At 43.2% G+C, this 144,179-nt stretch overlaps 1 protein-coding gene, 2 long non-coding RNA genes and 1 other non-coding gene across 8 annotated transcripts; 1 reads left to right on the forward strand and 3 right to left on the reverse strand.

The window, feature by feature from the left end:
* Positions 1 to 20,821: 20,821 nt before the first annotated feature.
* LOC108585319 lies at positions 20,822 to 23,291 on the reverse strand. The gene is made up of 3 exons (XR_001901462.3): positions 23,140 to 23,291; positions 22,188 to 22,279; positions 20,822 to 21,249 (listed from the first exon to the last, which is right to left on the reverse strand). It is a non-coding gene; the product is annotated as an uncharacterized LOC108585319 (long non-coding RNA).
* Positions 23,292 to 35,839: 12,548 nt separating this feature from the next.
* Positions 35,840 to 70,824, reverse strand: IYD (iodotyrosine deiodinase). Of its 4 annotated transcripts, XM_009205888.4 has the most exons (6): positions 70,471 to 70,824; positions 52,057 to 52,248; positions 49,083 to 49,242; positions 47,318 to 47,474; positions 45,968 to 46,079; positions 43,569 to 43,758 (listed from the first exon to the last, which is right to left on the reverse strand). In XM_009205888.4, exons 1-6 carry the CDS (start codon positions 70,646 to 70,648, stop codon positions 43,676 to 43,678), a joined length of 882 nt encoding a protein of 293 aa, XP_009204152.1. In that variant the 5' UTR covers positions 70,649 to 70,824; the 3' UTR covers positions 43,569 to 43,675. The 4 variants fall into 4 exon arrangements, with proteins under 4 accessions (XP_003898088.2, XP_009204150.2, XP_017813713.2 ...); XM_003898039.5 differs by lacking the exon at positions 45,968 to 46,079 and having other exon boundaries at positions 35,840 to 43,758; positions 70,471 to 70,817; XM_009205886.4 differs by lacking the exons at positions 45,968 to 46,079; positions 70,471 to 70,824 and adding an exon at positions 69,026 to 69,270 and having other exon boundaries at positions 43,301 to 43,758.
* Positions 70,825 to 71,608: 784 nt separating this feature from the next.
* On the reverse strand, positions 71,609 to 98,037 carry LOC103883944. Of its 2 annotated transcripts, XR_004184391.1 has the most exons (4): positions 97,949 to 98,016; positions 81,988 to 82,047; positions 74,127 to 74,257; positions 71,609 to 72,422 (listed from the first exon to the last, which is right to left on the reverse strand). It is a non-coding gene; the product is annotated as an uncharacterized LOC103883944 (long non-coding RNA). The 2 variants fall into 2 exon arrangements; XR_001901463.3 differs by lacking the exon at positions 81,988 to 82,047 and having other exon boundaries at positions 97,949 to 98,037.
* Positions 98,038 to 115,552: 17,515 nt separating this feature from the next.
* Positions 115,553 to 115,693, forward strand: LOC116275644. The gene has a single exon (XR_004184735.1). It is a non-coding gene; the product is annotated as a U4 spliceosomal RNA (small nuclear RNA).
* Positions 115,694 to 144,179: the final 28,486 nt, after the last annotated feature.

Raw genomic sequence — 144,179 nt, forward strand, 5'->3', positions numbered from 1 at the left:
CTCTGTAAAGACCCTATTTTTAATTAGGTCACATCCTAAGCTACTAGGGGTTAGGATTCCAACATATATTTTTTTTGAGGCTAGATGGGGGACACCATTCAACCCATAACACATGGCCACCCCAAACCAATCACTAGCATAGGGAATTACTATGATTGGCTCAGATCAATCAGATTCATCCCCCGAGGCTGAAAGTGGGGGGCAACTTTCCTGAGCAGTGACCGCCTGAACAAAACTGGTTTTCCATAGATGAAGGGGAAGGAGTATGGTTAGTGGGTGCCAGTTCAATCTAAATGGAGGCCCAGAGAGATGAAGTGACACATTTAAAGTCACATAACCAGCCCACGCTCCCTCTTGGACACCATGCTGAGATACATTGTGTCAGCATAGCAATTACCAGTGCTTGCTTTTCCTGGAAAATAAAATCTATCTTCCTTTACCTTTTCTCCTGACTTCTGTACCCAGGGAGTGGGGGAGAAAAAGATCCCAATTACATCTTAACCAATTTTTCTCTTTACTCCTGGCCCAAAGGTTTTTTGCTTCACTTTATCCAGTTACCCCTGAGATGCGACTTCCCTAAAATCCTAAGTTTTGAGCAAGGAAAACCAATATAACCTTAGAGTTTCTACCTGAAACATAAAGCTTGAAATGGTCATGTCCTTGATGTCTCATAACTGAGATGAGGTAATACACAAGAGATTCACAAGGACAAGTATTGACCAGACTGTAGTATCCTGTGGCTGGAATATCTTGTGGTGAGAATCACTAAAATAAGATTATGCAATAGAGTTTTGCAAGGTGTTCTCAAAAACAAAATCTCATCATGGTGCTGGACACATGAACCAAAAAAAAAAAAAGAAAAGAAAAGAAAAAAAAGAGTTTAAGCCTGAGAAAAACAAAAACCATTTCTCCAGGAACCATATCTTGAAACCCAAATTCCAGATGAATTTGAAGATTTGAAGGTTGGTCCTTAATACACTTGCCAATACTGTCTACTAGTTTTCCTCCTCAATTTCCCCTCCTTCGAATGCTGCTTTTTCACTCAGTACAGGAAGCACATACATATACAGTTCCCCAGGCTCAAGATGGATTCTCAGGAAAACCAAACAAGATAGAATCAGAGGGCTGGCACAATGGCTTATCCCTGTAATCCCAGCACTTTGGGAGGCTGAGGCAGGCAGATCACTTGAGGTTGGGAGTTCGAGACTAGACTGGCCAACATGGTAAAACCCTGTCTCTACTAAAAGTACAAAAATTAGCTGGCTATGGTGGCACACACCTGTAATCCCAGATACTTGGGAGGCTAAGGCAGGAGAATCGCTTAAACTTGGGAGTCGGAGATTCCAGTGAGCCAAGATTGTGCCACTGCACTCCAGCCTGTGCAATAGAGTGAGACTGTGTCTCAAAGAAAAAGAAAGAAAGAAAGAAAAAAAAGAAATGAGCAGAGAAATCATACACAATGTATTTATCTTTACAAGTAAAGTATAAGTACTTCACTAATGCAAGGACTTAAGGGTTTATTGAATTACCTCCTGCATGTGTGCACCTCCTAAAATAAATGGCGTTTGGGTCCTAAACTATCCTTAAAAACCTTGTTTCATCTGTAAGATTTCTGAAGTATAAAACTACATGTTGTGTATATATACAGTTGACAGTTGAACAATGGAGGGTTAGGGGCATCAACACCCCGTGCAGGTCAGAAATTTGGGTCTAACTTTGACTCCCCCAAAACTTAACTACTGTTAATAGCCTATTGTTCACCAGGAGCCTTCCTGATAATACGGACAGTCCACTAACACATATTCTATATGTTATATGTATTATATATTGCATCCATACAATTAAATATACTAGAGAAAATAACATGTTTTGAGAAAGTCATAAGAAAGAGAAAATATATTTACTGCTTATTAAGTGGAAGTGGATTATCATAAAGGTCTTCACACTTGTTTTCATGTTGAGTAGGCTAAGGAGGAGAAGGATGAGGAGGGGCTGGTCTTGCTGTCTCAGGGAGGCAGAGGTGGAAGCAGGAAGGGCAGGAGAGGCAGGCACTCAGTGTAACTTTATAGAAATACATCATAATTTCTGTCTGACTTTATTGCTTTTTTGTTTCCCTAAAAGTGTTTCTATGCTACAGTGCCAATTCTTCAACCGTTTGCTTCAGTTTCAGTGCCAGTATCATGGAAGAGTCCATGTCATAAAAGAAGTCAAAGCAGTCTTGAATAATCAGAAGACGCCTCCCAGATTGTCTAATGTTTTCTGGCACTACTTCATCTGTCTTTCTCCTCATAGTCTGGCACTGGTTTGGAAGCACTCTTCTCCATCAAGTCATCTTCTGTTAATTCCTCTGGTGTGGTGTCTTTTAGTTTTTTAATTTCTCCAGGAACCATATCTTGAAACCCTTCACCCCCATCTTGTTTTCCATAATCTCTTTCATTATTTCCTTGATTGGCTTTGTTGTAAATCCTGCAAGGTTATGTACAATGTGTGGACACAGTTTTCTCCAACAGTAATTTCTTGTTTTGGGCTTGATGGCTTTCATGTTTTTTTGTTTGTTTGTTTGTTTGTTTTTTTCTGTAACAATAATGGCATCTTCAATGGTGTAAACCTTTCAGACTTTCATAATGTTCTCTCTAATCAGGGATCTCTTCCATAGCGTTGACAACCCTTCCCATAGAGTACCATGTGTAATGAATTTTAAAGATCCTTATGACCACCTGATATTGAGGCTGAATGAGAGACTTTGTGCTTGGGGGAGGTAGACCACTTCAACGACTTCACCTTTAAATTTCTGGGGTTCTCGGTGGCCAGGGGCATGGTCTAATATCAAAAAAACTTTAAAAGAGTCCCTTACTGGCAAGGTACTTCCTGACTTCAAGGACAAACCATCAATGAAACCAATCCAGAAAAAAGGGTTCTTTTTGTCCAGGCCTTCTTGTTGTACAACCAAAAGACTAGCAGCTGGTGTTTATCCTTTCCCTTCAAGGCTCAGAGGTTAACAGCTTTACAGGTAAGGGCAGTCCTGTTCACGAACCCAACTAAATTTGCACAGAACAGTACAGTTAGCTACCCCTGCCTTAAATCCTGGTGCTTGCTTCTCTTTCTTACTAATAAATATCATTTGTGGCAATTTTCCCCCAGAATAGGCCACTTTCATCTGCATTGAAAAGTTATTCAGGCAAGTCCTTATTACTTCTTAATGGTGCCTGGGAACTCATCTGGTGCCTTTCATCATTAGAAGCTGCTTCTCATGTTATCTTGACATTTTAAAAAGTCAACCCTCTTTCTAAAATTATCAAACCATCCTTTGCTGGCATTAAATTCTCCAACTTTACATTCTTCACCTTCCTTTGCTTTAAGGTGTCATATAGTGACTTAGCTTTTTCTCTAATCATATTAGAGTCTGTAGGTATCATTTCTTATAGCAATCCTGCAACCACATACACACAAGTTGCATTTTCAATACAAGATTAAAAAAAAGTGTATTTCACAAAAAGTACAAGGTTTTTGTGCCTGCTGACAGCTGCAGGGATGGTTTCACAAATTTCCTTTTCTTTCTTTCTTTCTTTTTTTTTTTTTTTTTTTTTTTTTCCATGGTTTTTTTTCCCATTTTATTTTTTCTTGAAATGGCAGGGAATTGAGGGGGCGGAAACAAAACCTTTTGTTTACTTCAAAAAATTAAAGTTTTTTTTTTTTTTTTTTTTTTTGTAATGTCATGACTTTGCTTCTTGGGAGCACTTACAGCATCACTAGTGACACTTCCTACGAGTCCCATGATGTTATTCAAGGTTTATGGTATTGCATAAACACGATGAAAAATGCAAGAGAACTGTGAGAGATCACTTTTTACTGGTGTACACAACCTACTGGAGAGATGAACTGATCACACAGAGATAATTAGCATAATATGGTGTTTAAATGGATACTCACAACACTTGGGCTCACCTCAACAATAGGAAGTGGCTACACAATTATTACAGTAGTGCTGTATGTACTGTAGCTAATTGTATGCTCTACATTTTTTTTTTAATATAACTATTCTTTTCTTTAAAATGTTTATTTCAATAGTTTTGGGGGAACAGGTGGTTTCTGGTTACATGGAAAATTTCTTTAAAGGTGATTTCTGAGATTTTGGTGCACCCATTACCCCAGCAGTGTGCACTGAACCTAATGTATAGTACTTTATTTCTCACCCACCTCCCACCCTTCTCCCTGGCTCCCTAAAGTCCATTACATCATTCTTATGCTTTTGCATCCTTGTAGTTTAGCTCCCACTTATACATGAGAACATATGATACTTATTCTTTCATTCCTGAGTTACTTCATTTAGAATAGTGGTCTCCAGCTCCATCCAACTCTCTGCAATGCCATTATTTTGTTCCTTTTTATAGCTGAGCAGTATTCCATGGTGTATGCATTTTCTTTATCTAGTCATTGGTTGATGGGCATTTAGGTTGGTTTCATATTTTTGCAGTTGTAAATTGTGCTGCTATAAACATTCATGTGCAAGTGTCTTTTTTATGTAATGAGTTCTTTTCCTTTGGGTAGATATCCAGTAGTGGGATTGCTGGATCAAATGGTAGTTCTACTTTAGTTCTTTAAGAAATTTCTATACTGTTTTCCATAGTGGTTGTACTAGTTTACATTCCCACCAGCAGTGTAAAAGTGTTCTTTTCACCACATCTATGCCAACATCTGTTGTTTTTTGATTTTCAAATTATGGCCATTATTGCAGGAGTAAGGTGGTAGGTACCTCACTGGTTTTAATTTGTGCTTCTCTTACAGTGATGTTGGACGTTTTTTCATAGGTTTGTTGGCCATTTGTATATCTCATTTTGAGAATTCTCTATTCGTGTCCTTTGCCCACTTTTTGATGGAGATATTTGGTTTTTTTCTTGTTCTTTTGTTTGAGTTCCTTGTAGATTCTGGATGTTGGTTCTTTGTCTGATGCAGTTTGTGAATATTTTCTCCTGCTCTGTGGGTTGTCTGTTTACTCTGCTGCTGATTATTATTATTATTATTATTATTTGCTGTGCAGAAGCTTTTTAGTTTAATTAGGTCCCTTATTTATTTTTGGTTTTGTTCATTTGCTTTTGGTTTCTTGGTCATGGATTCTTTGCCTACGCCAATGTCTAGCAGGGTTTTTCTGACGTCTTCTAGAATTTTTATGGTTTCAGGTCTTAGATTTAAGTCTGATCCATCTTGAATTTATTTTCATATAAGGTGAGAGATGAAGATCCAGTTTTATTCTTCTACATGTGACTTGCCAATTGTCCCAGTACCATTTGTTGAATAGGGTGTCCTTTCCCCCACTTGATGTTTTTGTTTGCTTTGTCAAAGATCAGTTGACTGTAAGTATTTGGCTTTATTTCTGGGTTCTCTCCTCTGTTCCATTGGTCTACTTGCCTATTTTTATGCCAGTACCATGCTGTTTTGGTAACTATAGCCTTGTAGTATAGCTTGAAGTTGGGTAATGAGATACCTCCATTATTACAGTAGTGCTATATGTACTATAGTTAATTCTATGTTATATGTTTTTTTTTTACTATAATTATTATTTTCTTTAAAATATTTATTTCAATAGTTTTGGGGAAAACTATTGAAATACACATTTTAAAGAAATGTGGGGGCTTTTTGTTTGTTTTGTGTTTTTTGCTTAGTATTGCTTTGGCTATGTGGGCTGTTTTTTGGTTCCATATGAATTTTAGGATTGTTTTTTCTAGTTCTGTGAAGAATGATCATGGTATTTTGATGGGAATTGTGTTGAATCTGTAGATTGCTTTTGGCAGTATGGTCATCTTCATGATATTGATTCTACTCATTCATGAGCATGGGTTGTGTTTTCCTTTGTTTGTGTCATCTATGATTTCTTTTTTGCAGCTGTTGCAAAAGGGATTGGGGTCTTTTGATTCTCAGTTGGGTCGTATTGGTGTATAGCAGTGGTACTGATTTGTTTACATGGATTTTGTATCCTGAAACTTCACTGAATTCATTTATCAGATCTAGGAGTTTTTGGATGAGTCTTTAGGGTTTTCCAGGTATACAATCATATCATTGGCGATCAATGACAGTTTGACTTCCTCTTTTCCAATTTAGATGTCCTTTATTTCTTTCTTTTGTCTAATTGCTCTAGCTAGGACTATGCTATATGATTTAATACAGTATCTTTATGTTTGCTTACATTTTTTTGAATGTGAATGGTGCCATGTATGATCTGTGTGTGTGTACGTTCTGATAAATTTTAGCTTTCATAATAGATTTGTGTGTATTTTGCAGTAGTAAATAAAAAATTAGACTAGTATTTATATATGTTTTATACATTCGTGACATAACCTCACTTAACCTTTTTCTTGTTTTTTTTTGTTGTTTGTTTTTTTTTGTTTGTTTGTTTTTTATATTTCTAGGCTCTGGGGTTTGTCTTTGAGTTTTTTCAAATTGTTTCAAACCTCCAAAATTTTTTCCAATATATTTATTGAAAAAAAGTCTGTGTATAAGTGGACCCACACAGTTCAAACCCACTTGTTCAGGGGACAACTGTACATGTGTGTGCACAGATATATTCAGTACGTGAGTATAGAAATATGTAACAAGCAATGCACTATTTTCAATGACTTCTCTATGGAGAAATAAATATCAACCTAGACTGTCAGGAAGCTATGCTCCTTTCTTCCCTGCTCCCTTGCTTCACCCATCACATCCTCCCAACCACCAGCCTTGACAGTGACTCTACAGTTTGATTCTGTACTTCACCTCATCCTGTTAGGTGGTAGAAGGAGGGCTTCCTTCCCACCAAGCCCCTACTGTGGTCCCATGGAGAGCAGGTGCTCAGCAGCCCTGACAGAGTGAGTTGGGCCAGGCACCGGGTCCTGAGGAACTAGAGAGGGGCCAGGGAGAGGACAGATGGGTGCTGTTCCTGGTTCCCTTCCCACTGCCTGCCATACCAGCCGTGGTGTGTGGGCACCCAGACAAGTATCTCAGCAGCAGCAGCAAAAAAAACAGGGTTTCCACTCCCTCCCTGCCTCCTTCCTTCTCCTCCTCAGAGCAGAGACTTCCTGTGGTGCAGAAAGGGGGCCGTGGGGGAGGCCTCTCCTTCCTTTCTCCCTCTTCATGTGACCTCAAGAAGTAAGGATTGAGACTGCTGCTCCAAAAGAGGGAGGAGAGGAAGAATTTGGAGAGGGTAACAGAGAGGAATTATAGCCATAAAAAGGAAGAAAAAGAGGAAGGGAAGGAAAAGTCCCAGGGAAATGGAAGGCACCAAGGCCGGCTCCCATGGCCACAGCAGAGATAGCTGCCTGTGTGAGGCCCTGTCAGGGCCACCTCCTCTTGTTCTTTGTCCTTCATCACATCCGGTCCTGCCCTCACCTCAGTGAGTAACAGGTGAAGGGGCAGCTGACTTTCCTATCCATGTATTGTCACAGAGCCTGACTCACAAAACCTCAGAAGAAAGCCTGTAGCTCTCTTGGCCAGGGGCAGCGGCTCACGCCTGTAATTTCAGCACTTGGGAGGCCAAGGTGGATGGATCACTTGAGGTCTGGAGTTTGAGACCAGACTGGCTAACATGGTGAAACTTTGTCTCTACTAAAAATACAAAAATTAGCCAGGCGTGGTGGCAGGCGCCTGTAATCTCAGCTGTGCAACTCTAGCCTGGGCAACAGAGCGAGACTCCATCTCAAAAACTTAAAAAAAAAAAAAAAAAAAAAAGAAAGCCTGTAGGTGTCTAGCACGTGCTGAGAGTTTTTATTTAGATGCAGACAAATGATGTTACACCTAATGACATCACACTTCCCCTCCATTATTGGTTTCATTGCCCCATTTTTCATTCCATCATCACTGGTATTTTTAATATGAAGATCTGTTTGAAGTTGCTTAAAAGGAGGATTGTCCTCAAAAGGGAGATGATATCAAGAGTGCAAGTAACTGAAAATTTTTAAAGCAAAAAGAGAATATCTGTATTACATTGATATTGTCCACTTTCTTTTTTTTTCTTTTTCTTTTCTTTCTTTTTTTTTTTTTTTTGAAACAGGGTCTCACTCTGTCACCCAGGCTGGAATGCAATGGTGCGACTGTGGCTCACTGCAACCTCCGCCTCCCAGGTTCAAGCAATTCTCCTGCCTCAGCCTCCCAAGTAGTTGGGACTACAAGCACGCACCACCATGTTTGGCTAATTTTTATATTTTTACTAGAGATGGGGTTTCACCATATTGGCCAGGCTGGTCTCAAACTCCTGACCTTGTGATCTGCCCAACTCAGCCCCCCAAAGTGCTGGGATTACAGTTGTCCACTTTATTTCTTAAGCATATCTAGAGATGACATAAATTGATCTTTCAGCCTATGACCTCTCTTCTTTCATGCAATTTTATGAGGAAGGGAAAGCTAACAATCCTGCTCTTCTCTAAACATTTGGCAGAGGCAACATTTGCACCTTATTTTTGAACCACCTGAAAAGCCACAGAAACAAGTGGTCAATTTTAAGTGTTTTGAATTAGTGTAGAGTAGACCAGTGTATGCTGGGCCTAGTGTATTTTACCTAGAATTTTAAATTTAAGCTACTATTTCAATATCAGAGTTGTATAGCTTAATAGTTCATGCATGCTCAGGGCTAGAAGTTCGGGCAGAGAAGTGCCCACAGATAACAGATAAGAACTCTAGCCAGTCAGAGAGAGAGAGGTTCTTAAGTCTCTGAAACAGTGGTCCCCTAACCTTTTCAGCACCAGGGACTGGTTTCACGTAAGACAATATTTCCATGGATGAAGGCGGGGCGGGCAGGGGGATGGTTTGGGGATGAAACTGTTCCTCCTTACATCAATTCGATTCTCATCAGGAGCATGCAACCTAGATCCCTTGCATGTGCAGTTCACAATAGTATTCGTGCTCCTAGGAGAATCTAATGCTGCTGCCGATCTGACAGGAGGCGGAGCTCAGGTGGTAATGCTTGCCCCAGCCACTTACCTCCTGCTGTGCGGCCTGGTTCCTAACAGGCCATGGACTGGTACCAGTCTGCAGTGGGGTGTCAGGGATGCCTGCTCTAAAAAACTGACGTGTTGGTTAAATGAGGATAATGCCTTAGATAAATGAGGCCCTAAAGACCTAGGGTGGTTATTTAAGTTCCCATCTCCTCCGACTCATTCATTCATTCGTTCGTTCATTCCATACATACTACTGGAGTATCTATGTTTTAGGAGTTCTTAAAATTAGGCATGGGCTTTACCTGGGCCAGAACATATTTTGGTTCTTTTTTTTTTTTAGACGGAGTCTCGCACTGTTGCCCAGGCTGGAGTGCAGTGGCACCATCTCGGCTCACTGTAATCTCTGCCTCCCAGGTTCAAGCAATTCTCCTGCCTCAGGCTCCCGAGCAGCTGGGATTACAGGTTCCTGCCACAATGCCCAGCTAGTTTTTTGTATCTTTAGTAGCGACAGGGTTTCACCATGTTGGCCAGGCTGGTGTCGAACTCCTGACCTAGTGATCTGCCCACCTCGGCCTCCCAAAGTGCTGGGATTACAGGCGTGAGGCACCATGCCTGGCCCCCATATTTTGGTTCTTTTACTAGTAATAAGATGGAAATTTTAGGACAATGACACACAAAGATTGTTTTTTTTTTTTTTTTTGAGACGGAGTCTCACTCTGTCGCCCAGGCTGGAGTGCAGTGGCGCGATCCCGGCTCACTACAAGTTCCGCCTCCCGGGTTCATGCCATTCTGTCTCAGCCTCCCAAGTAGCTGAGACTACAAGTGCCCGCCACCACGCCTGGCTAATTTTTTTGTATTTTTAGGAGAGAAACACGGGGTTTCACCGTGTTAGCCAGGATGGTCGAGATCTCCTGACCTCACGATCTGCCCACCTCGGCCTCCCAAAGTGCTGGGATTACAGGCATAAGCCACCGCACCTGGCCGACACACAAAGATTGAAAAACGGTTTTCATATTCTTTTTAAATCCCTTTCAAGGGCAATTAATGCCTGTACGGCTTGGTGGTGTGGAGAAGACAGGGGTATGGTGAGGATGAGGGAGGGAATCAGGGGTTCTGGTTTTCCATATTCAATCTGAGATGCCTGTTAGACATCTGAGAGGTGATATCAAGCTGGCAGTTATCCAAGATCAAGGGAGAGGTCAGGACAGGAGTCGTAAGTGTGGAAACCATCAATGTACAAATAACATGGAACCCATGACAATGGCTGAAATTGCCTCGGGAAGGCTGAGGACTGAGTCCTGGAGCACAACAAAGAAGATTGCAAAGGAGAGCCCAGTGAGATCAAAGGAAATTAATGCAAGTGTGGGGACCTGGAAGTCAAGTGTTTTAAGGAGAAGTGATCAACTGGTTAAATGCTACTAAGAGGGCAAGTAAGATGTGACTGAGAATTGTCCATGGGATATGGATGAAAATGGTCCAGGACATTGTCAAGGGTTGCGTCTATGGAGAGGTGTGGGTACAAACCTGACTGGGACAGGTTGAGGAACAAATGAGAGCGGAAGAACTGGAAACATCAAGTATGAAAAGTAGGGTGGATGCTGCCTCCAGGAGATGCTTCTCTTATGGGGAATGATCCTTTAATTTTCTCGTCTAAGTCTGAGTGACTCTTTTCTCTGAAGAGCTTCCTCCTGTTCTGTCTGTACTGCAGCATAGATTAAGGCACTCTGAAATTCCTCTCTTTTTTGGTGGTTATCTTTGAGGTTGGATCCAAACCAAACAATAAATTCCTCCCTAGACAGAAATCTGGACACTGTGACACTCCCTGAACAAGGCTATTTGTTCATTCCCCTGCCTGGCTGCAGAGCTTGACGCTGGAGCCGTTTCATCCTTCCTGTCACAGGGCCTAAGGTAAAATGGGGCTGGATTTCACACATATATATGTAGTGTTATAAACTTCCAGATTGTATTTTATGTGAATTTAAATATTTTCCTAAATTCCATTGGAGGTAGACAGTTGAGTTAATTGCAATGCCTAAACAGAAAGTCAGTCTATAGATTTTATCTTCTAGAAATAGGGAACAAATCTGGTTGTGCATTCTACTTCAGAAGAGGACAATAGAGTCCTAAGGAGCCTGTGAATGCTGAGGGTGAGTTAGGGGATTTTGAAGTGCTGTCTCTCCTGTGGATAAGGCAACAATCCCAAGTGAGATCCTCAGGTTTTGAGTGACAAGTCTCCCGGCCTCTGGCAGGAACCCCTGCAGAAGACAGACCACCTGGAGCTATCTCTGCCCCACACCTTCCTTTTCTTCTCCTTTCTTAAAAGAGACAGGGTCTCACTCTGTCACTCAGGCTGGAGTGCAGTGGCAAAATCATAGCTCACTGTAGTCTTCACTCCTGGGCTCAAGCAATCCTCCTGCCTCAGCCTCCTGAGTAGCTAGAACTACAGGTGCACACCACCATGTCCAGCTAATTTTAAATTTTTGTTGTTGTTGTTAAGACAGGGGTATCCCTGTATTGCCTAGGCTGGTCTCAAGCTCCTGGCCTCAAGTAATCCTACCATCTTGGCCTCCCAAAGTGCTGGGATTACAGGTGTGAGCCACTGTGCCCAGATGGAGGCTTGTCCCCCACACTTTCTCTACAAACACAGTTATTAAAGATGCATAAATAAGACACTCTTCTGACTTTAGTGCTTTTGACCCTGTTAGTGTTACTGAGCAATGGGCTCACTGTCTAACACACACAGAAACCAATACCATGCAGCAGCTTATGAGAAAGAAAAAGCTTTATTGTGAATCAACTGGCAAGGACATAGGAGGCGATGCTCAAATCGTCTCCCCAGTGCAGGTGTGGGTCAAGCTTCTGTGCCCTTTCTAACTGGTCCCAGGTGATGTCAATGCAGCCCGTCTGCCAGGCTGGTGGTGGTAACAATAAGAAGGTTACCACTTTTCCCATTGCACATGCCAGGGCAATTTTGGCTCTGCATTACCTGTAACAACTTAAGCAATGGCTAATCAGTCTCAGCTGGTCCCACAGTTACACGAGTATAAACCCAAGTACTATTTAGGAGTAAAATGAAAACTCAGCCAAAAGTAAATAAAGGCGTAAATAAATAAATAGTGCCAAAAAGGAAGGTGAGAGTCTCAAATCATAGAAGACTAGTAGTTGGGGTTGGGGGGAATTGCCGTCAGAAATCATCCAGCCAAACCCCCTTATTCTGCAGGAGAGAAACCGAGGGCCAGGGCAGGAAGCCCTGAGCTCAGCCCTCCTTTGCCCCATGATCTGTCTTCCCCAGAAGGTAGCATCTAGCAGGGAAAAATGAGAAACCGGCCCAGAGAGATCTTGTGTAACCCCCTGACTGTCGTCTTTCCTTCTTTAATTTTTTTTTCAGTTGTGAAAGATATATTTTCTGAAGAACATATATAGCAGGTACGAGTAGTTTCCTCCTGCTTCTTGTTCTACATTTTTACTGTGAAAACAAAATCCTCAGCCTGGTGCAGCAGCTCACCCCTGTAAGTCCAGCACTTTGGAAGGCCAAGGCGGACGAATCACCTGAGGTCAGGAGTTCCAGACCAATCCGGCCAACATGGCGAAACCCCGTCACCAATAAAAGTACAAAAAATTAGCCGGGTGTAGTGGCACGTGCCTATAATCCCAGGCACTTGGGAGGCTGAGGCAGGAGAATCTCTTGAACCTGGGGGAGTAGAGGTTGCAGTGAGCTGAAATCACGCCACTTCACTCCAGCCTGGGAAAAACAGCAAGACATTGTGGGGGAAAAAAAGAAAAAATCCTCCAGGCTGCAAAGAATGAGGCTTTTGAATTTCTAGGCTACGAAGTGCGTGCTGGTAAAATGAGATGAAGCAGCATGACATCATGCAACTATTAATGCCGACCCACCCGGCTGGCCTGTGTAGAACCACCACCTCTCAGCTTGGGCTGGCTTCTGGCCGCTCACATCACTGCTGGCAGTTCCTGTGCAGGCAGGGATCAGGCCCAGGGCTAGCTTGGCCCACCCAAGCCGAATGCCCCCTTGCAGCCAGCTCAGCAGTGGAATAGGTCTTTTTGGCAAGCAGGGGTCTAACAACTAGAGGAACTGTGTCTGGGCATCAGAACCCACCAGAATCACACCCGCCAGCTCACTGCAGGCAACTTCTGCAGCTTCTATCACCCAGAGATGGGCACCACAGCCTGAGGCCTTCCTGTACATCCTCCCACTGGTGGGAGGCCTGACTTACAAGTCCTTGTGGGGATTAACTTGTCCTCTTGCACATTGTAGAGTCTGCTCTTTTCATCTTGAGCTAACTCTCTATTGCAACGGCCTGGCCTAGGAGTGGAGGTAGGTGTGGGAATGTTTGCCCACTTAGGGCCTCAGTTTATTTTCTAGTTGGCTGCCCCTGGACCCTCCCTCTCCAGTTTCTACCCCCTACAAGAGTAGAGCTCCTTGGAGTTGTTTCTCTTTGTGGAGCGACTCCTTTGTAGCTTCCTTCCCCATTTCCAGGGCTGCTGCTTCCTTTTTAGGTCTGATCCCACATCCATGTTGACTTTCAGAATCTGAAAGGTTTGCCTTATCTACTGAACTTTTGTCTTGTAGCTGAAATCACACTGTTTGTCCCTCCTACTACCCTGTCAAATAACTTCAATGAGACAGTTTTCCAAAGAAGCACCTAAGCAGACCAAACTTTTGAGGATAATAGCAGACAGTAGTGAATAGATTCCTACTAAGGGAGAAAGGGAAGTGAAATTTTAAGAAATGTATGTATTTTCAAAACTCCACATACCAGTTTTTCTATACAAAGGTAATATAATTCCAAAGAGTGTTAAATCCTTCCGACATCAGCACATTTGCAAACACATGTGTGGTACTCAGGCAGGCATTGACAACTCTTCCCCCAGCATCTCACTGACAAGAATTGGTTTGAACCAATTAGACGTGTGTATTCTAGGGAAACCCACTCCTTTGCAAGCTTAAAGAAAAATTATAGACAGTTTAGTCTTGTTCTACTTAGACAAGACAAATTCCTAGTAGGCGAATTAACTCTTTTAGTGTAAATTAGACACATTTTGAAAGTTGCTTTGGCTAGGCACAGTGGCTCACGCCTGTAATCCCAGCACTTTGGGAGACTGAGGTGGGTGGATCACCTAAGGTCAGGAGTTTGAGACCAGCCTGACCAATATGGTGAAACCCTGTCTCTACTAAAAATACAAAACTTCTTTGGGAGGCCAAGGCAGGTGGATCACAAGGTCAGGAGATCGAGACCATCCTGGCTAACACAGTGAAACCCTGTCTCTACTAAAAATACAAAAAATTAGCCGGGCGTGGTGGCGGGCGCCTGTAGTCCCAGCTACTCGGGAGGCTGAGGCAGGAGAATGGCGTGAACCCAGGAGGCGGAGCTTGCAGTGAGCCGAGATCGTGTCACTGTACTCCAGCTTGGGTGACAGAGCAAGACTCCATCTCAAAAAAAAAAAAAAAAAACTTAGCCAGGCATCATGGCATGTGCCTGTAGTCCCAGCTACTTTGGAGGCTGAGACAGGAGAATTGCTTGAACCTGGGAGGTGGAGGTTGCAGTGAGCCAAGATCACGCTACTGCACTCCAGCCTGGGTGACAGAGCAAGACTTCATCTCATTAAAAAAAAAAAAAAAAAAAAAAAAAAAAAGTGCCTTGAACTTCCATGGGCGTGTGATCTGTGTAGTTGTGCGGGGCTCCAAACTTAGAAGGGTTTAATGCTCTGCTCTCATGAGTATAGAATTCTTAAATTTTGAACCGGGGGACCTGCATTTTTGTTTTACACTCAGCCCCTCAAAGTAGGCAGCCGTTCCTGCTTTTAGGTGATGATTAAGAAAAGAAAGGTTCTAAGTGCACTCTCATAGCTTTTGCTCTCTGTCTAACCTCTTGTGAATTCACACGCGTGGCTAGAATCTACTTTGAGACTGGAACCCTCTTCCACAGTAAACTCAGCTTGTAAAACCTTGCCCCTTTTAATTGTGGTGGGAAGGGTCATGGGAGTTGCTCTGTCTTAGTGGTTTTTCACGGCCAGTGGAAATATAATATTCCCTCCCACCTCCCCTAGTCTATTCAGAGCAGCCCACAGCCATGGGTTTATGGTCACCACTCCAGGCCTGCTTTTCACCTCTGTCCTCCCAGAAATAAAACAAACGGTGAGATTGTGCTCTTTTAGGGGAAATGACAAGTTCAGCAAACTTAAGACTGCATTTGTGGCCGTGGTTTGAAAAGAAAGCCCCAAAAGTGAAGGAATATGAACATGGTGGGCAGTGGTCCAGCCCCGAGGACGGTTAATTTGAGACGTGGGGTGGCTGGGACCTGAGACGGCCACCAGCAAACTGACTCCAAGTAAGATGAATGTGCCTTCCCTGAATCACAGGAAGACATCCCACCTCCTCAAGGAAGGCTGCCTGTTAAGGATGTGGGATTGTGCTTATGAATATTTAATCAGTACTTTTTAATGGTTTGGTTTTTATCATCTCTCTTATTTAAAAATAATTCTGACTTCATTTCTCCCCCCAAATATAAATAAAAGCAAAATAGTGCTGAGAGAGCATTTGCTATGGCTTCTAATCATTTTTCTTGTTTTAATGCCCAAGACTCAGTGCTCCCTGGGTGTACTTAAGGTTAGAAAGATGCTCTAAAGTGCTCCATCCTTCCTCATTCTCTTCCCTCAGTTCCTGGCCTTTGCAGGGGTCGTGCCTCTTTTACTGGAAGATTGTCCGAGTGATTAATTACCAAATAAGAATAGAGTTAGCCATGGATCTTTAGTTCCCTCACCTCCTGCAAGACATTGAGTATAATTATCCAGAGACTTCATTAAATGCATGATAGTTATGCTAGTTCTCCCTGAACAGAGACAAATGGTGAGAAATGATTAAACTGCTTGCCTAACTAATAACTCATGGGGACAATTTTATACAGCAAGTCACATAAGGAGTGACACAGCATGAATCAAGAATAACCTCTGGAATAAACTGCAAATAGTGGTAAGTACTGAAGAAAAGACAACATTTAACCACCTAAACCGTCCTGCAGTGACCTAGCCCTAATTTTACCTCAGTCGATCAGTAACAGCTGACATTTATATGGCACTTCACTAGTTATAAGTATCTTGTAGGTACATAATCATATTTTTAGGTTCATGATCTGAGAAAATCCAAAAGGGTAACTTCCCACTGCAAATCCTCATTGTGGACTTGGACAATAAATAACGAAGATGAGACTTTATCACAGGAACTGAGTGACTGGAAGGGCCACAAGGACATGGCAGTAGCGCCTGGCATGGCAGCACCTACATATTCATCCTCTGCAAAACTGCCCAACACACAGAGCTCCCTCACCCTTCCTGGCTTTTCTCTCTTCTACCTCTGGGCCTCTCTCCCCTCAGCCTGTTAAATGGCCAACTTGCCATCCCTCCGCTCCTCAGTTTTAGCATTCAGTTCTTATTGTTGCATCTCCCTGCTTTCCAGAGCTCCTCATTACACAGGAGCAACATCTAAGCAAGGCCCATCACTCCCCAGACCACGTGGCCCCTTTGGTTGCCTCGGCTTCACTGTCTAGCGTCCTCTACCTCACCCTCCTTGCTCTGAGAACACTGCTTAAAGCAGGCAGCTCCACGCACAAACCACGGATGTGTTTTCTCACCTCGTACCTCTGCCCAGAGCACCTTCCTATCTGGAACAAAAGTCGGCACACTTTTGCTGTCAAGGGCCAGATACTAAGTATTTGAGGTTTTGCAGGCCACAGAGTCTCCGTTGCAACAACTCAACGCACAAAAGCAGCCACAAACAATTCAGAAACAAATGAGCGTGGCAGTATTCCAACACACCTCGATTTATAGAAACTGGAGTTGGAATTTCATATTGTTGTCATGTGGCGTAAAATATTCTTGATTTTTTTTTCAATTATTCAAAAATGTAAAAACTATTGTTAGCTTGTGGGCTGTATAAAAGCAGGTAGTGGGCTGGATGTGGCCCAGGGGATGTAGTTTGCCAGCCCCAGGCCTAGACTATTACTAGTCTTTTGCAGCCAGGTCACATGTCACTTTATTTGGTAAACTTCCCTGAGTGTTGAGCATTCTAAGCAAAAGGTCCCCTGTCTAGGCTCTGATGGTGTTACGGGATCTTTGGGGTGTTGCTTTTCTTGCTGGAAACCTGTGGCCGGTGGTGTCTTTGCCCGAGTTTTGCTTGGGGCCTGCTGGGCTTGTTCCGCCCACTTGGCCATGTAGGCTGTGCTCAGCTCATACTACTGGCCTGGATCCCACACCTCCCAGGGAGACTGTGAGTCAGGCATGGAGTGGCGAGGGCCGTGTGAGCAAGTGAGGGGTCCAGCCACTGTGCAGTCAGACACACTGGCTGCTGCCATGATGCGGGCAGCTCCAGGTGCCAGCATGGGTGCCAGCTCTCTGCAAGGCTGCAGCTGGACCAGGCACACCACAAGCAGCTTCCCCTTCTGGCACTGGGAATTGCAATGGTGCCCAGAAGCTTGGAGATACCAGGAACCAAAGAGAGAGTCACAGCCCTGGCTCGGGCAGCTCCCAGATCTGGGCCCCCTGAAGGGCTATGGCTCTTCTCCCCTTCTCTTCACTTGCAACGTGGTGAGCAAGGGGCATGTTTCAACTCTGTTTGTGTTACAGTTCTTTTAGCCCTGCCATTTGATGGGTCCTGAGTTCTTGTCCTGCAACAAGGAAGAATGAGTTACGCAGAAAAGTGGAGGGTAAGCAAAACAAAGAGGAGTTTTGTTGAGCAATACAACAGCTTAGAGGGGACCCGCAGGGGTTAGGTCCTTTCTAAGCCAGGGCATCCCGATGAGTGTTCAGATCCTAGCACAGAGGAGACCCTGGAGTGAGAAGCTCCGCTCTGCAGGCAGGTCATCCCATCATCTCTGCAGCTGTCAGCAGAGAGGTGGCACTGAACTGGGTCATTCCTCTCTACATGCAGGTCATCCCATCATCTTCCTAGCTCTCAGCATACAGGAGGTCCTGGGTGGGTAGCTCCTCTTTGCAGCTGGTCATCCCAATGTCTGCTCAGCTTTGGCAGAGCCTGGGGCTTTTATAAGCCACAGAGGGGAAGAAGTGAGTGCCAACTGGCCCATGGCCATGGGTGGGCCTGGAAAATGAACCACACGTTCCCACTCCAGTCGGGCACGACTGGCAGCCCACCCCGCAGCCTTCAGGCCCTCCCTGACGTGAAGGTAGGACCCCTTCTGCCCAGGAACCTGTCTGCCTCCTGCTGATGTTTATGGTGCCCAGGCTGTAGGTGCCAAGCGGCACCTGTAGGCCAGCACAGAGCTGTCCTCAGTGCCCCCTTGGCTTCACACCTATGCTCATTGGCACCCAAAGTCCAGAGAGGGCTAAGGTGGAAGGGGCCTGGTGTGTCAGCACTGCCCTAAGTGTGTGCACACCCAGCCAGGCTGTAACAGCACTGGACTCAGCCCTGACTTTGCTCCATGATCAGAGCAGTCGCTGACAACAGGGAGAAACTAGGCAGCAGGAGCAGCCACTTCTGAGCCTGTGAGGGCAGGGGTGGCCTTCCCAGGCCTCCAAGAGCACAGAAATGTCTAGGTCTGCAATTTGCTTTGGGTGGCTGCAGCTGTGCCTGGCAGTGTGGGGTTCCTGCCTGCTCCTGGCCCCTCCAAGAGCTCAGGGATGCCCGGACCCACAATCGTGGCTTGGGTGGCTGCAGCGGCACCCAGGGAGCTCCTGTCCCAACTTGGAAGGGGCGGGGCACCCGCTTGTCCCCAGTTCCCACGGGCTCCATGGAGTGTGCATACCTGGTTGCACCTCCCTGCTGCAACCAGCGTGATAGCAGTGGCTGCTCCAGAAGGCCGGCCCCTGCCATCAATGGCACCCAATTCATACTTGTCAGCTCTTTCCATTAGATACTGATAATCTGCTTACACTTCTGACTGTCTACCAGCAACTGAGGCCCTTATGAGCAGGGCTGGTGATGCAGGCCTGGCCTGCTTCTCCCAGCAGCCACTGAGTGGAATTGGGCACTCTGGGATGGTGTCTGAGCCATCTTCCCTGGTTCACCTGGGGACCTAGAGGACAACAGATCACTGAGCATGAAAAAGGAGTGTGTGGGCCACAGTGGGGGCCAGACCCAGTTACCTGGTCTGGAGAGAAGGAGGCAGTCATTATGGAAAACATGTACCATGGTCTGAATGAGTGTGTCTCCCCAAAATTCACGTTGAAATCTAATCCCCGAGGTGATGGCGTTAGGAGATGGGGCCTTTGGGAGGATTAGAGGCCCCAGAGAGCTACCCTGCCCCTTCTACCATGCCAGGAACAGTGAGAAGTCACCGTCCATGAATTAGAAAGTAGGCCCTCACCAGACACAGAAGTTTCCAGCACTTTGATCTTGGACTTCCCAGCTTCTGGAACTGTGAGAAATAAATTTCTGTTGTTTATAAGCCATCCAATCTATGGCATTACAGCATAAGAGCCTGAAGGCATTAAGATGGCATAAAATGATGCTTGAAACATGAAAACTCCCAGAAGGAGAGTAGGTCCTCCAAGGGGGGAAGGGCATGTGAAGAGGAGGGCATTTCCCTGCTGTAGGTGTCTTCTAAGGCTTGGAGGCGGTTTCCTGCCTCAGAATAACCACCACTACCCCAAACCCATAGGCTCAGAATTTCCCACAGTGCCTGGGGATCTGCATTTTAAGTAGGTACACAAGTTGATTCTTCCACAAATCACAGCTTGAGAATGACCCTGCCCTGCTTGAGCTCAGACTATTTGGCGGTCTCTGAAGATTGATTCAGGCTGCATCAAAGTTAGGGACATTGGGGTAATTGCCTGTCCAGCACCCATATAGCTCTAGCAGGAAGCACAGATATCCCAAGGACTCCCGGGGTCCAAGACAACACTGGCCACCATATGGGCATCCACAGAGCAGTAGAACACAGTGCATCCATGCAGGTGAGCTCAGCAACGGCGGGCAGGGCCGGAGCAGCAGCAAGACATTGGTGGAGAACAAGATATGAGGAATGTGAGGAGTAGGGATGGCAGTGGGGTAGACACTAAGCCAGCAGATATAGGACAGGCCTAGCTCATTCATCAAACCACCTGGAAAGGTCAGACACACAGACTGCAGTCAGCCTCTCTGGTTTGAGTCCTAGCTCCACTTCTTACTAGCTGGGTGGGTGACCTTGGACAGGTTATTTCATCTCTCTTTGCCTTAGTGCCTCATCAGTAAAATAGCAACAATAACAGTTCCTACCCATGGATTGTTGTAGGATAAAATGGGTTAACACATGTGAATATATCAGAACAGTATCTGAGATGCAGCTGGCATCATGCTGCCATTGTTGTCATTGTTATTACCATCAAGAATCCAGAGCCAGTAGGACCGAAAAAGCATTTATGCTACCAAATTAGTGTTTGGTAAACAGTTGTTCAACTGCACTGAACTATGCCAAGCTGCAACCTGGGTCTCTCCTTGCCTAGCGTGTACCAGGCTCCAAAACTAACTCTACCTTCCTCTTGGGGTCTCAACTCTTCACAGAGAAAAATGATTGACTTCAGGTAGGCTTAGGAACCAATATGGATGAAATGCAGCTTCTAGAATTGTACTACCCTGACTTTGCCATTTAGAGTATGGTCAAAGTGTTTAAACTCTATAAGACTTCCTTTTCTTATCTGTAAACATGGCAATAACCTCCAGCATACGGTTTTTGTGAAAATTTAAATAAATGATATCCTTTTTAAGTTAATGATCTTTTCTTCTCAAAAAGAAAAGCAATCTAGCTAGGGTTATTTATATGGTAATGAACTTAATCTGGTTGAAGTGCCAGTATTTTTATAACATTGAAAAAAGCAGAAAGCGAATCTATTTAAATCATATATATTACATTTCTAATTGGTGGGATAAGATCACGGAGTCCCCTCTTTTGCCTTTTGTCTACTGTTAACCCACCACTCCAAAACCCACAACAGGAGAACAGATTGTCTGGATATACTGTGTTTATTTTAGCTGTTCCTATGGAATAAATTCCTTCTGAATTTAGTGGCTTAAAACAACGATAAACATTTATTTTCTTACATCATTTCTATGGATCAGGAAATTGGGAGCAGCTTAACTGAGTGGTTCTGGTTCAGGATGTCTCAAGAAGCTGTAGTCAAAAGTCATCTAGGGCTGCAGCCATCTGAAGGCCTAATTAGAGGTGGAAGATTTGATTCCAAGATGGTGCACTCACGTGGCTGGCAAGTCAGTGCTGGCTGTTGGAAGAAGACCTCATTTCCTCATCATGTGGCCCTCTCTGCAGGGCTTCTTGAGTGTTCTCACAATATGGCAACTGGCTTTCCCAAGAGCAAGTAATCCAAAAGAAAGCAAGGGAAGCTGCAATGACTTTAGTGACCAGTCTCAAAAATCACACTCTCTCATTTCACAGTGTCCTATTGGCTGCACAAGTCAGCCTTATTCAAAGTGGGAGGAGATGACACAGGGTGGAATATCAGCAACAGAATCATTGGGGGCCATCTTGTAGGCTGGCCACCACATTTACAAAGGACTTAAAGCCTGTTTTCTCAAGAACTAGATTAAATCAACTTTTAAAATATGCTGTTTTACTTTAAAACTCCCTTGGTCAAGACTTCACCAAGATTCTTGAGTTTAAACAAATGCTGGAAATAGGAAGTTAATTCCCAAGGCCATATTTTGCTTATTCTTGACTGGGTATGGTATGAGTGGGTGGATTCTTCTGGGGGAGTACATCAAGCAGTAAGACATGGCATTTCTCACCCTGAAACAAATAGTGTAGTGTCTTCTCAAACTTTGTATTGCTGGCACATGTGTGCTAAAAGAAAAACCTTAGACAAATTAAATTTAACACGGTTTAGTTGAACAAAGAATGATTTGCAAATTGGGCAGCCTCCCAAGCCAGAGTAGGCTCAGAGACTCCAACGCAGCCACCTGGTGGAAAAGTTATGGTAAGAAAAAGAAAAGTGATACACAGAAAACAGAAGTGAGGTGTAGACACAGCTGGGTTGGTTATATCTTGGCATTTACCTTATTTGAACATGGTTTGAACAGTTGGCCCTCTTTGATTGGCCAAAACTCAATGATTGGCACAGACAAAGGTTACAGTGTGTTTATACCTCCATTTAATTTATAGTTCACCATATAGGGAGAAACCTTTAGGCTAAATTTAAAATATGTAAGGAGGCAGCTTTAGGCTAAACTTGATTTAACATGTGTGTATGGTAGATATCAGAGTATTTTGCAACAATATCCATGTTCTCTTCTTCCTGAGATAGGTCCTTGGGACTAATTCTTACCAGTGGGATGTAGGCAGAAATTATGTATGTCATCTTCAGACTGAGGCGGTTGAGTGGAATGCGATTTATCCATTCTCCCTCTCTTTTGTCACCTGTTGATAGGATGCAAAGCATTGGTAGAGGAAACCATGGCACTAGAAGATGATAGAGCAACCAGTTTGAAAGAGCCTGGATCCCTGAATTAATGTACGCAGCAGAGCTCTCTCTCTGCCTCCTGAGAGATCCATGTTGAATGATGATGAGAGTGAGAAATAAACCTTCATTGTACGAAGCCACTGAAATGGGTTTTTGTTACTGCAGCAAGTATTACTTGCTGTGACTAATGCCAAGTATAAATCATATTTAAATCTTTGCCATCCTGGGATTCAATTTAATTATTACAAAACTAAATTCATGTCTACTTTAATATTCATGTTTTCTCATAGAAGATACCATTTTTTAAATAATAAGAGTGCCAAGCCCCAGAACATAGCTGTAAGGTGAAAATGTATAATGTCATAACTTATTACATGACATCTGGGTCAAGAGAATAGAGGAGATGGTGGGGTTTAAAAATAAGAAGTAAATAAGGGTTATAAAAAATGCAATACTATATAAAAATTGATCCAATGTATTCAAAAATTAAGGACTCTCTATCTCTTAATAAATACCAAAGCACCACAAGATTCTTTATATACACCAAGGACTAGGCCAGTAGAAAAAACAAACAAACAACTTTAACCTTATAATTCTAGAATGAAGGATCATCTCTAGAGTCCTCAGTAGGGCACTTATAAACAGTTCCTAAAATCTTCTCGGCACAATCAAGGGCTGTTTCTCGATCTCTTTCTATAAAAAATTAGATGGCATTCTTTTTTTGTAATTTAGACTCTATTAGTCTGTTCTCAGGCTGCTAATAAAGACATACCCAAGACTGGGTAATTTATAAAGAAAAGAAGTTTAATTGACTCACAGTTCCACATGGCTGGGGAGGCCTCACAATCATGGCAGAGGAGGAATGGGAACCAAGCTACATCTTACATGAAGGCAGGCAAGAGAGCGTGTGGAGGGGAACTGCCCTTCATAAAACCATCAGATCTCGTGAGACTTACTCAGTATCACGAGAATAGCACGGAAAAGGCCCACCCTCCCAATTCAATTACCTCCTATGGGGTCCCTCCCACTACATGTGGGAATTATGGGAGCTACAGTACAAGACGAGATTTGGGTGGAGACACAGCCAAACCACATCAGACTTTATTCATTTTGGTTCTTCCCTTGAAGAAACTGAGTCCCATAAGGAAATGGAGGAAAAGAAAACATGGCCAGCAGTGCCGACTCTCACCCCATTCACTTCCCGCCCTCGAGGGTGTGCTGCCCTTTCCTTAGCACCACCCAATCCAGGGCCATCACCATCGCAGTGGGGGCTCTTCGTGTTCCCTGAGTTCTCAAACTCAAGCGTTTCTTGGGGCAGCAGCGGGGGGCCTGCACCATGGAACTCCCGGCTCCCATGAGGGCTTCAGAGCCTGCTGGCTCTTCCGGCTTTGAGCGTCCGCACGAGAAGCCCCCTGCTGGCCACATTCGTGGCGTGGGGACCCCGGGCTAAATAAATTTCATTTCTCTCTTCTCCCTCCTAAGTGTCTCCACTACTTTCCTTTGTTGGCTCTGGACTTGTTCCAAATGCAGCCCTACTAAACGTTCGGGGGGCCTGAGTGTTTCTGGCTTTAAGGGCTGCAGTGGGGCAGGGGGGTTAGAGGGGCCGGGGCTGTGCTGGAAGATGGCGTGTGTTAAGTGATCGTGGACACAGTGGTATTTACAGCCTCACTAACGTGCCTTGTCTTGCTTCCTTAGCCTCTGACTGTGAATAAAACAGTTCTATTTTTTTTTTTTCCCCCAGACAAATGAAAAAGCTGGGTAAAGAAAGTAATCATTTACTTTGTGTCTTGGAACATGACATTTCTTTTCTAACATCTTTCCGAAAGCTGGAGTTCCCTAATGTCCTGCTAAAGAAAATGAGTGACATCTTTCAGAGGGCGAGGAAATTTATGCGCTGTAAAACAATTTCCAGGACGTTGGAGATGAGTAATTTCTCGATCAGTATGTGTACAAAAGAAAAGGGAGCCAGAGCGCTGATGTAACTGTACGAAAAATAAAGAAATGTGTGGCAAAGGAATAGTAAAAATACTTGAACTGAAAACAAAGAGAAGTCATCATTCTTTATAGTTTGGCTCTAGTCACTGAACAGTTGATTTAGATGACTAAGTCTAACACATCTGTATTTACATGATCTGGAAGACATAAATTACTAACACGTAGAAAAATTTTGGAGAGGGGAAGTAAACTACAGCTTAAGTATCTGATGAAGTTATCCAGCAAGACTCATTTTTTCTTCTCTGCTGAAGTCTTGATTACATCTAGCATGACTCTGCCATCTAGTGGTTTCACAGTCACTGCCTCAAGTTGGAGGATACAGTTCGCAAAATTGCTTTGAATATCCCGTGAACTCTTGGGTTGGTGCAAAGTTAATTGCTGTTTTTCCCATTAAAACAGCAATTTATTTTGCACAAATTTGGCCCAATAAGAAAGAGATTGAAAGAGTATTTCCACGGCACCCACACGCAGCTAATTCTGAATTACTTAAGCCAATCATGGCATGAAAGGTCATGAACTTCACACAAATGCCTAAATTCAAACCACTGATTTTATCATCTAAAAGCATCTACTTGGTGTCAAAATGTGTATTGTAGCTGTATATCAAAGACACCATCAGAGTCTGTGAGCTTTGTCACTGTCCCCAGATGTTTATCTGCATCTGCAGATAGAGAGCTGCAGGCTTCTCTTTCCTTTGTTTATAAGGTGCTAAGACATAGCGAGAATATCTGTAGCAACTAATAAGGATAGAGAAGAACCTCCAAACTCAATAGTCATCCATCAAACAGCCAAAGGCTGATGTTCTTCACACAATAACGTTAACTTCCCCATATTTCTTGCTCTGAAACATTGGGGATGTTTGATCATTTTAGCTCCAAAGTTGGAGCCCAGCCACACCAGCTTGTGCTGTCTCTTCCTCTACCTGGAATTTCCTGCTCTCTCATCTGCATTCTGGAGGCCACCAGTGCCCACTTAAGGTTGTTCCCAGCTCGCAAATGTCCCCAGTTCTGTGCAATTCCCTGCTAAGCCACTCACGTTCTCAACTGTGGGTACCTCAATGCTAACCACAGTACAAGAGCCACAAGAAACTCGGGGAAGAAAAATAAGAAAACAACCTCCAGCTCTCCAGGGAATAAATAGTGATAGTTTACGTTACAAGTTGTTTTGAATAACTGTACACTTTATGTAGATCTATAAAAACGTGAATGTACAGAGTGGTAAAACAGCTAGGCTAAGAGGGGAGCAAGGTGGGGCCAGAACCCTCTATAACCTTTGGAAATGTTAGAAAAATGGATATGTGTCATAATTTTTTAAACATAACTCTACTTTTAAAACTAGAGTATTCCGAATCATTGACAGGATTTTAATTGAGATATAATTTACATAACATAAAATTCATCATTTAAAAGAGTACAGCTGAGTGGTTTTTAGTATATTCACAAAGTTGTGTAACCATCACCTCAAACTGAGTTTAGGACGTTTTCATTCCTCCTAAAATAAACCCGCATCCACAGCAATCACTCCCGATGCCCCCTTCCTGCTCCAGCCCTTGGAAATCACAAACGTACTCTCTATCTCTATGGATTTGCCTATTCTGGACATTTTACGCAAATGGAATCATACAATGTATGGCCTTGGGTGTCTGGCTTCTTTCACTCAGCATGTTTCCAAAGCTCATCCATCTTGTAGCATCACAGTACTTTCTTTCTTTTTATGGCTGAATGATATTCCGTTGTATGGGTATACCAAACTTTACACATTCATCAATTGATGGACATGTGTTTTTTCTACTTTTACTATTATGAATAATCCTGCTATGAACATTCTTACACAAGTTTTTGTACATGATTTTTTTCAGTTTTTGAACATGAATATTCTCAAAATACACTTGGGTATATATATCTAGGAGTGGAATTTCTGGTTTACATGGCAATTCCATGATAAGAATTCTATGTGACAATTCTTTAATTCTGAAAAACTGTCCAGTTGTTTTAGGCAGCATCTGCACCATTTTACATTCCCACCAGCAATGTGTGAGGGCTCTAATTTCTCTATATTCTTGCCAACACTTGTTATTTTCTGTACTTTAAAAATATATTACTATTATAGCCATCTTAGTAGATATAAAGTGGTCAATGGTTTTATTTTAAAGAGCAAATATTAATGCAAATACAGACTAGAAAACAAATCAATGCTCTTTGGAGATTGAAAAGATCTCATCATAATAAAGTCAATTACATACTTCTACCTCACTTAGCACAGAGGAGAATAATTACACAGCCTGTTCAGATACAGACTTTGCTACTAGGGCGTTTGTAGAATGAGAGAGTGAGTCAGAACTGTCTTCGTTCATCCCACTGATGCAAGAAGGTTCTCTACAATTTATCTGACAGTTAATCATTTCATTCATTTCATCCAGTGGCAGGAAATTCTTTTCTTACCATTTTATTTACAATGTCTAGAATGCCGTTCTTGACATTTTCAGTTTGTCATCTTATAACTTCCTGTAAATTTTTAAACCGAGTGACAAATTTTAAAGTATACCAAGCCACCTACCATGTCCTCGGCCTCAATACTTCTTTCCATGAAGCCACCTTCACATATTAACCTTTTCTATAAAGTCATAGTTTCCATTCCTATACCATCTCTGATACTTTCCTCTAGATATTACAGTGTGTCAATATCCTCCTAAGCAGCTATCCCTCAAATATGAACAAAATGTGCTCTGGCCAGTGGGGAATGCCATGAGACCTTTATTGGTTGTAGTACTATGTTTCTCTTAATAATACAGTGCAAGTCTGCAGGACTTTTTGCAACTATGTAAGATAGCTCAAATAGTGCTTCCACCAAATCTGCTAAAATCCTCAAGACTTTTTCAAATGACCTGCTGTTACCCTGCTGCTCTTGGGTAGTTGGTTTCTGAAGTGTATATTTCTCCATATTAAATCTCATTTTAAAAATTTTAGTCTATAATTCCAGCTTGTTATAATCTTTTGGATTCACCCCACCATGCCAGCTTTATGTCAGTTACAAATTAGAAAGATATTTTTATTGATGTTTGACCAATTCCTTATTATGAACCATGCAGAAAGCCTCCTCTCCGGATGAGCATCTATTCTCGGATGCAGCATCATCCAGCAACAATGACAGAATAGCTGTTCACTTGTCTGCCTCACTATTAGATTGAAATCTCACTGCCCGTGTTAAATACTAGTCACTTAATAAATATGTGTTTAATTGAATTGAATAATTTCCCTTTCAAATGTCAGCCTAGAGCTTTGTTGATGTCCCTTGATAAAAATCCCACTATTTAGCTATCTTAAGCCATGGAAACAAAACAATACAAAACAAAACAAAAAACACCATTCGATCACACTTTCTGTACAGCTAACAATTCACTTCCTAATATATCCTCCTTCATCTTTCAAGTTCTCAAAAAAAATCGCTTACATTTTTTCAGGCTTTTTTATGTGCCAGGATTTATGCTAAGCATTTTACGTAAATTAACTCATTTCATCCTTACATCAAACCTATAAGTTCCATTTTTATTTTCATTCTAGGTGTGAGAAAACTGAGGCACAGGGAATTTAAGTAAATCATCCAGGGTCACATGGTCAATTGCTTAGTAGAGTCAGAATCTGAACCCAAGTCATTTCCAAGCCAGAGTTAGAAAGCCTTTTATGAAGTTGTGACCATCCTTTTGAAAAGGAGAAAAACTCCTATTTGTGATATCCTACTGACAGCATCCATTTTCTTAGCTACATTCCGAAGATTTCTGCCAGTAACCGATGCCTTTCATTTAAAAGTGATCCACAGGGGAGTGGTTGCCTCGGGAAGAGGAGGGAGTGAATTGAAACTGAGGTAGGAGGTAAGACTTTACTCCAAACTGGATTGAAGACTGGCTGAAACAGGGAGGAGGTGAAAGCACCTCTCCATAAGACATGTATTACTCAGGGTTCTCTAGAGGGACAGAACTAATGGAATATATATATATATAGGAGTTTATTAAGTATTAACTCACATGATCTGTCTAGAGAGACAGAACTAATGGAATATATAGAGAGAGGGAGAGAGAGTGAGAGGAGTTTATTAAGTATTAACTCACAAGATCACAAGGTCCCACAATAGGCTGTCTGCAGGCTGAGGGGCAAGGAGAGCCAATCCAAGTTCCAAAACTGAAGAACTTGGAATCCAGTGTTTGAGGTGAGGAAGCATCCAGCATGGGAGAAAGATGTAGGCTGGGAGGCTAGGCCAGTCTCTCTTTTCACATGTTTCTGTCTGCTTATGTTCTAGCCATGCTAGCCACTGATTAGGCTGTGCCTACCCAGATTGAGGGTGGGTCTGCCTTTCCCAGCTCACTGACTCAAATGTTAATCTCCTTTGGGAACACCCTCACAGACACACACAGGATTGACACTTTGTATCCTTCAATCCAATCAAGTTGATGCTCAGTATTAACCATCACACATGTCCACCAGTGCCATGTCAATTTATCATTGCTATGGCAACACCTGGAAGTTACCACTCCTTTCCATGGCAATGACCAGAAATTTACCACCCTTTTTCTAGAAATGTCTGAATAACCTGCCCATTAATTTGTATGTAATGAAAAGTGGGTATAAATATGACTGCAGAACTGCCCCTGCTACTCTGGGCACCCTGCCAATGGGGTGACTCTGCTCTGCAAGGAGCAGTCCCTCTGCTGCTGCTGTGCACGGCCACTTCAATAGAAGTTGCTAATACCGCTGGCTCATCTTTGAAGTTTTTCCTGGGCAAAGCCAAGAACCCTCCCAGGCTAAGCCCCAATTTGGGGGCTCACTTGCCCTGCACCAAAACCAAGAAGAAACTAATGAGGTATTACCCATTCACATGTAATGCCTTGTCACTTTTATTTTTAAAAGAATGCAAAATTACAAAATGTAAATATACATTTGTTCCAAGTGCTGGATTCCTATGTGTTGTTATGTTCTAGATACTTGCCTTCATTTTTCCAGTTACCGAAATCATATTTTTAAAAGCAAATCTGCAGATGTGTGGACATTTTGATGCATGTGAAATTGCTGATGTGGCTGCCCTTTTGACATAGCTAGAGGAGGTAGGTCTACGGATTTTTACATTTTATCACAACAAATTTAACATATGTCATCAAAATGCAATTGAAATCCCTTTAGAATGGTTATAATCTTCATAGTTTCTTCTAGAAGATCACTTTACCTTACAACACGAGGGAGAAAACACCCAGAACACCTTCAGGTCCACTGATTCCCCTCAGTAGCTCCAACAATCAGTTTCTATTTAAGGAGCAAGGCCAGGGCATTAGGGAATGGCCTAATGATAAAATCTTAGTGTATGCAAATTTACTGCACGTGGTGGCAGCAGGAGGAAATTAAACAGTTGTTGACAGTGATTATTTCTAAGATACAAGATCATTATGGCTTTTTTTCATATACTTTTCAGACGTGATCCAAATTTTCCACAGGAAAAGAAATTATTTTAATATATCCTGCTTTATCTTTCAATGTTTTAATTCACTTTGAAGTTTATCACTGAACGCATTGACAGCCTTAAACACTATTCAATTGGCAAGTACCCTTGAAAGTTTACTGTCCCCTGATTGCAGTGAGTGCATCTTGGCTTCTGTTTTTCTGTCTGTTGCCTACCTAGTACACAGTCAGCTTTTACATCTTTCTTTACTTTATTTACTTTTTAGAAAGGAAGTCTTACTAATATTGCTGAGGCGGGCTTGAAATGGACTCAGGTGATCCTCCCATCTCAGTCTCAGGAGTAGCTGGGGCTACAGGTGTGAGCCATCATCCACTTGGGCTCACATCTTTCTTAATGTTGTTTCTTCCTGTTTTTTTCTTCTTCTCTTACCTTCTAAATTCCTGTTTCTATGTACTATATGCTGGGAAATTAAAATAAGTGTGCTTTTTAGAATTGATGGTAAAATAGAGTAAACTAACTCTGAGCAAATGTTTGAAGAATGTTTTGTTGTGGAGGATTGTTCTGCATCTTTAGGATGGGGATTGTGACAGTTATTTTAAGGATATTAGAGGGAAAAATTAGCTGGCAGTTTGGAGCATCTGAACCAGAGGGCTGAGGTTTCTACAGATCCAAATACCTGTCAAGTGAGTCATTCTGATATTGATCTAAACCCTGCACACTATTTGTTTTACCCTTGGAGAGCCTATGAACAAACTATGTCCTGCTGCTGAAACTAGTGCCTTGAAAATCAAAACTAAGACATGTGAGCCGTCGTGAAAAAAAAAAAAAAGATTTTTTTTCCATTTCTATACTTTATTACATGATGAAAATCAATCTTTGCATCTTTTCAGTCCAACAATATATTTTTAGAGCAAGTTCACAGAACAATTTGTGTCCCATGGTTAAGTCACTTGGATTCAACCTTACAGACTGATTTTTGAAGAGTGCTCTGTGTTACAAAGTACAACTAATATATTATAATTGTAGTTGTTGGGTTCTTAAGACACATGTTATATGATTGCTTATATTAATATTGTCTCCCAAGAAGCCAGTGATCAGATCTATTTTGTTTTGAGACTGAAGATCATTGGGAAAAGCTTTCTCTTTTTTTTTTTTTTTTTTTTTGTATTTTCAGAGATTATTGAATTGTTTCAATTCCATTTTTAGAGTGGCTATTTATTTCGCTTGCTGTCCATTGAATTAGAGAGAGTTGACACTGACTCCATTTTATAGAAACATACTTTGGGTTATTTTTTAAGAATAAGAATAGCTTGAATTGAATCTCCAGTATTTCTGTTCCCACTGTGACTATCACACCTAATACGTAAATGGTGCTTTATAGCTTCAAAATATACCGGATCTCATCTGGTTCTTAAATGAACAAAGCGGGCATGGCTGATGTTACCCAAAGAGGAGGAACATGAAGGTTTTCTTCTGACTCCTGTACAGGAGGCTTCCAACCACTCTGAGTGACTGACAGTATTAGTCTTTGAGATGTCTGGTTTTTCTCTCATGAAAGAATCTTGGCCAATATTGACCTAGCAGTTTTTATCTGTATTTGCTTCCTAATTTTTAAGTTTGATGAAGAAGTCTCACTTCAAGGGTACATTTTATGAATTAATGATTCCGAATGAGAAACAATGAGTAAGCGGGTATTACTCTAGAAATAGTGTTTACTATACTCTTCACTGTTCACTATATAAACACATAATTTACTATATAGAAGAAAGCCAGTGAGCTGTCAGAATCTCTCCTTTCTAAACTTGACTTTGAAAAAGATAGGTCTGAAAATTGGCTAAATATTCCAGATTTCTTTTTGTGATCAATCATTGAAATATGGTTTATAAAAGGAAAATGGCATTTTAAAATCATATCTACTTGTATGTAAGACTTGGAGAAGTTTTAATACCTCAACATAATTTATCATTTTGAAGTGAGTCATTTTTCTCCATGGCTATGATCTATGGCTTCTTCTATGTCTGGAATGCCACAAGTCATATTAAAATTAAGACTGCAGCTTTAAGTGATGAAGAACAAACACTGGAATATTCTTTAGAAAAGCCTTTCCACACTCAGGCTATTTTCAAGTGAGCCTATGTTTAGACAACTTAATGAAATGTGATCCTCTTAAATTAAGGTTTATATATTTACACACAAGAGTGCCGGAAAAAGGGAAACAGCTTGTTAGAACTTGCCGTCCTTATTGTCTTTAACTCTCCTGCTTTTTGTTTTTTAAACAAGTTTTAATAGGGCCACCTGCCTTAAGTCTTTGTTGAAAGTTGACATATTTTTAAAAACAAGAGAGATTCATGCAATTAACAAATACTCATAGTACATCAAGGATGGACTTGGCCACTGAAATGCATGTTTAGATATGAATGAAGTCTTAAAGAATTAAAGCTACCATCCATTAGCTTTGATTTTAATGTCCTGTATTAGTTTTAATTAGTGGACATCCTGTCTCTTTTAAGCTATATTTTCTCTCCAGCTCCTCCCCCACAATTTCCCACTTCTAAGGTCACTGCCAGAGTTCACGCTGGCTCTGGTTGAGTTTCTGCCTCTAAGCTAGGAAACTCTGAGTTTTGCTTTCAACAAGGAAAAAAAAATCATGCATGGATGAAAACTGGCATAAGTTAAATCACTTAATTCCCTTATTCCTTAATTAAGGGAATTGCAGAAGTGTTCATTTAATTACATTTAAACACCTAACTGAAAATCAGAAGTCCCTTAACTTCTAAGTTCACAAAGAGTCTGTGATAAAAGTTTCACAAAGCCCCATTTCAATTTTATGAACTGAATCCTTGCTTGATACTTTGGGGGTCTCGTATATTTCATAGAACCATTTTTTGTTTCGATGGTTAATATATGTTGTTATGGGATCCCTAGCCCAATTTTCATTCTTTCAGAAATTAATAGTATAACTTTGAAAGGTAAAGAAGAGACCACACAGGAACCAGGGAAAAAGCTACTTGAGAAACCGATTTGTAGTGTCATGGGCTTTGGAGGAGCTGGCCCAACCTGCCAACCAAATGATTGGGCCAATGCACTCAAACCCCATCAAGCTCCCCTGGCCTGGTGCTGGGTGGCCACGTCACAAGCTGGCAGTGGCAGGGCCCTGATTCTGCAGGTGCAGCACGTTAACCTTGATTCGTGCTGGGGCAGCAGCTGAGCCTGGCAGTCTTTGAAATGACATTTTGAGACAAAAGTGGGGGGCTTATTTTTTCTTTCCTACTTCCTGCTTCTAGTTTAATTGAGTCCTTGCCAGATGACACTTGGCAGGATGCCAAGCCAGCACCTGACTCTTACTGGTAGAAATAGTGTGTGTTTGATTAAAAGCTAAAAATTGATGATATTTGATGCCTAAGTCCAAATACTGCCCCATGGAGGCATGCCAAAACAGGTTTTCTATTCTGAGGAGCCTGGAAGACAGTGGAGTACACAGGACCATTTAGGAATCTTTTCAAAGTCACAGCCCTCATATGTTTGCCAGGTGCTGTTCTAAGATCCCCAAATGTATTAACTTCATAATCCTTACACTGACCCCATGAAGTAGGGACTACTGTGATCACTTCCCCCTTTCTACAAGTGAGACGTACATCTCACTTGTAGATGTAGATCTTCAACAGAGGTGTTGAAACACTTGCCCAAGATCGCCAGTCAGGAGTAGGGCCAAATTGTCTGGCTCCAGGGCCCATGCTCCTACTCACTAACCACTGTGTCCCAATGTCCCACCGCACCTCCAGTGAGATGGGTTCATTTGTCTGCAGTTCACATGGGTGCTTTGAAATCAGGGAAGAAAAGGCATCATTCCTCATTGCTGTCAGGGCTACAAGGGCGCAATCTTTTTTTACTTCTTTATTTTAAATGTGCTACTCTCTTTTCTAGAGATACTGGTGAGCTCTAGAAAAATGTTCCCTTCTCTTAAAAAAAAAAAGTTTTTCTTAAAACAAAAATAGAGAAAGAAAGAAGGAGGAAGGCAGAAAGAAGGGAAAGAAGGAAAGGAGGGAGTGGGGTTAATTCAGTCAATGGAAAGCATTGGTGGGAGGAAGAGAAAACTCAGAGTAGACCTCCTCCACCTCTCAGCCTCAGGTGGCGTCGTTGGCTGTGGCCGCATTGCCTACCTGGCAAGCTCTGTATGGTTCCAGCTTCCTCCAGGTGCTCCCATCCCTCTAGTGCTGGGCAGGAGGGGTCAGGGCTAATCACTCTTGCCTCGCTGTCCCCCCAGTGCAATCAAATCCTTGTTTTAAATTCCCCTTCTGGAAATAATTAGGATGGTATCTCTCTACCTGACTGGATCTTGTCTGAGTGGCCCTGTAGTCTCTTAGAGTACAGCAGCATGGGGTACATTTATTCCTTCCAAGAGCAGAAGATGGGCTTAGAAATAGCCTTTCAATTCCTTTTCCAGTCCAGAATTTCACAAAATGTTTAGTCAGCTCAGTGCTACCAGTCTGTGACCAAAACTATATTATGAACGCAGGGCGCCAAAGAGTAAAGAGGTCACACTAAGCGTAGCCCCTTCCTGCTGCCCCCGCTCCTCACACACCCCCCAACACTCCCCGTAATTACGTGGGTTGTGTTGCAACTGGTTCATCTAGCTACTAAATCAGAGAGACCCAGGCACTCTTTTTTCCCAAGAGTTCTCCAGCAAAAAATGCAGAAAAGCTTTTGGAGTCTTGCAACCATCCAGTGGTGTCATTCAAATTGCAAGGATTCTCTGCAATGACAACCTTACCAGCCGATACCTACCATGGCCCCCAGCAGCCCCAGGACACAGAGTTGAGGTAGACTGGTCTGTGCTCTCTGAGAGCTGAGAGTCTAGCAGAAGGCTTGGCCCCAGGAGGAGGGTGGCCAGCGTCCTAGGAAGGGAGCCCAGGATGCTCAGAGGAAAGAGATGAGCCCAGCCTTCCTCTTTCCCTACTGAAGTCTGATTGGAGAATCCTGCTTGGTCACTAAGAGAGTTTTGTGACCCTAGACAAGTCACAGCACCCCTCTCAGCCTGCATTTCTTCATCCATTCAACAAATATTCACATAGCAGCTACTGGCACCAGGAATAGAGAGGGGAGCATGATTGATAAGCTATCTTAGAATTTACGATTGCATTATGGAAGCTACTCAGTAAATGAGTTTTTAAAAATCACGGGGTGGGGGAAAACCTTTGAAGAACAATTTGACAAGCTCTAGAAAAGCTGAAATTTGATTGCTCTTTGACCCAGTAAGTCTACTCTTAGGTATATATCCTGGAGAAATTCTTAAACATTCCCACAGGACAAAGAATGAATGTAAAAGAATTTAAATGACAACTCATAAGAAAATGAAAAATGTGCGATATGTTCATTCAATGGTGTAGAGCAGTGAAAATGAATGACCTAGAGCTGCACGTATCACCATGGACTATCTCACAAGTATAACTTCAGAATGTTGCAGAAAAATATGTAAAGTATAATGCCATCTATGCAGAGTTAAAATTGACAAATATTAGATACTATTTAGTAGCAAGAGTATTTTTTATATGCATGGGCATTAATAAGACCAAATTAGATTAGCACTTTCTTCTGTGGAGGGAGGAAGGAGGATGGAATTGGGGAGTAATACATAGGGGATATCAACTGTATTGATAATATTTTGTATCTTAACCCAAGTTGTGGTTACAAAGTTTTTATTATGATATTCTTAGGATTTTGTGTATATATTTTAAATGTTGCCCTATAAAATTTTAAAATTTATTAAATAATGATAAGTGCTCTGAAGAAAATAAAAATCTGAAGTGATTGAGAGTGACTGGGATTTGGTTGGGGGTTCTGGAGATTGGGTGGTCAAGGAAAGCTTCTCAGCAGAGGTACTGGGATGAGCTGAATCATGACTGACATGAAGGGAGCAGCCATGACAGTATCTAGGGGAGGAGCATTGCAGGTGGAGAGAACATCTAATGCCAAGGGTCATGAATTGTAAAGGACCTAAGATTTTACCGTCCTTGCAAGATAGCAAGGTAGTCTGACTTAGTAGTGTGGATGCTGACAGAAGACACGAGACTACTGGGTCAGAGCAAGATATTTTATTATTCACAGCAGCAGGCAGCACGCTCTTCCTTTCACAGTGCTTCTCCTTGCTCCCCTCCCATGGTCAGTGTTCAGAGATAAAGTCAGTATAACTTGCTCATGGATTTGGATGTGCAGAATAAGAGAATCACAGAAATTTAAGATGATGATATAGTTTGGCTGTGTCCTCATGCAAATCTCATCTTGAATTGTAGTTCCCATAATCCCCACATGTCATGGAAGAGAACTGATGGGGGATAATTGAATCATGGGGGCAGTTTCCCCCATGTTATTCTCATGAGAGTGAGTTCTCATGTGATCTGATGGCTTTATAAGGGGTTTCCCCATTCACTCAGCTGTCATTCTTCTGCTTCGTGTTGCCATGTGAAGAAGGACATGTTTGCTTTTCTTTCTGCCATGATTGTAAGTTTTCTGAGGCCTCCCCAGCCATGCTGAACTGTGAATCAATTAAACCTCTTTCCTTTATAAATTACCCAGTCTCAGGTATTCTTTATTAGCAGTGTGAGAATGGACTAATACAGATGATTTCTAGATTTGAGGCTCTACCCCAAAAAGTATGAATTGAGGGGCCAAGTAAGGGGTGGAAAGGACTCAAAAGTAGTACTCTGAGTATGAAAAGGTTGTGCCTACTGACATCTAAGTGGAGGGACAGAGAAAGCAGCTGGGCCTAAGAGTTTGGAGCTTCAGGGCAAGGTCAAGGCTGGAGGTCTAGACCAGGGAGGCCCTGGCAGATGGAAGGTGCTAACAGCCCCGGGACTGATGAGCTCACTTGAGAACACTTGCCACGTTTATCATACTCGCCTGGTCAGCAGAATCACCTGGAACACACGTTAAAAACACAGGTTTCCATGTCCTTTTCAGATCTTGCATTCTAAAATTTTATGACTAGATAGAGATATATTTCTGCACACATTCAATATGTACTGAGTGTTTATTGAGCACCTATTATGTTTCAAGCACTGTGCTTGTTGTGATTGGTGAAGCTTTAACAGCATCCTGTGGTTATGAAGAAAGGCCAAGAGAACCACTTAGACTTTGGCACTGACTTCATTGAACCAACAGACCAGCATCTAATATCTACCTCCAGACTTCTCACTAGGAAGGAAAAATAATCCCTTATTTGTTTAGGTTATAGTGAGGTTTTTTTGCTTGTATTAGTTTCTGTCAAAAGCATTCTGACCTGATATACACATTTTATTATTCTACATATAAAACTAGTAAACAAATAAAATAAAACAAATCTCTTTGGGGAAGGGAGCCTTTAATTCATGTTTGATTAACTCAAGCTGAATAAGCCAAACTCCCTTAAACCATCAGTCTCAGTTACAGGCTCTGTTTATTAAAATCTCTTAAACATTCTAAACTTCTTGTATAATTTATCATATTTGATTTTTTATTTTAGCACTTCAAATCATTGATATGACAAGATTATAGCCAATTAAGACAAAATATTCTCATATATTTAAGCATCTCTTGTAAATCTAATACATTACACCTATAAACATAGTAAATCTAGTCTAATACTGTAATGAGCTAAGTTAAATATTCTTATACCTTTCAACTTCAAATCACAAACTTAAAATCAATTTCATATTTCCAATTGGAATCATAAGCTTTTTAAATATTCAAATCACTTAAGGAGTATACACAAGATTGTTTCTAAACTTAACATGAAAGTATCAATATTATGGATTTGAATTATTGCATTATTTCCATAATGAGTTCCACACATTCTCAGACTTGGAAAATCATTTATCCAACAAGGGAACAGACGTACTATTTACTGTTGTCAAGGACTCATGCCCGCAATATGGTGGACATCTCAGATGAGCAGAGGTTGCTTAGGATCTCAGGTCAGAAGACAGTACTCCAGTGCTGGAAGACAGTGCCCTGAGTGCTATGGTTACTATGGCAAGAGGAGGCTCCCAGTTTTCACCCTTCAGAGGGGTTTGATTTTTGAATCTCTATTCAAATTACCTCCTAAGTATTATTTTTATTTTTAATTATTAGAGTAGAAGGAAGTTGGCGACTCCACCTAGGTTAGCTAACAACTTCCTTTATGATCTCATTGGCTTTTGCGTTTACTTGGCACTCTGCAGGCATTGCTAACATATTTCCATCTCACTCTAACGAAATTTAAATGCTGTTGAATTTAATCCTGAACATTTGGCTCTGAGCCATGACTCTCAGGTCATGATAATAACATAAACCATTCCCCTGCCTCATGACTTTTTAGGAATTTCCCAAATGGGATTATAGCCTCTCACATTTCATTAGAACTACTGTATTTAGCTTGGCAGGTTTTTGGCTTCAGGGACTGTTCTCCCTCAAGCCTGCCCCTGGATGTCCTGGACGTCATTTGCTGAGGCCACCCAGGTAGGGAGCGGACCTGGCATCCCCTTTAGATGCGTCAGCCCATTCCCTGCAATCTCCTGCTGGAAGTTCCTTATCATTCCCGCCTCCAGTTCTCTGCTATTCACCCTCTCTAAAAGGTAGATAAACGCAGCTTTTTTTGAGTGTCTAGCCTTTTTTGTGGGGTGAGTGGGGTAGGAGAAAGGAGGCACAGTGGCAGCAGAGCTGGAGCAACATTCCTTCTGGACCTCTCATTACTTGTATATATGTGTGAATTGAAAACATGATGTTACCGTTGTTTCCATTTCACACAAATTATAAGAGAGCACTCTGCTGATACCTAGCAAAACAACAATTATATTTCTCACGTCTCTCAGGCAAAATATCCACTGATAACTATGTGTTTTTCTTCCACTTACCGATATTCCTAAAAGATGCTTACAAAATGTCCTTTCAAATATCACATCAGTTTGAATACTCTTTGGGAACTCCAATATTTAGAAAAACTAGCCTGGGTGTGGTGGTGTGCACCTGTACTCCCAGCTACCTGGGAGGCTAAGGTGGGAGGATCACCTGAGTCCAGAAGTTGGAGGCTGCAGTGAGCTATAATCACATCACTGAATTCTAGCGTGGGTGACAGCAAGAATAAAGTAAATAGAAAAACCAATTGGTCGATCATCTTTGTAAGGTGAATCACCCCCAGTTTGTAAATTTGGCTTAAAACCCTACTTTGTTGGGGTTTGAACATGTGCAATAACTACCCCCAATTTCATGCATCAGAGAAGTCACTCTTCCTTTCATAGGGAGGAGAAAATAAAAAAGAAATACTGAAGTGTCCTCCAGTACTTCTTGATGGAAGTTTCCATTTTGTGGGCAGAGGCAGGGATGTCTAGGAAGAAGTCAATCTTAGTTCCACTTTATGTATGTTTGTATCGATTTTCTTTGGCCCAAAGTGATACTCTATTTAAAGCTGTATTAGACAAATATCAACCGATCTTAGTGTTTCAGAAGAAAATCTTTATGCTTTTCACTGTCCTATTCTGATTTCACCAATTTCTTCAACTTTCCTTCTCCCCTCCTTTTTTTGTTTGTTATATCCAGTTTTATTTTCTAAATTCAGAGTTAGGTGTTTTGGGGAAGAGACATCCAGCACCTACACACTTCTGGGCCCCCTTCCTTGCAGGTGCAGGGGGATAACATTGATGACATTGCTCCACCTCCTGTGAGGTCACGGTCACATGACTAATTCTAGCCAAAGGGCTATGAGAGTGAGGAGGTCACTCCTGGGCCAGCGTAGGAAGGAATTGTTGGGGTGAGCTCTTCCAGTGTTTCCTCCCCCTGCTGCCTCTAGGAAGGAGGCAGCCATGCCCTGGAAGGTGCATCCCACCGGATTATTGGGTTACGCCATGCAAGTAATTGTCTCGGAGGGTTTCCAGGCCCACAGGGGACTTTGCCTGCCCAACAAATGAATTTTTATCATGTCAAGTCACAAGCATTGCATTTGTTGATTGCCAATGCCCCATGGTTCTCAAAATGTGGTACCCAATCACCAGCATCAGCAACACCTGGGAATACATTAGAAACGGAGCATTTTGGCACCACCCAGCCCTGCTGAATCACACACGCTGAGGGTGCAGCCCAGCAATCTGTGCTTTAACAGACCCCTACATGAGTGATGCCAGCAAGTATGAGGACCATGGCTCTACCCTGTGCTGGCTAACACAGCTTACAGTTAAAAATTCCCTCTCGGCAAAGTGGAGTCTTCAGGTGAGTCCTATCAGTAAAACACAAACCATTTTCAAGTTTCTTAAGTAAATATACTTCCTCGCAGTGATGCAATCATTCCATTATTTTTTCTGTTTTAAGGCCTCAAAACAGGAAGAGGATCTATAAGCCTGCCAGACCACTGTTTCTAACTTTGAGCACAGTTGTCACATGACAACATTTATGAACACATAAAAGAAGGTTAGTAAGAGCTTGAGGCTGCAGAGAGAAGGAAGAAAATCATCTTTACTTTTCTAGACACCACTGATGGCTGGGGGGCTGTACTGATTTGCCCTGATGGTGATGCTGCAGCAGAAATTAGTGTGGGGTGTGCTTGGGGCAGAAGAAGTGTCTGGTGTTTCCGGTCCCTAGAAGACCCTCCATTCCAAGGGGCAGGCAGGCTGAAATGGATTTTACGTTCCTTCCCAGGGCTTCCTTCCTCTTCTTGATTACTCAGTTGGTTCCCTGCAAGCAATGTGAGCTTCTGGCCTTATTTCTCCTCTGATTCTCATTTTCATGCCTCAAACTATCCAACTAGGGGACATTCCAAAACAACCCAATGAAATAAGCATAATATCTGCACCTTCAGTAAATTGTTTAACCTAATGATGGACTTAGAGGGCGTTTTTAGGCAAATTATTTATATGACTGAAAGAAATGCTTATTTACATGTATTTCCATTCAGATTTGACTGTGTTCAAACATAAATTTAAAATAAGAGTATAATGAGAACGCTATCTGCTCCATCTAACATTTTACCATGTTAGTTCTCGCTCACACTCTCCGAACACACACATATACAGACACCTTCTTTTTTCCTGGAGTAAGTTGTCAATATTATGCTTCATCTCTCAGTACTTCAGCATGCATCACGCACATCACTAACAATATCACCTACCACTAGATCCACATTCAACATTCCCAGTTGTCTTTTATACCTATGAGATTTTTTCCTAAAACAAAATCCAATCAAGGCTTATGTTTTGCCTTTGGTTGTTGGGTCTCTGGTTATCTGAAACAGAGCTCAGACTTTAACAGACATGCAGATCACCTGGGGATCTTGTTAAAATGCAGATTCTGATTTTGGATGTCTAAGTGAGGCCTGAGAATCTTTGATTCTAACAAGCGCCCAGGTGGTCCCAATGATGCTATGGGCCCAGGCCCACCCTTTGAGTAGCAAGGACAGGACAGTCCCCCTCTTATTCTTCCCACAGTGACACTCACTCCTTAAAGAGTCCAGGCCTATTTCTTGTAAAATGACGCACATTTTGGTTATTCCACCATGCCATTAACTTCTTTATCCTCTGTATTTACTGTAAACTGAAAGTTAGGTGTAAGACTTGATTAGTTTCCATTGACATCTTTGGAAGGAATGCTTCATAATGCATCCCAACAGGAACACCTAATGTCAGTTATCCTACCATTAATGGTGTGCTAGGACCTTGTCACTTGGTTAAGGTGATAACCAGACGTTTCCATCGTAATTTTTAAAATAAAAATTTAAAGAGTTCCTGCAAAGAGTGAGAACCATGGGGCAGTGGCAATCAACAACTCCGATGCTTCAGAAGTAAGTAACCTGGCTGCATATCAGATTGATAACTACACAGAGGAAAACATCCTTCAAGTTGGTCTGTGATGGGGTAAGGCCGACTCCCTGCAGGCCAACTCCATCTGGCCTTGCAGCTGCCCCTGAGCCACAGGAGGGCTTCACTGAAGAGGAGGGAGTCCCTCACTCACCCATGTTACCTTTGCTCACCTGAACCCCAAGCAGGGCTGCCTTGCAATGACAATGGTGTCTACCACAGTAAGGGCACCCACCATTTACGAATGTTAAGCATGTACCAAGCAGCATGCCAAACCCTATAAAGTAGGTGCCATGGACGGAATGTTTGTGTCCCCGCAATTCATATGTTGAAACCCTAACCCCCAATGTGACGGTATTAGGAGGGGGGCCTTTGGGAGGTGATGAGGTCATGAGGGTGGGGCCTCGTGATGGGATTAGTGCCCTTATAAAAGGCATGCCAGAGGCTCCAACCCTCTTTCTACCACATGAGGACACAATGAGAAGTCAGCAGCCTACAACCCAGATCAGGGTCCTTACCAGCACCTGACCATGCAGGCACTCTGACCTTGGACTTCCAGCCTCCAGAACTGTGAGAAATGAATTTCTGTTGTTTATAATCCACATACTCTATGGAAATTTTTTATAGAGAGAGTTTTCTCAAGGAAAATGAGGACAACAAGAAGAAAAGCATAGTGGAAGGGGATGAAGAGGTGAGTAGAATTGCTTGATGAGAAATCATCCAAGCTGTAAGAGTTTGCCTCTGTATACGACAACCCTGGGAGGATGACAGAAGGTGATGAGTGAAGACTACATCTGGCATTCCCAACCTGGCACCTGTGACCCTATCAGGCCCAAACAGCTGTGCTATCGTCTGGAGAAAAGGGGTCAGTATGTTTCATGGGGTGGGGTAAAAGAGAAGGGAGACTGTGGGTGCTGTGTATGGTAAGCAGCTCTCTTGAAGTAAAAGAAAGCAAGCCCTGATTTGTAGTGGTTGTGATGTAAATTCTCCCACCATGGGCAATTTCAAGCTATGAATGTTTAATAACTATCTTGCAAGATTCTTGAGTAGTTAGCAGCTTCTATGAATGCTACAATCAGATCTACCACGCCACTAGGCAGTGCAACTGACCGTTTACATGCCAGCCAGGCCCGTGCGACCCAAGTGTACCCTGTCCTGTTCTGTGAAGGTGACATTTTAGTAACTTTGTTTTTGTTTTTTTTGAGACAGGGCCTCACTCTGTTGCCCAGGCTGGAGTGCAGTGATGGCATCTCAGCATCTTGGCTCACTGCAATCTCTGCCTCCCGGGTTCAAGCAATTCTCTTGCCTCAGCCTCCTGAGTAGCTGGGATTACAAGTGCATGCCCAGCTAATTTTTTTGTATTTTTGGTAGAGATGGAGATTCACCATGTTGGCCGGGCTGGTCTCGAACTCTTGAGCTCAGGCAATCTGCCCACCTCAGCCTCCCAAAGTGCTAAGATTACAGGCATGAGTCACTGCACCTGGCCATGTTTCAGTAACTTTGATGGTTACTTATTCAAAACTAGCAGCGTGTCCCTGAAGTTCAGTTTTGAAACTGAACTTTTGAAAAGGTAGTTCTCAAAAGCATACCCTTTGTCTAAAAGACACCAGAAGTCAGAGAGCAGGAGACCAGTTGATTAATCTAAATTTAAATTCGAGTCATCATGTAGCTAAATTATTTATGGTAAGTTTCTGATTGTCTCCTCTATGTGAGTTTTTTAAAAATACAAGAAAAAAGCCAACAGTAATTTTCTAGAGTAACTTTTAAAATGTAAAAACCAGGGCATGTTCTTTGTGAAGCGTTCATGCATTTCCAAAGTGGATAAGAAACGGGACTTATGGGACTGGAAGCCCACAGAGTGTGGAGAGGCTTCTTGACGCAGTGTGGCCACCCAAAAAGAGCAATGAGGGAACCTGACACCCGGAGAAAGAGCAGCCAAGAGACCTGAGAGGAGCAGGTGAGAGGCGCAGGGAGAAGCAGGGGCGCCGTCTCCCTGCCACTCCCTTGGGCGGCCCTGCCTACACCGTCACCATGATCTGGTCCAGAGGTTTGCGCTTGAGGTCAGGCACTGTGGCCTCCTTGCTGGGGTACCCCACGGGGAGCAGCATCAGCAGCTTTTCATGTGCGGGGCGGCCCAGGAGCACCCTCAGTCGAGGGCCGCAGTTGAGAGGAGTGGTAGTGACAGTCACCAGACCTGCATTCTAAAATAAGAGGACAAGAAAGCATTTTAAAGTCAGCAGGCAGAATGGCTGCTCTCCCTTCTAACCTGGGGACCTTCTTGTCCCGTTTATACCTGCTCTTCCTATCATTTCCCTGAAGTTGGGCAGCAAAGAGGCTGCCAGCTCAGGTAATGGTATCGTGAACCTCCCTGCCCCCATCAATCTCCCCATCCCCTCCCTTCTTTTAACCAAGCAGTGGGAAGCTTCTGGAAGAAGAAAAATACTATTATTTTTCATTGATGCTTAAGAAATAGGAATGGTTATCTTACAGAAAAATACTGTAGGAATACAACTATAGTAAAGGAAAGGCAAAAACCACAGGGAGTTCCTTTTAGCTAAGTGATTGGTCTGTGTTCTGGTACAAGAACCAAATGATAAGAGCAGTCCACCAAAGCAGTGTACTAGCCCAAATGCGACATAATTTTCCTACTAAATATTCTTTTTTTTTTTGAGACAAGGTGTGGCTCTATCGCTCAGGCTGGAGTGCAGTGGCATGATCTCAGCTCACTGTAACTTCTGCCTCCCAGGCTCAAGCTATCCTCCCACCTCAGCTTCCTAAGTAGGTGGGACTACAGGCATGCACCACCATGCCCGGCTATATTTTGTATTTATTTGTAGAGACGGGGTTTTGCCATATTGCCCAGGTTTGTCTGAAACACCTGAGTTTAAGTGATCTGCCTGTCTTGGCCTCCCAAAGTGCTGGGATTACAAGTGTGAACCACAATACCTGGCCAATTTTCCTGCTAAATATTCTTTCCTGAACTCCAGTGATCCGCCTGGAATCTATGATTTATTATCAATAACTCTAATATTGGCATTTGAACCATATATATATATGAATCCATATATACATGAACCCATGTGTGTGTGTGTATATATACATATATCTACACATGCACATATGCACATATATGAATCTAGAGTGACTTGATATAGTTTCTTGCTGAAGGTCTTTTATATAACATCATTATATACCTTGATTAACAAAGATTTCACAATACCTGAGAGACTGTTCTCAAGAATACATGCATCAGAAAACCTAACTGATTTCTTCTTTCTGTCATTAGCTTTATTAGCTTTCTGTCTTTATTAGATAAAGAAACACTTTATCATGGTGTTTCTTCTCCTTGATCATATCTTCACATAGTATTTGAACTTGGAATGGATAAATCTTAAACTTTTTTGAGAAAATAATTACACCTTAATTTGGTGTCATTTTATATTTTGGTCCTTTTCAAGACATAGCTTTTACTCCATACTTAATTTTGTATGTCTCTAGCAGTAGAAACCTGCAGATACACAGACCATATTAAACAATTCCTCTTACTAATATTATTAATGTTAAGTTGACTTCTATTATTATTTTATCTTTCACTCTCTCAATGTGAGTACTTTGGTCTTATTATAGGTCAGGATTTTTTAAACTGGAATCCTCAGACCCCCAAAGGGCCAAAGATTGAATCTGGCAGGTCCATGAACTTGAATTTGAAAAACAAAGTCTTTATATTCACTAACATCTAACTGAAATTTAGCAGTTTCTTCCTTTGTAAATGTAGGCAGCAAACCACAGTAGTGTTAGCAATATCTATGACTTTATCACCAATGAAATCCAGTTATTTTCATATCATTTTACAGTTGTTATAGATATTTTAAAATATCATTACATTCATCACTACTTTAAAATTATAGAGCTACTACTAGCTCTTGGTATTTAATATATTAATAAAGGCTTGTATATTTTATTCTAAACGACAACCACCACGGCAAGTTCCTATAACTACAGAGCCAACCATGGAAGCAGAGCTTCCCCACCCAGTGAAATGCTGATGCCTGTTGATGGGGGACTCAGTGGCCAAGGGGTACCCCATCGACCTCTTTCCAAGCCTCCAAATAACAAACATCTAAGTAAAAGCAATGAGGAGCTTCCAGACACTTCCCCCTCACTGCCCCTTTCCAGCTTTTCCAATCAGATCACCACCTCTAAACCTGACCAGGAAGTTCTGGAAGCTGCCTCTATAAGACGTGCATGGCGCGCTTATAGGACCCAGTCACCGTACTGGAGACAGGGGCTTCATGGAGACTTTTTTCCTCCATCACTAATCGTAACCTACTCTCGGGATTATGCCTTATGAAAGCTAGGGGGCAGCAAACTCAATGGCAAAGTGAAAAAGACTGCCCACTGCAGAGGCACCCGGGCAGCCTTGTGAGCTGAGCTTACTGCAGGCTTCGCTGCTTATTCCAGGACCCTTGATCAGGTAGCGGTGCCCTGCAGTCTGACGCCGCGTGGTGATTCCATTATTTACCTGCTTACAGATTCAGGAAGGAAATCAATGCCAGCTCCTTCAGGATAATTTTTCCAATAACCTAAAACACATTTCAATGACTTCACTATCTCAAAGAAAATACATACTTTTCTTTGAGATAGTGAAGAAGCTCTTTTTTTTTTTTTTTTTTGGAATCCATTGTCTCTTAAAAGTATGATTACTTGCTCTTGCTCTTATAATCTCGTTTTCTACGTTTATTTTATGGGTTTACCATCTCTCTCTATCCCCTACCCAGCCCCCAGTGTCTGCTAGAATATACAGTTCATCAGACAAACTATCCCCGGTGCCTCCCAGGAACTGCCACACAGAAGGAGCTCAGAGGCCGGCATGGTGGCTCATGCCTGTAATCCTAGTACTTCGGGAGCCTGAGAAGAGTGAATCACTGGAGCTCGAGAAGAGTGAATCACTGGAGCTCAGGAGTAGAGACTAGCCTAGGCAATATGGCAAAACCCCATCTATACAAAAAAATGTAAAAATCAGCCGGGCATGGTGCTGAATGCCTGTAGTCCCAACTATTCAGGAGACTGAGGTGGGAGGATCACTTGAGCCCAGGAGGTCAAGGCTGCAGTGAGCTGTGATGGCGCCACTGCACTCCAGCCTGAGTGACAGAATGAGACCCTGTCTCAGAACAAAACAAAAAGGAGCTCAGAAAATATTTGTGAGTGAATGCATTGTTGAGTGAGTGCATGAATAGTTTGAAAACTGTACAGCAATCCTGCTCCATTTCGTGTTAGCCACTGCTCTCGTTCCTATGCAGATGGAATTTTTGAAAAGCACGTGACCATCTTCCTAATGCCATGCAATGCAAACTTCTTAGAAAGGGGGCTCTATGAAGAGCCCTTCTCATGGCTTTTTAGTCATTCCATCTTCTCTAAGAGCAACAGTAAACGTATCCAGGGAGTTAGCCTCTGTGACTTTTAGGCTCCAAAGTTCTTCATGTGTGTCTGCCAAAACCCTTGAAACTTCATGTTGTTACAGATGACGGCAAACACACCACCAATTTTTCTAACCTTGAAATGATGTGATAAGTGAATTCCCAACTTGTTGAACCATCGTACTCACCAATCCAGGTTTCCAGAGTCAGTTTTCACATCAGAGTTACCTCACTTAGGAATTCTACTTTAGATTAAAAAACAATTTCCAAATGTCCCTGAATTGAAAACTCAGCTGAAATGTTCTAATAAGGCCACCCTTTAACCTTTGATGTCTCAACATACCTGCAAGGCAGCTAGCAGGATGCCACAAGCAATGGAAACGCTGATCTCATTGTAGTAGTGGACTTTTTTCTTGCCATTTGCAGCAAAACCATGTACTTGTTTGAAAATGAGAATCAAAATAGGGGCAGTATCCAAGTACTCTTTAATCCAGTTGGTTCTGTGAAGAGAAAAGAGATTCAGGAGAATATTTGCCCATATTTTTTGTTCTCTTTTACTACCTTAGCTTCTTTATGATAAAAATAAAAACCTATTTACTCATCTTTTATATTTAAATTGAACAGCTGCAGAATTTTTGTTTTTGTCTCATTCCTCTTTTTCTGACCAGGATCATTCAATTTCATAAACATGTCTTAGTAAGTGCCTAGTATGGCAAGACATATGAAATGCTGAAAGATACAAGGGCAGGTCCTATTACCCAGCATGCACTGGGTCAAAATTCAGCCAGGGAGAAGGCAAGGATGGCAGTGAGGTTTAGCCAAAATCACAAAATCACAGGTGGGCAGATGGCAATGCTGTTCACCCAGTTATAGAAAAAAGGAAGGGAACTTCTGCGGGAGAGGGAGATCATTCATGTGAGGTATAAATGCAGAGCTAAAGTTTTGTTTTCCAGCTCAGAATATCTCTTTCTTGATTTCATTACCCTGGCCCACACATTTTGGCAGAAGTTTTATTCTAGCACAGATAGTCAAAAAGGACAGAGAGTCATATAATCCCATATATTGGGATTTTACCTTAGGATATCTTGTGTCATTCATTAGTAAGAGACAATCACCATTCATTTCATTTCTAGCCTGGTTATGCCTCCTTGTTCCGAAGCACACTGAAACTCACTTGTGTATTTCTCCATGGTTCCTCTTATACTATGAACATCTGTATGTTACACTTGCAAAGCTACTTAACTGTACTTCAACCAGCTTAGTTACATTTGACTATTGCCATTTCTTTTCTCCCTACAAAGAGGGAAAATGGTAATGCTTTAGAAGATCTGCACTGGAGCTGGACTGTTTTGGCCACTGGGCAAGCTACTTGGCCTCCCATGGAACTGTTACCTCCTCTGTAATATGTACTCTTGTGTACCCAATCCATATGGTTATTGCAAGGGTGAAAATAGTTAAAATATATAAAGTGGTTTTTAATAAAGCCAAGCATCAGAATTTTAAATCATGGAAATATCAACACAGAGGAGCCACTTGTAATCCACTTTCCTGACTCACTCAATGAACCAACACTCTCCATTCCCTCCATAGAGCACGTGGACTGTGACTTCAATGCCCAGAGCAGACCCCGGGGGCTGCATTTGTTGAGGGACCACAGTGAAACTACTTACACTGAATTCCCCTCCACTTTTTTCCTGGAGTTGAGGAAGCCAAAAAGTTACTAAGGCCTCACAGATAACTACACTTGTGCTAAACTTGTCCTAAAACTAAAACCTGCTTAGTAAAATGATTGGGAAAACCTGATCACTTTAGCAAAATGTAATTTGCTTCATGCAAGATCTTGAGAAGAATTTCGCCATTTTGTGTTCCAGATGGGTGAAAAGTGAAGTAATTCCTCAATTATTTACTGAGCAAATAATTGAGTCAGAGCCTATTTACCAAACGCTCACATGGCGATACGGGAGTGAGCTCTCTCTTAAGTTCCATAATTCCTCCCAGAGGCAGAATCAAGCTTGTCCACACTTACAACAAAGCCAGGACATGGTGGTGGTGGTGATTTTATTTTAAGAAGCCAAGGCAAACATCCCCAATTCCACCACTGTTTGTACCTCAGTTTCTTGAGATCTGTGACCCAGCGATGTCCCATCCTTTTCATATAGTTGATCTCCTCTTCCTCCTCAATGATCTTTCGAATCTTGTGCTTCACATCTGGGTCCTTCACAACCACGAAGGTCCAGGGCTCTGTATGGGCCCCACTCGGGGCTGTTCCTGTCACCCATTCCATTAAAATCAGAAATTAAAACTGCAGGAAAGTGTGAGGCTGCTAATTAAGGAGAGGCTCATCCCTGTAGTCCAAGCACTTTGGGAGGCTGGAGCTGGAGAATTAAAACATTTTTGCAGTTTTTTTTTTGTTTGTTTTGTTTTTTTTTTAACTAGCAGGGTGTGCTGGTGTGTGCCTGTAGTCCCAACTACTTGGGAGGCAGAGGTGGGAGGATTGCTTGAGCTCAGGAGGCAGTTGAGTCATGATTGCACCACTGCACCCTAGCCTGGCAACAGAGTGACATCCTATCTCTTAAAAAATTTTTTTTCTAAGGATAAACATAATAATTCATACTTGGCCGGGCGCAGTGGCTCATGCCTGTAATCCCAGCACTTTGGGAGGCCGAGGTGGGTGGATCACCTGAGGTCAGGAGTTCAAAACCAGCCTGGCCAACATGGTGAAACCCCGTCTCTAGTAAAAATAGAAAAATTAGCCGGGTGTGGTGGTGGGCACCTGTAATCCCATCTACTTGGGAGGCTGAGACAGAATTGTTTGAACCTGGGAGGCAGAGGTTGCCGTAAGCTAAGATCATCCCATTGTACTCCAGCCTGGGCAACAAGAGTGAAACTCTGTCTCAAAAAAAATAAAAATAAAAATAATTCATATTTGCTCAAAATGAAGTTAGATAATCTGGAAAACAAATGCCTGGCAGGGAACCCTGTCATGCTGCTGCCAAGTTCGTTTTGTTCAGCATCAGGCCAGCTGATCAATGATCAAGCTCTGCAGTTCCAGGGTTGTGGGAACTCCACCTCTGCTTCTCTAATTATGTGGGAGAAAATGTCCCCAAGTAACTGCACCATGACCACTAAGGAAAGAAACTCAGAGGGGAAATTTTGACAGCCAGAGTTCTCCAGACTGTTGTTTCTTTTGGTATTCTTGAAAAAAATAAAAATAAAGTTGTGAAGGTTATTGAAGAAGGCAAAATGTATACGGTAAGATGGTTTTTAAAACACTCCTCAAAAGGCAACTTAGTTATACAGTGTTTGGTCCCTATATCAAAGCTATTAGTGTGGCACTGTGAGGTTTATCCTTGGGGACACACGACAGTTGGGGAAATTCTTTTTTTTTTTTTTTTTTTTTTTGATGGAGTCTCAGTCTATCACCAGGCTGGAGTGTAGTGTCACTTATCTCGGCTCAGTGCAGCTTCTGCCTCCCGGGTTCAAGCGATTCTCCTCCCTCAGCCTCCCAAGTAGCTGAGACTACAGGTGCCTGCCACCACATGCAGCTAATTTTTGTATTTTTAGTAGAGATGGGGTTTCACCATTTTGGCCAGGATGGTTTTGATCTCTTGACCTCGTGATCCGCCTGCTTCGGCCTCCCAAAGTGCTGGGAGTACAGGCGTGAGCCACCAGGCCCGGCCCAGTTGGAGAACTCTTAGACATGGGTACTCAATACGCACAGCCATGTGTCATTCTACTCCCAGGGAGACTTCAGGAACTCTCAGCCCACACCTTGATCAGTTCCAGTGTCCCAGGGCAAAGCTTCACAGTGCATCACCTTTGTCCAAGGAGCCTCAGTTCCCTGTGGGATTCCGGTGAGAGTACGGGCCAGCTTCTGATCTGGGTGTCGTCCCTCGGCCCTAGAGATGGCCCACTGTTCCCAGGGGGAGACCACAGTGACTCACAGGTGAGATATTTCAGAAGCAACTCTTCCTTCCTTCCCAATGGATAGTTTAATCCACCGATGAGGGAGGAAGGGCTGCAGGCTCTTGGTGGGGTTCTTGCTTGCCACACACGACTCCCAACACTAGAAGTCTCAACTGGCTTGGGAAATTCAAGTCAAAAGCTAAACATGAGGCCCCAATTTCTGCACAGAGTGATTCCAGTTAACTTTGTACCCATTTTATTTGTTTACTAAATATTTGTATCTCTAAACATAAGAAATAAAGTTTTCCCTAATGTTTTTAGTTGTGTCAAATTCACCTTCGCAGCATATGTGTACATACACATATACAAATACAGATACAGGTAAAGGTGAAATTTAGTAACTGCTGTTAGTCAGACTAAGGACTCAACAATCTAGTGTATTTGTATTCCTAACCGAAGTAAAGTATTTTATTCTTGCTTCCTTTCACGTTGGACAATAGATTAACAATGAGCATGTGAAAATTTTTGCAAATAAACTTAAATGTGGTTTATGTAAGAATAAGACTCCAATCACAGGAGATTCTCAAGTAGTGAGATTTCTCTTATTTCTCCTCCTCATTTTCTGTAGCTCTTATTTTTTTTTTCCTCAGTGGAAATATTAATTTACATTAAAATGGGTTTTTTCTTTCTTTGATTTACTTTGCAAATTTACATAAGTAAATTTTGCTAGTTAATGAGAATACTGGACTATAGCATCACGGTGTGTAATATAAGAAATTTGCTTCCAAAGAAAACAAATATAACTGAGTATGCGAGTGTGTGTGTGTCTGGTGTGTTTTAAGGGGAGGGAAAGAAAGAAGCTGTATCTCCTCCAATATATTAATCTAATGATGTGATCAGAAATCTTGGTTTTTAATTAAAAGATCATGAACTGAATAATAGCAGAAGTTTTGAATTATTGTCACATCTGCTTCCAAGAAGCTTGTAATAGTCAAAATGTGGCAAGTAGAAGTCATTGTGTTTCTGGCAGTCACTCAGCACTTGGGTAAGACTTTATAGATACACATATCACTCTAGGCTTTATTCACTATGTTTAAACTTTGACATTTTTCCATTGTTAGAGTTACACCAGTAAAGTGGCTAACATTTCCAAAGACCCCATCTGCAAGTACAGACCTGCCGTTCTGATGACATTATCAATGACTTCCATTGGAACTTGCTCATTACTTATGAACCTGACTGACCGTCTCTTGTTAAGAAGTTCATAAAATTCCTGAGATCTCTTAACCATTTCCTTCTCAGGATAGTGTGTATGAGAGAAGGGGATGTGTTCAACACTTTCTTCTGATTCTTGCCATTCATCAACATCTGCAAATAAGAACAAGAAAGGTAACAAATTAAATGATCTCTTGCTCATAAGGTGACCACTGGGGAGAAGAAGATAAAGTTCTCAAATGTGTAAGGTTATGAACTAAAAAAATACAATAAAATAAAAAGAATAGATTTACAGAATCCTTACCACTGATCTTGGCTATCCTTAAAACTCCAGCTGGGTGCAATGGCTCACACGTGTATTCCCAGCTGCTCTGGAGACTGAGATGAGAGGGTCGCTTGAGCCCAGGAGTTCAAGGCTGCAGTGAGCTATCATCACACCACTGCACTCTAACCTGGGCGATGGAAAGACACCCAGTCTCTTTAAAAAAAAAAAAAAAAGAAAGAAAGAAAAAGAAAAGTCCGGGCGTGGTGGCTTATGCCTGTAATCCCAGCATTTTGGGACGCCAAGGTGGGCGGATCACTTGAGGTTGGGCGTTCAAGGCCAACCTGGTCAACATGGTGAAACCCCGTCTCTACTAAAAATACAAAACTTAGCCAGGTGTTGTGGTGCACACCTGTAATCCCAGCTACTTGGGAGGCTGAGGCACGAGAATCGCTTGGACCCGGGAGGTGGAGGTTGCAGTGAGCCGAGATTGTGCCACTGCACTCCAGCCTGGGTGACAGAGTGAGACTCCATCTCAAAAAATAAATAAATAAATAAATAAATAAGAAAAAGAAAAAGAAAAAAAAAGAAAAAAGAAGCAAAAACTCCAGACTAATTATAAATCAAGAAAAGAAAAATTTTACCTACAAAAAGATGAGGAATTCAAATTTCTGTTAATGATGGACTAGATTATTTGAAACAATCTCCCATCAGCTGAAAACCACTCAGATCTCTAAATAAAGTATTTTTCTTTATTTAGAAAAATAAGTCTTTTTTGAAATCATTGAGCCTACAACATAGCAAGAAATTTGCAGGCCAAAGTGAAGAGAAAATTTGAACTCACACAGGTAAATAAGCACAGAAGGTACATTTTTTTTCCCCTACTGTATTTGCCAATCCCCACACATTTGAATTCCATTTTTATATCTGCAGGGATCAAGGGTGACAGATATCAAAGCCCAGGCCCACACAGAATGTGAAGTCTAATAAGCTAGGACCCCAAAACTACATCCATAGGGGAAGTATGAATCATAAATAAATTATTCCTCAAGGGTTTATATCAGTTTGATGAGTCTTGCTTCAAACTTGAACGTGGAATAAACTTGTCCTGTCTGAAAGTACCCTGGTTGTCTAGCAGAAGCAAATGCCAATATACAAATAATTTTAAGTATAATCATCAGCAACCCACCAAATGCAATCAGGCACATAAAGAAGAAAACATCTTGGACAAGAAACAGCAGAATCCATTTTTTTAAAAAATAAAGTCAGATGCCCAAAAACTCCAAATACTGGAATTATCAGACCCAGAAGATAAAACAACTATGATTACTATATTTAGAGAAAAAAGACAAACTTATATAAATCTGTATGTAGGGTACACGAAAGAATAAAAGAAAAAAATAAAAAGAAAAAACAAAAACAACAGCAAAAATAAAGAATAAAAGTTAATATAAACAATCTGAAATAATAGAGAACTTCTGGAATTGGAAAATAATAGAATTAAGAACTTAAATGGATGGTTAACTAGCAGGTTAGACTAACTACAGAAAAATTAATGAACTGAGAGATATGTCAGAAGAAAACACTTAGAATGGGGCAGGGAGAGGCAAAAAGATAGAAAATATAGAAGAAAGGGCAAGAAAAAATAGAGCAGAGTGAAGAGTGAGAATGTCTAATATATATATGATCATTTTATTCAAAGAGAATGTGGTGGAGGCAATATTTGAAAAGATAGCATCTGAGATTTTCACAGAACTCACGAAAAACACCAGATCTACAGATTCAAGAGGGCTGGGGCTGGCAAGTTTTTTTGTTTTGTTTTGTTTTTGTTTTTTTTTTTACAAGAACATTTTTCTTTCTCTTCTTTTAAAATTAGAAATGGGGTTTTGCTATGTTGCCAGGCTGGACTCAAACTCCTGGCCTCAAGGGATCCTCCAGCCTCAGCCTCCTGAGTAGCTGGGAGTACAGGTGTGCACTATTGCACCTGACTATTTTTAATGACATTAAACACAGCTGCTACAAGGGGGAAAATGTGATTAAAAAGAAGGCACCAAACTTCAGTTTCATAATTGATCCTGACAACAACGAAAGTAAATCGGGGGCTACATTAGATGCAAAACTACAAGTTATTTCAGGCTTCTCGCCTACAGGTAAGCTATGTAAATGGCATACTTTTACTCTGAGGCCTAGTAAATTCAAAGAGTTATTTTTAAAAAACTATACATTTTACAATAAAATATAAAGATATTGAAAGCAATCAGAGGAAAAAAAAGTTACCTCGGGAAGAACACAGAAATAACTGAATTTTTAACCAAGGCAAGAATAGCTACATTGAATAGAAATGAACTAAATGTTCCTGATAAAGGCCAATGATTATTTTAAGTCCAAGTATGTTGTTTATAAGTGACACACCTAAAACATAAGCATATAGAAAGGTTGAAAGTCGTACCATGCATCACATAACTATATTAGTTGAAAAAAATTAAGGCAAAAAGCATTGTTGATAATAAAAAGGGTCAGTTTATAATAACACAGTTTAATTTGCTGGGAAAACATAATTTTAAATATGTATGCAATTACATTACACGACCTCAAGACAGACTTTTAAGAAGAAATGTAAAAATCCACAACACAGTGAAAGATCTTAACACATCTCTCTCAGTAATGATAGAATAAGCAGAAGAAAAAATCAGTAAGGATACAGAAAATTTTAACAAGGTAATTGACAAAGATGACCAAATAGACTTATATAGGACACTGCACCAAACAACTACAGAACACACATTCTTTTTAAGCAGACTTATTGGACCAGAAAATAACTCTCAACATATTTTAATGGCCCAATAGATAATGATCTCTAACTGTAATGCAACTAAACTAGTAACAAAAAGATAAGTTAAAAAAACAAACAAAATACCTTAATGAAAATTAGAAAATATTTCAAAATTAAAATATGACATTATTACGTATTGAAAAATCTATGCAATAACATTAAAATATTATATTTAGAGGGAGATTCCAAGCCTCACATACATACATTAGCTAGGAACAAACCCTAAAAATTAATGAATTGAAGATCAATTTCAAGAAGTTAGAAAAAATATCCAAATAAAACCAACGATGTAGAAAGAAGCAAATATTAAATATGACATATTAAGGAAAACAACAGCAAACATCCAATAGGGAGAAACATCAAAACCAAAGCTGGTTCTCTGTAGAAACTGATTAAATTGGCAATCCTCTGGCAAGATTGATCAAGAAAAAGAGAAAGCATAAATAACAAATTTCAGGAATGAAAAAGGAGGCATGACCATAGATGTTACTGTCATTTAACAAACAGTATGAGAATATTTATTATACCAATATATTTTAGAAAATTTATATAAAATAGACCAATTTCTTCAAAATATAACCTGCCAAAACTAACTTCAAAATAGAAAAACTGAAAAGTCTGCTGACTATTAAATAAGCTGAATTAGTAAGCAAAGATTTCCCTAAAAGAGAAAGCAACTTTACGTTCAGATAGCTTCATGAAGGAGTTCTACCAAAGTTTCACAGAGATAATACTGCTAAATTCTCAAACTCTTCCCAACATTAGAAAAAGAGCAAACACCCTCCAACTCATTTTATGGAATGACCACAACCTTGATACCAAATGTAAGTAGGGCATTAAGAGAACAAAAAACTACAGGCTCAATTTCCTCACAAACACGGTACAAAAATCCTAAACAAAATATGAATAACAGAATTCAGCAATGTATTGAAAAAATACATCTTGAGCAAGTTGGAGTTATCCCAGGAATAAGAGGTTAATTTAACATTAGAAAAACAATCATTTTTTTTTTTTGGCCACATTAAAAAGCTGAAGAACATAAACCACAAAAATCATTACAATGCAGAAAAGATGTTTGATAAAACTTGACATTTATCTCTTAGTAAATTTGGAGAAAGGAACTTTCTTAATCTCATAGTCTAATTATGGGGGGGAAATCCCCACCACATCCAACTATGGTAATGATGAATCGCCTAACTATGAGGGGAAAATCCCCACCACATCCAGCTATGGTAATGATGAATCTTTGAAACCCCTCCATCAGAGATTGAGAACAATAGGATGTTGAATGTTCTCACCACAATTCTAAATATGAAAGATTAATTTTTAAAGCTTTTAGAAGCGAATATAAGAGAATGTCTTCACGACCTTGGAGTGGAGAAGGATTTCTTAAACAAGACACAGAAAGATTAAACATAAGAAAAGAACTGTTACATTTAACTACATAAAATTTCTCATTACATCTGCCTGCTTCTGCCACTTCTTCTGTTTTCCCCATTACCCTCCTGTTCAGAGAGTTCTGCAAGCTCATTATCAGTAGTTCAACATCTTAGAGAAGATAAAAGTGCAACAGAAGGGTCAATCACTGAAGCTAAAAATGATAAAACTTAGGAGAAACAAAATGAGCCCACAGAAGATAAGAAGGATGATGTGTCTAGTGCACTAAAAGCTTCACCAAGGGCAGACCCAGTTATCTTATTTTAGAAGAAGATTTTCCAATAAATAACATTGTGAAATTCAAGATAGTTTCTACAAACAAGGGTTCTGAAGACTGTATTGTCAAATTCCCAGATACTACATTTCAATATTCTCAAAATTGTTTGTTATATATCCAAAATTTCACAGCTCTTCTGAATATTGTTTCTTCATTTCACTTAAGCTCATGAAAAGACATACTTCTGAACTACAGAGATTTCAACAGAAAAAAAATTCTAAGATGCTGTCTTCAAACACTTAAAATTATTGAGGGGAAAATGTTTGGATGGCAAAAAAAAAAAAAAAATAGATATTCCTTGCTTATCTTAGGCTGGTCTTGGGCTTCCAGTTGTTGTTGAGTTTTATCAATTCCTAGAACCTAGGAGGCAAAATATACCAAAATGAGGCCAGTACAGAAAGTAAACCTCAGTATTTCACATCAGAATGAATTGCTGTGAGTTGGAATTTTTTCAGTGAAATTTGAATCACATAAAGAAAGCTTCACTGAGAAGGCTACCCACAGAGCAAACACTGAAATGTTGGGATCTAATGAGTAGATGGTTCTTTTACATAATAATTCAGTCTTTAATAAGCCTGCCCTAGTATTTTTCAGCCTGATGGGAATGGGTGCAGAGAAGCAATATCACCACAGAAAGCAACTCCTACTCAGATAAGAACAGACCATCAGTCTGCCATCATATTGCTGAAAATGATCAGCACTCACATTCCTAAAGTAACAAATTTAAGGGCTTTTAAACCATTAAAATGTATGTATGTGCATGTGTTTGTGTTCTACCTGAATCATTATTGTACTACCTAAACTGTGTTTTTAGGAAACTGAATATAATGTTGTTATACATCTTCCTCACTGACAACCTCCCCAAAACCCAATTATATGTGCTTGATATGATGTGTATCACATGCCTTGAGCTGTGTGATGGAAGACAATAACTTGTTACCTTTTCCTTTTAGTAGATACAAATACACTTTGAGGGTTTTTTTGGGGGGAGGGTTTTTAAAAATATTATTATTATTATTTTAGAGACATGGTCTCATTATGTTGTGCGGGCCTCAAACTGCTGGACTCAAGCAATCCTCGCACCTCAGCCTCCCAAAGTGCTGGGATTACAGGCATGAGCCACTGCACCCAACCATAAATCCATTTTGATCTCATTGATTAGCTGATGCAGCTGTGGTTATAGTTGTTGCAATTGTGGTTGTGGCATCTATTAAAGGATTTCCACTTTTAGTAGTGGTTAATTAGAGAATTTTGATGGATGCTGTAAGCTAGAAAAACAAAAACAAACTGAAATGCTTTGTAAAATATATTTTAAAACATTTTCTTATACGCATTGGAATGCTCATCTGTTACCGTAGGGAATGACAGTCAAAGTCTAGCTGAAGGTTAGTACCACAGAGGTAGACCCGTGTTCAAACGCCCAGAGTATTATATATTTTCTAGTTACCAAGAAATAGCTGTGAGGTTGATCTGAGATAAAGGATGATGACAAAAGTCAAAATCCCAGGTCCACCCATGGCTGGGAGTTTGACAGCCCCTACACTTTAAGCTGGGACCCTGAAGGTCTGCAGTCTCACAGTAAGGGGGAATTTAAAATAAACCAGCGCTGATATGTGCTTGCAGCCTAAGACAACATCATCTGAGTGATCGAGGGAACCACAGGCTTTCACCTTAGGTTAAAGTCATCCCAGAGTATTAGTGTCACACCATGTAAGCACAAAAGTGAATTTTCCCTGGAAATAAGTACCAATATCCTAGACCTCACAAAGTTTTTATAAGTAATTTTCCAAAAGAATGACTAGCAAACAATGAAAAATAACAATGTATTTAAGAAAACACAAAGTCATGAATAAGAACCATTAAAAAAATATGGGCATCAGAAACAGACCAACAATGACTTATGATACTGGAGTTATCAGCCACAGGTCATGAAACAACTACGCTCACTATGTCCAAAGAAGTACAAGACACATGACTTTGGTAGAAAAAAAGTGACAGCAAATTTGAAAAAAGAACTAAAAAGATCCTCTAGAAACAAAAATGAAAACAAACTAAATTAAACATTTAATTAATAGGTTTAACATCAAAGTAGGCATAGCTGAAGAGGAAATGAATCAATAGAAAGATAGTTTCTTCTTACCTATCCAAAATGTAACATGGAAAGAGAAAGATAGAAAATATAGGTGAGAATGTAAAAGACATCAGAGGATACAGTGAGAAGGTCTAACCATTTAACTGGAGTCCTGAAAGGAGAAGAGAGAGAGAGGGAACAGGCCAGAGGCAATATCTGAAAAGGCAATGGCTGAAATTTTTCCAAAATTGTTGAAAAATACAAATCCGAGATTTTAGAACTCAGTATTGTCTAGTAAAATTGGATAGAGGGATACCCTACATGTCTCTACTTAGGTTCTCCAAGAAGTTGACTCTGAGACTGAGTCTAGTGTGTGGAACGTTTATAGGAAGTATCTTTGGGATTAAAACCTATGGAAGGGAGAGGAAAGAAACAGATTGGGCAGAAGAAGCCAAGCTGCAATGCAAGTTGAGAGACGGCCTCAACCACAGCAAGGGCTATTTTGAAATTAGAAGTACCCATCAGAGTTGTCTCAGATTAGGCCATAATGGCTGGGTCTTTATACAACCACTGCAATCAGTCATCAGATGTGGGCCATCCTGGGAGAGATGGGATCTCAGGAGAGATAGCTGTCTACAGCAGAGGCCATCCCTGGAAGAGGCCAACAGTACCCCCAGCAGTAGAGGCAGCAAATCCTTCCCCAAGGGGCGTTCTGTGTGGTACATCATCAGGCCCTTCACACCATGACTGCAATTCCATGCATGCACCAGAAAAATCCATGCGCATATGTACAAAACTAGTATTAAAACGTTTACAGATATAGTTTATAATAGTCCTAAACTAGAAATAGACCAAATGTTCGTCAACAGTAGAATAAATTGTGATATAGTCATATAATAGAATACTATACAATAGTGAAAATGAATGAGCCTCAGTTACATGCCCAACCTGCTTAGCATTATATTTGACTCTTACAAATATAAAACAGCAAGTCAAAATAATATAAACAGTATAATTTTAATGTTTAGGAATGTTTAGTTGTGTAAGAGTGATGCAACTAAGAAGAAAAGCAAATAAATAATTTCCATAACATTCAAAATAGTAGTTACTTCTGCTGGGGAGAGAAAAGGTTGTGACTAGGGAATGACATATGGGTGTTTATGAAATGTTGGATGTGTATATTTCTTATCCTAAGTGATAATTGTGTAAGGTTTTGCTTAATAACTATTTGTTAAGCTGTTCATCTGTGTTTTATACACTTCTTCAGTAAGTACATTTCACAATTAAGAGTTTTTTCAATGAGAAGAAGGCCGTAGAGATTAATTACCAGAGGAATCAAGAATAGGTCAACTGTCCAGAACTTTTAAACAAACCTTCTATAAAAGTACAAAAGATGCTTACATTTTATCAATGCAGCAAAAGTTCAAGTTCAGCAAAAGTAGGTAAAGTCTAGATACAGTGGAAACTTAGATCCTTAGAGATGAATTTCTTGCCATGTTACCATTTTTCTAAGTACAATAGCAAAACCAATATTTTTAAATTCCTGTTTCATATTGAAAATGTCAATGCTTTCAAGAAAGATTTAGAGTTTAAAACAATGAGTAAGAACTTAAAAGTGTAAACAAAACTGGCCATAGGTACTTTTGCCTTCTGAGCAAAGTAGCATCATTTGTGGAAAATAAATTGCTCACTTCCCCTAGCCAAGCTGATGAGGAAAGAAGATAATGTAAAATTGTAAATCTCTGATGATTTTCCTGTACTGCCACATCCCTGGATTCCATCGACCATGCTTTTTCAGAGCACAGGCATGAGTCTTAGAGGGAGAGGAGCTGAGCATGATCAAGTGAGGGGAACAGAGTTCAGGGAGTGGAGCCCAAAGGGAGACCTACGACAGTGGTTCAAAAGACCTTTAGAAGAAAGAAGGGCTCCCTCACATGCTAACATGCCGTGTGAGAAGTTGGGAAGTGAGGGACCAAAGAAACAAAGAGAAACAAAGGTTGATTTCCACAGATAAATTGGTGTGAGATGGAAGAAGAAAACACATAGAGGAAATCAGGAGTCCATGGGGCAGGAACCTCAGAGCCAGAGGTGACTCCATGGACCCAGGTTCTGTGGGGACTCTCAAATCCTTGAGAGGGAATTGGCCTCCTCAAAGCATGTAGGATTGAGGATTCAGCCTTTTTTAAATCTTATTTTTAGTTTATTTATTTTTTCTAAATAGGATGAGCTCAGCTGACCCCTAGGTTATGTAAGTATTATACATTAGCTAAAAGAACAAAGCATGAAAAAGCAATGCAAGTCCTAAAGTTGATCTGTTTTAAATTAGTGGAACTAAACAACTTTCTTTTTTTAGACATCTGCTCAGGAAATGCCAATAGCAATGATTTTGCAATGGTTGTTGTTGTGGTAGTGGTAGTGGTAGTTGTGGTGTTTTAGGGAAAGAAGCGTGGTACAGTGGAATAAAAGTCTCTGGTGCATATGATTAGTTGGGAAAAACAAGTTTTCAGGTTATAATTATACATTTGCAAAACATACTATGTATAATGCAAATTACATTTAGTAAAGCTCTCAAAATCTTCCTGGAAGATGGAAATATACAATTCATTCAACAAGGTTTTTATTGAGCCTTTGATATCTATTAGTGAACAAGATAGATGTGACTTTTATACCATAGGGGTGAAGAGGGAAAGCTCCCCGCTTCACTCTCTGAAGGTTCACTGAAAATAAATTGACAAAAGACAGATCAATAGGAGAAAAAGCCAAACAAAATTATTCTAACATGCATAGCATGGGACAATAGCAAGAGAATGATCACTCAATAACCCAGTGGGGTCCAAATGCTTATACACCCTTCTTTATAGAGGAAGAGGAGATGGGAGGTGTAGGAGTAATGCATTTCAGGGGGAATGAATGGACCCGATGATCAGATGATGTATAGTCAATAATTCCCTTTGGGAATTGAATGGGACCTGAGAACAAACAATGGTTTATGACAAAGTTTGTCTGGAAAACTTAGTGAGGAAACTTCTTTTTATATTTCTCTAGCAGGGACAGTTTGGGCCTGTTCAGAAGAAAGTAGGTATGATGGGGGAGTGGTAATAAACATCTATCAGCTTTCTAACAATCAGTCCTAACGAAATGCCAATATCATCAATGTCACAGTGACAAGCCTGAACTTTATCAAGGTGTCAATAGAGACTTTCAACACCAGTGATACTTTCGACACCGTTTAAGATGAAGTCTGGCAGCCTCTGTAGTTAGTAAGTGGCATATAAGCAAATGCATGAAATGCTTCCTTAACTGTTTGAAAGGTAAGTTACTAACTCTTAAGACCCATTCAGCACTTGTAAAAACTAAAAGTGGTCTAAATGCATGACTTGGCAGTTTCTGCAGCTTCTAGAGTCCAAGACAGACTCTCTTAATTAGCAGAAGGAAGCAAACTGTTGCCTCATTATCAGTGCCAGCCATTTGATCAGGGAATGGTCAAACAAATGGTCCTTATCACCTCCTGATGGAATTGTCCTAAGTGCACTCCCGGAAAAGTGTACAGCCGGGCTGCCATTCCTGGAGCCTTTCACAGGGTGGAAGGTGTATACTACGGCTGGCGAATGAGACCAGCAGGGCCAGGCTAGGAGCTCAGTGAGCTTCCACTTCTCCCCTTCCCTTGAACTCCTGACTGCTCCTGAGGAATGTGGCCCTCACCCAGAGGCAAGAGAGCAGGCTGTGTAAACTCCTTTGTTTCCCTGCCTTCACTCTAGAGCAGTCAAGCCACCAGGGATTCAAGCTCTAAGGTCCACATAGTGCAAAGCAAATGTGTACTATTATGGCCTGCTTTTTGAATGTAAATCTTGTGCTGCCACACTTGGGGCTTGCTATTGATACCAACAGTAACTTGCCTTGTGTCATTGCACTGGGGGTCTGCAAACAATACCCTAAAATACTGATACTTGGCATTTGATCTGGTGAACTAAAGAAGCACCTCCAGGTCTCCCTCTGACCTGCCTGGTCTCTGGTCTCTCTGATCCTTTTTCCTGAAGCACTGAGAGAGACTCTTCCTGGAATTTCCCAATCTGACTAAGGGCATTTCTTTCCAAAAGAAATGTAATTGGGATGGGCCCAGTGGCTCATGCCTATAATCACAGCACTTTGGGAGGCTGAAGTAGGAGGATTACTTGAGCCCAGGAGTTCGAGACCAGCCTGGGCAACATAGACAGACCTCGTCTTTACAAAAAGTCTAAAAATTAGGCATGATGGTGTGTGCCCATAGTCCTAGCTACTCAAGAGGCTAAGGTGGGAGGATACCTTGAGACCAGGAGTTTGAGGCTTCAGTAAGCTATGATCATGCCACTACACTCCAGCCTGGGCAACAAAGCAATACCACACATATTAAGAAAAGGAACAAAGAAGATGAAGAAATGTAATTGTCTTAAGACCCCCTGCCTAGGAATCCAGGCAGACAGAGATAATCTGGGGGACTTTACCTGCATAATGAGAAGACTTTTGTTCACAGTGAAGTTCCACCCTCGCCTTCCCACTACTTCTCATAAGCTTGAGGAACTTCATCCCAAAGTATTGTTCTTTGGACCCATTCATTTCCCCTGAAAATCATTTACTCCTATGCACCCCCACCATCCCCTCATCCCCTATGGAGAAGGACCCCACTGGGTTATTGGGTAACCATTCTCCTGGGATTTCCCAGTGCTTATACATGTTAAACAAATTTGTATGTCTTTTCTTCTATTAATCTGTCTCTTGTCAGTTCATTTTCAGTGAACCTTCAGAGGGCAGAAGAGAAATTTCTTTTCACATTTCACTAGCAGGAACAGTTTTGGCCCAAACTGTATACTTTTAGTTAGAAGGAAGCAGATATGAAGAGGGAGTGCTAATACCCATGATCAGCTTTCTAGCAATCAACCCTTTGGTCCCTACAATCGCTTTAATGCCAAGGAATCCTTTAATTGTGCCATCATTAGGTTTAGCCAGCCAAGTAATTCTAGGTCACTTCTATCTTTTCACATTCAACATGGAGGTGTTTTTCTGGTTGTGTCTCCAAATGCATTGCTTTAGTGTTTTTACAGTTCTATTACACAGTCTTTGCAAATGGGCCACTATTTTCTAATTAAGAAACCAAGGACAATTTGTGTCACATCATCCTTGTTCCCTTCTTGCAATTTTGGGAGCCTTGAGGAGTAATGTTACTAAGGAAGAGGGTGATGTAGATTTTGAAGGTGAGGATGGGAGTCACTTCAGGGCTCAGCACCTGCCCCAACAATGCCTCTTTCCCAGCTGCTTCATCATTGCTCTGCTCTCTACCTGGGCCTCTCAGTCATCCCGCTTCCTGTGAGGCCATCCTCATAGGGCTAACAAGAATTGTAGACAGAAGTACAGTTATAATCAACATTCATCAGGCTGCTTTGACCCACTTCCTTGTTCTGAAAGTCTCATAGCACTAGAAGATACTGACCTTTTGCATCCCCACTGTTCCTATACATAGAATTTCTGACATTAGAATCACAAGGCTTTTGTTTGAGATAGATAAGATCTCTCTATCAGGATCATAAGGCTTTTGTTTTAAAATTACTTAAAATGTTTTTCAAATCATGAATTCCAGTAATAGCTGATGCCAACCAGTTTGAAGACTCCCATGATGAAGTGGAATCAGCATGAGAATACAGATTCTTCATCTCCCTGTCCCATGACTTCACCCTGCACTCTGACCAATCAATGACCACCACACTTTGACCCACTCCAAAACCCTAAAAAATCCTAGCTCCAAATTCCTCAGGGAAATGGATTTAAGGTTTCCTCCTGCCTCCTCATTCAGTAGCCTTATGATTAAACCTCTTTCTCTGTTGCAACCTGGTGTCTCAATGTATTGACTTGCTGTGTGCATCGAGCAACAGAACTATTAAGGTGACACCTGGCTGCTGTATAGATGGATTATTTCATTAGTAGCACTGACGTGGGTGGGAATTGAGAAAGCTGAAGGGTGCCCAGACAGAGAAACCTTGAATAGGGCAATGTTATCCTAAAGTCAATGGGGTTCAGAAAATATTACCCCAAAGCATGCCAACTTCAGAGCAAGAAGAGCTTTCTTTCCTGAAGTAGGTCATAAAACCTAGGAAGAATTTTCTGACCCTCCCCTGAGGCAGGTCATATGTTCCCCATGTAAGAGGTGCCCATCCAGAGGAAAGGAGCATCCTCATCTCTGAAGACGTTAGGGACACAGAGAAAAATCTGAACATATAGATACTGCAAAGTGATATGTTTTGGCTGTGTCCCCACCCAAATCTCATCTTGAATTGTAGCTCCCATAATTCCCATGTGTTGTGAGAGGGACCTAGTGGGAGAGAATTGAATCATGGGGGCAGTTTCCCCCATACTGTTCTTGTGGTAGTGAATAAGTCTCAGGAGATCTGATGGTTTTATAAAGGGAAGCCCCTTTTGCTTGATTCTTATTCCCTCTTTGCCTGCCACCATGTAAGCCAAGCTTTTCACCTTCTACCATGATTGTGAGGCATCTCTAGCCACATAGAACTGTGAGTCCATTAAATCTTTTTCTTTATAAATTACTGAGTCTCAGGTATGTCTTTATCAGCAGTCTGAAAACAGACTAATACACTAAGTTTCCCTAGTTTATTGCCATTAGATCACATTAGACCATAGCCCCTCTGTCCTCTTGTATATCTCCACGACTGTTCACTTTTCACCAAACCTAGCATGAAAACACACAGGTTTAACTGTTCCTTTGGGTCTTCATTTCCCTATGAAGCCTCCTGTATCACATGAAACTTATGCTAAATAAACATTTACACTTTCTGTTAATCTGTCTTTTGTTACAGGGGCCTCAGCCATGAACCTAGATTGGGTAGAGAAAAAGGTATTTTTATCCTTGTCTCCAAAGCAATGGAGTGAAGTTGACAGGATTTGTTCTTCTGAGTCCCTTTATCTCTTTTGGTACCCCAATGTCCTTTGCTGACCTTAACTTTCCCCTAGTAGGAACCCACCCAGACTTGATCTCAAGAACAATATCTTCATTCAAGTCCTTTTCCTTTCCTACTCTTCTCTCATCTAAACTTGCCTGTCTCTTGTTCTAAAAGCTTAAGGTCTTACAGGAGTCTATCAAACCAACCTCTTAAATTAGTCATGTCAAAGTATTAATGTCTGGGTGTGTCCAAGACAAAGCTGATTGTGTTGCTTCCCATAGTAAAAGACAACTATGCTGATCAAGCACAACTCTCTGAGCAGAGTAGAATGCTGACTTAGTATAGAATTTTTGGCAGTGGTGTGCTGGTAAGCCAACTTTTTGCAGGGTGGAAGAGAGAAAGCACTGATTTATAGCACTTGCCAGTATCCATGATGTAAATAATCACACCATGGCCTGACTTCAAGCCACTAATGATTTAACAAAAAAGCTCCTAAATATTTAACAATTGGTCCTTGCTAATCCCCAGAGACTAGCCCTAGTACGCTACTTGATTGGGAAGCATGAAGTTCAGGAACTGGTGGACTTTCAGGGGTGCGAGTGACACATCATTTGTAGGATCAGTGTCATTTGGTTGAGACTCTTGACACTCAGAGGAGCTGGCCCTGGGAATGAGTCCACTCCTGGTTGGCTGACTTTCAGAAGCATGAGGCTGACACTGATTGGTTAGCTTGCCAAGTTTATTCTGAAATGAGTTGTCATTGATTCACTGCTCAGGCTTGGAACCAGTTCTGAAAGCTACTTGTTATTATGGGCACATAACAATCTGTTTCTCAAGTTTGTAGGAACATTTTTGTTCTCAAGTGTTACCCACACGGGATAAAAAAATTAACTCAGGCCTTTCTTAGAAAAGACTGGACAAGATGGGTCACTTATTATTCAGTTAGTGACTTCAATTAGAATAATAGCTTTTGGATGGCCAATGAAGCTAAGTACAGAAGAATCCCCCACTAACGTTAAAACAGATTCATCTTAATGAGATGTATTTCTTTTTTCTTCTTTTCCCATTTCTATGAACTTCTATGATTCTGGGCCTAACTAGAGGATTTGCAGGTAGGATTTTCAATTCATTTTATTGGGACAATCTGAGATTTATTTCTTTGAGATAAACTTTAGCAACTCTTCTTTCTTGGACCCTAACTGTAGACAAACAAGGTATTAACAGGACACCAAGCTTGGCTCGTTTGCAGAGGAAGACTATACTTTACATCTAATAAGCATGGACACACAATGTTCTCTCACCACCCCCCAACCCACCCACCCACACACATGTCTAATAAGCATGGACATACAATGTTCCCTCACCACCCCCCAACCCACCCACACACAATGTCTGATAAGCATGGACACACAGTGTTCCCTCACCACTCCCCACCCCCCTACACACACATACACATGTCTAGTAAGCATGGACACACAATGTTCTATCTCCATCCCCCTACCCCACCCCTACATACAGATGCCAATTCCCTGACCTGTGAACATGGAGTAGGAATTATTTGTGAATCAGAGCTGCAGGAGGTTAGATTGGTACCCATATTTTCCTTAACTCATGCTAGAATGTCCTACAATACTTATTTTACCATTAAGTGTCTTGTTAATATTAAAAATGGCTTGAATCTAGTATCTATTTCCAGTCAACAACACCATCTCCATGTTTCTTAAGTAAAGGAGTCCGTTCTCTTCTCCAGTTAGCTCCTTCTCAATCCCTTCTGGACCTAGAGTAAGATCCCCACGTAGATCATGTCCACCACCCTGTGACTGAGAGCAGGGACTTGGGAGCTGAGAAGCCTAGGTTTAAGCATTGGTTCTCACCAGCCACCTGTGTGACCTTAGCATGCACCACTTATGTAAACAACATAAGAGATGAGAAGTAAATAATTTCATCTTCATGACAATACAATGAGGTAGGCACTATTAGAATCCCCATACAAGAGATCTGTGGACGCCACACTCAGGGCAGTCTTTGCCCCAGCTGCTAAGGAGGACACTAAGGCTGTCCCTTTCATTCCTCTGCATAAAGATAAGAGAAGGATGAGGATGGAAGGGAACAGAGAATGAAGAGACAAAGCACTTTGCAAAAGTAAGTGATCAGGCAGAGAGCCAGAGAATGGCCCTCCAGTTCTGCTCAATGTTCCCAGCCTCCAGGCCTAGCCCCAGGACCTGACCCTCAACAGCCTGCCCAAGCTCTCTTGTGTCCTCAGACCTCTTGGGTCTTCAAATCCAGTGGCCTTTCCTCAATGCACACTCTTTCTGGTCTCTCATTTAATGTTTGTCCCTGCTGGTTATCTCCTGCCTCCTCTATTCTAGGTCATTCTCCCAGGGGAGAGGCAGCCCATCAAACAGCTATATGTCTGGACCCTACAGCCAGACTGCTTGGATCCTGTCTCTGCAATCACCTTCCTGGGCTTACCCTATTGGAGCCTCAGTTTCCTTATCTATAATATTGGGATTCTAATAGTGCCTGCCTATTCGAATCATTGTACTGTCACGAAGATGAAACTATTTACTACACATAAAATGTGACTCTGATTGCATACAGTAAGTGCTATTAATATATAAGGGCTTGTTACTGTTATGATCCCAGAGCTCCCTTTCCCACAGCTTCTCCCTTTCTCTAGTACATTTCTCTTCCACAGTTCCTCTTAACTGCACGTGTCCCCCAGGTTCTATCCTCACCCTTCTCTCTAGCAATGCTCTCTTTGTGGATTCATTAGTTGTTCAGGTTCCAAGTATCTTCCCCATACTGGTGACTCTCCAGTCAGTATCTGTGGCCTGGGCCCCTAACCTAGACTGCTCTCTCCCTTTTCTGCTCACGTGTGTCACTGTCATCTGAAATAAAACATGTCCTTGATGGAACTCAACATATTCCCCTTTAAGCTGGATCCTTATTCCCTCACCCACTTATAATAGCTTCCAGCTTCCAACTCTCCCTCTCTCCTCCTTTTCCCAATATCCAATTTATTAGCAAACCCTGTTGCTCTTCCATTAACTTAACTCAGATCCACCCCGATCCACCCCTTCCACTGCATTCCCACTACCCCCACCATCCGGGCCATCCTTACCAGCACAAACCATTACCCAGCTTCACAGCAGATGTCCCCTGGATTAAACGTGCTTCTCTGCTGGGTAGAATTGGTGTTCTGAGTGGAAGAGCTTTCAATGTAGGAGAGCAAGAGGCAGCCCTGCTAAGAGGCTAGACTCCTGTGCGGTGCATTCAGCACTACAGGTTCCTGGCACTGAGGGCCAGCTGTACACCCTGTGCCCCGGAACTGAGATTAGGACACACACTCATGCACACATACTCTCACAAACACACGCATACACACACACACTCATGTATGCTCACACACATTCATGCACACACACACATACATGCACACTCACACGCACACTCACACACACTCGTGCACACTCTCATGTAGACACACTCACACATGCACATTAATGAACACTCACACACTCACACACAAACACACACACATACACTCTTATGGACACACACACCTGCACACACACACACATGCACATTCATGAACACATACACACTCACACACACTCACATGTCCAGATAGACTCTGTTTGGGGATAGGGGCATCATTAGCCCAGCTGAAGATCACAGAGCCTCTTCCAAATCAAACCCATCCCAGACAAAGCTTCTCAAACATTGGTGGCTCAAACCTCTTCCACAGTCTCTCCCTTCCTACCTGCCTCCTTCATCACGTCTTCTTCTCAAGGTGGCCATAACCCTCCCACCCTCAATTCTCTACTTCCATTCTTATCCCTTCCCTCCGCCCTCGATTCTCCACTTCCTTTCTTACCCCCACCCCAGGCCTCCCGGTGCTCCTGCTTCTTCTGCCCTTTGTTGCCTGACAGGCCTCCCAGCACTTGCTATTTGTACCCTATTCATCCTCCCAGCCCAGTTTGTCCTTTCCCTGACTGCACTGTCAAACTCCCAGGCCTGCTCTAAACACCTTAGAATCAGTTCCACCGGGTCTGTCTCTTTGTTACTCTCTCTGATTCTCGTGTATCATCTTGGCAGCTGAATTGGACATTCAGTGTGTTGAGGACAAAGGCCACCCCAGTCCTTCATTCCCAGGGCCTGGCACAGGGAAAGGTGGCAGCCTCCTAGGTGATGACACTTGGTAGATTTCAAAGTTCCTGATCAAAACCTGGCCACTTAGACCCTGCCCACTGCCAGCCTGGGATGAATCCCTGCAGAAAGATTTTAACAACCAGAACAGAATTGGAGCCAGGGAAAACTTCAGCCTCTCAACAGCGTTTTCACTGAGTATCCAAAATAAAAAAGGGTTGGTCCCAGCAGGTGACAAGCTCATCACTGGAGATAGATGATCTGTCTGTGCCAGGCACTGATTCATTAGCAGAATAGAGATTGATGCTGAAGCTGGCCTATGTGTGTTTATTCCTCTTCCATAAGCCCTGCCATTGACTCACACTCATCATCAACACATACGACAGCGAAGCTAAGCAGCATAGCTGGTATATTTACCTTCTTCTGCTTGATGCAGGTCACTGCTGTCTTTTAAGTCTTCATCCACCCAGGGGCGAGCCTCGGCTATGGCTCTAGGCTCCCCCTTCTTTTTCTCCATGTGTCTATCAGCATTTTTAAAGATCCACACAACCAAAATGCAGAGAATGGCTACCAAGATGGGAGTCACGAAAAACATGGCCCGGAGTCTGATGCCACAAGCATGCACACTTCCTACACCGGTTTTAAAACACAGAGACAGGAGTGGAGAATGTCAGGAGATGGAAGGAATGCAGAGAGAGGTGTGCCAGGGAAGGAACAAAGTGCAGAACTCTTCAACTCTATGAGGACTTTGCAAAGGAGCAAAGATCACAGTCACATGTGTGGGGTGTTGTGGCTTTGGTCATGCACCAGTGCATTCACTTTTTAAAAGTAGGTACTCTATCAATATATTCTTAGAAAACAATTGCCAGAATCTGAGTAAGAACTTCCATGTGCTAGATCTAGCTCGATCACCTGAAGAACTTTTTTTTTTTTTTAATAGATTTCTGCACACCAACTCAGATCTGCTGGAATAAAATATTCAGGAAAGAGGTTTGGCACCATGCATTTTAAATGGCATGTTTGTGAAAATAGCCCTACGGTTTTGATTTTTTTTTTTTAATGATACCTGAGTCAATATATGGAGTAAAGAGAATATCATGTTTTGTATCAGAGAAAGACTTTGATCCAGGAAAAGTGACACAAAAAATTAAAGTGACCACTTGATTATTTATGTAATAAATTCAGTAAGGCTTTTTATTTGTTTGTCTGTCTGTTTTAGCAAGTGCCTTAGTCAGTTATGGCTGAAATAACAAAAATACTATGGACCAGGTGGCTTAAACAATAGAAATTTATTTCTCCGCCAGGTGTGGTGGCTCATGCCTGTAATCCCAGCACTTTGGGAGACTGAGGGGGGTGGATCACTTCAGGTCAGGAGTTCGAGACCAGCCTGGCCAATATGATGAAACCCTATCTCTACTAAAAATATAAAAATTAGCTGGGCATGGTGGCACATGCCTGCAATCTCAGCTACTCAGGAGGCTGAGGCAGGAAAATAACTTGAATCCAGGAGGCGGAGGTTGCAGTGAGCCGAGATTGTGCCATTGCACTGTAGCCTGGGCCACAAGAGTGAAACTCCCTCACAAAAAAAAAGAAAGAAAGAAATTCATTTATCATAGTTCTGGAGGTTGAGAAGTCCAAAATTAAGGTGCTGGCAAATCAGCTCCTAGTGAGGGCTCCCCTCTTGATTTGCCAGCAGGTACCTTCTTGCTGTAACCTCACATGGTGGATGGTGGAAATAGACCATCTCTCTCATCTTTTTTCTTATAAGACTACTAATCTCATTAATGAGGGCTCCACTCTCATCACCTGTTCACCTCCCAAAGGCCCAATCTCCAAATACCATTGTATTGGGGGTTAAGGCTCCAACATATGAATTTTGCCAAGACATATTCAGTCTTTAGCATCAAGGTGCAAAAGTATGTATAACATGATGCCATTTGAATAAAACAGAGTGGAAAATATGATACATTTATACAAGCTTATATATGTATTTCCTGGAAGAGTATACTCTAAACTTTAAAGAGTGGTTATATCAGGAATTCTCCTTATTAATTTTGCAATTTCTTGGGAGTCTATATTATTTCAAAATAAGGAGTTAAAAAAAACAGTGGTTACTTGTTTTGGAGGGAGTGTGGAAACTGGATAGATGGGGGACAAGGGTGAGAGAATTTCTACTGAATACTATTCCATAATTTCAGAATTTTGAGCTGTTGTAAATATATTATCTATTTAAGAAATTGAATATGTGTTATTTATTTGAATAGTCATTTTGATGGTTTTATTGTATCATATATTGTAATACTCCTTTTTGTGATAGACAGCTGTTTTTTAAAATGTATGTCATCCTGGTTCTCCAACTCCAGAGAGCTCTGTAAAAGATAATAAGCAAAGTTTATTATGGAAGCACTGGCCTCCACAGACTACTGAATTTGGTGGTGCTGCCTGCCATGCCGACAGCTTCTGTACAGGAAAGTGCCCTCCCCTGTGCCTGCTGAAAGGGTGTCAGAGGGGACATGTCCAGTCCATGTGTTCCAACCCCACACAGGCAGCTGAAAATGGCAGAGCCTGTGTTGGGGCCCAGCTTCTCTTTACATCCCACTGAAAACACAGACTAAAGGAACCACTCCATAGCAAGAGAAGAGCAGAACAAATGTGCAGAGAGAAGCAAGGCCTGTGAGGCAGCAACACCTCACAGCCCAGGGGAAAGACAAGGTGAGGGGCCACGGGTGGCAACTGCCTCTGCTCCTAGGAGGTCCCAGGCCTGGCTCGGTTTCAACCCATGTGTCTCCTTACCGCTGAAGAATCAGAAAGATCCTCTATGCCTGTAACTACAAAAGCACAATTCATATCAGTGTCAGGAACGGGATTAAGCCCAGGAAAAATGGGGTGGTGGAAATTGGTTACAGCGCACTGGTGGGTGAAATCTGGGAGGCACCCCCATCTCAGAAGGGAATGCCAACAGCTATGGCATGCAGCAGCTGGCCGGCTAATTAGAGTATTGCCTGAGTCTCTTGGATTTCAGACCACGTGCCCAGCAGAATGAGTCTGCAGGGGATTCTGAAGCCATTGAGAGCCCCAGAGGAGCAGAAACGTAAGGACAACCATGCCCGAGGGTGGATTTCTATCATGTTTGGTGACTCGCAATGGGAAAGAAAAGATTCTTGCTCTCAATTGCTTGGTTCAAGTCAGAGAAGAAAAGCAAAGTGACCATGCATTCCTTCATTCATTCATTCACTCATTTATTCAACATATATTTTTGGGGGATCCATGCAAAAGGCATTGCATTTGGGGCCAGACATAGACCAGAGGGCAGTAGGGGCTGCACATGCCTCATGGAGCCCAGAGCCACAGAGAGACAAGCAGATCAAATCTCACATACTAAGGCCACATTCCAACTCCCCGATGAGCTGCTAGGGAGCTGACTGGAGCATGACTGGGCTGAGTTGGTGAAATCAGAGGCTTCCCAGAGGAAGGAATGGCTGAGTTGAGGTTGGAGTTGTGAGTGGGAATCAGTCATGGGGGAGGAGAGAGCCTTCCAGGCAGAGGTCACAGCAGGATAATTGAGGAATCAGAGAGACCGAGGGGTTGAGGAGGAATTACTTAATTACTTAGGTGCACCAAACCAGTCGGATTAACATCCAAAGGACTGAGCCCCGAACAAAGAGTCAAGCTACTTTTTAAGCATTTTGTGGGGTGGGGGAAGATTTGTGCAGGGGGAAGCATATTACAGAAGTGAGAAACAAAGAGAGTTATTCAATTAAGACATGCATTACATTATTTCTTACTTTTCAAGGAACAACACGTTTTATGACTTGAGTTTATCTGTCTAGTGACCTTGCAGCTGCACAGCTAGAGAAACAGGGTCTTCACAATGCCCAGGAGAGGGAGAGATAAGACTCACTAGCCTCAGAAAAACAGGCAGTCAATTTTTAAAGGACTTCAGCTCTTTCTCTTCCTCAGGGGGAATTGGTTTTTCTTACATACAACTGAGCTTTTGCTTACATATTTTAAAATTTCTTTTAATTCCTGTTCCAGGTGTGGGCAAAGACCTACGCCTTGGAAGGAACAGGTACCTGTAGAGAGGATTGACAGGAGCTGAGGATTTCAGGAGGGCATAAACAGGGGATGCAGGGAGCCAGAGAGGTAGGAAAGTGCCAGATGAGGTAGGTCTCTGTAGGTCATGCTGGTAAATGTTTTCTTCACCCTAAATGGAATGTGGGGAGGAAACAGTGACAGGTTGAGAACTGGGGACACATCAAGCACACACCACGTGGTACCAGGTTCCCTTCTTAGCACTTATGCATATTTACTCTTATGTACCTCACAACAACCCTGTGCAATAGATCCCATTAGTATCTTCATTTTTCAAATGAAGAAAATGAAGTACAAATAGGCCGAGGGTCAGTGTCAGATAAATGGGCAGAAATAGGCCCTGTGTGTATCCCCTTGGAATGGCTCCCCTGTTGTTCACTTCTTCATAGCAGGCCAGAGTCCTTGGCCAGAGCCCATTGGTGCCACACCGGCCTGGTTGGGGAATGGAAAGTGGGAGGTGCAGGTTTCTTGCACTGATGTAGGAGGTACAGGTACTTGGCATGTGTGGCTCCAGCTTAGCTTAGGAGAAATACAGAAAAGAGGTTTAAAAATGCATATAGCATAGAGGAAAAGAATTGGCAGCTGCTACCAGGGGGCAAAGGGTGGCAGGAACAGGTAGTGGAGAGGGGCAGGGCAGGTCATGGTGATGCCAGGAGGGGAGGCACACAGCCCTGCAGCTCTGGTGCCCACACTGCTTTATATTCCAAAGCACCTGCAGGGCCAGTGAAGTGCATCCTTCCCAGCACTGTCACTCTTGGATTTCCACGATACTATCCCTGCCTCCTTCTTGATGTGGATTCCCACAATGCTCACCTGAGCCAGACCCCCAGTTCTCCATATCCAATCCCATCTCCATGGCCAGACCTCTCTTTCATGGTCAAGTCAAGATAGCAAATGCCTTGTGTTCCCCACCAACCTTGATGGTAAAGGCCTCTGCTAATATCAAAGTTTCCATTTGGTTTCATTTTAGCAGCAGAGCTGTGGTTGGCGGCATAGTGTCATGCCACACTGCTGACTTGGGGAAGGCCCAACTATCTCTCTACTCTGAGTAGCTCTAAAGTACCCTGGTCAGCTTGTTTCTGCAACATGTTTCCTCATCAAATGAGGAAAAGGGAGGAGTGCTGAGGATGGATGCATTGGAAGATGGTATGAGATACTTTCACACCGGTTGTGTTTCATTACTCACTTCAGATTCGTTGTCTGGTTTAATCATTTCATTTCCACTGATGACAGAAAATTTAATTTTGCTATCAAGACAATTTTGGCTAGGCATGGGGGCTCATGCCTGTAATCGCAGTGATTTGGGAGGCCGAGGCAGGATGATCACTTGAGGCCAGGAGTTGGAGACCAGCCTGTCAACATAGCAAGACCTCATTGCTACCAAAAAATAAAAAATTAACAAATTAGCCATGCATGGTGGCCCATAGCTACTCGGGAGGCTAAGTGGGAGGATCACTTGAGCTCAAGTGTTTGAGGCTTCCGTGAGCTATGATGGCACCACTGCACTCCAGCCTGAGTGACAGAGCAAGATCCTGTCTGATATGTCTGATATGGTTTGGCTCTGTGCACTCACCCAAATCTTATCTCGAATTGTAATCCCCATGTGTCAGGGAGGGACCTGGGGGGAGGTGACTGGATCATGGGGGCAGTTTCCCCAGGCTGTTCTCATGACAGTGAGTGAGCTCTCCTGAGATCTGATGGTTTAAAAGTGTTGCACTTCCCCCCCATAAATTACCCAGTCTCAGGTAGTATCTTTGTAGCAGTGTGAGAACAAACCAAGACACTGCCTCAAATAAGTAATAAATAAATAAATAAATGACAATTTTACCCCTCTGTTTTGATACAGAGACAAATAGCATTTTCTCTCTCTTGCCCTTCCATTTCCCTGGGTGCCCACAGAGTGTCCTGGTACTGGGAGAGAGAGAGGCAGGTCTTGGTGTGGCCCCATCTTGGCAGGTCCCATGGAAGGGTCTAGTCCCGGTGGTCTTAGGCAACAGGCAGTGTGCAGGCTGCACCTACACCCAGGCATATTCTGCCTCCCACCACCTCTGCAACCTCCAAACCCAGATCACAGGGCCCTTCTGGCTGGTCCATCATCAACCAATCTCCATGCCCCTTGGGAGTAGTTTCCAAGTCTCTTGGGATATTTGTTCCCTTGCGTTTTTGGAGACTAGGGGAAGGGGAGGAGGGTTGTTGCCTATCTCAGGCCTCTCTCACTTATATAATTTGATTTTTTTCAACTAGCATGCATTTAAATTTTTAAAAATATATATTTTGAAAATTTTGGGGGGTAAATAGTAGATGCATATATCAACATGCACTTTCGTATTTTTTATTGTACTAAACTACATATAGCATAAAATTGACCCTCTTAACCACTTGTAAGGGTACAGTTGGTGGCATTACAGTTACATTCACAATGTTGTGCAACCATCACCAGTATTTCCAAACCTTCTTCACTATGCAATAGAAACTTGAGACCTATTAAATAAATAACCCCATTCACCCTCCACCAGCCCCAGGTAACCTCCAGACTGCTTTCTGTCTCTGTGAATTTGATGACTCTGGGCACTTCGTATCATGTGAAACTACACAGCATTGGTCCTTTTGTCACCAGCTTATTTCACTTAGCATAATGGCCTCGAGGTTCATCCATGTTGTAGCAGGCGTCAGAACTCTCCCAAAAGATCGCAAAAACCCTAACCTCACACAAAGGTCATCACAACCTAACACTTCTGGGAGGACATCTGCCCAGCAACTGCCTGTCCAATCATGAACTGGTGTCATTCTTATTATTGGTCCTTGTAGCCAAGGATAATTATCTCAAAATTTTGACATAGTTATTTTATTTCAAAATAAAATATGCATGCCATAATAAGCTATGTTCATATTCGGGGAGGTAAGGGAAAATAATAATAAATGAATAAAATTAAAAATTAAAAGATACTAATAATAAAAGAAAGAAATGATTTTCCCTTACCTCCCCGAATATGAACATAGCTTATTATGGCATGCGTATTACCTTACAGTTTCCTAATCCCTAAGTAAACTTTTTTTTTTAAGAGAGCCTCTTTTTGTTAAACTGTGGGCTGACGACAGAATCGCACACACACAGAGTCCCTGATTTAGGCTAAGAGGGGACAGGGCCCACAGAGGATTTGAAGCTTTTACGTAGTCTTGAACTCATTGTCTTCTGGCACAGTGCTGCTCAAGGTGCCAGTCCGGAAAGGAGCTTGTGCCGGGATGTAATCAATGCAGCTTCCTTCCTCAGGAAAGTCTTGTCCCCCAGTCTTGTCCCCCTCCCCCTTACGGGAGGGGGACAATACTTTCCTTTCATAAAGGCCAGTGGAACTAAACAGTGTGTACAGTGATGTGGTTGGTGTCCCTGAATTTACATTCTAGTACATGTTTCTTACCTCATTTGGGACTGGTAACCAAGAGTCATGTTCAGAAGCCCCATCTGCAGACCACATTTTGAATAGTACTATTCTAGAAGACACAACTCCCCAAGACACACAGGTTATTTTTAACTCTCAATGCTGATGTTAAATCTAATGATCCCTGTGTTCATTTTCCTTTTTGCTTTTCGAATATGTATTCACCAAAGAAGCCAAATGTGTTTGAAAAACTTTCCACAAAAGAGAATTCTTGGGGCATTGAGTGAGGTAACTGTTCTATCCACTCACACAAGCCAACTGGTGTCAAACATTTAAATCAACTGCTCATTTAGCAAGTTCAAGCTGGAAGACTTGAAATAGGATGTGTCTGTGTTGTACTCCATGATCTTATCTCTGTTCTAATGTGAAGCTGGAGAAACTTAACGAATTCACAAACGCTTTAAAACTTAATTGGCTTTATGCTCACTTATATCAACCCACCAAGAGTATTTATCATATAGCTAATTGCTCAGAGGGCTTATGATGCTGACATTTATCGTGTATTACCTACTGTGTGCCAGCACTGTATTAACCCTTTATCTACATTAGCCCAATGAATTCTCAGGATGAGGCATCTTGTAAGAAACTCCACTGCTCTGAAAAGAAAAGCAAATGAAGAACTACCTACCATGGCCCAGGCACAGTGAGTGAGTCAGAGCCGGAGTCCTCAGAGTGTGGTCCTGGACAGAGCATTGGCAGCACCTGGGAACTTGATAAAATGCAGGTTCCCAGGCCTCACTCCAGGCTTCCTGAATCAGAAACTGTAGGACCATGACCCTACAATCTGTATTTCAACCGCCCTAAAGTGACTCTGATGCTGGCTAAAGTTTGAGAGCCACTGAGCTACAGGAAAGGCTCTTTCTCACATGCCCTACTTTATTCCAAATTCAGATTCTCCAAACCCAATCCCCTACATCACCCAGAAAAGCAAATTATTCTAAAGATAAAACAATTATTGAAAATTGTTCTTACGTGGTGTCTTAATAAAGCACCATTTTGCTTTTCTGCAAATAAAAAAAATCGTCAGAGCTAGTAATTATTTATCACTCTTATTTTTCCTCTAAGAATAATTTATTGGGACATCATTTTTGGAAAACAAGATGGCTCTTGACAAAGGCATTGGCTGCTTAGCATTTAAGAAGATGCCTGATTGCATTAGTTCGCTGGAGCTGCTGGGACAGAGTATTGTAACCTCTATGGTTTAAAACAACAGAAATGTGTACAGTGTCTTGCACATAATAAACTCCCAGTAAATGGATATTCAAAGCTTCAATAAAGAATGGAAGTGATGTTTTTAAAACTGTTTTAAGGTAAAATAATCTGGTCACAAAATCAGGGGCCAATAAAAGCTGTGGCAGGAAGGTGAGTCAAAGAACCATTGCAGCAGTTCAAATGAAAGCTAACGGGGGTCTTATTTGGAAAGAAAACTGTGGGACTGGGAAGAGGAACTGTTTGCATAAAATTTGGCAGTGGTACCATGGAATACTATGTGGCCATAAAAAAGAATGAGTTCGTGTCTTTTGCAGGGACATGGATGAAGCTGAAAACCGTCATTCTCAGCAAACTAACACAGGAACAGAAAACCAAACACCACATGTTTCCACTATAAGTGGGAGGTGACCAGTGAGAACACATGGACACAGGGAGGAGAACATCACACCCTGGGGCTGGTCAGTGGGTGGGGGGCAAGGAGAGGGAGAGCATTAGGACAAATACCTAATGCATGCGGGGCTTAAAACCTAGATGATGGGTTGATGGGTGCCGCAAACCACCATGGCACATGTATACCTAAGTAACAAACCTGCACGTTCTGCATATGTGTCCCAGAACTTAAAGTAAAATTAAAAAAAAAAAAAATCAGTGGTGGTGGAAGTGACATGGTCCCAATATGGAGGACTAAGGAGTGGGAATTAAAGGTTATATCCCACCTTCTCCAAGCAAATCACGTATTCCCGTCCTTACTTTCCTTACTCCTTACTTTCCTTGTGGAAAGGGTTTTGGATTTCCCCAGCTGTATGTACTATTCAACATGATGAGCATTTAAGTGGAGCCGTGATGGGTTTGGGGAGAGGCTCTTCATAGAAGAGCTCTCAGGAAAAAACGCTCAAAAGAAAATATGGGTCTCAGAAAGTTGAAGTTGGTTCTGGAACGTAATTCAAGTGAGTCTATACCTCTGTTCCAATCAAAGCATTAATTTTGAGGTTGAGGGATTTTCTAAGTGTTTCTTTTCCTTACCCAAAAAATATCTGAACAGTGCTGCTTTGGTCTTGGGTAGGGGCCTAAAAAATAAAAATTATAGAAGTTCTCCAACCACCATATTATATGATCTTTTGAAATCAATGCCTTTATATGAAAAAGCTTAACCACAAACAACATGACACGCATTCAAGAAAAGAGGATAGAAACTCTGTAGTGGTATTAGTCACAAATGTTTTTGATAGGAAAATGTCATATTCCGGAGCAGTATTATGTAAGAGTTATTGATAGTATATTCGCTTCTTGTGGAGACTTAATTTTTACAAAACAAGACAGTTTTCTTTAAGAGAGAGATAGGGTCTCATTCTGTCACCCAGGCTGGAGTACAGTGGTGCAAGCATAGCTCACTGCAGCCACAAACTCTTGGGCTCAAGCAATCCTCCCACTTCAGCCTCCCAAGTATCTGAGACTACAAGGTGTCTCTCAATAAAGGCATTTGTTGCTTGGCATTTAAGGAGATGCCTGATTACGTTAGTTTCCCAGGGCTGCTGTAACATAGTATCAGAGTCTAGATAGTTTAAAACACAGAAATGTATTATTCTCTCACAGTTCTGGAGGCTGAAAGTCCAAAATCAAGGTGTCAACTAAGAGGCAGGGCTCTCTCCTGATTACACTGGGACCACCCAGATAATCTGGAATAATTTCCCTAAAACAAACAAAGTTCCAAAACTAACAAAAAATCAGTGACCGGCCAGGCGCAGTGGCTCACATTTGTAATCCCAGCACTTTGGGAGGCCGAGGCACGCGGATCACAAGGTCAGGAGATCAAGACCATCCTGGCTAACACAGTGAAACCCTGTCTCTACTAAAAATACAAAAACAACTAGCCAGGCATGGTGGTGGGCGCCTGTAGTCCCAGTTACTCGGGATGCTGAGGCAGGAGAATGACGTGAACCCGGGAGGCAGAGCTTGCAGTGAGCCGAGATCGTGCCACTGCACTCCAGCCTGGGCAACAGAGCGAGACTCCATCTCAAAAAAAAAAAAAAAAAAAAAAAAGAATCAGTGACTATGGTTAAAAAAATTACAAACATCAAATCATTTTATGTGAATAAAAGTATCCCAGCTCAGATGGTGAACTTTTCAAAGATTCAAAGAACAGGTATTACTCAGGCTAAATATAAAGTTTCAGAGTATATATAACCATGAAAAGCTTCCCAATTTATTGAGCAAAATAGTATAATCTTATTTTAAAATGTTAACAAAGATAGCAGACCAGAAAATAAAAATTAGTCTCATTTATGAATCCTACTCACAAATTTTACAAAAAGAATTGGCCATTTCATTTATTAGTGTGTTTAAAATGTATCTTCTATAGTCAAATAAGATTTACTCAAAGGATACAGGATAATTAAATAAGAAGAAACCTGTTACAGGTTGAGAATCCCTAATTTGAAAATCGAAAATTGAAAATACTCGAAAATCTGAAACTTTTTGAGAACCAACATGACACTCAAAGAGAATGCTCACTGGAGAATTTCAGAGTTTAGACTTTCAAATTAGGGTGCTCATCTATAACAAAAAACTTTCAAACCCCCCAAAAATAAAAATTCCAGAACATTTCTGGTAAGAGGCATTTCAGATAGAGATGTTCAACCTGTAATATATTACAACTGTTGGTCAAATTTTTAAATTATATAATAATGTCCAAAGATTTCCAGAAGTTATCTGATATTTAACACCCACTCTGATTTTTAGAAACTTCTTTAGCAGCCAGTAATTTTAAAAATCTATCTTAAACTCAATCAACATTGTTTCTGATAAAACACAATAAGCAATTTTATTAAAATCAGAAATCAACATACAAAAGAAAGAAAGAAGAAAGGAAAGAAAGAAGGGGGAAAAACTCACTCTTGTGTTCTTGTTCTTGAAATTCTGGTCAAAAATTAAGGATTAAGTATATAATAGACCCACTATTATAATGAAATGCACTATAAGAACTGAAAATTTTTAAAAATCAGATGGCCTGTATCTTAATTTTAAATCATTTTGGAGTGGATTAGAACAGAGATTTGCAAAGTCAACTGAGGGAGACACTGGCTGGCTTTGCTTAGCCTACTGTAATGATAATTATAAAATCATAACTCATGTTTTCATAAGCATTTCCTCTGTCAGGCACTGTGATACTCACTTGACACCATTTAATACTCACTTCAGATCTACAAGGTAGATGTCAAGAAGCATTTTCCTTCCTTACTCCTTACATTCCCACCTAGAAAGAAAGAGATGTCCACTGGCTCCCAGTCCTTTCTCTCAACCTCCCCTTGCTCACTGCTTCGCAGAAGACTCCGCAGGACTCTCGTCCCTCTGCAATCTCTATTTCCTCGAGGCCTGTCCAGATGCACGAATCATTTGTTCCTCCCAGGAGTAAGCCTACTGGAGCAGAATTGGTTGAGTTGGGGGATGAGAGAGATGGAATAAGACAGTGGTAGTTGTGAGGAGGAAGAAGTGGGAAGCCCGATTCTACCCCCAAATCCACCTGCATTCTTCAATTGACTTTTCCCAGTAATGAAACTAGTAATTTGGGTTGATCCATCTAACTTCTGGGTCTACATCTGAACTCTGAGGAGCAGAGGGAAAGGTGGTAACAATCCCACTCAAGCCCCACAGCGGGCACTCTTACTGTCCCTATTTTATTAAAGAAATTGAGGCCTGAAGAGTGTATTAGGCTGTTCTTGTGTTGCTATAAAGAAATATCTGAGACTAGGTAATTTATAAAAGAGGTTTAATTGTCTCACAGTTCTGCAGGCTGCATGAGAAGCATGGCACCAACACCTGCTTAGCTTCTGGTAAGGGCCTCAGGAAGCTTACAGTCATGGCAGAAGGCGATGGGGAGCCACTGTGTCATGTGGTGAGAGCAGGAGCAAGAGAAAGAAAGAGGAGGTCCCAGACTCATAAACGCCAGATCTCATGTGAAATAACTGAGCAAGAACTCACTCATCACCAATGCAATGGTGATAAGCCATTCATGAGGGATCCATCCCCATGATCCAATACCTCCCCCTAAGCCCCACCCGTAACACTAGGGATCGCATTTCAACATGAGATATGGAGGGGACAGACATCCAAACCATATCAGAGGGGTTAAGCAACATACATGGACAGTCTTGGTATGTCTCCAAGACAGGCCACTGAGAAAGACAGGAGGCAGCCAAATGCCTAGGCAGATGGGGGCGGGTCCCTGGTGAAACCCTGGCTCCAAACAAAGACAATCTAAAGCCTGAAAGCCAAACTACAAGTTAAATCCTCGGACAAGATTGAGAACTTGTCTTCCCGTTTGGCATGCTTTCCTCTGATTGATCCCCATGCTTCACCTATTTTGCATATACCTACCATTTCCTAATTGTTTCCTATGCTGTTGTGTGCACCTTTGAGTGGTGTCTTTGCTTTAACCTTTTTTGCATACTCACAAACCAATCAGCACACACTCCCCATCCTGTGGCTATAAAGACCCCAGACTCAGTCAGTAGAGGAGGAGACGACCTGACTTCAGGGAAGAGACAACCTGACTTTGGGGAAGATGATCTACCCTTCCTGTCCCCTCTCTAGTTCCCCTCTCCATTGAGAGCCATCTTCGTCGCTCAGTAAAATTCTCTGCCTTCACCATCCTTCAATTATCTGTGTGACCACATTCTTCTTGGATGCTGGACAAGAGCTCAGGATGCACCAAATGCAAGCACCCAGAAAGGCTGTCACACTGCCCTTTGCCCTCACTGGTGGAGGGCAGCTGCCCCACACAATGATACAAGGGGCCAATTGATCTACTAACATGCTGCTATCTGTGGATGGCATAATTAAAAGAGCACTGTAACGCCCCCTCTTGGGCCTCAGGGTTGCAGGCACCCTCACCTGGGCACTGCTGCATTCCCCTCAAGGCGACATAGCTGGTCTGGCCACAAGCCCTGCACAGAGTTTGCTCCTGTGTCAGTGCCCAGAGCCATGGGCTGGATCCTGCACTCACTAGCTCACATGCTCCCTCCCACAAGGGGCTGAGCACAGTGGGCTGAGTAGATGGGGCACCCCTTCTGTGAATCCAGCAAAGGGGTCAAGAAAAATCCTGCATCACCACCATGTTCATACCTGCCAGACATCTATGATGTAAAAGACACCAAATGCACAGTACACAACTTCTTGCCCCACACAGTGGTTGCAGTGGTCCTGGTACCCCTTGGGAAGAGTGTCCTAGGCAGGGAAGTGTGGTCATAGGGTAGGCAAATACTCATCTTTACAAAGTAATACCAAGCAGGCTTCCAAAGTGTTCATCAACCTGCAGTCCTCCTGCAGTGGTCTACAATGTTGCAGAAAAATTCATCCTGACATTTGTTGGATGGTAAGGAAGACTATTCGAGTGTCAACTAAACAAGCAAACAAAATCAACGTTTTAAAGAATTAAAATTAGTTTTATTCAGAAGTCTTGAGGACAGAGACTGAGGATGATAGCCCAGGAGCATTCCTGTTAGACTTCCCAGAACACTGTTTCAACCCACTGCTTATATAGAGGTGGCAGGATGTCAGAGTGTGCAAAAGCACATCAGACTTGCTCAGAAGTCACATTATCACAGAACTACATCAAAGTCTGGGTGTAAGAGCACATCTGGTTACAGATTACAGAGGCATAATCGCTAACGCTGTCAGATTTTATCTCCTATGTAGGAAGAGGCAAGGATTAGGGTTATTTATCTTTTAAGGAATACAGTGACTCAAGGAAGAGATGTGGGAGGCCGTATGCTCTATCTTGTTTTGTCTTCAAAGCTGCACATTATCGCAGAGGCAGGGGTTTTGTGAAATTATGTGGGCAAGCAAAGATGAGCAAACATGGTTTCTTATGTTTGCTACTTTGTCTCACACAAGGGACTATTGCAATGGGGGTTTTGCTGTAGGGGAGAGAGATTGGGCTCAACTCCAAATACAACAAGGACAAGTGGAGATTTATACTTGTCCTTGGAGTAAGGCGAAGTAGGGTGGAGGGTCAGTAGATGGAAGATTACTAAGAGGATACATCAAGGCTAGGGGCATTCTTGTGGAAAGCGGGCCAGGATGACAAGACATCAAGGGTGGGGAAGAGGAATTTGATCAGATATCAAAGATGGTCAGAAACCAAAAATGAAGTTTGAGGAATTTGGTCAGATATTGACAAAAATGGCTCTCAATGGAGAGGCGAATCTTAGATAAGCTGACCCAGCAGGATTCTTGCTAAAACTGGACTAAGCAGGCCAAGGGCAGAGTCCAAGATCAGGACTTAGTTGAAAAGGGGGTCCCGAGGAGCTGACTCGAGTGTGGTCAAAGAGAGAGTCTTTGTCAATAAGAATCTTTGTTAAAAGAGGTGTAGCTGTAGCACATCTCAGGTCTCAGAGAGGCTGAGGTAGGAGGATTGCTGGAGCCCAGGTGTTTGAGACCAGCCTGGGTAACACAGTGAGACCATGTCTCTACTATTCTTAAAAAACTTAAACAAAATTTTTTAATGAAAAAAAATGTTCAAACTCAACAGTATAGAAATGTAAATTAATAACAGAATACCATGTTGAATTACTCTAATCAGTACACCAACTCAGCCAGACTCATGGAATTATATTAAAACATAATAGTCAAGTTTGGCAAGAGTGAGATAAAGCAGTCTTTCTTGTTTCATACGCATCTGGAGTATGTAAATTGATACAGCTTTTGTGAAAAAAAAATTGCCAATATTCATTAAGTATCATTTGAAAGGTAATTAAAAAAAAATTTAGAAATAAACCTCAAAGAAAGAGTCTGAAATGAAAAGAAGCTTTTTGCATAAAAATGCTCATTTCAGCACCACTTATAATAGCACAACATTGAAAACAACAATAAAGAGCAATGCCAGAAAGATGATTAAATAAATTGTGATGGACTACTAAAAAGCAAAATTCTGTTTTCTGAAATATTCAATATATGAAGAAATAAATTGGAAATTATATAAGTAAATTGAAAATAACATTAGCTACAAAACTTTACATTCAAAATTTTATATAAAACCTATAACACAATATTAAATTTTAAAGGACTATATGAGTATTAGAAATGTGCATAAAACAACTTAGAGCATGTATCAAAATATTAATACTGGTGATCTCTGAGTCATACTTGATTTTCAATTTTCCTATTTATATTGTTCAACATTTTTCACATTTTCAACAATCAATATATAATATTTCTATAAATTTTAAAGGTTAAAGTATATATTATTTAATATATTAAAACTCCCTTACTGGTGTTCAAGGGTCTGGAATCATTAGTGAAGAAACACAATATCGTGTAATGTAGTGCATGCTCTGGGTCAAGCTGCTTGTGTTTCAGTCCTGAATTTGCCACTTGCCAGTGGTGTGAACTTAAGCAAATTACTTAACTCTTTTGTGCCTCAGTTTTCTCCTCTGTAAAATGGAACAATAACAGTACCCAGCCCATAAGGTTGTAGTGAGGAGTAACTGAGTTAATATATGTAAAGTGCATAGAACAAGTTTTATGAACGTAATGTTATTATTATATATAAAAAGAAAGAGTTCTCAACCAGATTGCACACTTCTTAAAAACAAGGCCCATTTCTCTTAGTTCTTTTATATCTTTACCACTACCTTCCCCCCAAAAAACCCAAAAATAGTGCTGAGCCAATAGTAACGTTCCTTGCCTATAAAACAAGATGTCAGCCCCTTCTTGCCCATTCCTGTTATTCATTTTGCTTAAGTATTACAAATGTCAGAAGGGACCTGCATGGATAGACTGTGAAAATATGGCTCTATCGTCAAATTCGTCATTGTCATATTACCAAAGCACAATATCATGATTGAACACATAGGCAATGAGATGTTAATGAAAGCAAATCTCAACTAGCCACTTGGATTTTTATCAAAATGCTCTGCACAACTTTTGCCCTTAGAGCAACAACAACACCTCTGGCAGCACAAGGAACTGGGTGATCGAGGGCCTCCTGTGGCTGCTGAGAATGAAGAGCTACTGGCTTTTGGGTAAGGGGCAAGGAATCCTAGAATGTGGCCCAAAGAAAGTCGTGGGAGAGTCTGATCTTGATTTTAGAAGTTGGCGAGCAGTAGGGGAGTGGGATCCCATTCAAGGGAAGATGTGGGCATCAGGAGAGATTGACTGATTATAAGAGCAGATTGACTTTGAGGTTGGTAATGGGAACTTAAGTAGGAAACTGAAGGGAGAGGGGAGGTCAGAGTGTAATTGCCCAACATGTTCTTCCTGCCCACTGCACCAAGAAAACCAATTCACTGAAATGGCAGTATTGCAGTAAAGAAAGAGTTAAATTAACATGAGGTTAGCCATGCGGCAGATAGAGTTTATTACCCACAACAGCCTTCCCAAGAACTCAGAAGTTAGGGTTTTTATGAATAATTTGGCATGCAGGCAGGGGACTAGGAAATGGGTGCTGCTGATTGGTTGGGGGTAAAATCATATGAGTGTGGGAAATGGTCCTCACATGCTGAGTCTGCCTCTTGATGGGGCCAAGGGACTGTCTGAGACATGAGTCAGGAGTCTGGATGGGGTTGGTGAGTTGCCAGAATGCAAACATTTTAAAAACATCTCAAAAGCTCAATCTTAGGTTCTACAATAGTGATATTATCTCTAAGATCAATTGAGGAAGTCACAAATTCTGTGACCTCTGGCCACATGACTCCTAAGCAGTAAGAGATTATAGAAACTATGCCTACATTTTAGTAGATTGCAGGCCCCTCTCATAATCCTACTCTTGTAGCCTTTCATTAATCAGGGTTTCAGCCCTGGAAGAAGGAAGGGGTCAGTTTTAGGGAGGGACTATTATCATCCTTGCTTCAAAGTTAAACTATAAACTAAATGCTTCCCAAGGTTAGCTTGGCCCACACCCAGGAATGAATGAGGACAGCCAGCCTGTGAGGCTAGAATTAAGGTGGACTCAGCCATGCTAGACTATCTCACTGTCATAATCTTTGCAAAGGTAGTTTCAGGAGAACAACAGCCACCAAAACAGAGGCAACTACTGAGCACTGGTACTGTCCACCATGCTGGAGTGATGGTTGTGAAAAGGCTGCTTTGGAACGCATGGCAAATGGTGTGATGGGGTCTCCATCTCCAGCCAGGGAATGCTGCCACCGCTCACTAATCCAGCTGTCATCCCCACTAGGTCTTACTTAGTTGAAGACACACTGGGTCTTGCTCAGCATCACTCCCTCTTTCTACATCCAATTATTGGTCACCAAGAGATCCAAAGGCTTGGCTCTCTAGCTAAATCTAGACAGTTCCGAAGGTTGATCCCATCTTCAGAACTCCCTGTAGGCTGAGCTGTGGCATCTGTGGTGATGATATCACAGCCCAATGTCTCCCTCTGCCCAGTCCTGCTTCTCCATCCCCCTCCTGCTGTGTTGACCCCAAGAATTCTCCCTGATAAAGTCCTGTGCAGTTGATAATCTTCCCCTCAGAATCTAGGACAGTCCCCTCCTGTGGCGCTTATATCCTAGTGGGACGGCTGGAAAGCAAACAAGCAAGCCAATCAATCAATACTTTCAGGAGCTAGTAAGTACTAAGAGGAACAGAAAAAGGGTAAATTGATAAACAGTGATATGACATGGCTAGGGTGATCAGAGAAGGCCTCTCTGAGGAGACAACTTTGGGACTGAGAACTGAATGGCAAAAAGCATCAGAGTCAATGGTCAGCAGAACGGAGAAGGCTGCTGAGGCTGGAGTGGGGTGGTTCAGGTTGAGTGCAGTAGAAACCAAAGTTGGAAAAGGGTCTCTCTAGATAGGAGCTTGTGTGCTATGATAAGGAGTTTGGGTTTTATGCCAAGTGAACGAAAGACTCTGGAGGGTTTAAGTACTGGAGAGACCTGATCTAATTTAGGTTTGCAAAAGATCGCTCTTGCTACCGGGACAAATAAATTAGAGAGAAGAGTAGAGGCAGGAAGATTATTCAAGAAAGTCTTGCCTATATCTAGGTCACTGTTTCTCAGAAGGCAAGTTGAAGCCCAGTCATGGGTAGTGAAATCAAATTCAATGGTTTATGACCTTAAACATTTATTAATGAACTAGCATAGGCTGGACTAGAATATAAAAGAAAATTGAGTGCATGGCATTCAGTAATGGTAAAAACTATTTCATGATGCTTAATGTAGTGAAAAATATTTTTGGGTATGTGCATTGGTTCAGGATTAAAAGCAAACTTCTTGGCCAGGCGCAGTGACTCACGCCTATAATCCCAGCACTTTGGGAGGCTGAGGCGGATGGATCACCTGAGGTCAGGAGTTTGAGAGCAGCCTGGCCAACATGGCGAAACCTCATCTCTACTAAAACTACAAAAATTAGCCAGGCTTGGTGGTGCGCCCATATTCCCAGCTACTCAGGAGGCTGAGGCAGAAGAATCCCTTGAACCTGGGAGATGGAGGTTGCAGTGAGCCAAGATCACACCACTGCACTCCAGCCTGGGCAACAGAGGGAGACTCCGTCTCAAAAAAATAATAATAAAATAAAAGCAAACTTCCTATGGTAGATCTTGGTAACAAAAGTTTGAAAGACACTGGTCTTGATTGGGAAGGAACACTGGCGTATACAGGTTGCATTATGTAACCAAGGCCAGGAAAAGATGACTTAAGAAGGAACTAAGAGTAGGCTGTGGCCGGATGCAGTGGCTCACACCTGTAATCCCAACACTTTGGGAGGCTGAGGCAGGCGGATCATGAGGTCAAGAGATCAAGACCATCTTGGCCAACATGGTGAAACCCCGTCTCTACTAAAAATACAAAAATTAGCTGGGCATAGTGGCATGTGCCTGTAGTCCTAGCTACTCGGGAGGCTGAGGAAGGGGAATTGCTTGAACCCAGGAGGCGGAGGTTGCAGTGAGCTGAGATCGCACCACTGCACTCCAGCCTGGAGACAGAGCGAGATTCCATCTCTACAACAACAACAAAACAGTAGGCTGCAAGGACAAAGGGAGTGTGATGTCCTAGAGTAGTCAACGGGGTCAAAGACACCTCAAGAAGTGTAGGGACAGAACAGGTGAAACAGCACATAGACCAGTTTCAGAAAGACCAGAGCATAACTAGGGAGGTCCAGGAGGGTGCAGAGCAGCTGCAGTGAGATGGTTTGCACTTTGAAGCAGTGTCAATCTTGGCAGAGGCAAAATACTCTCTCTTGTTTCAAAAAAACAGACCCCACCACAAGCTGGCAGGCACACACTCAGAGAAGTTCCCAGTTTCCATTTGAGAGAGCAAGTTCATGAACTTGGCAGGAATAGGCCAGTTGTGCAACCTCACCCAAAAGGCAGGAGTTCCTCTTGTGGGTGGCAAGCTCCATGGCCCTCTAGGAAATTGAAATGGAAGAATAATGGTATCACAGCCTGAAAGACAAGGCAGTGATGTTGACAGTAATATTTAAGGTGAGCTGGAGAAGTCTATGAGGAAGCATCTCAGAGAGCCAAGGGCATCCTTCTACCAATAGCTTCCACAGGTCCGTAGTTCCACAGCCTTCTCTTTGATCTCTTTGATCTTTGATCTCTGGGCCTGGTGCCGTGCTCATGCCTGTAATCCCAGTGCCTTAGGAGGCTGAAAAAGGAGGAGCCCAGGAGTTTGAGACTAGCCTGGACAACATAGCCAGACTCCGTTTCTCCAAAAAATAAAAAAATTTAAAAAAATTAGCCAGGCATGGTGGTGTGAGCCTGTAGTTGCAACTACTTGGGAGGCTGAGGTGGGAGGATTGCTTGAGCCCAGGAGGTTGACGCTGCAGTGAGCCATGATGGGACCACTGTACTCTAGCTGGGGCAACAGAGGGAGACCCCCAACTTAAAAAAAAAGTTCTCTGGACACATATGTCTAGGAAATCTTGGATTCTGTATTCTTTCTTGTTATGTGTTAAATTGTTCCCCTAAAAAATATGCTGAAGTCTTAATACCCAGTACCTCAGAATGTGAACTTATTTTGAAATAGTGTCATTACAGATGTAACTAGGTAAATTAGGCTGGGTGGGGTAGCTCACGCCTTTAAGCCTGGCACTTTGGGAGGCCAAGTTGGGTGGATCATTTGAGCCCAGGAGTTGGAGATCAGCTTGAGCAACATAGGGAGACCTCATCTCTACCAAAAAAATGTACTAAAATTAGCTGGGCATCATGGCATGCACCTGTAGTCTCAGCTACTTGGGAGGCTGAGTCAGGAGGATCACTTGAGCCTGTGAGGTTGAGGCTGCAGTGAGCCATGATCACGCCACTGTACTCCATCCTGGGCAACAGAGCAAGACCTTGTCTCAAAACAAACAAAACGAAACACAAACTAATTAGGTAAATTAGGATAAAGTCATACTGGAGTAGGCTGGGCCCCAAATCCAACAGGACTGGTATGTGTATAAGAGACCCAGGGAAATGGGTCTGGTGTTTGTATAAGACACAGGGAAACAGCTCTGTGATGGTGGAGGCAGAGATTGGAGTGACGTGTTTACAAGCCAAGAAACACCCAAGGATTGTCGGCTGACACCATCAGCTAAGAAGAGGCAAGAGAAGATTCTCTCCATGAGGTTCAGAGGGAGCATAGCTGATGTCAGGTTTCTGGCCTCTGGAGTTTGGAGAGGATACCTTTTCTTTAAGCCACCGGCTTTGCAGTGCTTCGTCGTGGCAGCCCCAGGAAACAAATACACTCTCAAGAGTCACAACTTACATATAGCGTCCGAAAGTCTAAGAAGCCCATTGTTTAAGACACAGTGACCTAAAATAGTGCTTAGGAAAGTGATTCTAAGGAAAATGTGTTTTCATCCCAATCTTGACACTTTGGTGTGCTACTTATATCATGCTATCGTCAAGGGTCCAACTAGAAAGGAAGAGGTTAAACTCTCAGACCAGATTTCAGGGAAACCCTGTAAAGCCAGAGGTTAGGATTCACAGTGCCAGGCCAGGCTTCTGTACCATTTTAAGGCCACTCGTCAGTAATGATGCTTTCACTTCCCCTTGTCACCTGCCTGCCAGGCTGTGCCCACCCCAGGTCTGTTGGCAGCAGAGAACTCACAAGAGAAGGTGCCTCAGCGGATGCCATTTGTGTCTTCATCTCACAGTCTTAATCTGGGTGGAAGAAGGGCAGGAGAGAGGTCTTATCTCTTTTCTAGGGAATATTCCCATGCACACGACAACAGGGTGAGAACCAGAGCCATCATCATTCCGGTGAATAAAAGTCAATCGGAGGAGTCCAGCCAGTGGTGAGGTGGCTCATGCCTGTAACCCCAGCACTTTGGGAGGCCGAGGTGGAAGGATTGCTTGAATCCAGGAGGTCGAGACCAGCCTGGGCAACATGGCGAAGCCCCAAGTCTATGAAAAATACAAAAAAAAATTAGTCAGGCATGGTGACACATGCCTGTGGTCCCAGCCACACGGGAGACTGAGGTGGGAGGATTGCTTGAGCCTGGAAGGTAGAGACTGCAGTGAGTGGAAATCACACCCCTGCACTCCAGCCTGAGTGATGGAGCTCAGATCCTGTCTCAAAAATAAATAAAATAAATAAAGATTTAAAAAGTATATCAGAATGCAAAGTATTTCAACAAGTTTGATAGAACTGAACTGTCTATTAACTCAGAGGCCTTTGGCTCACCCTTCTGTCTGTTTAATAGAACATTCACATCAATTACCACCACTCTCCTGTAAAACAAGGAAGAGCAGAGCGATGTGTAAAGCGAAGTGGTCCCAGGAGAGGACGAGGGCATTGCTGAGGAGAGGTGGATTTCCAGGGATGCCAGGAAGTTGATGATGGTGCTGGTCTTGCCCAAACCCACTTCCTCTCATGGATTTGACATGGAGCTTATGTGATATGATGTGAACCTATTTGTTTGATCTCCCTTCTGGGGTGTTACCACAGAAATCAAAGCAATATTCAGCATTCAGAAGACTGAAATGTCATTGCCAATGAAAAAAAGTCAGTTTGTAGAGTTAGGAACACTGGCGGAAGGCTATTGAAGGAAATGCAGAGGTGGCTTCAGTGGGAGATAACAAGTTCAAAGTAACCACAACAGGGCCGGGCATGGTAGCTTAAGCCTGTAATCCCAGCACTTTGGGAGGCCAAGGCAGGCGGATCACCTGAGGTCAGGAGTTCAAGACCAGCCTGACCAACATGGAGAAACCCCATCTCTACTAAAAATACAAAATGAGCCGGGCATGGTGGCACGTGCCTGTAATTCCAGCTACTCGCGAGGCTGAGGCAGGAGAATCACTTGAACCTGGGAGGCAGAGGTTGCAGTGAGCCAAGATCGCACCACTGAACTCCAGACTGGGTAACAAGAGTGAAACTCGGGGAAAAAAAAAAGTAACCACAACATCCCAAATTCAGACTCTGTAACAGCCTTCCTTGCTCACAGTCTAAAAGGACAGTTTTCATAAGTGAATTTCAGGTAAAGCACATTGTTGCTCTGTAAGCCATAACGGAGATTCCTGCCATGTTGTAATTAGACGGACAGCTTGCCAGCAGCTTAGGACAAACCCAGAGCTTAACTTCAGATTCAGGCAGCACAAGTTACTTAAGGACGTTTGGGGCTATCGAGGGATTTTGCTAATTCCCCAGTGATTTTTCACCATATCTGTACTTACAGGAAAGAAATAAATTCTCTCTGGAATGTATTAACCTCTATTTCTAATTTCCATAGCTTGAGTAATACTGGGGAGCATTGGGAGGGAAAAATGGATAGCCACACTTCCCATCAGCAGAGAGAATCAAAGAACCTAGAGATCCCCCAACTTCTTACTTTCCTGTTGACAAGTGGTTTCCATGGGTTGCAGGAGAGTTACCTGCAGATCTGAAACATTAACCAGATCCCCAGATTCCCAAGTCAGTGTTCTCCCCACTGAGCCCTGGAGTCAGACGACCCGGGATTAAATTTCTTCTCAACCACCTACAAGCTGTTTGACCTTGGGCAAGTCACTTAACCTCTCCAATCTTATTTTTCTTACTCATAAAGTGAAGATGACAAAACCTTTTCTTTCTTCCTGCCTCACAGATTGGTTACAAAGCTCAGGACAGATGAGTAAAGTCCTTAGAAACTGGCAGAAATGTTTACAAAGGGAAGATGTTACTAGGAATTCTCCTCTGAAGGGAAGTGTGGGACTGCCCTTCACTAATGATGAATGACAAGATGGCAGACCCCAAGGCTCCTGAGTGCCTGACAGGAAAATAACAAAAATACACAAACTTTGGGTCTGTTTTTAAAAAAATACCCTCATGTGCAGGGTTTGGCATGGGTTAGGAATGTCAGCCTGGGACAGTAGATGTGTCAGAATTGGTTCCATCAGGTTTGCAATCAAATCTCCGGAAAGGAAAAAGAAAAAGATGCCACTTCCCTTTCCCCACTTCTGGTCAGGTCTCACCTGTCACTAGTACCTGCCAAAGGGCAAAAGAGAAAGTGTAGGGGACATATAAGGACATCTCCTGTGCCATTGTTCCCACTGCTTATCCTTCTAGCCAATCTTGCATCTTAACCTAAAATGTAAGAGGAAGAACAGTTACTCTATGTGAAGGCTAAAGCAACCCCATCTTGAATGCTAAGCCACCATTTTCTGATTAACCCAAGTTCCGGGAATGCCTCTAAGATTTCTATTTCCATGTGATTACCGTAAATCCTGTCCTTAAGTCAAAACAATCTGGATGGTTACCAGAAACCCACATTTATCAGAAGTCCTTCCATTAGGCCAATTCCCTATGGTATATGAGCCCTGCGCCTGGAGGTTGATGGTCCAGGGACACCTCATCTTGTGGCTGCCTAAGACATGGCTTCTGATCATAAGTCCCTATTAAGTGTTTTTTTTTCTGTGAAACTGGATTTATCAGCCTCTTTCTTCAGTCTCTTGGATTCCTCAGATTTTTATTATTATTATTATTATTTGAGATGGAGTTTCACTCTTGTTGCCCAGGCTGGCGAGCAACGGCACAATCTCGGCTCACTGCCGCCTCCACTTCCCGGGTTCAAGTGATTCTCCCGCCTCAGCCTCTTGGGAGTACCTGAGACTACAGGCGTGCACCACCACGCCTGGCTCCTTTTTGTATTTTTAGCAGAGATGGGATTTCGCCATGTTGGCCAGGCTGGTCCTGAACTCCTGGCCTCAGCTGATCCGCCCGCCTTGGCCTCCCAAAGTGCTGGGATTACAGGTGTGAGCCACTGTGCTCGGCCTTCCTCAGTCTTAAGTGCTAGTTTTGCAGAGATCTGCCACTGTAGAATATTTGGTGAGTTAACCAGGAGCTGAGAGACCAAGAAATGAGTGAAGGGAATGAAGTATCCATGGGGGAAAATCCATGGGTGGCAGCCACTTCTATGTGGAGTGGTGTGGTTCCCCATGTAGATGCTTATGGACCACCACACGAGGACAGGGACACTCCAAAAAATGCTGGTAGGTTTCATGTGATAGTTAACTGAGAGCCATCTATCTCACTGGGGTAAGGAAAGGCAGCTAGCAGCTGCTGCAATAGAATGGAAAATATTCTTTTATAAGAAATCGATAGTCAATAGTTGGCTTTTTTCGGCACCAAGCGACCAGCACAGGTCTGCATGTCCTCCTTTGTGGTGGCTTTTACCTTGTTACAATTTTTTTTGAGATGGAGTCTCGCTCTGTCACCCAGACTGGAGTGCAAGTGGCGTGATCTCAGCTCACTGCAACCTCCACCTCCCAGGTTCAAGCCATTCTCCTGCCTCAGTCTCCCAAGTAGCTGGGACTACAAGTTCATGTCACCACCCCCGGCTAATTTTTTGTATTTTTAGTTGAGATAGGGTTTCACCGTGTTAGCAAGCATGGTCTCGATCTCCTGACCGCATGATCCGCCCGCCACAGCCTCCCAAAGTGCTGGGATTACAGGCCTTGTTATGACTTTTACTTCCTCTACAATCAAATTCCAGCGTCTTCTCAGTGCTCTACCAGGACTGTGGGCCAACCTGGGGCCCAGCCAAGGGCCTCACTAAACCATCCAATCAGTAGTAGCCATAGGCTATTTTATTTAGCCAAAGGCAAAAATGAGTCAACTGAATTCTGTTTTTCCATTTACTTCTGTCTATTTTTCCTCCCCCTTGCCACCCTCAATACCACAAGAGGGGACAAAAAGACAAAACAGAACAAAAAAGAGATTTTCTAACAGCCTGAGATCCCTTAAGGAAAACAGAAGAGATGCCGAAGTCTCCTCTTTTGGGGGGTGCGGGGGGACTTCTGTTTTTTCCTTTTTATTTTTTAATGAAACCTCAAGAGTTGTAAAGAGACAGATTCCTCTCAGATATAAAACTCTGCTCTCTTTTGTACTGCATAACCCAATCTCTTTGGCTTTTGGGGTCTGCCAGAGGTTACTTTGTACTGTTAGAGAACTCATATTAGCGTGTGATGGCCGGTGAGTCACAGGCAAGAGCTACAGTGTTAGAGATGGCTAACAGCAGTTGTTGACAGTAGATGGTTATTACTACCGAGGGATACCTGTTTCTTTGGGCATTTTGATATGAAAAGCACAATTTGGGCACCTAGAAGCTATGGAAACACCCCTCAGTGAGGGATGAGACTCCCATGGGGGATGGGATCAATCAGATCATGGAGTGAACTGATTGATGCTGAGTTGCCCACCAGCCTTGGGGGAACATCATCACAGTACGGTGACTATGGAAGCATTGCAGTGTCCAGCCCAGTGGCCCTTTCCTCTTTTAGGGACCCATAACTCAGTGTAAAAATGGGATCTCTGATTTTGGGAGATCTAAGTGTTCTACCTTCCAACTAGGCCTGATTTCCTTTGCCCTGTCATCAAAGAGCTTGACTTTCATGCCAGTAATCTAATCAAGAAGCAAACCAAGTTGAAAAGTCCACCTATCAAACTAAATCAGTCTACATTTAGCTGGCTATTTTGATAGTCTTTGTAAAAGAAATTTACATCTGTAAAGGAGATCACTATCTATAAAAGTGTCTCATTCTCTGTACCCAAACCACTAGAAACCTTTACGTTAAGAAGACAAAGTCTTAACGTTTACATTAAAAACTTTACCATGTTTAAGATACTTTTTCTGGCAATATTGTTTTAACTGGGCTTTTACCTGTGCCCTTTGTCTCAGCAAGTAATGGTATTTAGACATAAGTTCTGTGCCTTTGAGATGTAAATGTTCTACCTTATTTTACCTAAGAACTATGTCTTTGAAAATGATTGCTAATCTAAAGGAAAGAGAGAAGCTACTTGAAAACTGGCCAACAGTCTTCTAAATCTTTAAGACCTGCTTCTGCCTGTGTGTCTCTATGTCTCTATGTTGATATGTGTCATGCGGATGTCATATTTTACTACCAAAATATATCAAATAACTCCAGTAAACTGACTTAATGAGAAACTAAGCACTTAAATCATTTTTTTAAGGAAAAAGGAAACTAACTCCAATGCTTTTTAGCTCGCATGACTTTAGCAATCTTTGGTAAATAAAACTAGTTTTAAAATTGTTGGTAAAATAAATAGGAATGTCTTCAGAATTGTCAGAACTAAATATAACTTAGATATTTTTGCCTGGGTCTGCTGGCCAAACAGGTTTAAGCTAGCTCTCCTAGACATTTTACGATCATAAACTTGACTAGGCGATATTTTGGTAATTGTTCGACTTGTCCGTGAACTTATGTCTTAGAACCATTAGATTCCAGGCTCTAAACAAATGGCCATGGTAAGGCCTGGGAACATATGCAGAGTTCTCCCTGACCCAGCTGTGCCTCTTGGCTATGCTGGAAAAGGTCAGGCATTATCTCCACATCTCTGTTCACGGCCTCTATATCTGGTATACAATTATGATTGCTTACTTCCTAGGTTTTTCAATAAAAACAAGAGTTAATAAGAGTTAATATTGTAATTAATGTATGTAATTAAAACTACTAGGTACAAGAGAAACAGTTCTATATACAGAGTGTATAAAGAAAGATGTGTTTGGGTGAAGTTATAAAAAAAAATGAAGATGTGGTTTTTGCTAAAGGAGATGTAATTTTGTCTAGTTTAGAGGTCATTTAAAGATTTTTTTTTTTCCAAAATGAAGGTTAAAAAAAGATACAGATAAAGCTAAATGGATAAAAAGAGAAAGGATAAAAGGGAGCTCCCAGGGAGTTGGTTCACTGGATGCATGAGGAAATGCAAGCTAATAAGAAGTGCACTAAATACTGTTACCGGGGGTCCTTGCTCCTAGAGCTCCCAAGATGTCCGCGGGCTGCTTCCCAGATGGTGGCAAGCCTCGTGTTCTCTGACCTGGGGTTCTGGGCCTCACAGAATTCAAGGAATGGAATCTTGGGCCTTGTCGTGAGTGTTATAGCTCTATTAGAAGCCATGGGTCACAGAAGAGAACCATGGAACCCAGGGACTAGTGTTCAGCTCGATTAGGACGAATCTGGGCACTTAGCTATGCAGGAACAATGGTAAGCTTTTAGCCAGATTGGGAGCGGTAATGGGCAGCTCGCTGGATCAGGAGCACAGCAGACACCCTGCCGGATCCGGAGGGATGGAAGTCAGCAGCGGTTCTGTGACAGCGGCAAACAGCAGTGGTGGACGGAGAGCGAAAGCTCAGCTCAAGCCCTTACAAACACAGACCAAAAGAGAGTGCAGTTGCAAGATTTAACAGAGTGAAGTCAGAGCTCCCACACAAAGGGAGGGGACCCAAAGAAGGTAGCCATTGCCGCTCGAATGCCTGGGTTTATATCCCCCGATCACTGTCCCTCCTGCTGTGCTCTCAGGCAATAGATGATTGACTATTTCTTTACCTCCTCTTTTTGCCTAATTAGCATTTTAGTGAGCTCTCTTTACTATCTGTTTGGTCGGGTGTGAGCTAAGTTGCAAGCCCCGTGTTTTTTTTTTTTTTAATTTATTTATTATTATTATACTTTAAGTTGTAGGGTACATGTGCATAACATGCAGGTTTGTTACAAATGTATACTTGTGCCATGTTGGTCTGCTGCACCCATCAACTCGTCATTTACATCAGGTATAACTCCCAATGCAATCCCTCCCCCCTCCCCCCTCCCCATGATAGGCCCCGGTGTGTGATGTTCCCCTTCCTGAGTCCAAGTGATCTCATTGTTCAGTGTTTAAAGGTGGAAGCAGTCACTTTCCCAACTAGGCTTAGGGATTCTTAGCCTAGGAAATCCAGCTAGTCCTGTCTCTCAATACATGATCTTTCAGTTATTCCTAACTGTAATAGCTACTGTGAAAGCAAAAGAGGGTGCTGGGTCAGGCCTTAACCTCAAGGCTAGAGCAAGCTCAGATTTCAGTCTATCTGAGCTCAGGCCACTAGCCTCAAAGCCACCCATACACAAGGGTAAGATTATGCCAGGGCAACAGAAAGTACCTCAAAGCCATCCACAAATGGAAAAGTCATGCCAGGGTAATAGAAGGTACTTCTGAGACCCATAGTTACCAAGAAGGTGGTTAATGTGAAAGAAGGACAAAACCAAGTAACTATGAAAACCAGAGGGCATAATGTGAAGAAATTGTTCTACTTTGTAGATTAGTGTCATCAGCTTCCTGAGGAAACTTTAAAATGGATTATGAGAGTAACTAATTTAGGAGCAGTAACTCTGGTTTTAAGTGCTGCAGAGTGGAAGAACATATTTGGGTTCATGCAGAACCCACAGTTCGTTACTGAACAATCACAGACGGAGTTGGATGTGATCCAGACACACAGGTTATCACTGAGGTAACAACAAGTCTGGTGTACTGGATAAAAGTCACTGTAAGGCTTCTTTACACTGAGAGGGGAGATTGCTCAATTCCCCTTATAAGTACCAATTACAGCACTCCAGATAAGCAGCTGATATGCTTTGCTCTACGCAAGCCATATGGGACTGGCTTTACGACGACAGGAATATTAATCCAATGGCTATGCCCATTATCCAGGTCATGGTAAGCACTGTGGTTAAGAGGGCCCCTTCTACATGGTCACTCCATGTGACGTTCTGCAGGAATAATCCTGCAGAATTGAGCAATAGTTCAAGAAGCCTTATCAAATCAAAGAAAGACAAATGAAGAAAACATTAATGGGGTGAACCTAAGAGGAAAAAGAAAAGAGAGGCCATGGGAATCAGCAGGGTGGAAATCTTTGAATAGTTGAAAAATGGGCAGGGCATGGTGGCTCGTGCCTACAATGCCAGTGCTTTGGGAGCTGGGGTGGGAGGATCACTTGAGGCCAGGGAAATATAGCAAGATCCCATCTCTACAAAAAATTTAAAAACTTAGCATGGTGGCACTTACCTGTAGTCCTAGCTGCTTAGGAGTCTGAGGCAGGAAGACCACTGGAACCCAGGAGTTTGAGGCTGCAGTGAGCTATAATCATGCCACTGTACTCTAGCCTGGGTGACAGAGTGAGACCCTGCCTCTGAAAGAAAGAAAGGGAAGGGAAGGGAAGGGGAAGGGGAAGGGGAAAGGGAAAGGGAAAGGGAAAGGGAAAGGGAAAGGGAAACGGGAAAGAAAATATATTAAATGAATTAAGTTGAAATTGATGGGATTAAAAGCAAAGGCATGATCATAGCTCACTGCCACCTCAAATTCCTGGACCGAAGCAATCCTCCTACTTCAGTCTCCCAAGTAGCTGGGACTCCAGACACAAGCCACCATGCTGGGCTAATGTTTTTTATATTTTCTTAAAATTAAGGTCTCACTAACCTTAGTTAACCAACCAATGAGGTCTCACTAAGTTGTCCAGGCTAGTCTTGAATTCCTGATCTCTAGCAATCCTTCCTCCTTGGCCTCCCAAGTGCTGGAATTACAGGTGTGAGCCACCATGCCCAGCCCAAATACAGCTACATTTATTCAACATATGAATGGGGAGGCATTCAGAGATAAGTATACTTAATATATAAGAGAAAGGAACATAAGGTCCCCTCCTCTGTGTCTCATTCAAAGGCTTGCCAGTGGATCCTTGACCCTTTGAGGAATTCTAAATAGCAAGTACCACTTATAGAGTATGATTTTCTTCATAAAATATGGTAAGTCTAATGGAAAAAAGGCAAAGTGATCTCTTTGGACCATTATGGGTGATTATTGTAAATGAAGCAATAAATAGAGAACAGATCACTCCAGTAGCAATGGACACGTTAGCAGCCAGCTAGGCTCATTCACTAGCCACAAGATTGTTCCTGCACACCAACGTTAAAGCACACCCAATGCCTAGCCACAAGCCAGTCTATCTATGTTGCTACACACCTTGGACTTTTCAGATCACTTGCAAATAAATTTAAACTCTGGAGGATACATCTGAGATAAAGGTTCATTGTATTAAAAAAAGAAAAGAAAAGGAAAATCATCTGGGACCCCATTAATAAGAAATCAATTCAACTAATCTCTTCAGAAGATGCCACTGATCAGTCAGCAACTGTATGTTGAGTCACTGCAACATCGCTGTTGCTAACTGCAGAGCAAGAAATGTGTCCTTCCCAGATTATGGATGCACAGTTCTGACACCTTCCTTAAAGGCTGGCGTCACGGAATTCTACTCCTGATGCCACAGATGTTTGTCAGCATTTTCTATTCACGTCTGCTTTCTTGTACTCTATTTTAACTGAAAAATTTGAAAACTATAATTAAATAATTGTTGCAAATGAAACATACAATCTGTACCATTGATATAGAGGTGTCAACTTAGAAATGAGAAAGAATAAATATAAATGAGAATCCTCTACCTCTTTCTAAAAATTTAAAGCAGAGTTGGAAATAGAATGAGAAAATACCATCATAACTGGAGTAGGAGTAAAATGCAAGCCAATAAAATCTCCCAACATCCTTTGCTATTACTGGGAATATAACTGCATTTACTTATCTGGAATGACTCAGGAACTTTTTCTTATTAAACTTTTAAAAAATAAGTTTAAGTACTATTCTTTTATTTTATTTTATTTTTTTGAGACAGAGTCTCACTCTGTCACCTAGGCTTGAGTGCAGTGACACGATCTTGGCTCACCGCAACTTCCACCTCCCGGGTTCAAGCAATTCTCATGCCTCAGCCTCCCAAGGGGCTGAGATTACAGGCCTGTGCCACCAGGCTGAGCTAATTTTTTTGTATTTTTAGTAAAGATGGGGTTTCACTATGTTGGCCAGACTGGTCTCGAACTCTTGACCTCAAGTGATCTGCCCACCTCGGCCTCCCATGCTGAGATTACAGGCATGAGTCACCAAATGCGGCCTATTCTTATTTAAGTTTCATCCCACATGCTCTCCTGAAAGAATCGGAAATAGCTTACTGATCTACATAAGTACAAAGACACAATAATATATTACACAAGGCAGGTGGCACAAATTTTTCCTAAAGTCATATGTACTTGCAGTCCCCAGACTGAGGCAAGTTGGAGCCCCTTGGTAAAAGCACTAGATTTTAAGTTTTCTTGTCTGCTAAAGCAAATTGAAAACCCCGCGAAAAATATACAAATTCATCTCTATCTAGCGTTAGGGTTTTCCTTTTTTTTTTTTTTTTTTTGAGATGGAGTCTCGCTGTGTCGCCCGGGCTGGAGTGCAGTGGGGCCGGATTTCAGCTCACTGCAAGCTCCGCCTCCCGGGTTTACGCCATTCTCCTGCCTCAGCCTCCCGAGTAGCTGGGACTACAGGCGCCCGCCACCTCGCCCGGCTAGTTTTTTGTATTTTTAGTAGAGACGGGGTTTCACCGTGTTAGCCAGGATGGTCTCGATCTCCTGACCTCGTGATCCACCCATCTCGGCCTCCCAAAGTGCTGGGATTACAGGCTTGAGCCACCGCGCCCGGCCCTGGGTTTCCAACATTGATCACATTTTTGAAAATAGGTAAGTGGTACGTGTGTCACAAAACTCAAAAGGACAAAGAGCCAACGTTTATCTCCCTTGTCATGTATCCCCTCCCCAAAGACAACCACAGCCAATGATGTTTGCCTGTCTTTCCAGGGGTAGTCTATGCTTACAGAAGTGCATAAACAAAAGGTCCCTCTTCCCCCACCTCCTTTCCTCTCTATTATCTCGGTGTGGTTGCATTTGCAGGAACCACATCCCAGTTAATCTGCAAATTCCACACAGCCCATTCTGCCTTCCCTGGGACTGGATCTAGAGTCTAGGGGTCTCCCATGGTGTGTGTGGGAAGGGGTCAAGACAGAGGCCCAGATTGTCATGGGTCCTCCCGGGTCACTGCTGAAACGTCCCTCATCTTGCCCCAATGGGACCACATGGTCTGCCAGGCTCAATGGCTCTTTCTGCTGTCCCTTAGCCATGCTGTGAGGCTGCCCAAGGCCCCAGCTGCCTGACCTTCCCGTGGGCCTTCCTCACTCCCACCTCAGCCCCCTACTCACCCTGGGTTCTCTAGGAAGAGTGGAGAGCAGGAACCCTCTCGCTGGGATCCTCAGCGCCCACATCTGCCCCTTACTTCACCTTCCTCTTCCTTCCTCAGCCCCCAAGGAACTCTTTTGAGTTTGATGGAAGGAGACCTTCTAAACATTTTTCCCGAATTGGGAGTCCCTTGCATGCCCCTAACACTTGTTTTATTTTATTTTATTTTATTTTATTTTATTTTATTTTATTTTAGAGACAAGGTCTCACTCTGTCACCCAGGCTGGAGTGCAGTGGTATGATCTCGGCTCACTGCAACCTCCAGCTTCTGGGCTCATGTGATCCTCCCACCTGAGCCTATGGAGTAACTGGAACTACTGGCATGAGCCGCAATGCCTGGCCTTTTTTTTTTTTTTTTTTTTTTTTTTTTTGTATTTTTTGGGAGACAGGGTTTCACCATATTGGCCAGGCTGGTCCCAAACTCCTGGACTCAAGCGATATGCCCACCTCGGCCTCCCAAAGTGCTGGGATTACAGGCGTGAGCCACTACACTAGGCACCCCCTAACATTTTTTTTCTGAAAACCAAAGCCAGGGGAGCCTTGCAGTTCTTTTCTGCCTTATCACATTCCTCTAAGCAGATCTACTCCCTTTCTGAGAGGAGCAGGGGAACAGAGCATGTTACCCATTCACTCCCAACACGGCCCTCAGCGCCACAGCCACACTGCTCTTCCACAGGCCCTTATACTCACCAGGCTCCTCGTGTCACTTTGTCCTCATGAGCCTTTGCTCATGCTGTTCCCACCATCTGCAAGACTCTTCTCCTCTTGTCTAGGAATTAACCCCTTTCAACCCAAGTGTCACTTTCTCAGGAGCCTTTCTGGGCCTATTTGTTCCTTTTAAAAATATTATATGACCCAGCTACCCCTCCTAGTAGCCATGGTCCTAGCTGACACTATTCATGTGCTTGCCTCTCCATCTAGGTTGAAGCTTCATAAACACAGACTCTCTGACTTTGGTATCATTCTTGCCTAGTGGAGTACCTGCACTCAAATGAATGCTGAGCTGAATAAATGAATAGACTTAGGCACTCAATAAATAAATGCTGAATGAATGAGTGTGCTCCACTGCCTCCTTTCTCCTCAGCTCCCTGTTCTTCTCTCTGTGAACCCATCTGATTTATATTTTATATCTATCATCTATCAACGAGATATATGTTTTCTCCTGGGCATTAAAATAACCTTCCACGTTACATCTCATTAAACCTCCCATCTTAGCCACTCAGGGACAAAGCTACTCAGGGACTTTTTGCTAAAGTTTTGACTTACTATTTGGTTCATTTGTGGTTATTGTAATTAGTCCCTTTCAAATCATTTTCATCTTTTCTTTTTGCTAAACCTTTATTTTAAATATGAACCAGGTATTTCCACCAGATATTTTTAATACTTTTTGACCTCACGTTAGCCTGCGGTCTTGTGGTCATGAGAATGAGAGATCTGATTTGCATGGCAGGCTTGTGAGTCACACTAGAGTAATTAACTGGCTCACTCACCCAGTTGTGAGCACCTTGTCAACATGGTATCCACTTGCTAGAAATTTCTTCAGTCCTCCAACCAGGTGATCTATAAATGTCAACACTCTTCAGAAACCAAAATTACATCACTGAACTGGGATTGAGGAGACCTTTGGCTAACTTCTAGAAGTCCTGTTAGGCAGGATGTTTAGAGATGGTGGCTCCAAAATTTGTATAGGAAAGAGGAGCAGCAGTTGGCTGGAAGACAGGGCTTAAAGTTGCTTTGGAGTGGAAAATGTCAAAATGTAACCTTATATAATGAGAAAACCAACTGATGAAGATCATGGCTGAAAGCTGAAGGTTTCCATTCCTGACCTCTTGACACCCACTGGTATTTGAGTTCTTGTTGTCACTATTTACACCTGAGAACAAACTGCTAATTTTTCCTATTTTATTTTTCCTCCTGGAATAATAGTGACTTTTAATAATGGTGTTGCTACTTTAAGCCTTTGGAATTAAAACAATCTGCTTAACTCCCTTTGCACCATGCCTAGTACCAGGAAAAAAAGCTACTTAATAAATACATCTTGATCATGAGAATATACAGCGCTTAATAGATGGGATAGCCATATAGAATGCCTTCATACATTTGGAACAAAATATCTTACTTTTGTGCTATTTAAGATTTAGTGCTTTCAAAAATAGTTGGTTTTGTGTTTGTTGTTGTTGTTTTATTGTTTGTATTCTATTAATTTTTCTCTTTCTTGCCCACTCCTCTCCTCACCTTTCCTCTCTCTCTTCCTCTCTCTGTCTCTGTCTCTGTCTCTGTCTCTCTCTCTCTCTCTCTCTCTGGTTGGCTTAGTCTAACAAAACATGGCTGGAAAAAACATTTAAAAGATCCTTTCCTCTTTAGAAATCAACTCATGAAAACCACCTAAGCCAAAAGGTATTATTTTTCAGTTTCAAAAAACAGCCATACAGAAACGTACTGAGAAGTTTCCAGGGTTCCAAAGTACAAAAGATGTCCCATTCAACAGTGAGGCTGTCATTCTCTGAGACATTTAGTAACATTTCAAGATACATTTAGATTTGCAAATTCATTTTCCAAGAGGATTCACCCAAGAACTGACCTTGCAACTCAGATAAATGACCACAAGGTGGGGTGAGAGGTACAAACAGGACCAAATTGAAGCTGCTGCAGTTTCCATGAAATGTTGAAGTAATACATTTTTCCATGACACAATTCCCTATTAGACAATAGATCCTACATGGTCCTATTAGATTCTATCTAAACAACTACACTGTATTCTGAAGGTCTGCATAAAGGAAAATTAACATGAATCGTGGAAGTATGGCTATTTGTGCACCTACCTTCCCTGCCAGATAGGAAACCCCTGGGGCAGGACTATCTCTTCTCATCCTTGTATTCCTGATGGATTGATGGCACTGTAGGAATGGAACCTACCTGCCCTAAAAGGTGCTTGGCAAATGCTTATAGAATTGAGGTCTTGGTCACCAAGAGGAACCACAGTGTAGCCATCAAATCCTGACGTGATCACACCTTTCCCCTCTGATTTCTCTCCTAGGTTCTTCTCTTTGGGGCCATGTCTTCCCAGACTGACTAGTCAGGTGCTCCCCTAGGCCTTGGCTGTGGGATCCCTGGCCGCCAAGAAGAATGAAAACAATATGAACGTGGCAGTCAGTAGACCTGGAGTAGAGGCCTTCCTGGCGGGACTTTGGTTAAGTGGGTGCAGCTCTAGGACAGAGACTGTGCTGTGCCCCTTTGGCTTGCAATGTGAAAATCCCCTCACAACCAGACACACAGAAAAAAAATCAACTCGCGCATAGTATCAACTCATGCACACACTATCAACTCGTGCACACAATATCAACTCGTGCACACTATCAACTTGCACACTATCAACTCACACACTATCAACTGGTGCACACACAACGCACACACACTATCAACTCATACACACGATCAACTGACACACTATCAACTTGCACACTATCAACTCACGCACACTATCAACTCATGCACACTATCAACTCATGCACACTATCAACTTGCACACTATCAACTCACACAATCAACTCACGCACTAGCAACTCATGCACACACTGTCAACTTACTATCAACTGACACACTATCAACTCGCACACCGTCGACTCATGCAGACACTATCAATGCACACACTATCAACTAGTGCACACACTATCAACTCACACACTATCATCTCGTGCACACTATCAACTCATGCACACTATCAACTCACACACTATCAACTGGCACACACTATCAACTCACACACACTATCAACTCACACACTATCAACTTGCACACACTATCAACTCGCACCCTATCAATTTGCACCCTATCAACTTGCTCACACCATCAACTCGCACACACTATCAACTCACACACTATAAACTTGCGCACACTATCAACTCGCACACTATCAACTTGCACACACTATGAACTCACACACTATCAAGTCGCACACACTACCAACTCACACACAATCAACTCACACACTATAAACTTGTGCACACTATCAACTCGCACACACTATCAATGTGTACACTATCAACTCGTGCCCACTATCAACTCACACACACTATCAACTCATGCACACTATCAACTCATGCACACTATCGACTCACGCACACTATCGACTCATGCACACAGTTGACTCGTGCATTCTATCAACTGGCACACTATCGTATCGACTCACACACACTATCAACTGTTACACTATCAACTCATGCACACTATCGACTGATGCACACTATCAACTGGTGCACTATAAACTGGCACACACTATCAACTCACGCACACTATCTACTGGCACATGCTATCGACTCGTGCATGCTATCAACTGGCACACTATTGACTTGCACACACTATCGACTCGCACACACTATCGACTCACGCACGCTAGCACACTATTGGCACTGGCTAATTGTGGCACTCCTAGAATTAGATAGGATGCCTACTAAATTCTGACTCGATTTGTATAGGCAGAAAAGTTTCAGGTCAAGTGAACAAAAATCTAACTTGAATTATAAAAAGAATCATAGCCCCTAGGTCAATTCTCAGATTTCAGCCAGTTTACAGACACAGAACCTCTTGAATGAAAGGAAGGCAATGTCCCCTCAAGGAAGGACACTGGTATACACCCAAAATGTCACTGTGGTTTCTCCACTCAGAGTAGGGGCTTATGGAAGTCAGGGCATCAGTGGAATCTTAGCTTAGGTCCATCTCATAGTGGTGCCAGTGGTTCTCTGAACTTACCCTGTGTTTATTTCCCCACTTCCAGATACATCACTGGACCAGACAGCAGCTGGCATTGGTTCCCTGACCTGTGGAATGAGGGCTTTTTTCTTTTCTTTTCTTTTCTTTTTTTTTAGACGGAGTTTTGTTCTTGTTGCCCAGGCTGGAGTACAATAGCGTGATCTCGGCTCACTGCAACCTCCGCCTCCGGGGTTCACGCGATTCTCCTGCTTCAGCCTCCCAAGTAGCTGGGATTACAGGCACCCGCCACCACGTCCAGCTAAGTTTTGCATTTTTAGTAGAGATGGGGTTTCACCATGTTGGCCAGGCTGGTTTTGAACTCCTGACCTCAGGTGATCCGCCTGTCTCAGCCTCCCAAAATGTTGGAATTACAGGCATGAGCCACTGAGCATGGCCAGAATGAGGGCTTTTATGGTAATAACGGCAAATGGAAGCCTTTAGAACTGTCCCTACCTAGGAAAACGGTGAACCAAAAGCAATACTACAATCCTGGAGGAAAAGCAGAGATTACTGCCACCATCAATGCCTTGAAAGATGCCAAGGTAATGATTCCCACCATGTCCCCATTTAACTGCTCTAACTGGCCTGTGCAGAAGACAGATGGATCTTCTAGAATAACAGTAGGTTTTCATAAGAACAAATGGTGGCTCCAATTGCAGCTGCTGTACCAGAGGTGGTTTTATGACTTGAGCAAATTAACATATCCCTGGTACATGGTATGCAGCTACTGATTTGGCAAATGCCCTTTCTTCCATCCCTGTCCGTAAGGCCCACCAGTATCAGTTTGCTTTCAGCTGGCAAGGCCAGCAGTGCACCTTTACTCTCCTACTTCAGGGGCATATCGACTATCCAGCCCTATTTTATCATTTAGTTCACAGGAATCTTGATTACCTTTCCCTTCAACAAGATATCACACTGGTCCATTACATGATGACATTATGCTGATTGAATCTAGTGAGTGAGAAGTAGCAACTCTAGACTTACTGGTAAGACATTTGCATGTCAGAGGGTAGGAAATAAATCTGACTAAAATCTGGGGGCCTTCTTTCTCAATGAAATTGCTAGGGGTGCATTGATGTGGGACATATCCCCTCTAAGGTGAAGGATAAGTTGTTGTATCTGGCCCCTCCTACAACCAAGAAAAAGGCACAATGCCTGGTAGGCAAATTTGGATTTTAGAGCCAACATACTCCACATTTGGGTGTGTTACTCCAACCCATTAACAAGTGACCCTAAAAGCTGTTGGTTTTGAGTGGTGCCCAGAACAAGAGAAGGCCCTGCAACAGGTCCAGGCTGCTATGCAAGCTGCTCTGCCACTTGTGCCATATGATCCAGCAGATAAAACGATGCTTGAAGTGTCGATGGCACACAGGGATGCTGTTTGGAGTCTTTGGCAGGCCCCTATAAATGAATCATGTGGAAGCCTTTAGGATTTTGGAGCAAGGCCCTGCCATCCATGGATAACTAACATCCTTTTGAGAAACAGCTCTTGGCCTGCTACTGGGCCTTAATAAAAACTGAACACTTGACCATGAGCCACCAAGTTACCAGGCAATCTGGGCTCTCCATCATGAACTGAGTGATATTGGACCCAACAAGCCACAAAGTTAGGCATGCACAGCAGCACTCCATCATCAGATGGAAGGCATATATACATGCCAGGGCCTGAGCAGCCCCTACAGACACAAGTAAGTCTATCACAGGGAAGAGACTTGGACCTGGTTTACAGACGCTTTTGCACAATACGCAGGCAGCACCTGAAAGCGGGCAGTAATGGCAGCATGACAGCCCCTTTCTGGAACACTGCTGAAGGACAATAGTGAAGGAAAACTTCCCCATGGGCAGAACTCTGGGCAGCGCATATGGTTGTGCACTTTGGTTGGAAGGAGAAATAGCCAGACATGTGATTATGTACTGATTCATGGGCTGTAGCCCGTGGTTTGGCTGGATGGTCAGGGATTTGGAAGGTACATGACTAGAAGATTGGTAACCAAGACATCTGGAAGAGGTGTGTGGATCGACCTGTCTTAATGGGCAAAAAAATGTGAAGACATTTGTGTCTCATGTAGATGCTCACCAAAGCACCAAAGGGCGACCAAAGACTTTCAAAATCAGGTGGATAAGATACCCGTTCTATGAATACCAGTCAGCCTCATTCCCCAGCCACTCCATCATCACCCAGTGGGCTCGTGAACAAAGGGACCATGGTGGCAGGGATGGAGGTTATGTGTGGATTCAGCAACATGGACTTCCACTCACCAGGGCTAACCTGGCTATGGTTATCTCTGAGTGCCCAGTCTGCCAGCAGTAGAGATCAACATCAAGCTCCCAGTACAGCATCATTCCCTGGGGCTGATCACCCAGCTGCTTGGTGGCACGTTGGTTACATTGGACCATTTTCATCATGGAAGGGCAGCATTTTGTTCTTACTGAAATTGACAGTTACTCTAGATATGGATTTTCCTTCCCTGCGCATAATGCTTCTGCCACAATAACCATCCATGAACTTTCAGAATGCTTTATCCACTGTCATGGTATTCCACACAACATTTCTTCTCTTCAAGGGACTCACCACACATCGAAAGAGATAGAACAAAGGGCCATGGTCCAAGAATTCACTGTCTGACCATGTTTCCCATGATCCTGAAGCAGCTGGCTTAATAGAACACTGGAATGGCCTTTTATAGACTCAGTTACTGGTAGGTGTTTTGAACCTGTTCTGGTTCAGGGGTATGACTGGATAAGAAATAACAATAATTTTTTTTAAAAAAACTCAGTTACAGCACTAGGTAGGTGGTAATACCTTGCAGAGCCTGGGCAGTGTTCTCCAGATGGCTGTATATGCATGGCATCAGCATCTAACATATGGTTCTATTTCTCCCACAGCCAGGATTCACAGGTCCAGGAATGAAGGGGTGGAAATGGTAGTGGCACCACTGACCATTAACCCTAGCGACTCACTAGCAAAGATGTTTGCTTCTTGTTCCCAAAGCTTTATGCTCGCTGCTTGACTAGAGGTCTTAGTTCCAGAAGGAGAAATGCTTCCACCAGCAGACGCAAGTTCATTGAACTGGAAATTAAGACTGCCATTCGGCCACTTTGGACTCCTCATGTCTCTGGGTCAGCAGGCTAAGAGCGGAATAACGATGCTGACTGGGGTGATTGATCTGGACTGCCAAGAGGAAATTGGACTGCTACTTTAACATGGACATAAGAAACAGTATGTCTAGAATGCGAAAGGTCCTTTAGTGTGTCTCTTAGTATTACCATGACCTGTGATTAGGTCAATGGAAACTACAGCAACCCCATCCAGGCAGGGCTATAAATGGCCCAGATCCTTCATGAATGAATATTTGGGTCACTCTACCAGGTCTGAAGAATCATTACCGGTTGAAGTACTTGCTGAAGGCTTAGGGAACACAAAATGGGCAGTAAAAGAAAGTAGTTCTAAACACCAGCTATGACCATGTGACCAGTTACAGAAAGAAGGACTGTAATTTTTATGAGTATTCCTCCTTATTTTGTTTTCAATATGCTTGTGTGTGTATATATATATATACCTATATGAAGTAAATATCTTTATTTTCTTTCCTCTTATTCCCTTATCATGTAACATAAGATGTATTGACTTTGTATCAGTATTGAAGTATTATTAATTTTACATCATATAATTGAAGTTACAGGATATCCAAAGAGTAAAGTTTACACAAGAACTTTACCTCTTCTTCCAGGGAAGGGATTAGTGAGTTTCAGTTGTAGGAAGGATAGCTGTGTCATTGTGGGATAAATTATGACCTTGTTATTGGAGATTAATTATGTTTTAAGGAACATATGGGTGTCAGATTCCTGGTGACATTTGTGGAGGTGGATTTGTACTGGTTAATTTTGTCAACTTGATTGTGCTAAGGAATATCCAGAAAACTGGTAAAGCCTTATTTCTGGGTGTGTCTGTGAGGATATTTTCAAAGAAGATGAACATTTGAATCAGTGGACTGAGTGAAGAAGATCTGCCCTCACCAATGTCCAATCCATTGAGGACCTGAATAGAACAAGAAAGCCGGAGAAAGGCACATTTTCACTCTCTCCCCTTGAGCTGGGACGTCAGTGTTCTCCTGCCTTCTTCCTAACTGAAGCCTTTGGACTCAGTCTGAATTACTCCATTGACCTTCCTGGGTCTCCAATTTGCAGATCATATGTCACGGCAATTCTTAGCCTCCACAACTGCATGAGCCAATTGTCATAATAAGCCTCATCTTATTGTTTTTGTTTCTCTGGAAAACCCTGATAAATATATATATATATATATATATATTTCTGTTATGAGTCTATGACTCTCTTGTTCTCCCCCTGAGTCTCCACCACTACCTAATAGAAGAAATCGTTAACATTCCAGTCTAGTTCAAGGGTGATTTGATCCAATAACAAAGAATCTTGCTATTCAAAGTGTGGCCTGAGCCCAAAGGCACCAGCCTCAGCTAGGGGCTGGCCAGTCTCAGATCCCACTGCAGACTTACTGAATCCAAATCTGCATTTTGTAAGATCTCCGGGTGGCCTTCATGCACGTGGAACTTTGAGAGGCACTGAGGCAGGCCCTCCAGGACAGGGTTCAGTCTCTGATAAAAGTGCTGGGTCTCTCAAGCAGTGTCCTTCTCCCCTGCCTCTCCCTTTCACCCTGGGCCACTCTGGCCACTTGGGCTTCAGGGCTGAAGACTGTCACTTATTCAGTGTGGTAGACCCACCAGAAGCCTGGCAAAACTCCCACTTAGCCTAGCTTGTGGTCCCTTGGCACAGGCTTTATGCTGCCCAGAAATAGAACTCTCCTGTGGCAGGGCCCTCAGCCAGAGTCCCAGCTATTTTTGGGCCCTGCACAGGCCACATCAGGACCTCAGGCATCCTGGTAAAATGATTCCTGAGAGCCTGCATCTGACTACTGGGGTCCTGACTGACTCATCTGTGACATCCCTTAGCCTGGTGTGGCAGTGGCTTATATATCAGCCTCTCCAGGCCCCTAAATTAGTCAGAGGGCAAGATTTAAGTAGCCCTTAACTTATCCAAAATATCTTCTCCACGGCCAAAACCCAGAGAGGTAAAGTCAGGAGGCACACAGCAGAAAGCTTCCTCCTTGCTTTCCTGCTGTCCATTTCAAACCCTCTGTATTAGTCTACTCTTAAGCTGCTAATAAGGACACACATGAGACTGGGTAATTTACAAAGAAAAGAAGTTGAATGGACTCACAGTTCTACATGGCTGGGGAGCCCTCACAATCATGGCAGAAGGCGAATGAGGAGCAAAGTCACATCTTGCATGGCAGCAAGCAAGAGAGAGAGAGCTTGTGCAGGGAAACTCCTCTTTATAAAACCATCAGATCTCATGAGACTTATTCACTCTCATGAGAACAGCACAGGAAAGACCTGCCCCCATAATTCAATTACCTCCCACTGGGTCCCTCCCATGACATGTGGGAATTATGGGAGCTACAATTTGAGATTTGGGTGAGGACACAGCCAAACCATATCATCCTCCTGGCAGGTGGATCATCAGCCTGGCAGGTGGATATCCAAGAAGGTGAGAGCCAAGCTCAGGTGTTTAGGAAGCACAAGAGTCAAGCACATTCATTGTGGCATTCCTCATGGCATTGCATCCAGCACAGAGCCCCACAGAGAGTAGATGCACACCACCCACCATGGAAGGGTCCCTTCACTTCTCTTGGCTCCGATTTTCTGATATTTGAAATATTTAACGGCTATAACAACAAATCCTGTACCACAGGGGTGTGATGGAGATCAACTGAGATAATGAACGTCCAAATTTTTTTTTTTTTTTTTTGAGATGGAGTCTGGCTCTGTCACCCAGTCTGGAGTGCAGTAGTGCGATCTCGGCTCATTGCAAGCTCCGCCTCCCAGGTTCACACCATTCTCCTGCCTCAGCCTCCTGAGTAGCTGGGATTACAGCCACCTGCCATCAGGCCCAGCTAATTTTTTTCTATTTTTAGTAGAGATAGGGTTTCACCAAGTTAGCCAGGATGGTCTTGATCTCCTGACCTTGTGATCCACCCGCCTCGGCCTCGCAAAGTGCTGGGATTACAGGCGTGAGCCACCGCCCCCGGCCACATCCAAGTATTTTTGCTGTAAACGCCAGGCAAGTGTGGTTCCTCCCAGTTCTTCTGGTTTAAAAGGTAATTTTGCACTTCCTGCATCAACTGACCTTTACAACAATCTTTTGAGTTGGGTAGAATGAGTGCAGCTATTCTCATTATTCATGGTAGTCATGTCCTAGAAAGTCCCTGCAAACCCTGCATGAGCACACACCGAACCTTTGCTTCAAGGTTCATTCCTGGGAGCCTCTGGCCACAATATTTTTGTTAACTGATCAATATGTAACCTTGTTTCATGTGTGTTTCTGTTTAAACATACTTTATTTAATATACAATTTTGATTCATTAGCATTGAACTCACAGCCAGCAGCACTGTAAATCACACCTGGACAAAGCTTATCTAAGAAGTGTGTTTTCTCCATAAGGCACATCCTGGCCTTCCTGTGCCAAGGAACACCTGGTGTCTTAGTGCTATGCCTGGGGGCTGGTTTTTTTTTGTTTGTTTGTTTGTTTTTTTGTTTTTTGTTTTTTGTTTTTTTTTGGTGGGGCGGGTGGTTGTGTGTTTGTTTGAGACGGAGTCTCTTTGTTGCCCAGGCTGGAGTGCAGTGGCGCAATCTCAGCTCACTGCAACCTCCACCTCCCAGGTTCAAGTGATTCTCCTGCCTCAGCCTCCCAAGTAGCTGGGATTACAGGCACACACCACCACGCTCAGCTAATTTTCGTATTTTTAGTAGAGACAGGGTTTCACGATGTTGGCTCATCCCAAACTCCTGACCTCAGGTCATCTTCCCACCTTGGCTTCCCAAAGTGCTAGGATTACAGGTGTGAGCCACTGCTCCCAGCCAGGTGCTGTTTTAAACAGAAAAATCATCAAAAAAATAAAATAAAATAAAAATTTGTGGCACTAAGTGAATACCGTGAAAAATCCCTTTGTTTACACTATGAGAGCAGGAAGGAGGCAGAACATCGGCCCCAGGCCTCAGGGTGCTCTATGGTTTCACTGCTCTGCATGAGTCTGTGAATGATGGGAAAGCATCCTGAGTGCTGACCTGGGGGTCACAAATAAATGTTAGCAAGCAGATTAGTTCATAAATACGGAATCCATGAATAATGGGGACCTGTTACCCATATTTCACAGTCATTACAGCTAAGATATTGCATAAGCTGTCCAAGGTTATGTTACATGCAAGTGGCTAGACAAGGGCTTGAGCCACGCCTTTTGGTCCAGCTGCTGGTTTCTCCAGCAACAAGTTCCTCCTTTCAGCTGCCAGGGCCCACTCATGAGCCAGCTGCGTAATGCAGGAGTGTCCTGAGTAAAGAAACCCAAGCTCCTGATTCAAGAAAAGAACTTCTAGGTCATCTGAAACCAGCATGTGAGAGGTTCACATAAGCCTGAGGAAACCTCAATTTCTTATTTCCTCTGAGACTTCCACCAAAAAATCCCGGCTGAGTAGAATCTGTGCATAGAAACGCAGCAGGCAGCACCCACAATCATACTGGCTGATTGTCATTGAATCTTCTTCTCTCCAATTCCTAATGGAGCAAAAGAGACATTTCCAAAAAGCTATAGTGAGGAAAACAAGCATAGAAAAATGGGTAAGCTTTGCACAGTGTCAGTATCGGAGCCAATGAGGTTTATCTGAGGCACGATTATTGTTAATTGAAAACTTTTCCCAATACCCTGCCATGACAACTTGAAATACAGTCAGCATTGGCAATTTTTGACAGTCTCTATGGAGACTGAACTTTGTTGGAATAAAAAAGAAAAATGGATAACAGTTTTTTAAAACAGAATGGGGTTAAAAAAAAAAAAAAAAAGCCCTAAGAGAAGGCTCTCCCCCAGATCTCAGGTTCTGTGAATTTTTACTCCAGTATTTTCTTTCTGCCATTTTATTTTTTGTTTTTGCCCAGGCTGGAGTACAGTGGTGCGCTCATAGCTCACTGCAGCTTTGAACTCTTGAACTCAAGTGGTCCTCCTGCCTCAGCCTCCTGAATAGCTGGGACTACAGGCATGTGCCTCCACGCCTAATTTTTAATTTTTTTTTTTTTTTTTTTGTAGAACGTGGTCTCATTAAGTTGTCCAGTCTGATCTCAAACTCCTGGCCTCAAGTGATCCTCCCACTTCGGCTTCCCAAAGTGCTGGGATTACAGGCATGAGTCACCACACCAGGCCCCTAATCACATTTTAAATTGGGAGCAAGTAATTATATGGCCAATGGCTTTAACTGCCATTAAACAATGGCCATTCTTGGTTCCTGCCCCAAATTCCAGACTTATTTAGGCAGCATCTGCTCAACACTGAAGTCCTGTTGTTGTTTTTTTCCCCAAACCTGCTCTTTCTGTAGTTTTCACCATCCCAGAAAAATAGTTTCTCCCTCTCCCTTTCAGCTTTCTTAAAGTCACATCTGCTAACCCACTTTTCACTACCTCCCCTGCACCATCCTTGGTCCAAGCCAGCATCCTCAGGCACCAGCCTCCTAACTCTTGTCTGTTCTTTTGTTATTGCCCCTCCTGTTCTATTCTCAGGACACCAGCTAGTGTGATTCTTTTAAACATCATTTACATGACGACACTCAAAACAGTTGGCTGGCTTTCCATCTTACCCAGCATAAAAGCCAAAATCCTGCAAGTCCCTGCATTATTTCATCTCCAGTTCACCTTTGGAACCTCATCCTCTCCTCGTCTGTCCTCACTCCTTCTGCTCCAGCCACTTGGGCCTTCTTGGCTTTTTCCTGAAAAGGCTGGGCCCCCTCCTACCTCAGGCCCTTTGCACTTGCTGTCTCCTGTGACTGTAGGTTGACATCTCTCTGCCCTGATATCTGCAGGCTCACCCCCTTCCCTCCTTCAAGTCCCTGCCCAATGACACCTGTTCACTATTTAAAACTGCAACCTGAAACCATTCCAGACGTTTCACCTCTTTCCCAGCTTCCTTTTTGCTTGTAACACTCATCGCCATTTGACAGTGAGTATTTTTTGTCGGTCTCTCTCACCAGAATAGAAACTCTGAGAGCAGGAAATCCTTTTCCACTTTGTTGGCCATTTTTGTTCCCAGTACCTGGAAAGGTTCCAGGTCCCTTGGAACCTGAGGGAGCAAATGGGGAAAGGTAACTACATGTTTGAGATTGGAAGCAGTCACAGAACACCAGCACCCACATGGCTCTTTGCCCTGCCTTCCTGCTGAGCTGCCAGTGTGCCCTCCCACCCAGATGCCTCCAGCCTGCAGCAGGCAGCAGGTAGGAAAGAGAAATGGGGGCTGTGGCTTTGTGCTCCTCTGGACTCTTCAAATGTGCAAAGAAATAACTTAGCAACGAGGATGCCAGGGAACAGAGGCTGGGCAGGTCAGGATGTTTCCATTTTTGCAGCCTCAGAGAGAAGCTGATGAATGAAACAGAGTGAATTCTCCTGGGAACACCTGAGGTTGGCCATCACCAGTTGTCCTTCCAGCACAGGAAACAGGCCCTCAGCAGCTATGGGGCCCCAAGGGAAGCTGGGCCCACAGTGGGGGGTTGGAGGGTCTGACGGCTCTGGGGAGGCCTCCTGGCCTGCCCACACCTCTTTTTTCTCCCCAAGCTCCCTTCTCATTCTGCTGCACTCCCCTACCAGCTGCCCGGGGTGTCCCCAGTCTGCCTCTGGCCTCTTTTGTTTTGTTTTCTCAGTTATATGGTGTAGATCGCTTTACAATAGGAACCTGACACATACTGCTAAGAACACCAGGAAGAGCTTTGTTCGGCCTTTACATTCAGAGGGTCCCAAGATGCAGAGAAGATCCATCTACTCTTTTTTTAATTTCGTTAATTTTGGGGATACAGGTGGTTTTTGGTTGCATGGATAAGTTCTTCAGTGGTGATTTCTGAGGTTTCAGTGCACCCATCACCTGAGCAGTATACACTGTGCCCAATATGTAGTCTTTTCTCTCTCACTTCCCTCCCACCCTTCCTCCCAACTATAATGGACGTTGGGGATCCATCCACTCTGGCTGTCACTCATTCACTCAAGGTTGACTGTGGAGGTGAGTGCATTCCTCTTGAGTCACACAGTGTGGTTCTGCATCTGCAGAAGCTGCTGCCAGGAGACTGCAGGGAAGCAGCTGAGCTTTGGAGATGATCCAGCTGAGTGATCTTATCTGAGATGGGGGATGCCAATAACCAGGCAGACACAGAACCCCGGGAGGGAAAGCCTCATTTGGCCGTGGAGAGGCTTTGGTCACAGAAGCCTGGGGAGGTCATCTGCCCCATTGTGCTGTGATGGTTGCTGTTTTTAGGCTTCGAGGCGATCAAAGAAGCATTACATATGGGCTTAGCATTTCTTTGACTTTTTTTTTTCTTTTTTGAGATGGAGTCTCACTCTGTTGCCCAGGCTGGAGTGCAGTGGTGCTATCTGGGCTCACTGCAACCTCTGCCTCCCAGGTTCAAACAATTCTCCTGCCTCAGTCTCCCAAATAGCTGGGGTTACAGGTGTGTGCCACCACATCCAGCTAATTTTTGTATTTTTAGTAGAGATGGGGTTTTGCCATGTTGGCCAGGCTGATCTTGAACTCCTGAGCTCCAGTGATCCACCCACCTTGGCCTCCCAAACTGCTGGAATTACAAGCATGATCCATGATCCACCGTGCCCTGCCATGGTCTTAGCGTTTCTTTGTCTCTACTTTATGTTTTGTTCACATTTGAGGTCAGTCAATAAGTTGTATAATAACTAGTGTAGCTGACATTTCCAAAGAGATTTACTGTGCCAGATCCTGGGCTTTGTGCTGCACACATGTAGTCCAAATCACCTGTGAGGCAGGCACTCGAATTGCCCCATTTAGCAGGTGAAGGAACTGATTGTCAGAACAGTCAAGAAACAGGGCCAGGAGCACGTGAGGCAGAGGCAGTCCCTGAAGTCCCTGCTCTGCCGCCTCCGCACTCTCAGTTCCTCCTGGGCACCAGGTGTCTTTTAATCCTCCTGAAACACTCCAAGGAAGATAAAAACATACACTCCAGCCCTGAGCAGCCCCTGGGGTCTATCTGCAACGCACAATGACCTGAAATGGAGAAAACAAGGCAGTTCCAGCCCCAGAGCACATCTGCTTCCAGTAACGAGATTTTTATCTTCAGTAGAATCACCGGGTGAGGTGAGAGCAATAGAAATATCTGGAAGGAATGTAAGCTCTTTATCAATAGTTTTCTTTCAGAATAAAAGGAGAACAAATAGATTCTATTTCTTGAATTATAAATTCCAATGAAGAATTTTTTTTTTTTTTTTTTTGAGATGGAGTCTCGCTCTGTCCCCCAGGCTGGAGTGCAGTGGCGCCATCTCGGCTCACTGCAAGCTCCGCCTCCTGGGTTCATGCAATTCTCCCACTTCAGCCTCCCGAGTAGCTGGGACTACAGGTGCCCGCCACCACACCCAGCTAATTTTTTGTATTTTTAATAGAGACGGGGTTTCACCGTGTTAGCCAGGATGGTCTCTATCTCCTGACCTTGTGATCTGCCTGCCTTGGCCTCCCAAAGTGCTGGGATTACAGGTGTGAGCCACCACACCTGGCTGAAAACATTTTCAAGTAGAGAGAAAAATCAGCAAAGTATGAAGTATATTTTAATAAACCTAAGGATAACCCTGGCACTGGAAAGACACCGTCCCTCATCAGGCAGCGCTAAGCCACCGGGAGAGAATGGTGAACACAGAGACCACAAGTGGGGGTCTCTGCCAGGGTCTCCTCTGACTGCAGTTGGCTGTGCCCCGGCCATGCCAAGGGCCTGCCCAAATTTCCTGTCCTTGTGACTACATCTGGATTTTAGACAAGGAGACAGCAGGTGCAAAAGAAAAACACAACACAGGGTAACTAAGGAGATTTGGGAGAGGAATCACTCATTGCCCCCTGTTGACAACCTGCTGCTGGTGTTTGCAGGGTGAGGAAAGGGGAAAGTCAGGCCTCCTGGGGCAATTTGTTCCACCGATTGGTAGCAAAAGAGTCTTAATTGACAGCTTTGAGTTTAGCTCAAAGAACAAGTCAAGGAAGCTGACTCTCAGAGTTCAGAACTGTCCCTTTTCCTTTCCCAGCTGGCTTTGCTGGGACCAAAATCTATGAGCCTTGGTTGCGTAACACACATAACTGACAGCAGCACAGCTGCCTTCATGGGTTCCTGGGCTTGCCTGTCCAATTCTCTGCCATCCCTGCGGGGTCTGAAAGTTCCAAAATGGCCTGAACCTCCATGCCCTTCATCTTCTTATCTCCAGGATTTGACGCTAAGCCTAGCCCAGAAGTGTCCCAATGATTGGGTGTTTAATGAAGTAAAGGATTAACACTGAAGTCCAGATTGCCTGAGGAAACGTGGAACGCATGAACAAAGGCTGTCCCTGCCTGCCAGCTTCAGAGAGATGGGGCTGCAGAAACAGCTGTAGATGGCCCTGAATGAAGGGAATCTTGGGGGAGAAATGGAAAGGCAAGTGTCCTTCTACCTCTCAGTCTTATCCAGGGCAGGTCCTACAAAGGAGGGTGTCCACCCACAGGGCATGGTATGACCAAGGACCCTTCACAGAATAGCCTGTGTTTCCAATGGCCTATGTCACCTCAGCAGACTCCCTCGGTTCAAAGTATAAAAAGAAAGCTCCTCTGTTCTGACGACGAAGGCCCTATTGCCATGGGGGGTCCAGAGCTAGCTTCAGGAGCTTATTTGGGCTTCACAGGAAAATGAGAGTTTCTGGGAGCAGCTACATTTAAAGAAAAATTAACCTTCATACTTAGCAATGATAGGAATGCATCCTAAGGGCTTGTGATGGAGAGAAAAAGTTTTGAAATAAATACAGGATATCTCATGTTGATGGCCAGGCGGCATGAAATCTTAACCGAGGGGCGCTCTGCAGCCATGCATTCAGGACAAACTTAAACACTGTCATCAGTCATGAAGTCCCCTGCATGGGAGGGGCTGAGAAAGTCGAGGCAAATACAGGCAGCACAAGCTATTGGGTAAGCATGCACTTTTCTCATCAGGGCGACATCGCATTATTTGGGACATGTAGTGTACACATAGAAATGGGTTTGAATCCTTCTTAAATATACAAAACAGGACACAGAAAAAGAAAGAGAACTATCTTAATATTTACCCCAAAAGAGATTTTTCTTTTGGCAACTCCCTGTGAGCCATAATTATTTCAAGATAAAAAGTTTTTAAAAAAATTCTGTCTTAGTATGGAGAATGGATGGGAGGCTTTTGCAACAGTCAAGGCAAGAAATGGCTTGTAACAGAAGTTTTACAGAGGGAGATGGATTTGAAATGCATTTCAAAAATAGAACAGGACCTCCTGACAGATTAGATGTTGATGGGGAGGGGAGGAGGAGGAATCATGGCTAACTCAGAAGGTGATAGCTTATCAATGGTAGTGATATATATTTTTTTCCCTAAAAAAAAAAAAAATCCTTGGGAAAAAAGTTTCCAACTGGTGTCACTTCAAAATAACAAACCTGAATAAATACCTTGGAAACAATGTCTCATTAGCAACATTTGAAACCAAAAGAAAAAAAAAAAAAGAAAAGAAAAAGAGTAGTTTTAGTCCAGGAATTGAACTGAAGTTAGAAATCTGCGTTCTGGCCGGGTGCGGCGGCTCAAGCCTGTAATCCCAGCACTTTGGGAGGCCGAGATGGGCGGATCACAAGGTCAGGAGATCGAGACCATCCTGGCTAACACAGTGAAACCCCGTCTCTACTAAAAAATACAAAAAACTAGCTGGGCGAGGTGGCAGGCGCCTGTAGTCCCAGCTACTCCGAAGGCTGAGGCAGGAGAATGGCGTGAATCTGGGAGGCGGAGCTTGCAGTGAGCTGAGATCCGGCCACTGCACTCCAGCCTGGGGGACAGAGCGAGACTCCGTCTCAAAAAAAAAAAAAAGAAAAAGAAAATCTGCGTTCTTTTTCTTTTTTAGCATCAAAATGTGAGATGAGGAAATCTGGGTTCTAATCAAGGTTTTGCTACAAATTGTGTGACCCTGTTAGACTCACTCAATTCCCACAGAGCCTCAGTTTTCTCATCTGCAAAAAATGAACTAAATTGAAGAGCTCTGAAATTTTGTGAAACATGTGCTGTTAATCCTGAAGTTGGTTGACTCCTTTTTACATCCTTACTGACTTTAGTCATGGTAAGAAGCACTAATTCTCAGAACATAAGTTGTTTTTAATTTTGTATCTATGCCATCTTTGCACTCCAGGAAGAGCCCCCATGTGGTTCCCAGTCCTAGAAAATCATCACCTTTGCAAGGCATCCCGACCAGTGTACAGGCAGTGATAAAATACACCACGGCTCCGCAGTGCATTTTATCTTGCGTAAGCCTTCTGAGCTCCACATGCTGTGTGCCAGGATTAGCTGAGAGGACACGGGGAAGCCACTGCTGACCAGGCTGAAACCGTATCTGGGCTTGGGCTCAGCTGATGGATATAGTGAGTTCCTTTTAGTGTGTGGCCTGGCCCACTGCCTGGACACACAGCTACATTCAGCCTCCTCCACTGCTGTAACTAAACCACATACCTCACCTCCTGTCCTCAACTATAGGCAGGGTCATTTATATTGAAGGCTGTATTTTGAGTCTGATTTGATTGACACACTAAATTCATTAAACAGTAGATTTTGTCTATCCATGTCACTATCTCTTACAAAGTGCAAGGAAGGCTCTGTTTTGAGAAGGCATGGCCTCCAGAAAGACACTAGCAAGAACCTCACACACATGGAAAGGTCTTGAAGAAATCAAAACTCCATCCAAGTTCAAAATAGGCCCGCCACTTCTCCTCCTTTACTCAACAGACATTTGGTGATGTCCTCACTGGATCGACTGTGTGACAAGCACGTGCCAGGTGGACAGAGAGCAGTGGCCACTTGCAGCTTTGCAAGCGGTGATCTCTGGATGGCAGTAACAGTCAGAGCACAACCAGTCTGTGGAAGAGATGTTGCTCTTGTTTCTAGTGTGTAGTGTGAAAGGAAAATGAATCTCAGGACCCCAAAAATCACTAAGTCAAAGGGAAACATCAAGCTGGAAACTGCATCAGGCAAACCTCCCTCTCATTTTATTCCTAAATAAGATGGCTACAAAGATTTTTTTTTAAAGCTACCTACATCCCTCACCACTTGCCCACCAGGAAATTCCTTATGGGCCCCAAGATCTTTATCCTAATACAATTCTGTTGAATTTCACCCTAACAACGTAAATTGATAGCTTATCTTCGCAGGTGCGGAACAAAGGAGAGAACTCAAAGCCATCCTTCTGCTCACCTGAGACAAATGCATGTCTGATTGCTTTCTCTGATGCAAAGATGCAGATTCACGGAACTAGATGAAGGCATGAGTAGCGACTCTTCCTCTAACCCCCTCTCACCTGTAAATTGTGTATTTGGTGAAAAGGTGATCAAGGACTCAAAAGAATGCAATCGTTTGTCTCTTATCTACCCAAACCTTTAAAAAATGCCTTCCTCTTTCCCCAGTGTCCACCCTTTCCCCTTTAAATATTGAAGCCTTCGGAATCATCTTTGAAGAAGGCACAGACCTGCCTCCCGGATGCGTGCTCTTAACCTTGGCAAGGTAAACTTTCTAAATTGTTTGAGACCTGTCTCAGATACCTTTTGGTTCATAGTAGAAAATCAGAATATTTGAAAAGAACTAGACCTGAATTTTTATAGTACAAACAGTCCTACAGAAAAGTTCCTAGTCATTTGCTTCCAGTGTTTTGTTTGTTTGTTTGTTTGTTTGAGATGGAGTCTCACTCTGTTGCCCAGTCTGGAGTGCGGTGGCATGATTTTGGCTCACTGCAACCTCTGCCTCCTGGGTTCAAGCGATTCTCATGCCTCAGCCTCTGGAGTAGCTGGGACTACAGGCATGCACCACCATGCCCAGCTAATTTTTGTATTTTTAGTAAAGATGGGGTTTCGCCATGTTGGCCAGGCTGGTGTCGAACTCCTGACCTCAAGTGCCTCCAGTGTTTTGAACCTATTTTCCGTATTAAATGCTTGCTTTGTGTCAGGCACTGTCTGAAAATCCATATGTTTGAGAAATTCAGTCTGCATGACAACCCTATGAAATAGGCAATATTATTGTCCCCAGGAGAAAACCGAGGCACAGAGAATTGAAGTAACTTACCCACAGCTAGGAGGTAGTCGAATGGGCACCTCCTGCAGTGTCTATGTGTGTAACCATTAGAATGTCCTGCCACTAGGCCACAGAGCCCTGTGAGCTATGGAGGTGAGCCCAACAATTGGCCCCCCAACCTCTGACTCTAGCTCGTGTGGTTTCCTAAGCCCGGAGGTAGATGGAAAGAAAAGCAGAGGGCCAGCTCAGTAGTGCTCTGGAGCTGAGATGCAGAAATAGTATTCCACTGGGGAGGCCACCAGGTGTGTCACATCCTTCGCTACATGCTCAGCTTTGTCAGGGATCTGTAGTTAGCAAACTACCAAGAGCACCAAACATGCTTGCCTCCAGGCCCTCATGTCTAGCCCCAAGGCAGAGTCCAGACTGCCACACTGAGGAGCTGGCTGACTCCAGAGCGGCTCCCACCCTGAGAGCTCGGAAGTATCAATACACGGCTGGGCACAGTGGCTCACGCCTGTAATCCCAGCACTTTGGGAGGCCGAGGCGGGTGGACCACGAGGTGAAGAGATCGAGACCATCCTGGCCAACATGGTGAAACCCCATCTCTACTGAAAATACAAACATTAGCTGGGCGTGGTGGCATGTGCCTGTAGTCCCAGCTACTCCGGAGGCTGAGGTAGGAGAATCGCTTGAACCCAGGAGGCAGAGGTTGCAGTGAGCCGAGATTGTGCCACCACACTCCAGCCTGGCAACAGAGTGAGACACCAACTAAAAAAAAAAAAAAAAACAACATTCAGATGGTCACTGCTAGACTCTGCTGTTTTCTGCTCATTGCATCATCTCCCACCAGAGATGACAGGGAAGATGTTTGGGTGGGAAGATTTGTAAACTCCTGCATTCTGTAGCAAGAAGATTTGAATTCAGTAGCCAGGGACTTCGGGAGGGTCCCCAAAAGGGCGATACCCATCGAGCAACAGGTGGTAGTACTGCTCACACGGAAGCAGGGGCAGCTGACACACAGGCCACGTTTTTCCAGCCCAAAAAAGTGAAGTTTCTAGGGATCGAGTTTCTTAACTGCAGCAACAGTCTACGGAACATGAGGTCACTGAGGAGGGGCCTGTCATGATGAAGACCCCCCCACCCCCTGGGGCAACTGTTCTGTCCTCCCTCTGCCAGGCAGTGATGGACCATTCAACAATGAATGATGCCTGGATGTCCCCTGACATAAGCCAACTCTGCTCCACACCCCTATCAACGGAGGTGGCCCACATCAGGAAATACAAAAGTAATCATGAGTCAAGTCAGAAGAGTTTTTAAAAATCAAACATCTGTGACATTCAAATCTTTAATTGACCTAAGCTATGGGGTCATTTCTTTCTTAGTGGTTTTATTCCAAAAGCGACTTGAACAGCCAGTGGTTTGGTTTCCCAGAAGTAGTGTGGGCAGCCTGAGTCCATTTCACTGGTGTTCATGAGCCTGAACCCAGGGGCTCTGAAGGGCCCCAAGTGCCCGCTCAGCGGGAGCCCCCACCAGCTGCCTCATGCCTGCCACATGTCCCGGATAAATCCCAGGACACCTTGGGGGGAAAATGGCCAACAGTAGGCCTCAGGAACATGTCATAAATTTGTCCAGATCACCTGTGAGGGTGGAGAGGGCAGGTCCCAATGGAGTCACAGAGATCTGGGATCTGCTTCTGAATCCAGACCTGAAAGGCAGGCGTGATCCGTCTGAATTGCTGAAGCGCTGAGACACTGGGCGTGGATGGGTGGTTACTTCAAAATGGTGAGAGCTCTCTGGGCACCCCCTTTCTTCTGCATTTTGTTTCCTGATTGGATACTCTAAAGGCTAACACTCCCCCAGTCAGTGCCCTGATTTTTAAAGCAAAAAAGGAGAAAAAGAGAGAAGTCTCAGGAGCAACTTCCTGCAATTCTCTTATGAAATCATCTGAGTTTCTATTTATAACCAGACCATTGCTCAAATGCCAGCTACCTAAAATTGCAAACATATACACATATTTTCCTTCGCCATCATCAACATTTTACTCTTCTTCTGGGCATTAGCATCACCTGGTATACCTTATTATTTATGCAATAAACAATAAGAATTAGAAATGTTGCCGGCACATCACAGGTGCTCAGTAATCCCTGTTGAATAATGAATAAATGAATTAATAGATCAACAAAGATCAGGTCACCTGCAAATCCATTCAGGACCCACTTTGGGCTGGGCATTGAGGAGTCCCTTTTCTCCCTGGCTCCGTCCTCATTTTTCCCCTCCAGGGCCCATCAGCCTTGCTGGTTTTAGCCTTTGCCCCCCCTGGGGTTCCTGCACAGCTCTTAGTTACTTGGTTTCAACCTGAGAAGCTAAGGCGGCTGTCTGGCCTGAGCTCTGCAGGTGGAAGCCTGAGCTCTTTAGAGTGAAATATCCATCAAGTCTCAGTGTAACTTTAATGCATTATTCATCCCACAGAGTCTTTTTTTTTTTTTTTTTTTTTTCCTTTTAGACAGTCTCGCTCTGTCACCCAGGCTTGGCGTGCAGTGGTGCAATCTTGGCTCACTGCAACTTCCACCTCCTGGATTCAAGTGATTCTCCCACCTCAGCCTTCCGAGTAGCTGGGATTACAGGTGTGCACCACTATGTCCAGCTAATTTTGGTATTTTTAGTGGACACAGGGTTTCACCATGTTTGCCAGGCTGGTCTCGAACTCCTGTCCTCGAGTGATCTGCCCACCTCAGCTTCCCAAAGTGCTGGGATTACAGGCGTGAGCCACCATGCCCAGCCCTGTCCCACAGAGTCTTGATATCTTCTCCTAAAGCAAACCAAAAAATCATAGTAAATGGGGATATTTTGGTGTAGAGGTGAGAAGATGACAGACTGCCCCAGCAGGAGTCAGGATTCAGACTCAGTCTACATTCAAGGAACAAGGACTTCATCTCTTTTTTTTTTCAATGGTGTGATCACAGCACACTACAGCCTCCATCTCCCAGGCTCAAACAATCCTCCCACCTCAGTCTCCCAAGTAACTGGGACCTACAGGTGCATATCACCATGCCCAGATTGTTTGTTTGTTTGTGTTTCAGTAGAGATGGGGTCTTGCTATGTTGCCCAGGCTGGTCTCAAACTCCTGAGCTCAAGTGATCCTCCCACCTTGGCCTTCTAAAGTGCTAGGATTACAGGCATAAGCCACTGCACCCGGCCTTAGGACTTTACCTTAAGGTTATATATGGGAGTGAGGAAAACGGGACCCTTGTTTGGACCTCCTGGAAATCAGGAAAAGCTGGACCATCAGGGGCCTGGGCCCAGGGATGAGCAGTAGCCACTGGGCATTGGCCTCACATAGTACAGAACCCACAGGGTGCAGGAGGTGGCAGGAGTTTCTGATTCGAGGCCACTCTAGTGACCAGGTGGCCGGAGCATAGTAATCCCTCTTATGGAGCCAGCCCTTCACATCCTCCTCTTCTGCCCCTGGCACCAGCAAAGAGTCCCTCCCTTGCCCACCTAGTGTGTGTCTCTCAGCCTCATCACTTGCTTCAGCTCCCTCCTGGACCTCCTGTGCAATCTGCAGGTCTTTTCAGGCAATCCAGCATTAGCGATGACCCCATTTCTCCAACGCAGATTCCAGAGGGAGAGGTTCTGGTTTTAATCACTTTGCCCCACTTGGGTGAGGCTTCAATTCCCAGTCACATCTCAAGTCGGCAGCACAGACTGGATGCCCCAGAGGCAGGCATCCTCCCCACATCGTCATCTAGGGGATGAGGGGGAATTGAGGGTGCAGCGGGGTTTCTTGGGAGACTCTGGAGCTGTTTCCTTGGAAGGAAACTAAAGGTGACTGCATGATGAGGCCAGGCCTGTCTAGTGCAGAGGAAGTGTCCAGGTGGTCACCTGGAAAGGTCGTGCTGACCAGAGGGACCAGCAGCATGTCCTAAGGACAGGCCACCTATCTGAGTTCCTTTTGGGCTCGATCTCCATGGCATGGAAATGCACCCAAGCTTCTTGGAGGAGGCAGACAAGAAACTAGGAAGCATGTCTTCCCTTTACCACTCTTCAGACATTCACTACAGGAATGTGAAATATGAAATACTCATAAGTATCAATAAGCAGGCTTTTTGTTCTCGTTCTGGAGATACGAACTTTAAAAAATAGCAAAAGTCTGAAGGTCAGTGTGCAAAAGAGATGTGGCCCAGCAATTCCAATAGCTGCATCTCCATCCCTCTCCCAGCAAATGCTACAGCAGACCAGACCATGACTGCTGCAGCTAAGAGGAAACCTGAACCCTCTCCGGGGACACGAACACTTCCACCTCCTCTTCCTGCCAGCATCAGAGACAACGGGGCTGATCTGATTGAAGCCACTCCAAACTCTAAAAATGGCTGTTTCAAAAAATAATGTCATGGAAATCATCCAGGCTGGGCTTCATACCTGCCACTTGCAAAAAGAAAACCAGGTCATTCTCTTTCCTCCTCCTCCCTCTCCTCCTCCCTTTCTCCTCCTCCTCCTCCCTCTCCTCCTCCCTTTCTCCTCCTCCTTCTTCCCTCCTCCTCCTCCCTCTCCTCCTCCCTTTCTCCTCCTCCTCCTCCCTCTCCTCCTCCCTTTCTCCTCCTCCTCCTTCCCTCCTCCTCCTCCCTCTCTCCTCCTCCTTCTCCCTTTCTTCCCCTCGTCCTTCCCTCTTCCTCCTCCCTTTCTCCTCCTCCTCCTTCCCTCTTCCTCCTCCCTGTCTCCTACTCCTCCTCCCTCTCCTCCTCCCTTTCTCCTCCTCCTCCTCCCTCTCCTCCTTCTCCTGTTCCTCCTCCTCCTCCTCCTTCTCATCTTCCTCCTCCTCCTCCCCCTCCCCTCTCTCCTTCTGCAGGTGCTCTAAAATATGAGGCAAAATCCCCAACTAGCACAGGGCATGAAGGGCATTACTCACTCCATTAATGGATCAAGCACCCAGGGACAGCCAGGGATTTAAAACTCTCTGTGTGTGTTCTCTTCCTGAGCCAGTAAGTCCCCATTTGGCAGCAGTTTGCTGAGGTTGAGTCTTGTCATTAGCATTCATATCCATTTGAAACATTTTTAAGATGTTATATTTAACAAAAGCAACTTGTCCTTCATCACGAAAGAAGAAGGGAGCTGGCTTTTCTCCAGCCATTTCTTAAAAAAAATAAATGGGTAAATATCTTCTCAAGACTTCCCAGAAATGAGCTCTTCAAGTCCCTGCTGTTAAACAAAATTGCTATCCCTGGCAGAGAGAGATGCAGAAGCAGCCAGTTGACTGGGTGGAGATTCTCCTGCCATTCACTGGCACTCACCATGAGCCTGCCACTAGCTAGGGGTGCAGAGGGCATCACACATGGCTGCTGGCCTCAAGGGGCATCACAATACCATGGATAACAGCCAGCTCTTACCAAGTGCTTACCTGTGCTGGTGCCTTATAGACATTGCCCCTGAGCCTGAGAACAATCTTTGAAGGCAGATGATACACAATTTAATTGAGGAACAGGCCAAACACATAAATAATGAACAACAATATAAAGAATTAGATACAATAAAGAATTGTATCTAAAATTCCAAACACATGGCAAAGAAAATAATGTTACTAGAGTTGCACAGACGGAGAGATCAACTAGGGAGGCCCTGCGAGGTTTCCAGAAAGTATCACTGCGGGAGAGGAAGGGAAAGGCCATCCAGGCAGGGAGGGGTGGCCCAGGCCAGGATTCAGAGGCAAGATTTGTGCACAGGACCTGGAGGAAGAATTTAGGGGAGTGGAGGAGGGAGGCAGTGTCGGGGAGATGTCTCTGGTGTCTGGGGGCAGGGAGGGAGCCCTTTCACTGGGTGGATGAGGCCCCCCACATTTCTACCCCCTTGCCTCTGTGCTAAAGGGCTCCCCAAATACACTGAAGTCAGCTCAGAACCCCCAGGCCACCTTTCCCAGGCTGAGCTTCTCCCTCTTCCCGGGAAGCCTCCTGCAGCTGCTTTAACTCAGGGCATCTCTCCTTCTGACTGCCTACAGCATTTACAGCGTAGGGAGCCCAAATGACCGTGTGTCCTTTTTATAACCATGCGTCACTCTGTCATCTTTCATGATGTGCGTGTTCAGTGTCTCCAATAAGACGGCTCCTCCTAGGGGTTGGGAGCGGTGCTTCACGCTTTCCACCCTCTGCTCCCACCTCTGGCTTTGCGCGGGGCTCAACCCTTGGTCCTCTGACCCTGTCCACATAGAGTAGTCCAGTTACTGGTTGAAGGTGTCCAGGTTCTTGGTGTTTTGAGCAAAGACTTAGACAAAACACACAAATAAAGCGAGGAAAGAATGAAGCAACAAAAGCAAAGATGTATTGAAAACGAAAGCACGCTCCACAGGGTGGGAGTGGGCCCGAGCAAGGGGCTCAAGGGTCCTGGTTACAGAATTTTCTGGGGTCTCAATACCCTCTAGAGGTTGCCCATTGGTTACTTGGTGTATGCCATATGTAAGTAAAGAGGATGAAGTCAAGTTACAAAGTCATTTACTTGGTATGCATCCTGTGGAAACAGAGAGAATATTACTGCCTGTGTAAATGGGCAGGATAAAGTGACGTTACAAAGCCAGTCACACTCCTGTCATTGCTGAAGTGTTTCCATTTGATTTCATTCCAGGAAGTCCTCAGGTTCCCCGCCTCCAGGCCCTATTCTCCTGCCTCAGCCCCTTCGTGGACTTTTTTTTTTTTTTAAATAAATCCACCACTGATTTGCAGATAACTCGTATGCCTTCTCTCTGATCTCAGTTCTTCTCTGTCACCCAGGTTGTACTCCTGAATCTCCCATTTTCCGTGAGACAATTCCCTGGCCATGTCTTGTCTCAAATGTAATATGTATGAAATAGAATAATCTATATTCACTGCAAACCAGCTCCTATAATTAACGTCTTCGTCTTTGGCAAATATTTCACGATTCATTTCCATTGTATACTCCTTTGACAGAAATACAAATTATAAATGAAATGTTTATTCAATTGAATTCCTGTATACTGTATCTGACTCCCCGTGGTCAACCTCCACCAAGCGCAGTAAGAGTTCCAATGGCGTCACTGTGCGACATCTCTCCTGCTCAGCCATCACTCACCCGACAGTCTCCGTGGCCCGGAATGCACTGAGAGTCCAGAAATCAGCGCCAAGCATTCAGGACATCTTTACTCTTATTAAGTAAAATGAGTAGCCAAAGTGATGCCAAAAAATTAATACCCAACGTTTATAACTTTGCTGCAGGACAGCCTTTTTAAGGTCTCACTCAGCACCTATTTATTCTTATTTTACATTCAGTCCTAATGAAACTGGCTATTTGGCTTACAACTCTATGGTAGAAGTGCAAAAGTATAAGAGACACAGGAACCACAGAGGTTAGCGGCAGAAGCAAGACCACAGGGACAGGAACCACAATGGTTAGCAGCAGAAGCAAGACCACACTCTGGGAGGGAGATGATTTGAAAGCTGTGAGAGAGGCTGAAACCAATGGTGTCCTGAGACCATCTCTGATGAAGGCAGAAAGTCGTAGCTCATCTGATGGCAGCCTGATCTTAGATTACAGAATGGGAATTATATAGAATAACAGCAAGTATTTGCCTAATACTTTACATTTTGCAAAATGTTTTAAAAATTATTTTGTCTGCTTCCCTCAGGCATCTTTTGAAAGAAATAAGGCAAGTATTAATCTGATTCTTCACAAAAGGAGACAGAGACAGAGATGGAGTGACTCACCCAAGGCCAAGGAAGAAGTTAGCAGAGCTGCTGGGAGCTCAAGCCCTCTGTCTTACAACCTCCACATTGGGGTCAGATACGGGGAGAGGAGGTTGGTTAAATTTCTTTGTGGTTCTCCTCTCTGTCCTCTCCTCTCCACTCACAACAGCTCTGGAGGTCCCGCCTCCCTCCGCGGCCCATCCCCGCCTCACCTGGAGTTTTGTGAATTTCCCCCGGGGGCTGCTTCTCTTGACCCCAGTGGGCACCCCATCCCCCAAACCCAGGCTGCCAAATCAATGTTCCCCAAATGTCATCTTTTCTCAAAAGCCTACGGTGGCCTCCTTTCTCCTGAAGTTGAGTTCCTAAGCATCTGGCTGCTGAGACTCTCCAGGATCTACCCCCACCAACCCCCACACCCCCACTCACAGCCCCCACCAGCTTTGTGTCCCTCTGCTCTACCCACCCCGCCCCAGGTGGGTGGGACTCATTGCCTCTGGCTCCCCTTGCTCACGGTCTCTGGGCCTTTTTGTAAATGCAGTCATCTACATCAGCAGGCCCCATCCTTTTCGGCACCTGGGACGGGTTTCATGGAAGACAATTTTCCACGGACTGGGAGTGGGGGGCGGTGGGGGACGGTGGAGGTGGGATGGGGAGGTGGTGGGTGGGGGGGGTGGAGTTGGGGGGATGAAACTGATTAGATTCTCATAAGGAGCTCAGAACCTAGACCTTCGCACTCGCAGTTCACAATACAGTTCGTGCTCCTATGAGAATCTACTGCCACCGCTGATCTGACAGAAGGCGGAGCTCAGGCGATCCTGCTCGCGGGCCCCCACCTCCTGCTGTGTGGTACAGTTCCTAACAGGCCAGGGACTGGTAGTGGTACTGGTACTGGTCTGTCGCCTGGGGGTTGGGGACCCCTGATCTAAACCACAGCCATGCTCTCAGACCCAGTCAAATTGCCACCTTTCCCCAGGAACCTTCCTTGATTACCCCCAAAGTCATTAATTTCTCTTTTCAATTACAGAACACTTTTTCTTTTCTCGGTACTTTTCAATCTTGCATTTCAGTGTATATGATTTTGTTTTCAAGCTGCCTAATATATGTTTTTATTGTCTGTTTTATGAGATGGAAGGTGTGCTAATGACAGACCACGCTCCTCCTCTCGTGGCCCCTCCACAGCTCCTAGCACAGGCCTGGACACTGTATTAACTGGAGGATTCGCATCAGGTTCCCAAGGAACTCACAGTTATTGTTTGAGACCGGGGCTTCAGTGACTGGAGATATAAATCTGTCTCAAGTCAGTCTGAGCTGCTTCACAAGTTTAGAAAAAGTTTCCAGTTTTGCACAACTGCAGGATGATCACTATGGGCTTTGACATGCTTAGGTGGGAAACTCGCGGACTGTCCCAATCCTGCCTGCCCGCCTTCCCTGCTTCCTTCTGTCTTTCCTTTATTCTTTTCCTTCCTTCCTTCCCTCTTTCCTTCATTCTTTTCCCTCCTTCCTTCCCTCCTTCCTTCCTTTTTTTCTTCCTTCTTTCCTTCCTCCCTCCATTCCTTCCTTCCTTCTCTCCCTCCTCCTTCCTTTCTTTCCTGCCTTCCTTCCCTCTTTCTCTCCTCCTTTCTTTCTTTCCTTCCTTCTTCCCTCCCTCCCTTTTTTCCTTCCTTCCTTTCTTCCCTCCCTCCTCCTTCCCTTCTTTCCTGCCTTCCTTCCCTCTTTCTTTCTTCCTTTTTTCTTTCCTTCCTTCCTTCCATCTTTCCTTCCTTCCTTTTTTCCTCCCTCCCTCCCTACTCCTTCTCTTCCTTCCTGTCTTCCTTTTTTCTTTCTTTCCTTCCTTCTTTCCTCCCTTCCTTTTTTCCTCCCTCCCTCACTTCCTCCCTTCCCTCTCTCCTTCCCTTCCTCCCTCCCTCCTCCTTTCCTTCCTTCCTTCCCTCCTTCCTTCCTTCCCTCCTTCCTTCCTTCCTTCCTTCCTTCCTTCCTTCCTTCCTTGCTTCTTTCCTTCCTCTCCTCATGTTCTACACCGTTGTTTTTAGGCTGAGACCACTACCCACACCCAGCTGACCTGGAATGAGCAGAATTCAGTTCCTGAAAATGCACAACTCATTCTCCCAGTGAAGGCCTTTCTGCAAAAGTCCTCTAAAATTTATGAGCTAAGGCACTTTACAGAAGAATCCAACCTAATAAACTATTTACTTTACTGCAAACACTCTTTCAATATTTAAAAGTGAACACATGTTTTGTGGAGCTTTAATCAGGGTGTTTATGCTGTTTTTAAATTCTGGGTTTGTTTTTTAACTTAGATTATTTCAAATAGAGCATCCATATTAATCAACATTTGCACATAGCATCTCATTAGCTATCTCATATTCCATTATGTTTGGTGACCATAGTTTGCTAAGTCAAGGACATAGCCTTTAAATTATATTTTCAGCATCCTGAATGAAGGGGGATGGGAGATGCCATCTGCCCTGACCCAGCACAGCCCCACCAGGCAGGAGACCCTGACATTTCATTTCTCTTTCACAGTCACTGCCGCAAATCTTTTTACAGTAGCTGCCTCCAGCTAAATACCAGATTGCTTTTGGAGAATGAGGGCAAAAGCTCATTTCCACTCCTGCCTTTCACCTGTCTCTTTCTGATAGAGGCTCAACCCAGGTAATTTTATCACTGAGCGAAAGAAGTTAAGCTGTTTATTTTATTTTTTTTTATACCCACCTGTGTCCCTTTGTCATAAATGTCATATCCAAAGCCTGACTGATGGATGGATTATTTTCTTCATCAGCTCCTCTGATGCTGGAACACACTAATATTGCTGTGGGGTAAAAAGATGGGGTCCGCAGGCTCTCAGCATGGCCAGGGGAGTGACAGCTCCAAAGACCTCCCCACCATTTGCCTTGTCCCACTTCTGATGCCCTAACATCAGGTTGGGGATTCACTCCTCTCCCTCCATCCCCCACCCCATTCTCAGCCATGCAGGTGGATGGGGGTGACTCTACCCCCAGCTCCCAGGAGGCAGGGCAGCCTGAATAGCTCATACTAATTAGCATATCTCATCTTCTTGGCCTCAGCCATTGGTTCAGGGATAGACACATGACCCGACCCCAACAGTCACTACCTCTGGAGGAAATTTGCAGAAGTTTCTGGGAAGGAAAAATGTCTTCCTTCTATTAGAACCACCGGAAGAAGCTCTCTCACTCCCTTTGGAAGTGACTGAGAATGGATGTAATTGCAGGAGCTTATGGCTGCCATCTCATGTCCTCCTGGGAATAGGCCTGCAAACAGGGAAGCAGAGGCACAGCAAGGAGAGAAATTGAAGCCTGTTACATTACATGAGCTCAGATCCAGTCAGACCTGAGGCCAGGACAGGGCTGGACCCTTCAGTTGCATGAACCAAAAAATTACCTTTATTTTTTCAGCCTGCTTGATTTGTATTTCCTCTTACTTATAACATAATAATAGAATCTGAATGTTGTTTGGTTGGGAAAACTGGCAGGCAAGTATCTCGCTCTAATATGATGTGATAGGTGCCATGACCCACAGAGGTAAAAACCAAGAGGAGGAAAAGGTTTACTCTGGCTCAGAGGGGAGGGGTTATTCTATGCTGGAGGACAGAATGGGAGTTACCAAGGCAAAATATCCCATCTCAGATGCGTTCATAGGTTTCTAGAGCCCCTAGAGCTGCAATTTTGCAGATGGGGCAGCCTGGGGCTGCAGAAGGGTGACTTGGCCAAAGTCATAGTTATATGATAAGATTGGAGCTGGAAGGGAGATCTCAATTTTTAAATGATTTTCATAATTTTAATCCAACAAGGCTTTTAACATTTTTTGTAAATCCCCAAAGAATAATTCATTATTTAAAAATTATTATTACCCCCTTCTTTGATGAGTCATAAATCAAGCTTTCTCTTTACTTGGACGAATCTTTCTTGGGAATTCACAGATGAGGGAACCTACAGGCATTTTGTATAATGTAAAAACACTGTCATGAGAGCAGAGCTCCAAATTGCACTGAATCCAATCTTATACAAAATGATGCTGCTTTTAGGTGCTCCCTTATACGTGAAAAAGCAAGGGAGAAAGTCAGGTAATTTCAAGTCTCCATATCCCAGGGTAGTAAGGATGGAGGGTCTTGCAGAGTTATGAGACTATAAACAGAAATTGGTTCCAGTCTTGTAATTCAACTTGGAAGAGGCAGCACATATTAGACGGAAAAGGGTGGGAACTCTTATAAAGGAGTGAATCTGAGGCAGTGGAAAATTCTATATTCCTGGATAAGGTGGGTGGAGGAGGAGTCATGGGAAGGAGAGCATAGAGTGGGAGAGGATTACCAGAAGAATGGATCAATCACCAGTGCCCAGTAAACGTTAATTATGTTCCCAGAGAGTATAACTTTGCAAAAAGGAAAGTGAGGAAGAAGAAGAGGAGGAGGAGGAGGAGGAGAAAAACCCTGGAAATAGTATTTTGTACATCACAGGAGACAGGAAGAAAATGATCAAGAAAAGAAATTGAGAAAAGTAGTTTTTTAAAGAGGGGGGAAAAGTCCAAGTTAGGATTAAAGAAAATAAGAATGTGATGTATGGATATGCACATTGAGGAAGTGGATTAGGGCTGGGGAAACACACACATACCTCTTCTCCCAATAAAAAAAAGTTCACACCTCTTGGCTTTAATCTTTTCTTTAAGAAAATGCTTTAATTTAACAAGTGAAAAGTCAAGAGTGTTTAGGAGAAAATTCATGCTCTATAGGACACACGTGGGTAGGAGAATTAATTCCCAGCAAGGCCCAGTGGCCCAGCCCTGCCAGCAACTCCTCTGAAAACATCCGAAGGTGGGAGTAGAGGGTCCTCAAAACCTCCTCGGGCTCTGTGATCTCAGAATTAAATGTATAAGGCACAAAACATCTGAGATCTCTTCAGAGCCTACAATCTGAGCTGGTGATAGATTCTGAACTGGATGTCTTGAATGATATCTGCAGGATGAGTCCCCAGTGATCTATAGAGTTGCCTAAAAATAAAATAAAATTGTAACTTTAGTCATGCATTCCACGCAGAAATAGCCAAACCTTTGGAAGAAGAGTTATATTTTCTAATGTTCTATGTCACTTTGCATTTAAAGAAGATGCTAACGGTGTTGCATATATGCAAATAATGAAGGCTGCATGGTGCCTCAGTTTCCCCCTCCTTTAGCTTTATTGGGCCAATACTACTGCTTCAAGAGCCTTTATTTCTGGTTCCATTTTCTCAGGCATTGGTTTCTGTGATGAAGAAAATTAAAGCTGTCCAAGTGTCTTTTGATGGCAGCTGGCTACAGAACTTTAAACATCATTTCCGTTAGGCACAGAATTTGGGAGTTTTATAACTCAAACTTCCAGCAGGTTCTAAATAAGGAATTAAACCCCTTCTGTGCTAAACTGTGTAAACAAGCAGATGGGAGGGAGATGTAATTATTATCTTTAAAGCCATTTTAAAAATCAACATTCTTTTCTTCCCCCCAAATACAAAGCAACTAAATCCTTGTGATGGCAGGTAAAGGCTCAAATTTTCTAAAAAAAGGTTAACTGCACCTTCATCCTTGGAGACCAGAAGGCAAATAAAATTGTCAAAAATTGTAGCATAGGTTGGGCGCGGTCGCTCACGCCTCTAATCCCAGCACTTTGGGAGGCCAAGGCAGGCAGATCACGAGGTCAGGAGATCGAGACCATCCTGGCTGACATGGTGAAACCCAGTCTCTACTAAAAATATAAAAAATTAGCCAGGCGAGGTGGCGGGTGCCTGTAGTCCCAGCTACTGGGGAGGCTGAGGCAGGAGAATGGTGTGAACCTGGGAGGCGGAGCTTGCAGTGAAGGGAGATTGCGCCACTGCACTCCAGCCTGGGTGACAGAGCGAGACTCCATCTCAAAAAAAACAAAAAAACAAAAAACAAAAAAATTAGCCAGGCGTGGTGGTGGGTGCCTGTAGTCCCAGCTACTTGGGAGCCTGAGGCAGGAGAATGGCATGAACCCGGGAGGCAGAACTGGCAGTGAGCCGAGATCATGCCACTGCACTCCAGCCTGGATGACAGTGAGACTCCTCAAAAAAAAAAAAAAAAAAAAAAAGAAAATTGTAGCATAGATGACTTCTAAGGGCATTCCAGGGCATTCCATAACTTTCTCTATGGCTTCCCTGGTAATTGAGGAGCGTCTACTGGTGGGCTTTCTCCAAAGGTGAAAGGACTCCAAAGGTCCCTCCCTGTAGTGGCATCACCACTGCCCTTTGGCATGTTTCATATTTGTTTGGTGCTTATTCTCTAAAATATTGTTTTGCCATTCTCCTGAGCACACTCAGTTGCCACATTAGCATATCAGAGTCATCTTGAGAGTCTAGAATTGAAGGTTCACATGGTTTATCCAGCAGAATTGCTAGCAACTGACCATTGCTCAATGCTGTTGGCTTTTGCTCATCAAAAGTTGTTTGTTTAAAAAAATTGATGATGGCGATTCCAAGGTCCCAACAAACAGATTCTGTTTTTGTTGGCCTAGGGTGGATCCAGGAAACTGCATCTTTAACAAGCACTCCAGGTAGTTGTACACAGGTAGCTCAGGGACCACAGTTGGGGTAACATTCATTCAGAGCAAAAAGCCCTGGGAGAAAATGTTAGCAAGTCAGATGGGACTGCCTGGCTGCGGAGAAAACAGCAGGAGTGGCTGGACCCCTTGTCATCCTGGACAGTCTACTAGTTACTAATGATTGGTAAAGAAATATCACTCTGACTACCTAAGACAATATATTTTGTTTTCTTCACTGTTTCAGAGTAATGGTTTCCCCATCTTTTCATTATGAAATATCACTTTTATTATTTTCTTCCAGACGATGTATTAATGTGATTAATAGTCAACAGAATAATTGAATGTCAGTAGTAACAGTGCTTCTCATCGGCAGGGCACAACCTGTGCTTGAGAGTGACCTGAGAGAATTCAAGCCTAAAGCAAAGAATCTTGATGTCAGTGCTGGGTTGCAAACTCATATGCCAACTGGCAGGTAATATATAATAAAGCCCCCACAGGTGTGGACCCAGTGGGGCAAGAATCATGATCAATGATGTCTGACACTGTCTTAGTGATGGGGAAACAGTAAGATGTGGTGGGGATGGCAGTAAAGTGGAAGAGGAGATGTCCCCTCTAAAGAAGGCTGCTATTGCTGGGCTCTGGCCATGGTTGCAGGCAGGGATGTGGGCCAAGAGTAGCCCAAAATCAGACATTTTATGTGAAAATTCCTTATTTTAAAATATTGCTAAATTTTATAAAACATAACAGTGCTGCCCAAAGAATATATGTGTATAGCCTGGATTTCACTGGACCACCAGTTTGATATCCCTTGCTGTAGTCATTCTCTGTGGCCATTTCACACATAAATCCAGTTAGATTTTGGAATTACTGAAAAGACCTGACCATTGCTCTAGGGCAGAGGTCAGAAAAGTTTCTTCAAGGGCCATATAGGAAATGTTTTAGGCTCTTGGAGACCATTTGGTCTATGTCACAACTACTCAATCCTTCTGTTGTATCCTGAAAGCAGCCATATATGATTGACAAAATAATGAGTGTGTTTCAATAAAACTTTATTTGTAAAAACAAGCTGCCAACCTGGGACCACTGTTTGCCAACCCCTTCTCCAGCGTGTCTTATTCTGGAAATCTTTGACATTTATCTAATCAGTCTGCTTTATCTAATTTTAGAAAGAGAAATCTGTTTTTAATTGTTTAAGCTGAAATTCATTGTAATATGAATCTTTCAGAAATAGCCTGGCTCCCTATGTGCCGTGTTGTTCAAATAATTCACACAGCTAGTGCCGTGAAAGGGAGAGTTGGCTCCCACAGGGCTCCAGCTGATCTTCCACTGTCAGTCCCAGCACTGACAGCTCGGAGACCTACTTGTGAACAGCCCCCAGCTCTACTTGTTCCCTGAGCCAAATAAGTTTCACAACTCCTGTTTTCCAACCTCCACACAAAGGCCATGTTGCTGGGAACTGTTCTTAGCATCCTGCATCCGTGGGATACTGCTGGTCAACACCAATAAAGCCACATGCTAAATTTAGCACACCCCTGCCTGTGGGATCACACAGAATTGACACCCAGTCATTGCAGTCTGCAACACTTCCTAACTGCTTGATTCCCACTGATTTTTCCTGTGTCAGGGTGAAACTCAAACTCTCACTCGCAATAAACCTATGGCGGCTGGCTTTTGATCTTTGTCCCCAGAGCTGTTGAAGTCACTGGTTTATGCCAGCCAATCCCCCATTGCCTAGGAGCAGAACCCAGTATTTCAACTGCCACAGCTGTAGATAGGAAGAGCAACTTGAATTGCTGGGCCAAAGGGGCAATCAATACTCATAGCTATCCATGTAGAGAGCTGGGTAGAAGACTAAGTCAGGGCCACACATTTAAAGGGAATCTCAGTTATCTTGTAAGGGATATCAACTTGAAGTTGAGAAATAATTTGTGGCCAGGATTTAGGGGCAAACACCAACATTTAAGCCATCACCAAACACCCTGTACGTACACCCAAAGGGCCCATCAGCCTGGAGCAGCAGCATGTGCTGACTTTGAGGGCCCTGATGCATGAGCAGAGCAAGTACTGTTTGTGAATGACTCATATTTAAAGTGTAAATGACTCATAAAGCAAGGTTCCCTGTAGCCGCTGTTCTCCCAGCTCAGCCTTCACAAAGCAAGTCACTAATTCATATTATTCACTGTCAAGACTGATTTGACATGAACACATCTTAATGTGATTCTGAAAAGCTGACACTAATATGTTCATGATGTCTGTCAACTCGCCCTCATCCAGGGATAACCTGAGGTCCCTGTTTCAGCCCATGTCAAGGCTTCAAAGACATGGAAAAGTAAAAATATGCATTATCTAGGCAGCAACAGGGTCAGCCTGGGTGGTCCGAGGTTGCCCACAGGCACCCTGTGTCTGCAAGGATGGAAGAATGGACATGGGCTCTCACCTCCTGGAGTCACAGCAAGTCGAGCTTCCAGAAATCCAGGACAGCTGCACAAAGCCACCCAATGTCCTGAGCCAAAGACTTTTTGCACAGATCTATTATTCCTTCAGAAGGGGTTGTCACTGTTAGCAGGCTTCTACTGTGTCCTATGTCACAATGCAAAGAAGGGCTTGGGGTGTGTCAAGGCATACATTCGGAGAACCCATTAGTGGCCTAAGCAGTTCTTCTCCACCTCCTGGCCCTCAGGTCTGCTAATGAAAGGATGCTCCGACTTGTGTTGCAGGTTTAAGTGGGGACGTCCTACACTTTTGCTGGGTGTAATTTTGATGAGACAGCTTATAAAGGACATAGAAAACCTTGCTGAAGAGTATAATGGAAAGACCTCTGGCCTAAGGGTCAGAAGACAGCCGTTCCAGTAGCTGATCTGTTCACTCATAACTCAGTGATTTTGGGGACACCAGTTAACTTGCTAGAACCCTGGTTTCTTACTTATAAGATGGTGTTGTTAAATAAGAATGAGCCCTAAATTCCTTACTAGCAAAAACTCTGCTTATATCTTATATCTGGTGCATGTTAATGTCACTGTAGAATACACATGGGTATGTCTAGTATGTAAAATCTAGAATACACTGGGATTCATAGGAAATGAAAAGGAATCTTTTAACACAGCTCCTCTGCTCATGACGAGTTTTAACTGAATGGTGTTTCTGACAGTGACTTACATGTGTTTCAGCCAGCACAGTCCCATAATTAGCTGTAAGTGGAAGAAGTAGGTCATTCTCAAGTTCTGATCGCTGGTGCTGAAGGCCTTTCATCGTACTCGACATCCTCTCCATCAAATTGCAAAACGTCCCATCCGGGTGTGAGCTCGTTCTTTTACATGAGACCTTTTTGTCCCCAGAAAGACAGCGGCTCAGTAACCTGATGCTCTTTGGTATTGTCTAACCTAAATTTGTCTCCTCTTCCCTCTCAGGGGCTGCCTAGATTTCCCCCTACTCACTCTGCAGGCCAGCTTCCCAGCCTACTTTCCTCTTTGCTAAGCCCAGCATGCTGAGACCTACTCTGGCCCTTGACAAGAACTAATGTTTCTGCTTAGAAGGCTTTCTTTCAATATCAAACCCCATTGTTGCCGCTGGTCCCCTGATTTCAGAAACATTGCCAGAAGCTCCTCTGGAGAATTGTCTAGGTTATCTACTCCTTGTCCTATTATCTGATTTGAAATATCATCTGGGCCAGGCACAGTGGCTCACGCCTGTAATCCCAACACTTTGGGAGGCTGAGGCGGGTGGATCATTTGAGGTCAGGAGTTTGAGACCAGCCTGGCCAACATGGTGAAAACCTGCCTCTACTAAGAAAAATAAATAAATAAATAAAATTAGCCAGGTGTGGTGGCAGGTGCCCATAATCTCAGTTACTCGGGAGGCTGAAGCAGGAGAATCCCTTGAACCTAGGAGGCAGAGGTTGCAGTGAGCCGAGATCACGCCTCTGTACTCCAGCTTGGGTGACAGAGCGAGACTCCTTCTAAAAATAATAATAATAAATGAAATATTGTCTGACATCCTTCCTTCTCCTCTGCCCCAATATTGCCTCTTAATTTCAGGAAAGAGCAGATAATTCAAATCCAAATCCTAAGGGTCTGGTGTCCAATGTGGGCCAATGGTCCATGGGTGCACACTAAGTGGGTGATGAGAGGGAGCAGCCCCTGGAGCTTCTCAGTAGCAGTGGTCCTTATCAGGCCATAGGGGCAGAGTTGCAGTTCAGGGAGCTCCACAGAGTTTGATGCAGGGCCCAGCCAAGGGCAGGCTCTGCTCACAAGAAGAAGAGCTTCTTAGGAACTGGGCAAAGTGGTCACGATGCATGAGGCGCGGCTGTCCGAGGGTCCCATGGGAGGAGGTGAGAATACCAGGGGCCAGGGCAGCATGCGGGTTAGTTGGAGAGACACTGGGGTTAGGTTCTAGTACAGGCCTTGCTTCAGTGTCAGGGAGCTACAACCAGCCCAGGCCCTTGAGACCTGGGTGACAGGAAACAGCTGCTCCTCCCCCTGCTGCTGAATGTCGTTTCCCAGGCTCAGTGAACGGGTGGGGCTCGGCCCATGGGTAGGTCGCCTTTTACGCCAACTTTTTACTAAGCCTTTTATTATTTCTTATTCCCGTGCTTTCTAAGCTCTTAGTTTATCTCTATCTTCTCTTTTAAAAAATATTGTCACTGTCGATTTATGTTTTACTCTTTTGTTACTTGTTTTATTCTTTTTTAAAAAAAAATTCTAAATCTATTTTTTATTTTTTAAGACACAAAGTCAAAGGGAAAATGGAAATTTCTAAATCTCATTTTCTCTCTTCCTTTTTACTTTCTTGGTTCTTTGCTTTTTGCTTTTTATCTTTGTATTTACCTTCTACTTTTGTTGTTGTTGTTGTTGTTGTTGAGACAATCTTGCTCTGTTGCCCAGGTTGGAGTACAGTGATATGATCTCAGTTCACTGTAACCTCTGCCTCCCAGGTTCAAGTAAACCTCCCACCTCAGCCTCCCAAGTAGTTGAGACCATAGGTGTGAGCCATCACACCTGGCTAATTTTTTTTTTTTTAAATTTGAGACGGAGTCTCGCTCTGTCACCCAGGCTGGAGTGCGCTGGCACGATCTCGGCTCACTGCAAACTCTGCCTCCTGGGTTCACGCCATTCTCCTGCCTCAGCCTCCCAAATAGCTGGTACTACAGGTGCTCACCACCACGCCTCGCTAATTTTTTTGTATTTTTAGTACAGACGGGGTTTCACCGTGTTAGTCAGGATGGTCTCAATCTTCTGAACTTTCGGCCTCCCAAAGTGCTGGGATTACAGATGTGAGCCACAGCGTCCGGCCCTAATTTTTGTAGTTTTTGTAGAGACAGGGTTTCACCATGTTGCCCAGGCTGGTCTCAAACTCCTGGGCTCAAATGATCTGTCTACCTCAACCTCCCAATGTGCTGGGAAGACAGGTGTGGGCCACCATTCCTGGCCTTAGCTTTAAGTTTTAATTTTATCTTTTACATTTCTTGATGTTATTCTTTTTTTTTTTTTTTTTTTTAAGCTTCATCTTTTTTCACACCTGGCATTTACAGCCATGTAGCTTCTTTGTATAATCTTGAATGAATTGCTTGCCTTCTCTGAGTCTTGGGTTTCTCATCCTAATAAGGGGCTGTGTCTTATGGCCGACTAATTGTGCTGTTCAAACAGTCGAATGAGGGCTTAACACAGTTTCTGCTATGCAGAATGTGCTCAGTAAATGCTTCAAAGTTTTTTGTTTTCTTTGGTTTTGCTTTGCCATACTGAATAAAGCTTAGCAAATATCCTCATACACATATCCTGGAATGTTAAGTCATAGGGTATAATCTTTTTAAAAATATTTACTAGGTTGCTAATAAGTTCACAAATGCTGTAATTATTCATACTTTTCTCCTTGTTGATTTATAAAAACTCTTTGTGTAAATGTAACATCTTTGTCCTCTGCATTATCATTTACCCCCAAATGTCCTGCTTGATGACTTTATG

Source organism: Papio anubis, chromosome 6, assembly GCF_008728515.1.
Source record: "Papio anubis isolate 15944 chromosome 6, Panubis1.0, whole genome shotgun sequence".
In the NCBI taxonomy this organism is placed as follows: domain Eukaryota; kingdom Metazoa; phylum Chordata; class Mammalia; order Primates; family Cercopithecidae; genus Papio; species Papio anubis.

What these genes read in the sequence shown, in the direction of transcription:
- IYD (XM_009205888.4), bottom strand. Translation starts at nt 70,648, where the DNA reads ATGTTTTTCGTGACTCCCATCTTGGTAGCCATTCTCTGCATTTTGGTT. An exon ending in CCTGCATCAAGCAGAAGAAG is followed by an intron (nt 52,249 to 70,470) that starts GTAAATATACCA and finishes TCTTATTTGCAG; the next exon opens with ATGTTGATGAATGGCAAGAA. An exon ending in TAATGTCATCAGAACGGCAG is followed by an intron (nt 49,243 to 52,056) that starts GTCTGTACTTGC and finishes AATGGGTGACAG; the next exon opens with GAACAGCCCCGAGTGGGGCC.